General features: G+C 41.2%; 1 protein-coding gene across 1 annotated transcript; it reads left to right on the top strand.

Moving 5' to 3' along the window:
• The first annotated feature begins 27,530 nt into the window (after positions 1 to 27,530).
• On the top strand, positions 27,531 to 136,075 carry sca (scabrous). The gene is made up of 8 exons (XM_067156527.2): positions 27,531 to 27,754; positions 66,792 to 67,125; positions 116,037 to 116,114; positions 119,846 to 120,205; positions 124,894 to 125,046; positions 125,613 to 125,775; positions 131,781 to 131,975; positions 135,654 to 136,075. The coding sequence occupies exons 1-8, from the start codon at positions 27,531 to 27,533 to the stop codon at positions 136,073 to 136,075; spliced, it is 1,929 nt and encodes a 642-aa protein (XP_067012628.1).
• The last annotated feature ends 8,104 nt before the right edge of the window (positions 136,076 to 144,179 follow it).

Genomic DNA, 144,179 nt, shown 5'->3' with positions numbered 1-144,179 from the left:
CCTCAGGCGATTTTTCATTTCTTGAAAAATGTCCACGTCGAATGCAGTTATAAGGGCTTAAGTGAAACTCTGCATTGATTCACATTAGCGCTCGCAGTGGTAGGAAAATACAAACTGCTAATTCTAATCGACCGGATAACGATGATTAAGAAAAGGATTTTAATTTTTAGGAATAAATAAAGAATATTTTCTCATACTTTATTATATTTTATTTACCTAACATTCGTAGCTCATATCCGTAGGATGTTTTCAACATTGAGTTGTTTGCCTGAAGGGCCAGAACCGTAGACTTTTATTTATACGTAACTGCTACATCCTATAGTTGCTCTAAAATGTTTGTCATATTCATTCCTTGGTCTATCCTTATCGTTTTTACCACCTACACTTCCCTCGTAAACCAGCTGAGAAAGTCCTGGTGTCTTAACATGTGTCCTATCTGTCTCTTCTCACCAATTCGATTCAGTATCTCTTCATTCCTGATTTCGATCTCACTTTCGGTATTCTTCTGTAACACCACATTTCTTCCTAAGCTTATTTCCGTCCATGTTTCCCTTCCATACAGTGCCACGCTCCAGATGACAATCTTCAAAAATCTCTTTCTAATTATTGGCTTTCTGACCGTAACTTCGCAGGTTCGATCGTGGCTCAGTCCGGTGGTGTTTGAAGGTGCTCAAATACGTCAGCCTCGTGTCATTAGATTTACTGACACGTGTAGGAACTCCTGCGGGACAAAATTAAGGCACATCGCCGTCTCCGAAAACCTTTAGATGTAGTTAGTGGGACGAAAAAAACAATAATATTACTAAGTTACCTCTTTCTAATTCCTATATCGATGTTGGAATAGAGCAAATTTATTTTCTTAAGAGACGCCGTCCTTGCTTGTGTTAGTTCCGCGTGGTTAGGATGGCAGCAGTGAGGTTAGCCACGTTCATTTGTCCAAAAAAGTGAGGTTAGGGTCTGCCAAAATAGCAGCAGTGAGGTTAGCGACGTTCTCTTGTTCAAAAAAGTGAGGTTAGGGTGTGTCAAAAGCACGTGGCTTTATTTACAAAGAACAGCACGTGGTCGGTCACGTGGTCATGACGTCATGGGGTTAATGACCTTGGCCGGGTCAATGACCATGGGTGCTGACTCAGCAGAAAAAATGCTGACGGTCATACTACTAATGCCTTCCTTGCTTGTTGTAGTCTGCATTTCATGTCCTCCTTACTTCTGCCATCTTTAGTTGTTTTACTGCCCAAAGAACAATATTCATCTTCCTTATTTTGACTTCATTTCCTAATCTAATATTTCCTACATCACTGACTTCGTTCGACTGCAGTCCATTACTTTTGTTTTGGACTTACTTTTCATCTTGTAGTCCTTCTTCAAGACTGTATCGATACCACTCGGCAATTTCTCTAGGTCATCTGCAGACTCAGATAGTAGAGGAAAGTGCCAGGAGTGGGAAAGAAGCGGCCGTGGCCTTAATTAAGTTACAGCCCCAGCATTTACCTGGTGAGGAAATGGGGAAAAGACAGAAAACATATTTTCCCGAATGCAACCTCACAACTGGGTGACCCTAACTACACAGCAATGTTGCTCGGTACAGATTAGAGAAGATGTAGAATGTTGTAGTTAAGTAGAAGAGAAGATATTAACACAGGATAGGTTGGCATGGAGGGCTCCTGACCCAAACAACAACAACAACAACAACAACAACAACAACAAGTAGTTGAAAAATAATTAATATGGTTGATATTTTTTTTAAAAATCGTTTGCAATCAATTGATTTTCGTCCTCGTCGTCGTCGTGCTACTGTGGTACGCTGGCGCGTAGTGCTCCTCGCCATGGACAGCGGTGTACAGTCAGCTCCAGGGTGGTGTTGGGCAGGTTCGACATCGCTTGGACCACCAGCTCCTCCATCGATATGATTTTATATGGCTCTAGTATCTGGGACATTCATTGTAAAACTTCACACCTTGAATTGAGGACATTTTTTGAGCGGGAAGTTCAGAACTGCTGGTTATTGAAATTTTTGTACCGGCCCTAAATTGAGTTGTTTTTCCTCAACAAGAACCAGGAACCATTATAGGGTGGGAAGTAAGCACGGTATATTCAGTGTTAACATTAGTGCAAGGTTTTTTCCTCAATTATGTGGTGTAGTGGTTAGTGTGATTAGCTGCCATCCCCGTAGGCTCGAGGTTCGATTCCCGGCTCTGCCACGAAATTGGAAAAGTGGTACGAGGGCTGGAACGGGGTTCAGTCAGCCTCGGGAGGTCAACTGAGCAGAAAAAAAGGGGTGGGGGGGGGAAGTATTCGATTCCCTTCTCAGCTATCCTCGAAGTGGTTCCCCCACTTGTTCTCCAAGCAAATACTGGGATGATACCTAAGGCCACGCACGGCCGCTTCCTTCCCTGTTCCTTGTCTATCCCTTCCGATATTCCGACCCCTCTATAATACCCCTGTTCAGCATAGCAGATGAGGTCGCTTGGGTGAGGTACCGGTCCTCCACCCCAGGTGTACTCCCTTACCCAAACTCTCACGCTCGAGGACACTGGCCTTAAGGTGGTAAAGGTGGGATGCCTCGCTGAGTCCGAGGGAAAAACCAACCCTGGAATGTAAGAAACATGAACAACTATCACAGATGCAACGCGAGCGCACTTCTGATATCTATTTATTTGATTTATTGTTTAACATGAGTTTCTGCCCTCCTACAGAACATTTCCATTTCTTATTTGTGTTGTTATAGATATTATACAGTACAAATTACAATATGAGACCTAATACTATACTTATGAACCATGGACAGTGGTGTGTGTTTCAACTTAATATACTAATTTATCCTAAAATATACATTGTTAATCTCAATTGGTTAATTCACCAGGCACGGGGACTGGGTGTATGTGTCGTCTTCATCATCATTTCATGCTTATCACGACGCGCAGGTCGCCTACGGGAGTCAAATCAAAAGACCTGCACCTGGCGAGCCGAAGTCCTCGGGCACACCCCGGCACTAAAAGTCATACGCCATTTCATTTCAATCTCAAGACTAAACTATTCATGGTACACAAGTATGGAACTCAGTTTAATTTCTGTCTTCTCTCTGTGTGAGTTCCCTTCTGACTGGCCTCACTCTACTCGTGAAATATCTCCACGTTTGGCATTTTATTAATTGACTGACATATTCTGTTTAATGGTGAAGGTGATTTGTGTTTGACTTTTTAATAAATATTGTTACATTATTTTTGTTACTTTCGAACGGTGCATACAGGTTTATTTGGTTATCTGCTTTACCTTTGAGAATTCCATGTAGCTATTGTATACTCGTTAATATTCTCCTAGTATGCACCTTATCTACCCCCCCCCCCAAATAAATTAATTAAGTCATTGTATGCCACATATTTTGCACTAGTTTTAGGGTTACTGAAATACAAATATCTTAGAAATTTAGGGTGAACATTTTCTATTTCTATTATATGTTTATTTCATGATGTATTCCAGACTATAGATGCATATCATATTACTGTTTTAACTAGTGAATTGTATACCTGTATAATGGCTTTGGTATTCTTGAATTTGTATGTGTTCCTCATTAGAAATCCTAGGTTCCTATACGGCTTAATTACAGCTTTATTCATGTGTATATTGAAGGCAAATTTTGCTATCAAATTTTACTCCTAAATCTTTCTTTTCTTCAGCTTGTTTTAGGCCGATACTGTTCATTTCATAAGAATGGATTTGTGGTCGTCTTTTCCTAGTAAAGATCATTGATTCGCATTTCTTATCATCGAACTGAAAGGAATTTTATCGCCTGCTGCAGGGCCCTCTGTTAAGGCTAGTGTGGTGATGTGTAGTCAGTAACAAGTTAGAACACAAGCTTACTGAAGTGAATAGCAAGTGTACTCTACCCCAACAACAGTTCTGCTTTGAGATTTGCATAAACATTAGGGGCCTGACCTCTCAGAACCCCTAGACATTATGCTACTTTCGCTACATTACGAAAGAGCAGCCTAGACGATCCTACTACTGCAGAAACATCAGAACTCTAGTTCTGACTTCACAGGGCATTGTGCTAACCCCTAATAACACATGGCATTGCATCCACTTACGTAAGCGAGTGATCAAACTTTCATCTTTCCTATCCAACCTCACTTAGTCGACTTCTGTTCTCTTCATGTATCGAAGATATTAAGATTGCGAGGCACAGGATTTGTTTCATTTTCAACTCCTTTCTTCGTTCTATAAATAGTATGACTCTTCTGTTCAATATTAACCTATTAACAGTTATGATCCCCATTTCGGAATTCTTTAGCTGCACAAATTGTGGATACAGTGTTCATTTGTTGTTGAGAACTTGTACAAGCTTGTACATGAAGAGGTTGCTGAATCGTTTAAAACATTACTTTTACGGGCAAGTTGGCCATGCGGTTAGGGGCGCGTAGCTGTGAGCTTGCATCCGGGAGATAGTGCGTTCGAATCCCACTGTCGGCAGCCCTGAAGATGGTTTTCCATGGTTTCTCATTTTCACACCAGGCAAATGGTGGGGCTGTACCTTAATTATATCCACGGCTGCTTCCTTCCCACTCCTAGCCCTTTCCTATCCCATAAGACCTGTCTGTGTCGGTGTGCGACGTAAAGCCACTAGCAAAAAAAAAAAAAGGAAAATCATTAGGTAGGCTATACAAAGAAGACAGGATATTCAAGGTTTCATGATTTCTGTGGTTTTATTATACAGCCAATCTATAATCCAAGGATATCATTTTGTTTCTTATAATTTGTAGATCACTCCGAATTTTTCGCTGAATGGTCAGTGTTGATCAGAGGGTCCTGTGTTCGATTCCCGGCCGGGTCTGTGAGTTTCATCGCGTTTGATTATTTTTTTAAGGGACTAGATATTTGTCCCCCTGTGGGTAGGGGTGGTAGAATAACACCCACGGTATTCCCTGCCTGTCGTAAAAGGCGACTAAAACGGGCCCCAGCGGCTCTCAACTTGGGAGCGTGGGTGGGCGACCACGGGTCCCTTAGATGAATCCTGGCATTGCTTCCACTTACTTGTGCCATGCTCCTCGCTTTCGCCTATCCTATCCGACCTCCCTTGGCGAATGTTGTTGTTTTCCGACCCCGATGGTATTTGACCACTCGAAGCCTAGAGAGTCTTTCGTTTTCACGCCCTTCGAGGTGCTTCTCTTTCTTTGGTCGATATCTTGATTTTTTTCGAAGTTGGGTTCCCTTCCATTTTTTCTCCCTGATTTGTGTTATATAGAGGATGGTTGCCTAGTTGTACTTCCTTCTAAAACAATAATCACCACCACCACTGGGTATTTGTGTTTGTTAAAACACTTTTCATATTCAGACAACGCACTACACCACCAGCCAGCACAGAAGCCTCTCCATATAGGGTTGGCATCAGGAAGGGCATCTGACCGTAAAACAGGATCAAGCACACATGTGTTACACAATTCGTACCCGCGACACCACAGGTGTGGGAAAAGAAGCAGAAGAAGAAGATAGTTTATTGATCATATTTATTTGTTTTCACAACAGATTTGCTGTTGAAGTAGTTGAGGCGTTTATGAGTTACGGCTCATAATATTTATTCAAGGTGTGTACTTGGTGATATTGTTATTGTCTAAGAAACTTGGGAAACAGTTCAAGTTAAGGAAATAAAATTTGACGGTTAATGGATTAAGAAACGATGGTTTACCAGTTGTACTTCCTCTTGAAGCAGCAAACACGACTAAGATTTAGTGGGTTCATAAAAATCCAGGATAATAGTCGTTCCCTTTCCGATGTCAGTTCGAAGTAATTACACCCATAGTTATAGGGACACCCTTGCTGCACAGGATATTGGGCAAAGGACTGATGACCACAATCAGTTAAGACAACACCGACACCAAGTATCAACGCATATAAAGGTATTACTAAAATACATAAAGTTAAGTGATCTGATTGCAGGCAGGTGCAAAACACCTCAAGGTTGTCCTTAATGGAATATTCATGACCTGATTTACATAGCATTTATAACAGGAGAATGTTCGTCGTGCTCGTAAAAGGTGATCAATTTCGCACGTATACATAAGAAGTTTACACTTTATGACAAGAAGTCTTGTAACAGCGTCAAATTTTGTACACCTCATCCTGTGTTTGTTATGTTGTTATGACTATGTGACAAACAATCAGCACGGAAATTACAAACATGCTCTCAGCATCAAGATATGTCATGATAACACACAAAAGGTGTCAGTACAGCATGTGTTCAAACTGTGTAACCACACGTCTGATAACGGACCTAGAGATTTTCAAACATGCTGATGAACATGGATTGCCACAAATGATTCTGTCTTCCTTCGAAATTCGGTAACATTCGTAGGTAGGTCATGTGAATCTTTCAGTATGCTACATATGTGCGCATCTTGGGAAGTTGGAAGGGTTCGGCAAATTAAACAATCTTCAAGTAGGTTACATAGTTAATGAGTCGGACCTTTCCCTCTGGTTAAACTCCGGAGCTAGCAAGAAAGTAAGATGTTATGTGGCTATTACTTTGCTGAAGAACTGCTGCTTGATGAAAGAGGCGCCTCCCGCCTCCTGCTTGACACACACACTAAGTTAGATGACGATCAAATGGCCAAGAGACGAGAAAATACGCAGTTTATAAACCCCCGGGGAAGGTTCGAGACCTTTCACGAATAAACCAGCCACACCCTCTCAATTTATTGGTGGATTTAAAAGTTACACACAAAATCGAAGAAGAAGAAGAAGAAGAAGAAGGCAGTGATAGGTTGAAAATTAATTACAGAAATTTGGGATTGGCTAGATTCAAAACTGGTGGAAAGAAAAGATCAATGTTGCCAACCCAAAAATAAATGAACATAATTTAGTAAAAAAAACTTATGAATACAAAACTTCTTTAAATGAAAAGTTTTTTCACTTCGCACCAGAGTGCATGATCATAGTTTTTAGCAGTGACATCTGTTGAAGAAAGTTCAAACTTCTTGATGAATGGCAAACAAAACAAGTAGAAATTCACACAGTACAGGAAACTTCACAATAAAAAATTTATATAAGATTTTAGTGGTGATATCTTCAGAGTAAAGTTCTAACTTGTTGTATTATTGGTTTCACCTTTGGTATTATTATTATTATTATTATTATTATTATTATTATTATTATTATTATTATTATTATTATTATTGCCATTGATGCTTTCACGGCCCGAACTTATAGACATGATACTGTATAGGCTTATGGGATTATGCCGTATCAAGAAAATAAAGAAAGTCTCGACTGTCCACGAGAAAGGCTTCTTAAACAATGACTTTTTAAAATTTAAACGTTATAATAGAAGTGTAAATGGTACGTTCAATCGTCACCAGATGGCTCTCCGGACGTGGCACACCGCTAGCGCTCGAAGCGGAAGCTGACCGAACCATCTGAATCAGTCTAAGAGGGTCACATAACATGTGTACGTAACATATGACATTGACAGGTGTATGACGAAATAATAATAATGAACGGACAGGGAAGAGAACTATCTACGTAAATCCTTAATGGCTGGCACCAGGTATTACTTAATTGATAGCCAGTGTCCCTGTTGAAATTGTTAGGATTTCTACGTATTTCCACAGCTTCACGTACGGGAAATATTAACAATTTCAACAGGGACACTCGCTATCAATTAAGTGATACCTGGTTGCCAGCCATTAAAGATTTACGTAGGCAGTTCCCTTCCCTGTCCCTTCACTATTGTTATTTCGTCTCGGTGTTTTTAAAATTCGTAGGTTCCTCATAACCAGATGTTTCATTCCAGGCTTGAGTCAATGTCATATGTTACGTACACACGTTATGTGACACTCTTAGTCTGATTCAGATGGTTCGGTCAGATTCCGGTTCGAGCGCTAGCTCTGTGCTGCGTCCGGAATGCCATCTGGTGAGGAATGAACGTACCGTTTCCACTTCTATTATAACGTCTAAATTTCAAAGAGTAATTGTTAAGAAGCCTTTCTCGTGGACAGTCGATGAGCCCATGTCCTGGGAGCTTGCCCTCACGGGGAGGTATTGAGAAATTCCTGCCATCGTACAATACGACACATGATTGCGACCTCGCTGAGGGATCACGGTTTCACGGTGCACGAAGAGGTCTCTGGCCTAGCTACCGACGGGAGTAACAGACGTATTGACATGATAGCCTTTCAACCAGCTAGCAAGCAAGGACTAATCGTAGATCCCACGATACGCTTCGAGTCGAACGTTGGCCAGGCCGAAGAGGTGGACGCCGAAAAGAAGTCAATTTACCAGCCAACTGTAAACTACTATAAAGATAAATATCACCTAGACAATATTTCCGTCCATGGACTCATGATCGGAGCTCGAGGCACAATCCCTAAATTTCTTGTACAGCTATGGGATTCTCTCGGTCTCAGCCGGACACGACTTCACGACATCGCTATCGCCGCAATACGAGGTTCAGTGACCATACTCCGCAATCACCTATATAACATCTCAAGAACCGTATTGCAAATCTATTCCTGAGCCTTTTGGTGAATCTTCTACCTGGCACACTAGCAAAGTCAACAGTAACTTAGAAGACAAAATACTGTGTAGTCGACATACTTTGTCATTGTGGCAGCCTCCGCATGGGGGAAGTTGTAATAATAATAATAATAATAATAATAATAATAATAATAATAATAATAATAATAATAATAATAATAATAATAATAATAATAATAATAATAATAAAATAAAACAGAAACGTAAAGAATTTCACCTTATTTTCTTGACACGGCATAAGCCCAACCCTATACAGTATCATGTCTATTATTATTATTATTATTATTATTATTATTATTATTATTATTATTATTATTCCGTTAGGCTCATCTAGGGACCACGAGACAATTTCATTGCTTCATCCTTTGTTGTTCCTTCCTTCTCCTCCAATGCTCCTTCATCTGTTCACTGTGCCTCCTATTTCTCTCCTCGCACTATTTTGACCCTGTTTTCTTTCCCTCCCGACATGGAATTCTTCCATTTTTACACTTTCTTTATAAAAATCTCTTCTTCTCTGTTGTTTCTTCTTCCCTTATGTTGTGTCTTTCCAAATCTTTTTTTTTTTTTTTTTTTTGCTATTTGTTTTACGTCGCACCGACACAGATATGTCTTATGGCGACGATGGGATAGGAAAGGCCTAGGAAGTGGAAGGAAGCAGCCGTGGCCTTAATTAAGGAACAGCCCCGGCATTTGCCTGGTGTGAAAATGGGAAACCACGAAAAACAATCTTCAAGGCTGCCGACAGTGGGGCTCGAACCCACTATCTCCCGATTACTGGATACTGGCCGCACTTTAGCGACTGCAGCTATCGAGCTCGGTTCCAAATCTTTCTTGAGTTCATAAATCCAGGTTGCTGTTGACTTCTTGTTCCAAAAATATTGGAAGATCTGTTTTGTTAACCAGTTGTCATCCATTCTGTATAAATGTTCAAAACATATCAATAGCCTCTTACACATTGTATCTGCTATGCTTTCTATGTTTCGGAATATTTCATCATTATTTCTTGATTTTCAGAGTTCCGTAGTTCTTAGCGGACCGAGTATTTTCCGTATATTTTTTTTATTTCCAGTGCTTCGAATTGGTTCAGCTTGTAAATCAGTACTAGACATTCACTCGCTTATCGGTATTCCATTATTATTATTATTATTATTATTATTATTATTATTATTATTATTATTATTATTATTATTATTATTATTATTATTATTATGTCCGACTCGTTGGCTGAACGGTCAGCGTACTGGCCTTCGGTTCAGAGGGTCCCGGGTTCGATTCCCGGCTGGGTCGGGGATTTTAACCTTAATTGGTTAATTCCTGTGGCACGGGGGCTGGGTGTATGTGTTGTCTTCATCATCATTTCATCCTCATCAAGACGCGCAGGTCGCCTAAGGGAGTCAAATAGAAAGACCTGCACCTGGCGAGCCGAACCCTTCCTGGGATATCCGGGCACTAAAAGCCATACGACATTTCATTATTATTATTATTATTGTTCTGGAGGTTTACGTAGATCACAAAGAGATAAGAAACGCCTGCGTTGAATGGGTGGACAAGGAATTAACTAGAGCGGAAATTAACACAAAAGCATTTTTAAATTCCTTTCTTTCCTTTTTTCTGAGTTTAAAACTAGAGAAATAGGAAATATGAATGAATAACGACAATATTAATGAGCTCGTCATCTCTAACAATACAGTGGACTTAGTAGTCCGAATCATCATCATCATCACCATCATTATCATCATTTCCCCTTATCCAGCTCCTGCCGCGTTGGGGTATCTATGCCACTTCTCCATCTTCCTCTTTCTTTCCACCATTCCTCTTCCACGATCTTGTCCCAGTGTAAATTTCGCCTTCTTCACTGATTCAATCCACCTTGTTCTAGGTCTTCCTCTAGCTCTCTTGCCCTCGAACTTTGCCTCAACATCTGTCTTGGAATTCCATTCTCCTCCATGCTCTTTTCATGTCCAGACCACCCTCTCATTTAGCTTTCCTATTCCCACCTTCCTTTCAAACATCTTCATTACTCACTCTGTCTTTCCTTGTCTTTCCTATCATACTTCTTAGGAATTTCATCTCACTGGCTTCAATTCTACTCTCTTGCTTGTTAGTCAAAGTCCAAGTCTCAGCTGCATAAGTCAGTATGGGTACATAGTATATATATTATCTCTTTCCTTGGCAGTTCTTTGCTCCAAACAAGTTTCCTTATTAGGTACAAAAATTTGAGAGAATTACAAATTTTAATTTACATAGAAAAGAGCTGAATCGCTCTTGCCAGGTACAAAATTTTATAAGAGCAAGAAATTATCCATGAAAATACAATTCGCAGGAGTCTGGCTGCAACTATATCATAGCCCAGCCTCGCAGAGGCATCAGTTTCTTATGGTGCACTTAAGTTCCACCGGACAACCTATCTGTTGTCCTCCATAAAATATTTACACCAAGTTGCCCCGATATGAGATCATCTATTGCTCAACAATTACACGGTTCACTGTTCCCGAAGGGAACTAACACCAGAAAAACTTTAAACACAGAAATAAATGTACAGGGGCATAATTGCCCATACTAAGTGGCACATGACGGGCCATAAACAAAACGGTAGGAGGCGAAAAATTTGCCCTCCTTATATAAATGGTTAAAACCCCAATGGGCTTATGGCCAAAAAATACAAATAATAATAATAATATACAACAAATATACAAATATACTATCCAGGGTTGACTAAATGAGAAACATTAATGCCAAGTATGTATTAAGAAATTTAGAGGTTTTGAAACTTTAGTCTCCCTATGCCAAGTTGAATGGGAACCAACAGAGAGTAATCAGGTTTTGTTCTATTATATTACATACTTCCCAATGGGGAATAGAACAGAGTCCACATACCTGTGGAAAATTCTACATTTAAACCACCAAATTTAGATATTTACATTAAGTAAAAGAGGATGAATCCTGCCCCTCAAACTATCCGCAGGAGCTATGTACCATTACCTTGAGTCGTTGGGCCGTACCCCTGCCTCCTGGTTCACGTCAATTTACTCTCCTCACACTGAAGCACGACCCTGAAAACCCCTCCTTTCATAGTATTTTTAATGTGAAGCTTCTAGGACTCTTTACTGATAGCCTGGATTCCTGTAGAAACCCCCAATTTTAATTGGCAATAGAAAATATTTACAAGTTTCTGATAGGTTGAATACGATTGAAAAAGGAACCAGCTGAGGTGTTGACAACTTCGATACATAAATAAAACAAGCCTCAAAACCTAAGGTTTGACGACTGCAAAAATAAACATTCCTTTATGAAATAATTAGAGTTCATCCCGCTAGAGGGAGGAATTAAACCGATAGTAGAGACATCTAACAGTTGAAGACCTAAATGTACACCAGTTCAAGTTTTGTTTCATAGATGGCCCTAGAGAAGGCGGGCAGTTTAACTCACCGGGGTAGGTGTACCCCCGGTACAATTATTATTATTATTATTATTATTATTATTATTATTATTATTATTATTATTATTATTATTATTATTATGTTAATGAAGTTACATATAATATCTTTGAGATGATTATGACAATATTTACTGTACCTTCAGTGACGTGAGAGTGAGGTGGTCATGATAGTTTGAACCAAGACCAACTACAATTACATCAGACCGTAATCCAGAATAAACATGGCGGACATCGGCGTGCGATATGAGAGGTTGGGGGAAAGGTTATGCATGTTTATTTCGATTCACCCAAAGAAAATATCACAAGTCGAACCTCATGAAATGCAACTCACTAACTCAAAACATGAATAATTAAACAGCAAAAGTAGCGTTATAGCGTATTGTAAGTCTAAATGAAATTTCACAGGGGAAAATAACGAAGGGAGAATTATTGTATCAACATCAGGTTGAAACAGACAGAGAGTATAAAAATATTTCACATATGAATCTCTGGTCAGCAAATACGATATATAGTTGTCACACCACCATTATCCACAGCCCATTATGTAAAACACGCAAACAAATTTTAGCAACAAAATTTCAACCCTCCAAAATCCATCTGTATTGTTGAGTAGGTACAAGCGATATTTGTATGATAGACTTGACCATCTAAAGCACTCGTCAGCTTAAAACTCACCAGAATTGATGGCATAATTGTATTTTATATAAAAAGAACACAATCCTCATGTTCACTCCACGGGAAATGGGGTTAGGTTTAGTTTACGCATGTTCATTGTAAAACGTTGAAAATTTATTACATCATTCTTGCGCCACCGTTTAAGATTAAGTCTCTAAATCATAAATTTTAGTCATGATTTCTGGGACTGATTTAATATTCTTTGTAGTAAGGTACGTTGGCTGATAAGGCAAATGCTAGGATAGGTATCATTAGTTTAAACTTCAGAAGTTTGCGCGGCACTCGAATTAGATCACCATCTTCTATGGGTATATAATGTCTTCCCTAACAATACATTTGATTTAAAAAATGATAAAATGATTAATCCACACAACATTGTTAGTACTATGATTCGGTTCGAAGTTTTCCTTACGAATGCTCTTAACCCAGTTTTGTTTTAATACTAGGTCTTTTGAGAACAGGAACACTTAAGCTCTTACTTACATCCAGGCACACAGCACATTAAACTATAAACATATTGCATAGGTAACTAAAAATGAAGAAAAAAACTTTCAGAGAAGAACACGAGAATCAACATTAACCTTATCACCACCGATATTGTTGGAATAAATAAGCTCTTTGAGAACAAACAGCTTCATACGCCACTGAAAGAGGATCTGTAACCTCATTAAGACTATAAATAAATATAATATACGATTTATAATATTTAAATTTCCGGAAATGTTTGGTAACAACACGGCTTACACAAATCAAAACAAACGCATGCTAGCACTCCAGCTGCCGCCATTATGGACAGTTTCGATAGGTCGGTTAAGGTCTGAGATATTGTAGTTGGTCTTGTCTGAACCGTATCTTCAGTGGCGCCAGTAGGCTATTACAGTATTTTCTTTCAGATGGCCAATTTCGTATGTACCGTCTAAAACATTTCGTTTTCACATGTTACTTTATTTTATGCACATACAGTGTTAAGAAATTTTCCTCTCATTATATTTAATTCATTTTTATTTCATTTAATTTTATCCTATATCATTATTTGGATTATTATTTTAATTTAATTATGTAATATATAATTCAGTGCCTGATTACATGGAAGAGAAGGCCTGAAGGCGAAATAAAGCACTACTACTACTACTACTACTACTAGTACTACTACTACTACTACGACTACTATTTAAGATAGTGGGTTCGAATCCCTGAAGGTGTTTTCCGTGGTTTCCCGTTTTCACACCAGGGAAATGCTAGGGCTGCACTTTATTAAGACCACGGCCGCTTCCTTTCCTATTCCATTTTCGCCGTAAGACCTACCTGTGTCGGTGCGACGTAAAACACATTGTTAAAAGAAATCTGTGTGAGACGGCCATGTAAATTCATACACTGAAGTGTAACAAGAAAGGTAATACAGCGTTCTATTTATGCAAACGAGAATTTATTTGCTTGCTATACACGCTGTTAGACTCTTTGGTATTGTTAATTCTCCTTTACAAGTGCGTTGAAGTGTGCATTTATTCGTGCGGAGCAGATGAACTCGTCAGGCGGTGCTAGAATAGGGATAATGAACAATCATATTGTCAGGACGATGTTAGAATTGAGTCTGGCCTATTGTGAAGTTATCTGGAATGCTGTGAACTTGTATGTTAGCAAATGTTGTATAAATCTTTTTCTTTTCCATAGTAGGCCTTCCAAAGAACGTTAACGTTATTTTTAAAAATCGAAATAATTTATAGGGATTCACTCGGTATCACGACACTCGCTGATGGAATAGTGCAGCCATTTTGAGTTACACAAATCACCGTGCCGCGCGGCTAACATTTAGTGCAGCTCTGATCTCCGGTCTCTCTATCCACGCTATCCTCTGCCTGTCGTAAAAAGCGACTTAAAGGGGATCCCATAGACTCTGAATTTGGACGTGTTGATTGGGGACCACATGTCCCCTAGCTGAGATGTTCCATGTTGCCAGGAGAGAGATGGAACTTGCATCAGTAGACGAATGAGTTAGAGCGGTGTTTTTATGTTTTAATTGTTTAAGAATTTGCTTTACGTCGCACCGACACAGACTTTCTTTCTTTATTTGTGTCAGAAGTACCAACTTCACATACAGATATTAAAAAAGCATGAAAGCTACATTCCTACTATACAAATATACAGGTCTATTATACAAAGAAATCACAGATAAAGCAACAATTCGAGAGCTGGATGATTCTTGCGTTGGGGGAGGCTGCAATCAAGTCTTTCATAGTGCACATTGAAGGACATAAAACACGCTGACATTGATGTTGGATCGTCTGCTGCTCTCCACATTCACAAAGTGATGAATCGCTTGAGAAACCCCAGTTCCGACTTCTGTGCGGAGTCTATTAAGGGCTTTCAATACTGCCCACTTCTCCTGGTGTCCACATGGAAGACTTTCCTTCGCTTCTATCCAGTTGGTTTGATTCTTCTTTCCACATTTCGACCCTAGCATTCTCTGATTTCCCCTCAAGGTTAACCCATATGGGGAGAAAACGTTTTCTACATATTAGCCTCTGTGTGGCTGGGTGGTCTTATGGCGACAATAAGACAGGAAAGGGCTAGGAAGGAATTGGCCGTGGCCTTAACTAAGTTACAGCAACAGAATTTGCCTGGTGTGAATATTGGAAACCACGGGAAACCAACTTGAGGACTGCCGGCAGTTGGGTACGAACCCACTATCTCCTGGATGCAAGCGCACAGCTGCGCGCCCCTAACCGCGTGGCCAAATCGCTCGGTGATTTTATGCCTAGGGAGGAGCATGAAATGAAGTTGGAATTCAGAAGGGCACATTGGGGAAAACACTCGTTTTTGGGAAGAGGAATTAGCGAAGGAAATAAATGTATTAAGCGAGATGTGATAAATTCTTTGAAACCATTTAAGAAAGGGCTAAGTGAAACGCTGACAGGGCGACTTGGGCGACAACCCTAAATATAGATCATTGGAGATTGATTGGCATTCTTCCACCTATTTGTGTGCCAGGCTCCTCACTTTCATATGTTCTATCCGACCTCCCTTGGACAATTCTTGTTCTTTTATGACCCCGACGTTATCAGAGCACTCGAGGACTAGAGAGTCTTTCATTTTCTCACCCTTCATCACCTTTGTCTTTCATTTGCCGTTACCTTCATTTATCGAAGTATCGGACCTGTTCCATTTTCGTTCTGATTAATAGATCAAGTGACCAAAAGGATATTCGTGCACATCATGCGATTAAAAGCCACCTCTTTGTGGGCAGAAGAGATCAAAAGGGGATGCAGAAGAAGTTGCAATCGACAATAGAAGAGATTCAGAAGAAGAGACGACAGATAAACCACTAAAAAGAAGACCTAAACAGATCATTTCGGAAGACGAGAGAAAGATGAGAGGATCCTCTTTGGCTCAGGCGGCAGCGCACCTGCCTCTCACCGCTCGGTTTCATGGTTCAAATCCCGGTCACTCCATGTGAGAATTGTGCTGGACAAAGCGGAGGCAGGTACTCCAGTTTTCCCTGTCATCTTTCATTCCAGTGACACTCTCCAAAATCATTTCATTTCATTTCATTTCAGCTGTCAGTCATTAATCATTGCCCACGAGGAGTGCGACAGCCGGCACCATTCCTATCCTCGGCGTGCAAAACTGGGGCTTCATTTATTCCATTTCTGACCCGATCGAATGACTGGAAGCAGGCTGTGGATTATCATTATCAGAGAAAGATGAGAAGAGATTCTGGGAGGAGAAGAAAGGCGAAGAAGTCTTACGACCGCCACGCACAGAAAGCTAAGATGAGCTGCGCCATGCTAGGTAATGCCAAGCTATGTTGTGCTATGTCACGAATAAAAAAAACAAGTTAAACTATGCTGGGCATCTGTTTGAAGATGGTCGATTAATTGGAGAAGCTTTTTTATTACCGCTGCCGTGGAAGACGAATAACGAGAAATAAACAGAAAGAGGAGAAGATTCTTTATATTATGTGAAATTTGAGGGAGAATAATTCTTGGTCAATTCAATCGTGGAAATGATGAAGAATTAAAAGTCACTTTCGTCTTAATCAGGAACAGCTTCATGAACTTCTTTGTATTAAGGAGAATGATATTAAAAGAATTAATATGAAGTACCCAAATTATAGAATGTAGGGTAAAAAATATATGTAAAAGCAATAAATAATACAATCAATTTTCACAGTTGAATTTATTGTTTGCCAACAGTTGTCCTTCATGGTTATGTATTTAATAATTTGACAGACTTTTGTATCTCTTCAGTCTTTTATCCTTTGGTCTGGCTTTCATGATAATTAAGAAACACAGAAACAATTAAACAATGTAATAGCTAGTGTATTAAATAATTCACGAAAACCACACACATGAAACGACTGCGCATGCGCCAAGCCCGCTAGCGTAGCCTAGCACAGCAGTCTGTGTGTGCCATTCCATACAACTTCATAGGAGTGATTTTTTTCGTTGGATTGCGTAGCATATCTTTTAATTCCTATGTGGTACATAGTTGGCGAATTTCGGATTTAAAAGAAATAAATTGGGCATGTAAGTGTCACTTAAAGTTCGTAAGTTAATAAGGAGCTGATAAATCAGTCATGTGATGAATGGATGAGTTAACGAACCATGATATGAATGGAGGATCGATAAGCTAATTAATCAGTCTTTGAATGTGTTCGTTAAGTGATAGAAGGCGTGCCGAAGACAGAGGAATGCTGTTCTGTGTCTTCACCTGGCGACTCCAATACGTGGAAGCGATTCCAAGGATTGTTGTTTGAGGAGAGCAAAAAAACAGAAGAAGAAGTTAATGTCCCAAACATCTGCAGCTGCCGCTCTTGCCAGACCTGTCAGACTGCCGCATGCGGGTTCCGATCCGGGCACCGGCAAGCACTAACCTATATGGCGATCCAAGGCCACGTCTTATGTCATAACATGCTACTTCTATTGCTAGCGACGAGGGGCCGTGATGCTGTCGACTGTAGCTACAGAAGCTTCTTTTAGGGGGCCTTGATAATGGATAACATGGCACTACAGGTCCCGAAGGACCTTTCGCGTACCAAGTGACTGTTGTTGAACTCAAAGCCACGCAGATTGTGAGGTGATACATGGTCAGCGAGACGAATCCTCTCGGTCGTTACTTTTTGGTTTTGTAGACCGGGGCTGCCATCTCACTCTCAGCTAACTGTTCAACTGTTATCGCATAGACAGAGGAGACCTCGAACCATCTCTCAGGTGCAAGTAAAAATCTCTGTCATGGCCGGGAATCGAACTAGGCAATAATCGACCACACTACCTCTATACAAGTGAGTTGGTGAAAGCATATAAACCACTGGAGTTGATTTAACCTCTCTCGTGTTTTTGGTGAATAATAATAATAATAATAATAATAATAATAATAATAATAATAATAATAATAATAATAATAATAATAATAATACCGAGCTCGGTAGCAGCAGTCCCTTAAGTGCGGCCAGTATGCAGTATTTGTAAGACAGTGGGTTCGAACCCCATTGTTGGCAGTCCCCAAGACTGTTTTCCGTGGTTTCCCCATTTTCACACCAGGCAAATGCTGGGAATGTAGCTTAATTAAGGCCACGGTCGCTTCCTTCCCACTCCTAACCCTTTCCTATCCCATCGAGGCATAAGACCTATCTGTGTTGGTCCGACGTAAAGCCAATTCTAATAATAATAATAGTCCGTCTCTGTGGAGTAGTAGTTAGTGTGATTAGTTGCCACTCCCGGAAATCCGGGTTCGATTCCCGGCTCTGCCACGAAATTTAAAAAGTGGTATGAGGACTGGAACGGGGTCCACTCAGCCTCGGGAGGCTAACTGAGTACAGGTGGGTTCGATTCCCACCTCAGCCACCCTGGAAGTGGTTTTCCGTGGTTTCTCCACTTCTCCTCCAGGCTAATGCGGGTATGGTACCTAACTTTAGGCCACGGCCGCTTCCTTCCCTCTTCCTTGTCTATCCCTTCCAATCTCCTCATCCTCCTCAAGGCCCATGTTCAGCATAGCAGGTGAGGCAGCCGGGGCGAGGTACTGGTCTTGCTCCCCATTTGTATCCCCCGACCCAATGTCTCACGCTCCAGAACTCTCTTGAGGCGGTAGAGGTGGGATCCTTCGCTGAGTGCGAGGGAGAAAGCAACCCTGGAGGGTAACAACACTATAATCAAAGGTCCAACACTTCCATAAATGATGGAATCGGCAGAAGGCAGACAAGGTTCACGAAGAGCATGAAAATTAAAGGCCCCCTAGGGCTCGTAAACCTAACATCATCGGGGTCGGAAAAGAACAAGAGTTGGCCAACGGAGGTCGGATAGGATAGATGAAAGTGAGGAGCCTGGCACAAGTAAGAGGAAGCTGAGGTAGGTACCCCGTGGTCATCAACCTACGCTCTCATGCTAAGAGTGCATGAGGGTACCCCCTTATAGTTGCCTCTTACGACAGACAGGGAATACTGTGGGAGTATTCTGTCACCCTCATAAAACAGAGGAGACGAGGAGGGCATTCCGGCCTAAAACTGGACCATATGCAAATGAAATGCCAACTTGAGGTAGGTAGGAGTAAACAAGAGGAAGAAGAAGATCTGAAACCATTACAATGCTAGATAACCTCAAGTATTAAAAATTACTATTCTTAAAAAGAACAGTGTTACGAAAAGTAAATAATAATGAATGAAAGAGGATATTTCATTGTTCATGAAAAAATCATGTTTCTTAAATAAAGAAAATATAAATTTGTGGTAAAATAAAGAATAAAATAAATGACGAAATAAAAATATAATATTTTGAAATTGACTTTCTTCACCGGTTTTGTTTTAGATGACAATGACAATTCCCTGCAAAATTTTTCACGAACCTTACGCACAAGAGAAATGTCAGTTTCATTTCTTAAGTTTCGGTCACATCGCATGAAGACGTACTAGGCTCTTAGTGCTTCGGTGGTCTGCTGGGTAACTAACCCAAGAAAACAAACCATGGAGAACATTGGAGCGTGGCTCCACCTGGTGAGTTGTCAAACAACTATCGTGGATAGTTAACCAGGTGTTTACCGGCAGCACTTGGGGGCGAAATTGTGTTACACAATCCGGGAAGCATCATTCATATTCTGAGCAAAGAGGTCTATTATCTGAGTACAACACGGAGTCATTCTGCAATCCATATGATGAACTGCGCAAAAACGCACTTGTGCTGAAGAAACTATGGGAGGAGGTAGAGAAGGAAGTACAGAAAGATAGTAACAAGAGGGCAAAAAGAAGAACCAGTTTTCCGTTTGCGAAAAATCAAATGAACATAAATATGTCTCCCGGTCATGGCCATCCATCAGGGGCTGCTAATACAGATGGCAACCAGTCTGCACGGTTGCTAGGTAACACTGTCCGACCATCCATCCATACCTTACATCACAGCCTGCACGATTGCTAAGTAACATTGTTCGGCCATCCATCCATACCTTACATCACAGCCTGCACGGTTGTTTGGTAACATTGTCTGACCATCCATCCATACCTTACATCACAGCCTGCACGGTTGCTAGGTAACATTGTCCTACCATCCATCCATACCTTACATCACAGCCTTCATGGTCACATCGGCCACCTGTACTTTAACGCCTCTCTCCGATGATATGTCTCTCATTCAAGGCTATGTCCGACTCGTTGGCTGATTGGTCAGCGTACTGGCCTTCGGTTCAGAGGGTCCCGGGTTCGATTCCCGGCCGGGTTGGGGAATTTACCCTTCATTGGTTAATTCCAATGGCCCGGGAACTGGGTGTTTGTGCTGTCCCCAACATCCCTGCAACTCACATACCACACATAACACTATCCTCCACCACAATAACACCCAGTTACCTACACATGGCAGATGCCGCCCACCCTCATCGGAGGATCTGTCCTACAAGGGCTGCACTCGGCTAGAAATAGCCACACGAAATTAAAAGTCATGGCCATCCTTCAATACTTCACATCACAGACTGCACGGTTGCTATCGATAATTCTAGATGCCCCCAGACTGGACATATTTATGTCAAAGTGGAAAACAAGAATTAAAATAACCGATAGACAGAAAGTCAGAGTTCGGTGTGGCTTGTTACAAGGTGTAGACATGATACTGTACGGTAGAGCAGTTCCTTCTTGAGTTTCAGGAACACTGGTTCCATATTATTTCCACAATTAATAATTCCCTAACAAAATAAGCGACTATTGGTCCGCGGGTCAATCAGTTCAAAGTAGGACCTCCCTTATTCTTACATGGTGAAGCTGACTCGAGATGTAAAGCCGTACAATTGTGACCTGACTGCTGCCGGCCAGATGGAGGGAAGATCTGCAGCTGTCTTCCAGTCTACCATCTGCCGCACGTGCTCCGCCGTCTTCTATCTCTTTCCCCGGGTATCGGCCTAATGAGAGCATGAAATAAGCTGAATAGCCAAGGTACTGCTGCAGTGCGAATTGCCGCATCTCTCTTCCTGGTCTTATTAAAAACTTCGAATTAATTGGATAATACAACATTGATACCCAGTATTAGTTCAGTAAATCATCAACAATTGTAACCACATTTTTGAACACCCGGTATTTGTTCAGTAGCACATCAACAACTGTAACAACATTTTGAACACCCGGTATTAGTTCAGTAAGACATCAACAACAATTGTGACCACATTTTTGAACACCCCGTATTAGTTCAGTAGCACATCAACAATTGTAACCACATTTTTGAACACCCCGTATTAGTTCAGTAGCACAGAAACAATTGTAACCACATTCTTTGAACACCCGGTGTTCGTTCAGTAACACGTCAACAACTGTGACCACATTTTTGAACACCCAGTATTAGTTCAGTAGCACGTCAACAATTGTGACTACATTTATTGGACACCCTGTATTCGTTCAGTAGCACATCAACAATTGTGACCACATTTATTGAACACCCGGTATTAGTTCAGTAGCACAGAAACAATTGTGACTACATTTATTGGACACCCTGTATTCGTTCAGTAGCACATCAACAATTGTAACCACATTTTTGAACATCCCGTATTAGTTCAGTAGCACATCAACAATTGTAACCATATTTATTGGACACCCTGTATTCGTTCAGTAGCACATCAACAATTGTGACCACATTTATTGAACACCCGGTATTCGTTCAGTAGCACAGAAACAATTGTAACCACATTCTTTGAACACCCGGTGTTCGTTCAGTAACACGTCAACAACTGTGACCACATTTTTGAACACCCGATATTAGTTCAGTAGCACATCAACAATTGTAACCATATTTATTGGACACCCGGTAATAGTTCAGTAGCACATCAACAATTGTGACCACATTTATTGAACACCCGGTATTCGTTCAGTAGCACAGAAACAATTGTAACCACATTTATTGAACACCCGGTATTCGTTCAGTAGCACAGAAACAATTGTGACCACATTTATTGAACACCCGGTATTCGTTCAGTAGCACAGAAACAATTGTGACCACATTTATTGAACACCCGGTATTCGTTCAGTAGCACAGAAACAATTGTAACCACATTCTTTGAACACCCGGTGTTCGTTCAGTAACACATTAACAATTGTAACCACATTTATTGAACACTCGGTATTAGTTCAGTAGCACATCAACAATTGTAACCACATTTATTGAACACCCCGTATTACTTCAGTAACACGTAATCAATTGTAACCACATTTTTGAACACCCAGTATTTGTTCGGTAACACATCAACAACTGTGACCGCATTTAGTAAACTCCCGGTATTATTTCGGTAACACAGCAACAATTATAACATCTTTTTCTGAACACCCGGTATTAGTTCAATAATAGTCAACGTTGGTACATTCTTTGAAAGTCGCAAACAATTCAACAGGAAGAATAACTATTACCAATTTCAATATCCTGTATTTGACAACCCTCTTCTTATTAGGCCTCATTAAATAATTAATTAATATTTGTTTATTTATTTACTCCGTTGTCATAAAGGAGATTGAGATATTTTCCCTTGCCTTGAATGGTCGGGGTAGTGGTCTTCGGTGCATAGGTTCCCGGGTCCGATTACTGGCCTGACTTCCGATTTTGACCGTGCCTGCTTAATTCTTCTCGATTGGGAACTGAGTGCTGTATTTGTTTCCAGACACAAGTCTTCATTTACACAACGACGACCACAGAAGCTCATAGTAACAGAATACATTCCTCCACATAGGCTTGGCATCAGGGATGGGTATCTGGCCGTCAAACTAGACCAGTCCGAATGCGCGACATCGCCAGGTCTAGAAGAAAAAAACACGGAGAAAGGGGTACCGTACTTTTAAGCTGAGGGTTCTCACATCGAGAACAACAAATAACAACCAAATAAATAAATAAATAAATAAATAAATAAATAAATAAATAAATAAATAAATAAATAAATAAATAAATAAATAAATAAATAAATAAATAAATATTTATATTTTCGCTTACGGCCATTAGAGACCACCTTAGGTAACAGTTACATGTTCCTGGAAGCCTCCTTCACAGCTCAAAACTTTAGCATCCTTTCTCTGGCAGCCTGTCTTCTTTCTTCCATCCACCCACGGTTAAGTGTTGGTTCGTCACAGAATCCCTTGAATTTGTCGATCACTGACCTAAACTTTGTTCGGTTAGAGACGTTTTTTGAATTTAGTCCCACCTGTTTGAGATTCTTCTCACCTCCCTGAACCATTTGTCCGATACTTTAGTATTGTGAAAATCCTTTTCGTTAGTCTCTTCTCACCCATTCTAAATAAATGCTCATAGAATTTATACTCCGTTTCTTCATGGACTCAGCCTTTCATTGTCACGGTAATGTTATTCCCTTCCTCGCAACCTATATTGTCCGTCCACAATCTTTGGACCCATTATTTTGGGAAGGATCTTTCTTTCGAATTTCTCATTTTCTCTCAGTCCCACTTTTCCTGTCCTTTTTAGGCATTCACTAGCTTACGTACAATCCGTTTTAATCACTGTATTATAGTGCCTCAGTTTAGCTCGCCTGGAGATAGTTTTCACCTTGTATATATGATATGTTCTACGAAATAAATAAATAAATAAATAAATAAATAAATAAATAAATAAATAAATAAATAAATAAATAAATAAATAATGATGGTTAGATCACAGATTTTAAGGCAGTAATAGGTTAGAAGGCAAACATACTGAAGCGAATAGCAAGTATACATTAGCCTGCACAACAGATATGGCATAAGTTTTGCATAAGTATTAGGTGTTCTTCCATCAAACTCCTGGAATTTATATTACTCTCGCTGCATTCCAGAAGAGCAGACTAGACGACTCTTGCTAATAGTTTGCATCCTAACCAATTTCGGCCTAAAAATCCAGAATCTAATAATAATAATAATAATAATAATAATAATAATAATAATAATAATAATAATAATAATAATTTCATGTGGTTGTTGCTAGCCTGGTGCAGCCCTTGTAAGGCAGACCATCCGATGAACGTAGCCGGCATCAGCCCTGTATGGGAAACTGCGTGTTGTTCTAGTGTAAGATAGTGCTATGCGTGGTGTGTAAATTCCAGGGATGTCCGGGGGAAGGGCACAAATACACGATCCCCAAGCCAAGGGAATTCAACAATTATGATTAAAATCCGCGGCCAGCAAGGATTCTAACGCAGGGCCGTCTGAATCTACGTTGATCATTCAGCTGAGAAGGCGGAAATAATATTCTAATAATAATATTATAATAATTTATGGCTTCAACTACCCCGATAGTCATTTTTAATTTGACGTAATTTGGCTGCCTGTGTGTCATTTTGGATTTTCGGTTTTGTTCTATCGGATGGCTGACTATCCTGAGTCCCATTAACTTTGCTCAGAAATAGGTAATAGAGAAAGGATTGCATGTATTGCAACATCAAGTAGCAACAACCTCACGAGAGCTCCCTTGATTATGCTACCCGCGTAACCACATTGTAAGAAGATTTATATAACGCACAGGGGATTTTAAAAGGACCATACCACTTTTTTCTGTTGGACGACTACTAACTCAGATGTAATGTGCGATACATGACTCCAAGGATTTATTAAGGATGCTGCACAGTAATCCTTATAGTCGCTGATTAAGTACTAATGAAAGGGTGTTACGTAGTCAGCATGACGGCTAGTTGAGGCCGTTGCTTAACTTTCGTGACCGGGCCCACTACACCTCATATCAATAAGAACCTCGATGATTTTCATGAGACTCAGGAATTCCAAGTCGGGTACAAAGATTTAAATCCTTTGACAAGACTGGAGACGAGATCAGGAATTCCAGGGAAGAGGTAGATACACTTCCCCTTCAGGATATAGCCAACTGCCCAACGCCTTCAGTTCATGGAAGTCTCATTCTGCAATTATAATACATTGTGTCATGTAACAAAAGGGGCTGCCTGACCGAGGCGATAAAGGCGTTCTCGGTTCGCCCGGAAGGACGTGGGTTCGAATCCCCGTCAGGAAGCCGTAAAATTTAAGAAACGAGATTTCCACTTCCGGAGGTGCATATGGCCATGAGGTTCACTCAGCCTACACAAAAAATGAGTATATGGTTAATTCCTAGGGGCAAAGGTGGCCGGACGTAGAGCTAACCACTCTACCCCATCACGTGCCGAAGTTACGAATGGTGGAAGCCTTTACCTTCCACACCTCCAAGGGCCTTCATGGCCTGTACGGAGATGACTTTGCTTTTGCATGAAACAAAATATAATCTATTACATTTAGAAGAACATGGTATTATTATTATTATTATTATTATTATTATTATTATTATTAGTATTATTATTATTATTATAAGCTAGAACTATCAGACATGAAAGCAGCGTGAATGATTGTTAATACGAATAGGTGGGAACAATTGCAAGAGGGCACTCAGATTCAGGATGTCACGTAGCCGAAGGTGCGACGATAATCAATTTTGAATTATGTCTTGAATGGAGGTATCTTGGGTTCGGACCTGAGTCGTAACTCGAGTCCAATAGAAGATGTCAGATCACAGGTCGAAGAATGACGGTAGTATTATTCAAAGTTTCAAGGTACAGATGATTTATTAGAAAGCGAAGTGAAGTCCTCCCAACATACAAGCTACAGTAGACCTGCTCGTACACTGAACGGTCATATACAGATTACATTGATATTTATATGCCCTCACAATTTTGTGTGTGTGGCTTCTGGCCTGACTTAATGCCCTGTTCATTATTACATATTAATAATAATAATGCTATTTGTTTTACGTCCCACCAACTAGTTTTTCGGTCTTCGGAGACGCCGAGGTGCCAGAATTTAGTCCCGCAGGAGTTCTTTTACGTGCCAGTAAATCTACCGACACGAGGCTGACGTATTTGAGCACCTTCAAATACCACCGGACTGAGCCAGGATCGAACCTGCCAAGTTGGGGTCAGAAGGCCAGCGCTTCAACCGTCTGAGCCACTCAGCCCGGCATTATTACATATTAATCTGGTAGGAAGTCCCTCTCCTTTGAAGGGTGGACCGCTTATGGTCATAAGCTAAGCAATTAAATCAATTCGTATTAATGTTGATATCATCACACATAGTGCTCTTGGCTAATGATCAACACATAATTTAATACAATAAATACATTCAACTTATGTACTTACTCTTTGAGGAGGAGGCTGACTTGAGCCATATAGCAGATGGGGTCTAATGAATAACAAATATTTTTTACTCGTGTGCGAGAGTTGCTTGTGTGGTTAATCCACAAGGAGATAAATATAAGTTAAGAATGAAATCTACGGATTCGTAAGCTTGTTTTGAAATCTACAAATATCGATACAAGGGGTTTCTGTCTGAAAACTCGCATTTTGAGTATGGTTTTGAGGTTAAAACTGTGTTCCAGGTATGACCTATATGGTCTGAATCCTGCTTCATATTCAACTAATCTGGCTTATAATTGCTTTGCCGGGTGAGTTGGCCGAGAGGTTAGGGGCGCGCAGCTGTAAGATTGCATCCGGGAGATAGTGGGTTCGAATCACAATGTCAGCAGCCCTCAAGATGGTGTTCCGTGGTTTCCCATTTTCACATCAGGCCTGTACCTTAATTTAAGGCCACCTAGTTCCAACTTCTACCCCTTTCCTATCCCATCGTCACCATAAGACCTATCAGTGTCGGTGCGACGTAAATCAAATTGTAAAAAAGTCTAATTGCTTCTGTGTTCTATGCAAGAGACACGCTGATAAAATTTTGTATGTGACGGATACAAGAGAGATCCCTCTATTATTATTACTATTATTATTATTATTATTATTATTATCATCATCATTCCTTTTCTTCTTCTTCTTCTTATTATTATTATTATTGCTAATCCACCTGCACGCGTTCAGACAGGAGGGATGGGGTGATGGCGGAGTGGGGGCCAAGTGGGTCCACAACCGACGGAGTTACATATCGACGTAATTGGGGGAGTGTGTGCTGTGGGGGGGGGGGATGGCGGCGTATGTTCCTTGCTCCTCCTTCAGGTCCCGGTTCACATGTGGCCGGTGTCATTTTAAAGCGCCTAGGAGTCTGCAGCCCATCTGCGGACACGCGCCAGCCAGCCGTCTGTGCTGCACGATATTAAACTCCGTTTTCCAAAAATAAAATAAAACTATTAAAAAATCGAGCTTCTTGTTTGTGTGGGGCCACGTGACCTGCTCGCGCCACGAGCCGGGCACACGTCAGTTGAGACAGAACAGACATCCAGTTGGTCTTGAAGAAAGCCAATGCCCACCTTTCCTTCTTAGCTTGCGGCAATCCTAACCTTAGCACCTGCCGGTTGCCTAGCAGCTGCCTATTAACAAAAGACTACTGGCAGAGCTGCGCGCAGCTGTCTTCTCCCCTCTCGCGTCAGCCGGTAAAAGCGAGTTGTGGGGGCCCTTGGAGTTCAGTCTGTTGTGAGCCATGGCGCGCTCAATTGCTGTACTAGTGCTGTGTGTGGCGATAGCGGGTGTAGTGAGTGAAGACGATAGTGAGTTGAGAGACGAACTGAAGGCCCTTAAGGGACAAGTGAACGCCTTGCTACAGAGGAGGAGTGAGGACTTCAAGCTGCTCGAGAATTCACTGAGAGGATCCTTGGAGAAAAGTCTTGAACTGTCCTCGCTGAAAAGCGAAGTGGAAAGCCTCCGGTAAGTGAAAAATAAAATACTATATTCTCATTAAAATTATTCTGTACCTCAGAGCTGAAGAGTCGTAACTCACAATTCATTATGCGCTTATAACCGGCGCTCAGTTACTCTTTTTCTTTTGTTTTCGACTATTATTTTAATTAATTTTAAACTTTCTTACTTGCTGTTCTGTACAGCTAAGATATATGGGAAATAAGGCTTCCTTTTCTTTAACACTCCATAGTGGATTTGAATTCAGCTTGGAGGTATTGCAGGGTATCTTCACACAAATTTATTTCCAACAATTCTTGCGATAGACTTCCAAAACATCATAATCGCGACTCTTGAACTATGAGGTACAGATTTTCCCTTTGAATTATCTTGTAGTGAATGGTGAATATATTTTACAACACGCGTGTTTTAAAACCCTTCATTGACAGATCATTGAATAATTGATTCTGAAATTAATTAATTAATTAAACTCTGTAAATTACTAATATTTACTAAGGTAATTTGGGGTTGAACCTTTCTTGGGGTTATCTGAGGTGCCCCACACAGGTTGAAATCGGGGTTTTAATTTTAGAACTACCAGCGTTCACCTAACGTTTAAGAAAATTTCAAAAGGATTCACAGATACGAGGTTCTTTCTGTCTGTTTTACTCGTATCATCTGCCGAACGTGTTTCTGATGACAAATAAGCCTTCATATATTATGACACTGGATCAAAGAACCAAAGTGTGGGTCTCGTAATATTAATAAACATTAAATCTGCTAAGTATTTCAGTACGATGTAACACATTTCTAATAGGAGTCTCAATTTCATTCGTTGCGCTGAAGCCTCATGGATACTGCGATATCGGTGACTGCTGAGGAAAGGGGGAGGGGACAGGTTTTTTCTATACTGGGACATGCTAGCCTATCGGGCGGGAAAAATCAAGAATACTAGTTATGAGAGGGAGTCACACAAAATGACAGATCTGTCCGGGACCGTAGAGACAAGATACGAGCCAATCAATGGTAAAAATTTAAAGATTTATCATTGTAAGATTCATGAGTACCGGCTCATTTAAGTCCTGGTTGAAACTGTAAATTAATATTCTCCACAAAGTCGTGAGACGAAATGGTATTAACGTACGAATATCTTGGCAAATCATGAAAAAGTACCGGTATTACATTATTTACATATATTTATCTGGAATGTTTTACCTACAGTTCTAGCGGTAAATTAATATTTTAAATTATGTCAGAAGTGGATTCGGCCTAATTTCACGGTCGGATTCCCTTCTCGACGCCAACCCCCTGCGAATGTATTCAATATCACGTGTTCCCGCGGTGGTTGGTAGTGTGTCGTATGTAAATGGAGATGTGTATATTAACACGATCACACATCTCAGTCCCCAGGAATCAAACCCGGGATTATCTGAACCGAAGTTCAGAACGCTCACCATTCAGTTAACGAATCAGATGTGAAAATACATTAACTGAATAAATAAATAAATAAAAATATGGCATGACAGCTGCTCCATCATTACTTTAATGATTTTTCTTCAGATTGTTGATACGATGATTTTATTAGCAATTATATCTACTGTTTGACCAAATTCTCGGAAAATCATGTTGCCACTCTACTATGTACGAATTTAGATGTGAATATTTTATATTTGTCATTTATGGGTAGCCAACGGCCGTAGTCGTGTTAAAACACCGGGTCCCGTGAGATATCCGAAGTTAAGCAAAATTGGATGTGGTCAAGATTTGGATGGATTGCCACGCGTTGTTGGTGGGGGTAAGGGAATGGAGGAGCGGAAAGGAACTGTCCACCCCACCGTACGTAAACTCCGGCTCAGGCACACCTCTGTGTTGGTTCGGACCTGCCTTCGGGCAGAATACACCCTTACCTTTATTTATGGGTAAGAACCAATCAAGATAAGTTCAGAGTAATTATTCACAGTAACATTTTTCTTCCCCATAAGGGGTTAAATAAGACATCGGTGGTCTATGCCATTGACAATAATATGTCTAGTGCTGATTCTCCTAAACGTGAATGCAATAATTATTAAATTGTCCACTAACTTTGCTGCGAAGTGAAATGTGAATGAAGTTTCGTAAAGTCTTCACAAGTTGGTAATACTCGCTGTATCTTGCTTGCGATGGAATGGGAACCAATTCTGCATGTTTGTACATGTTTACTTCAAGAATGGTTTCTTTCCCAGGAAATACTTGAACGACGATAAAACCTTGCCTAAAACTACGTACTTAAACCAACCTATGGGTCGCTTTGCACCAAGTGGCATCAGTATTTGCTTGGCTTTCCTTCTAGCTCAGTATACGCAGCGAGTTGCTACAAACATGCGTCTTTCTCCCGTCATCCTCGAAGCCTCATTTTCTGATTGCAACTGGATCCTGTAGATTCAGAGACCCAAATTCTTCTGTTAATTGTCAGCAGAAATAACTTAAATATGCAAATATTTCTTAAACAACGATTTGTACCTCTAAAAATGATATGATTTACAAATTACACTCGAAAGAAATATTAGTTTTGACGTGTTATCTTACTACTGAATACGCAATCTCTTTCTTATCGCTTCCTTTTAAAGAGAAAAGGACTTCGTAAGAATTAATAAATGTTTTCATGCCGGATGTGATTTGAGACCTGGTCATTACAATTTTGACTTTCAAACTGAAGAATCTCGTTGCAATTCTTCGCATATAACGTAAACCTAGACTTCCAGTGGATAACATACCTAAATCTTCATTATCAACTGTTGTGCCTTTAACCTTTCAGACTGAAAGTTCCGGTGAATTAACTAAATGCCTCCACAATCCTCTACTGGCCTCTTATCATTAAATTAATATTAATTTTCGAGTGTGTGACTGTACTCTCATAAAATTTGTGTTATTCTGGTATCTGTTGTTGTGACTTTAAGCAAAATCAAATGAGATTCAGGATGGGTAAAAACATGTGGACCTGTTATCGTCACAAAGGTCAATCCCAGAATTTTCATAAATTTATTATGGCGTCACGGCTGCGAGCCGTTCAAAGGATGCCAGAAGGAGATTTTAATTTTACTTCTGTTCCAAATCCTTGGTTCTGAGCTCCCAGTTTTGATGTAGGACACTTAATAACAATAATAACCCGCGGTATTTAAAATTCGGGGATTGACAGATGATTAACTAAATAACTGAGTTTTCACCAAGATGGTATTGTTTTGAATCCTAATCAGTGCACGTGGAATTCCTTAAATGAAAGTTACATTCCTGTTCTTCCGATTACACGTATAACAGAGGGTCTTGTAACCACGATATCAGCTCGTGAAACTGAGAACATTCCTGCTTTGCTTTAGTTTATCATCTCTTTACGTATTATATCGTTCTTGGGAGGGTACCCCTTATGCGACAGGCAGGGAATGCTGTGGGAGTGTTCTATCACCCGCATACGACCGAGGTGGCAGGAAAGGCATTCTGCCGTAAAACTTGACCATATCCTAATAAAATGCTGACTCGAGGTAGAAGAAAGACTAGGAAGATTCAAGTATTAGAAAGAACAACGTTACCAGAAGAATATAATAGTGCTTTGAATGCATATTCCTTGCAGCTATTTTCTACCCTCCAGGCGGGTGAGAGAGCAGCATGGCCATCTGTCAAGAATTCCATTACATCCCTCTGGCAAGTCAGGAGGCTAAATGAGGCGTTCAAGACAGGCAACGCGGTAACCATGGCGACGAGACCAGCACGTCACTTGTTTCCTTGAGGAGATTACGGTTACGGGATGTTGATAAGCCGGCGCGCCGAGACACGGCCTCTGCAGATACGTGCGCACCCCTCTCAAGTATTATTATTAGAACAGTTTTGTTTTTCTCGTAACGATCTATGCGAATTCGAAATTAATTTTGCTCCTCAAGGAAGAAAGTATTTTCAAACTTACAACGCACCATTTCCAAGACTGGTGATTATTGTTTTGCAGGAAGTACAACTGGGTAAGCATCCTGTATATAACAATAATCAGACAGAAAATATCCACAGTTCTAGCCCTTAAGGCAAGCATCTCAGTGGTGGTGATTATTGTTTTAAGAGGAATTGCAACTGGGCAACCATCCTCTATATAACACTAATCAGAGGGAAAAGTGGAAGGGATCCGACACTTCGAAAAATGAAGATATCGGCCAAAGAAAGACAAGGGCCACCAAGGGCGTGAAAATGAAAGACTCCCTAGCCCTAGCAAACCTAATAGCGTCGGGGTCGGAAAAGAACAAGAGTTGACCAAGAGAGGTCGGATAGGATAGATGAAAGTGAGGAGCCTGGCACAAGTAAGTGGAAGCAATGCCAGGACTCAGCTGAAGGCCCCGTGGTCGCCACCCCACGCTCCAAAGTTCAGAGCCCCTGGGGCCCCTTTTAGTCGCCTCTTACGACAAGGAGGGGATACAGTGGGAGTTATTCTACCGCCTCAACACACAGGGGGATGTGATTAGGGAAGAAAACTAAGGGAATTGAATATCAGATTTGGGAAAAAAAGTCAGGAACTAGTAATCATTTCAAATACTTAGGATGTGCGTTCTGCCAGGTTGGAAGTGCAGTAAGTGAGATTGCATCAAGGTGCAGCAAAGCTAATGCAGTGAGTGGTCAACCATATTTTGTAAGAATTAATTCAGTTCCCGGGTGAATCTATCTTCACACCGGGCTATTTTCAGACCAACTTTGCTGTATGAGAATGAAAGCTGGGTGGAATCAGCATATCGTACTCGGAAGTTAGAAGTAATAGGCAGGAAAGTCACCTAAACAGAGGCTGCGTAGCTTGCATTCAGGAGAATGTCGGCAACCCTGAAGATGGTTTTCCATGGTTTCCGTAGCCCATTCCCATGCCATCGCTGCCATAAGATCTGTTTGTATCGGTGCGATGCAAAGGAAAGTGTAAAATTTAACATCAAAATAGCGAGAATGATCGACAGGTGGGAACAATGGCGGGAGGGTACTCAGAATGAACTCGATGGAGGAAGTGGTTGGCATTTACCGTGTGCGGCAGTGGTGCCATGAGAGGCGAATGGAGGGGGAAAGGTCATGGACGGTAAGAGAAGTAGAGGGAGACATTTTCTAATGATTTGAAGTTAGAGGTGTAGAAATAAACGAGGCCACATCTAGTTATAAATAGAGGGTTGTGGGAGCGTTTAGTGAATTGATGGAGACTGAGAGGCATAGCAGTCTGTAATTAAAAAAACGTCTGTTGTTCTCATCTTATGACAACTAACTCCACCATTATGCTCTGTAATTTGTCAATATTTATCAGACTGTAGTATTCAGTTGTAAGAGCTCGGTAGTTGCCTGGAAAATATCTAAAAACCTAAAATATCAACAAAAAAAAGGGTCGTAGAAGTGCTATCCAAATACACTCATAAGTTTAGTTTTAGTTACATATTTAATGAAGGAATATACTTTTTAGAAAGGTAAAATTCTGGTGATATACAACAAATAGTGCAATAATATGTGAGTGAGTTGCGTATTTTTTTAGACAGTATCGTTTTGTACTTTAACATAATCAGCTTATTAGATTAAATTACTTTATTACTTGCCTTTAGCAAAATTATAAAAACATTTAAAATCACAGTACATGTTTCGACCACTTAGTAGTCGTCTTCAACTGCATGGAAAAAACCTTAGATGATAATAGATGAATTGTAAGCATGTCATAAACCTTGATCATTTTTCCCATGGGAACTTTAGAAAATTATTACTATTTAATATTGAACGAGGAAAGGAAAGGGGGGGGGGTTTAAAGGGTTGGACAAGAAAGGATAGATGGAGTATACTTAAAATTAAAATCCGTGTCTACAATATGTTTAAACATAGTGTAAAAACGGGAATTCCGTGTTTGTTAAAAAGTGTACTTGTAGAATTTAGAATTCAATATTTTCTTTCCACCTAGCATAAATTCATCGAACCCACAACGGATATCCTGGAGAAAGAAATTGAAATTAGTATAACTGGTATCACATTTGACTTAACCCCACTAGGGTTACAGCAGTTGGAATTCGGAAACCTTTGCAGTATATCGCAATAGTCATCTCCAGGTTCCTCGGTTTTCAGACAGGACGTTGCGAAACATCGAGAATCTTCTCTCCACATTAACGAATCTTAAGGGTTCATACCTGAAACTAGTGAGATCTTCCTCTTCAAAAACACTCACATCACAGTTTTCTCCTTTCACTATTTCACTTGTCTTGCACATAATTTGATACCCCTAGATTTTCAAGCATTTTTTGTTTCCTTTAATTTTTTCTCTTGTCAGATATGATTCAAGTATATGTATTTACTAGAACAAAGACGTTTAAGAGGTGATGGACGAACTAACGATAATTCGAATTGAGAATGGGCAGTACAAATGTAGTCAAAAGGAGAAGTTTAAAAAAAGCAGTTAAGATCTAAAAACGGACCAATAGACAAAAACCGCCGAACAAGACCCATCATTGTATGGCCTATAATGACCTTCTTTGTTCGTAGCGTCGACCTCTAGAGACATGAACCTGGAATGGCGGAAGTGTAGAGTGTTGAATGTGAGGAATGGAACATTAAGAACGACACAAACACCCAGTCCCCAGGCCAGGGATATTAATCATTTACAATTAAAACCCCTGACCCGTCCGGGAATCGAACCCGTGTCCGCCGGGTGACTGGTAGATACGTTGCCCCCTACACCGCGGGGATGGACCATATTGACCTAGAATGAACATATATTATGTTGGGCTTCGTATTTGGACTCTCGAGAAAAAAAGGGCCTTTCGTTAACTTCCGAGCCCTAGTTGTGACTCTATTTCAACCACGAAGTTCTGTAATGTATGCTCCATCACTCTGTAAATATTGTCCCCATGGTCTTCCAAGGCCGAACTCCATTAGTAGTATTCAACAACCGGGCGAGTTGGCCGTGCGCGTAGAGGCGCGCGGCTGTGAGCTTGCGTCCGGGAGATAGTAGGTTCGAATCCCACTATCGGCAGCCCTGAAGATGGTTTTCCGTGGTTTCCCATTTTCACACCAGGCAAATGCTGGGGCTGTACCTTAATTAAGGCCACGGCCGCTTCTTTCCAACTCCTAGGCCTTTCCTATCCCATCGTCGCCATAAGACCTATCTGTGTCGGTGCGACGTAAAGCCCCTAGCAAAAAAAAAGTATTCAACAGAAAATAGTTGTAGTTCCTTAGCAACGCGACTGTCGTCATGGTTGTCTTTATTTTTGATGTTTATTCTGCGCCAGTACTCGCTGCTTCAGAAGTCACCTCGGCGATGTGGCACGTGTTTTATTACCTTGTCCCAAGTCTGTGAATGAAGCTTGACAGACACGTCTAGTGTGTGTTGTGGAAGGTGGAGGGGGAAGGCTTTGCGTGAGCAACAGTGCGAGGGCGACTGACTTATCCCGTTAGCTCTTCACAGTTGTAATAAAATTCCCTTCGAGTTGTGGCTTTTAAATTATTCAAAACGTTTGAGTGAGGGGAGAAGACCTGTTTGGCATCGTGGATCTACTGCAGAATGAGATGCTCAAAAAAAAAAAAAAAAAAAAAAAAATTCGTAGAAGAATTTAAGTCCAAAATAGCGTGTCTGAAGGATATATCCTAAACCACCTGCTCGCCGCAGCTGCTCTGGCTACAGTAGTTGTCGAATTCTTCTTGTTACTGTTCATACTCTAAACATCTCTTTGAGCTCACTGTATTTTTACTAGTCTTCTTAGTTTCATTATGAGCTCCCCTCTTAGCATAATGCACTAACGACTTCGGGACTTTGAATGAATCTGGTATTGCTTCTGTTACTATCAGGTTCCTTCGCGTTCAACTTCCGAATGCTATCTGTTTTGATTAAATGCTGTTGTCTTTCCATCCCGATGGTTTAAGGCTTACAAGATCTAGCGATTCTTTCATTTCCATCCTTCTAAGTTACCTGCGTGGCTCTGGCCATATAATAATAATAAGAAGAAGAAGAATAATTCTTTCTTTCTTAATCCGTTTTTCCCTCGGACTCAGCGAGGGATCTTACCTCTACCACCTCAAGGGCAGTGTCCTGGAACGTGAGACTTTGGGTTGGGGGATAAAACTGGGAAGCAGCACCAGTACCTCGCCCAGGTGGCCTTACCTGCTATGGTCAACAGGAGCTTTGTGGGGGGATGGGAAGAATGGAAGGGATAGGCAAGGAAGACGGAAGGAAGCGGAGAAATGGGAAACCACGGAAAACCACTTCGTGGATGGTTGAGGTGGAAATCGGAACACCTCTACTCAATTGACCTTCCGAGGCTTAGTGGACCCCGTTCCAGGCCCAGTACCACTTTTCAAATTTAGTGGCAGAGCCGGGATTCGAACCCGGGTCTCCAGGGGTGGCAGCTAATCACACTAACCACTATACCACAGAGGCGGACAATAAAAATAATAAATTATTATTATTATTATTATTATTATTATTATTATTATTATTATTATTATTATTATTATTATTATTATCTGTTACTTTTCTGCTTGTCTCTTTTGATTCTGGTTTCTTTTCGTTCCCCGTGCCCTTATTCTTCCAGAGGTTATTTAGCTTAAACATGAATCAGGGCCTTGGTCGATACGTGCCTTCGTAGAGAATACATAAAGTTTTAGTTTCTTAAGAAATGGGGACAGGCCTGCTAGCCTATATCTAGACCTGAAGGGTCCTTCAATGTTTACATCAGTATACTGATATGCATTTAAGCTGGCATTGTAAGAGTCTAGGCCTCAACAGATCTGAATTGAGGAGGCTGTAATGTGTTTGGGTCTAGAGGTTTGTGGAAATACCAACAGAGTTCAATGAGCTGAGCTATTACGCGTGGAAGGAAAAGAGCAGGGAACTCTTCTCGAATTCACGGCATCTGGATCTAGGAGGCAGTGAAAATACCAAATATCTTCAACAATAGGTACCATAGATGGCGGAAAGAAAAATATGCACAAAACTCTTCTTCACGTCAACGCATCTGGATTTAGAAGGCAGTGAAAAGAACACAGGATATACTGCCATATCAACATCCTGCTCTACAATCAGGTATTGCAAGGAAATGCACCAGACGTTTCTTACGTTCCACATAACCTACCGGCGTACATGGATTTCAATACATTCATACTAAAACACTTCCAGTGAGTACATTTTTCAGAACTCGTAACTGCTCCATAAAAATTGTTATACATACCAAAAGTCCCCTTTCTTCTGTACCAAGCTCGACAATTAAATTCTAAGTTAACACGCTTCAAACTTTAGAGAAACTCGAGCCAATTCCTGTTTCTGTTCTCATGAACAAAACCTCCAAAGCCAAGAATACTTGAGTTAGTTCTAGGAACAGACGGAAATAAACTTTAGAGTGAGGTTTGCTATTGAAATTCAACTTCTCTGTAAGAGGGATTGTTATTTCTTGGAATAAGGCCATGCTTTCGACTATAAAGACCAAGTGCTACGGAGGTAAGATATACACTGTCAAGGTTTGGTGAGCGCTATGCAGCATCTACCTTACAAAAGAGATTTTTCATCCTTCCATTATCGTGCCCGGTTGTTCTTCCAACTTACTTGATGGAGAAAGGCAGGATGATGGGAAAAGTTGGCCAAGGTAATTATTATAGCAAAGCCTTCTTGTAAAGCTGGTACATCAATTGCGGGTCCAAAGCCCTCCTTCTCCACCACACGTCTCGCTGTTGCTATGGTTACGGCGAAGTGTTAAACTTCTGTTTATAAGCACAAAGTGGGGTGAGGGACTTGGGTGGAGAAACTCTCCCCTTTCCGTACACAGTATGAAAGCGTTCCATGCATTTTACAGTAAAGGAGTTCGATGTTATGCGTAATTGAGTGCCCCTTCCTCCCTGCAGGTACAAACACGCTCTATCCGCTTTAAAGACGCCACTCCACATATTAATGAATCACCTCGTCGGGTCATTATTTGTCTTTTACCTTCTGAGTTGGGGTTGGAGCATCTAATGTTACTATTGGCTTCTGCGTGTTTCTTTATATTCAGTCATGAAAGTTTGTGGGGTTTAATTGCCCCTCCCCCCGCCCCATTCATTAGAAAAATGTCGGCATCATTAATATACCAGCAGAATTTGATAAACAGATCTCTTAGAGCAGTGTTATTCAAAACTTGTTGTGGTTGGCATACCCCAAAAATCCAATTGTTCTACCTTCGTACCCCGGAAGTACGACTACATTGTGATTATACCGGAAATAACAAATTAATGTTGCTGGATGTCAAATAATACTAACTATGGGACGTAATCATCATCATTATCACCGAGCTCGATAGCTGCAGTAGCTTAAGTGTGGCCAGTATCCAGTATTCGGAAGACAGTGGGTTCGAATTCCACTGTCGGCAGCCCTGGAGACGATTTTCCGTGGTTTCCCATTTTCACACCAGGCAAATGCCGGGCTGTACCTTAATTAAGAGCACGGCTGCTTCCTTCTAACTCCTAGGCCTTTCCTATCCCATCGTCGCTATAAAACCTATCTGTGTCCGTGCGACGTAAAACCACTATCAAAAAAGTGGTGGTGGTGATTATTGTTTTGAGAGGAAGTACAACTAGACAACCATCCTCTATATAACACTAATCAGAGAAAAAAATGGAAGGGATCCGACACTTCGAAAAATGAAGGCATCAGCCAAAGGAAGACAAGGGCCACGAAGGGCGTGAAAATGAAAGACTCCCTAGCCCTCGCAAACCTAATAGCGTCGGGGTCGGAAGAGAACAAGAGTTGACCAAGGGAAGTCGGATAGGATAGATGAAAGTGAGGACCTGGCATAAGTAAGTAGAAGCTATGCCAGGACTCAGCTACGGGCCCCGTGGTCGCTAACGCACGTTCCCAAGTTGAGAGCCTTTTAGTTGCCTCTTATGATAGGCAGAGGATACCGTGGCTTATTCTACCGCCCCCACCTACAGGGGGATGGGTGATCAGAGTGCCGGACGATAGGGGTTTTCTTGTCCCAGACATGACTTACGGTGAGGACAGGATAGGAAAAGGCTACGATTGCGAAGGAACGGTTCGGCTCCATGGCTACATGGTTAGCGTGTTGGCCTTTGGTCACAGAGGTCCCGGGTTCGATTCCCGGCAGTGTCAGGAATTTTAACCATCATTAATTTTGCTGGCACGGGGGCTGGGTGTGTGTGTTGTCTTCGTCATCATTTCATCATCACGACCTGCAGGTCGCCTACGGGGGTCAAACCGAAAGATCTGCACCTGGCGAGCCGAACATGTCCTCGGACACTCCCAGCACTAAAAGCCATACTCCTTCATTTGCAAAGGAAGGGAGTTGTCCTTAATTAAGGTACAGCCCCAGTATTTGCCTGGAGTGGAAATGGGAAAACACAAGAAACCAGCTTCAGGTCTGCCGGCAGTGGGGTTTGAACTCACCATCTCCCGAATGCAAGTTGACAGGTATGTGAGCCAAACCACACAGCCACTTGCTCAGCACAATGGAGTCTACTGCGGTACGCAGTGGTCGCCCGACAGCATCGTTTGGAGACACACACGGCGGGGCCCAGTTCGCTCCACAGTCCGGTGCACGGGTCACATAAAGTCATATTTTAGCTTGTTTTAATGATTTTTATCTTCTTTATTCTATTTTCGCATATCTTCTTGCAGTCGTCTCGAAAACAGATTTCTCACATCTCCTAATTGTTGTCTGTAATTTCTTACATTTATCTTAGAAATGTATTTTTATGTGAATTAGAAGGGTAGTCCAAGCTGTATATAAAGCGATACGTGCAGAGAAAGCAGAAGAACAGTTTATGATGGCAATTGTCAGGATTTCATAATTAAAAACTTAGGTAAGGTAATGGTGTTTCTGCCCGAAGGCAGGTCCGAACCTCCGCAGAGGTGTACCTGAGCCGGAGTTTACGTACGGTAGGGTGGCCAGTTCCTTTCCACTCCTCCATTCCCTTACCCCCACCAACAGCGCGTGGCAACCCATCCAAATCTTGACCACGCCCAATGTTGCTTAACTTCCGAGATCTCACGGGACCCGGTGTTTCAACACGCCTACGGCCGTTGGCGTAAAATATTAGAATAAAACAATAAAATGATTATTATTTCTTATTTGTTATTATTGAATGTAGTAGATTTAAATATATAGTTTCAATATAATGCTAATTTAAACAGAGGCAAGATTTTTTAAGATTTCTGAAATGTGGCCAAAAAGTTTTATGTCATTTTATTGTCATAGTTGCATATTTTTGTAGCTCATAAATGCTTGCATATTTCTAACATTTTATGTCATGAACATTCGGGCCCTTGTAATGACTGTACTTCCATACGCTAGATAAAGTAAACCTGAATGGAGGAGGCTTTGGAATAAAGCTAATATACTTGAACATACCGATCTCCCTGAGGTAGGCAGAGGAAGGGAAAAGATAAAAGATTAAAAATTTACTTTCAATATCCAACAAAAATATCGACACCCAGGAGGCTGTGGAAGGAACTATACATATCCGTTGTTCAAATCAACATGCAGTTGCTTCGATTTAGGAGTTGTTCTTCGTAAGGAACATAGTGGGTAGGAAAGAATACAGCTTTTACTTTCAATATTCCAGTCAGATATCTACATCGAGAAGGCCATGTCACTCTGCTCACAGAGGGCACAGAATTCAGATCAAAGTGGTAAAGAGAATCGAGATGGCGGTGAGTCAAACAGAAAGCGGTGTATTTTATACCACTGCCTTCTCCATATCGATTCTCGCCGTGAGTTGTTCACGAAACGCAGGACGATCATCATTAGTCTTTAGAGTTGTTTTCTTGCGAGCGCCAAGTTAGTCTAACGACCAGGTGAAGGCAATAAGAAGTTACTGAAACTGTTGGGCCCAGTCCAGCACAATCTAATGTCTCTCCCCTAATTACCACCCCGTACATTACTCCCAAATGAGCACGTCCTGTACAGTCGAGTTGCTTCCTCTTCCTCTATGTGTTAGAGGGCCCTCACGGTAGGTCGTACATCAGACCCTTCCTCGAGTGACTTCCGTAATAATAATAATAATAATAATAATAATAATAATAATAATAATAATAATAATAATAATAATAAATACATGAAATAGCACCCAAAACAGGACTCGAAATTTCTTATGAAAAGATAAAGTATATAGAAGGAACTAAATCAGGTTTCAACAGTCCATCATTAATTACCAAATATGGAAATATCACTCAAATAGAAATTATTGAACCAGCAGAGTTAAATCAGCAAGCTAACAAAGAAAAAATGGTAAAACTTCAAAGCGCATACAAAATTACTTGGAACAGATACAGTAAAAGAATGATGTCAAAAAAGGCAAAATTACGGCATTATAACACAGTAGTTAAAACAGAAGCACTTTATGTATCGGAAACTTTTGTTAATGGTGGCAGATCTCGAATAAAAATGATAGAAAAACAAGAAAGAAAAATCTTCAGGACCAAAATGCAAAAATGGAATTTGGACGAGAAGGAAATCACACGAAATCTATCAAGTTACAGAAAAAATCGCAGATACAATCAAGAAAAGGCGATTATAATTTATGGTCAATTATATACGAGTAGAATGGATAATCACAGGCTCCCAAAGAAAATTTTAAACTTAACCTTATGAAAGGGTTTTTTTTTTGCTAATGGCTTTGCGTCGCACTGACACAGACAGGTCTTATAGCGACGAAGGGTAGCAAAAGGCCTAGGAGTTGGAAGGAAGTGGCCGTGGCTTTAATTAAGGTACAGCCCCAGCATTTGCCTGGTGTGAAAATGGGAAACCACAGAAAACCATCCTCAGGGCTGCCGACAGTCGGATTTGAACCCACTATCTCCCAAGTGCAAGCTCACAGCCGCGCGCCCCTAACCTCACGGCCAACTCGCCCGATCCTTATGAAAGGAAAAATCACAATAATTGACCGAAAGAAATCAGTGAAGACCTGAATTAAATTGGCAAAAAGGAAGAAACCATTCAGGATAAATTAAAATTTAAAAACTTAATTCAAAAACACAAGTTTTCTATAAATCCCACCCGTCTAAATAGAGGATGGACTGAACAACGTAAAAAGGAACACAGCGAGAGCATGAAGAGATAATGGGAAGTGAAGAAGGAAATAAAAGCGCTAATAAGTTCAAACACGCCCCTTAGTTGCGTATAACAAATCATGAAAGAATAATAATAATAATCCACATCCTGTTTCCAGTCATTCGTCCATGTCAGGAATGGAATGAATGAAGCCCCCATTTAGCGGCGAGGATAGGAATTGTGCCGGCTGCCGAAGCTTGTCTCACTCCTCTGGGTCAAATATTAATGACTGACAGATGAAATGAAATGCTACTGGAGAATGTTGCTGGAATGAAAGGTGACGAGGAAAACCGGAGTACCAGCTGCTAGGTAACATTACCTTACATCACAGCCTGCACGGTTGCTAGGTAACATTGTCTTGCCATCCATCCATACCTTACATCACAGCCTGCACGGTTGCTAGGTTACGCTTCCGTCAGACATTTTGTTACGTGCACAAATTTTCAGATGACTCCCAGCTTTAAGGCATATTTCCGTGAAAACAAGAGAAATATGCAATAAGGTGTAAACTAATGGAGGAACCTGTATGAGAAGTAATTGTGTTTGCTATCAAGGATAATGGCTGTTTGTTGGTTCCATTAGGGAGACTTCCTGCAAAGAGGTTCGTACACATGCATGCTCTCTTGGCCCGTCGTTCCCCTATCGATTGATGTTCTCTTCCGCTTGGGCCAGAGAGATCACAAGGGGGAGGCAAGAGCTGCTGTGCGGTCTGCACAACGGCAGGGGCTCTTCAACAAAACACGCTCAGCAGCCGCACTCTATTGGCTTCCTTTAATTATACTTACAATACCCACTCATTCCTTGGGAGTACCTCGTAATTAGAGAGGGGAATTTAGGTCAACTGACAAGTCTAAAGCCGTGGTTAACTCCGACCTCTGTGAGCGGTACTATGTCACTCGTGAATGCACGCCTTCCCTTTGGGAGGATGCGAAATAAATCAAAGCCTCCTTGTAATCTACCCTCATCTGTAATTGCAGCAGCAGTGCAATCTAACTCAGTAAATGACAGCGGGAGAGACAAAGCACATTTGAACAACGGTAGTAACTGTGCGTTTTCTTGATCTTATTGTTACTGCTTTATTACGTCGCTCTCTTATTTTGAATAATAATAATAATAATAATAATAATAATAATAATAATAATAATAATAATAATAATAAACACACTGCAAAAAATTTAAAACTGTCAGATACTATGTGGTAGCAGAGCGTAGTTACATTTTTGCGGTCATCTTCTCAGAATGAACTCTAATAGACTAACCAAACAAATCTTTGACTTCTTTCCGTAACCGCAAAATAAAAACCCAACTATTTTAAAGAAACTGAAAAAGGCGTAGCAGAATTAAAAATTACAGAATATTCTCCATTCAATCGAACAGCTCAAGTAATAACTGAAGACAAGCCAAATCTACATTAAAAGCCTCACCTATAATCTCGGAAGACGAGAGGAAACGAAGAATAGAAAGAATGAAAAAATACTGGGCACTAAGAAAAGAACAAGACACAGAGAAATAATTGATTCAACGTACCCCAAGGAGGGTGAAACGAAATAATACTAATGAATGAAAACCTACAACCTGTTTTCCAGTCAATGACGAGGTCAGGGAAGGGATGAATGAACCCACCAACTTGTGGCGAGGTTAGGAATTATGCTGGCTGCCGAGGCCTGTCGCACTCCTCTGGGGCAATGATTAATGACTGACAGATGAAATGAAATAATAGTAGAGAGTGTTGGTGGAATGAAAGATGACAGGGAAAACCGGAGTACCCGGAGAAAAACCTGTCCCGCCTGCGCTTTGTCCAGCATAAATCTCACATGGAGTGATGGGGATTTGAACCACGGTATCCAGCGGTGAGAGGCCGGCGCGCTGCTGCCTGAGTCACGGAGGCTCTAATTATGATGATAATAATAGTAATATTAATGATAATAATATGAAGAATAAGAAGAACAGAACTCTGCAAATCAGGAAGTGATGATCAAATATATCGGAACATAGCAAACATAACAGAAACCATACGGAAGATCAGATTGATAGTTTTTTTAGACATTTTAAGTGAGGGTTTATCTGTTGGTGTTGAAATACCATAATTTTGAAAATTGTAATAGTGTATAATTGAAAATATGATAAGGACTTCAGAGAATACAATAAATAACAATAATCAGTTTATGGGTGTCATTTGAGGAATATTAAGCTTTTAAGTACTTTAATATGACAAACTAACATTATTTAATAACTAATTTCTTCATCAGAAGTAGGTGTTAATTATTATAAAATGGTTTAAGCGACCAGTTCTTCATTTGAGTTGTCTGATGATGATTTTATAGCGTTGTGTAATTCGTTTAATAAATAAGTAGATGTTAATTCTTGCTGCTTTCCTTTGAATTTTTTCCAGTTCTCATATCAAGTAGTGCTGATGAGGGTCCGATACACTGGAGCTATACTCTAATTGCGGTCTTGCCAGAGACTTATACGCCCTCTCCTTTACATCCTTACTACAACTTCTGAATACTCTTATAGCCATGTGAAGACATCTGCAACTTTTCTTAAATACCTCGTTGATATTCCCGTTGATTATACCTCTTGGTACATCATTATTCCGCCTCTCTACGTTATGGTTCCGAAACTTGTGTGAGAGATAGCACCAGAAGGAGAAGAACTTCTGCAGCGTGCATTGGATTACGAAATTCCCACTAAATGCGGTAAATTCTATGTTAAGGCCGACTGACGACGCAGTTTTTCATAGGAAGAATTGATTACAAGTGGATAATAAACGAGATATAACACGATACCCATTTTACCTGTTTATAATGAATTATTTGTCTTTATATCTCTTAAGGGTGCAAGGGGGCGAGGTCATAGTCCTCTATGTGGAAAGGCAGGGTCGCTACTGTTCGGGTGACACGACGCGTGCTTGTGAAAAGAGGCCTTAAGGGGAAGCCAAATCTATTCATGTGAACTATTAACGTGCGTGCTTCCTCTTTTATTTCCTTCACAGTGACCTTACTGTAAAAAAATATTTTAGTGATAATCTCGCTAGCTCGTTAAACTGTGCTGGTAGCAGAATTAAGGTTATCTTCTACTCTGGGTATTGGAAATATAAATATTAGTTCACTGTGTAACTTTTCCTTATTATATAGCCCTCCATCTACCATTACCCGAAGCTAATTTAATGCAATTATTTCATTTGCTATTGTTCATAATGTACTTTTAAAAATAGTGTATCTTTCACAAGTGACTGTACTGAGCCAAATACCACAACATATTCTTCTTCTTCTTCTTCTTCTCCTTCCGTCGCTTTGTCCCCCACATGTGGGGTCGCGGGTGCGAACTATGCAGCACATGGGGATTTGGCCCTGTTTTACGGCCGGATGCCCTTCCTGTTGTCAGAACTATGTGGAGGGATGTAATTTCTATTGCATGTTCAGTGGTGGGTGGTAGTGTGCTGTGTTGTCTGAATATGAAGTGGAGAAACCATTTAGCCATGGAGCCGGGCTGATTTAAAGGAATTTTACAATTTTAATTTGAAAATTGAAAACTAAATACACAAAATGTCTGGAACACCTACAAAATTACTACAGTCTTACTAAGCGAATAAACTGTTCTGATCATAAGCGTCAGATTCTTGGGGCTGAACACAATCAATGTTTTCCCATTTTTCTTCCTGCACCAAGAAGGACTCGACAAGTAATTTATGAATCGGAAGACCATGGTTACTTACTCTCGGAACTTCAAGGCAGGTACTCGTCTGTTTTCTAGTGTAAAAAACCTGACGGGCTGCTAGCCTTTAAAGCATCTTAATGAGTAAAACAATCGGAAAGCTCTTGAATTCTCGTCATATTTTTTCATACGCTACTTACCTTTCCTTGATCGACAGTGTGGCCAATGCTCAGCTAAAATGAAGTTACTCATAAAACATGCTTCCATCGATAAATCACCTCCATACAATCTTAACTCACTATTTTCAAACATGAACTTGGTTCACTATGACTTTACTTCAGCCAATTATTTATGAAGATGTAACACTACTTTTAATGAAAAGAAATGGATAAATATGGAAAACTCCCTTCTATCTTATTTAAAATCCGGTTTAAGTTCCCATTTTATTCTTTAATTGTTTGAAACGCACAGCAAAATTGTTTGACTGTTTAATTCGGTTTCTTAGCGAATCATACTAAGCCTCCTGTTATTCCAGTTTGGTGTGTCAATACGCCACGCACAAAATTTTGTTTTCTTGTCGGCTTTGATCATTGAACTTGACGTGAGTTAATCCGATTACTGGTCTATTGTTTGTGCACTAAGCCTCCTGGAAGTCCACCTCACTCAGTGATAACATCTCACGCCGGATGATTGGGAGAGCATTGCTTAGAGGAAACTTTCAGGTGTTGTTAGGAGGTAACTACAGTATCGTAGAGTTTGACTATCCAAATAATTCTGAAGAATAGTTTTGAGATAGTTTGAAAAATGATGTGTTTTGATAAATTCCAAAAGTGGCGGACTTAATAAAAATATAGTGGATCTCGTGTCATAAATATAGCCCCAGAATAAGGAACATCTGGACGGAATTTATTCATTAACACTGCCGACACCATACAATAATATGTAAAACCAGACGAGGGAAGTACTTATGCAGGCCAGAACTTAATGAGTTTAGTCATTTAAATTCTTGGCGCTATATTAAGCCAGACACAGTGTCCGCAGCAGAGTAACTAACGACCCTCTCCTCCCGCCCCCTCAACCTCCACTATCACAAACGTCGGAGAGGAGGGTGACTCAGAGGGAATTCTGCTGACTAGGAGGGTGACTTCACCCTTCCATCTTAAATTCCCAGCCATTTATAAACTCCCAAAGTTTGACCAAGTCTAGCACACATTCATTACAGTTTCGTGGATGTAAGGCAAAAGTGTATGTCTCAAAGCGTATTTTTTCAGGAGAAAGCATTAAACATTCAACTACTTCCAAAAACAATAAGAGATGTGCAATGTAAAAATTCGTGATACAAATGAAATGGATATACGAGAACATTTTTTGATCAAAAAGATTACAGGAAGGAAAAGTAATTAAGTGCACTCACAGAAACACGCAGATTACTGGATTCGGCAATCGATCAGGATTTGACCCAGTTATACAGTCGGATGGAAGGAAAGTAATAATTCCTCATAATAAGTTTTACTTTTCTTCATCATTGTACTTGTTAAGGCAGGAAAGACAGCATCATTGACCTTGTGTTGATTTCTGACGTGAAGAATTAAAACGATGAAAATACATATGGTATCATCACAAAGTATTTACGTTCAAGGCACCGATTAAAATGCATTAGGAAAATTATTCACTAATACACAATAAGTTGATGGGAATGCTGACCGTGGCAACTAACATAAATGTGTCCTTCTACTTTATTAGAATGATGAATTTGTTCTAGGAAGATATACTCAGTGGTAGAACATGTGCACTGCTATTATTTGGTTCATTGATCCCACAATGTCACGGAATTCATATATATATTTCATTAAAGGAAAATATTCGGACATATTTTACAGTTCTGTTGTTTATTGATGTAGTTTCTGGCTTCTTGTTCAATATGCCTAAGATTTCAGTCCCTTCTTCCTCCTTTAGTGATTACCAGTGTTTGCTTTTCACAGCTAAATCTGGTTCAGTTGACTGATAGTCAAGTTGAGAATTTGTTAAAACGATTTGTTTTCCTTCGTCAAATACCAGCATTTTCCCCTCTGTGCCAGTGGACTCATCCTTTAAGATTGTACTCTCATCAAGTTGCTGGCTAGTTCACTGTAGTTAAAATCTAGACTTTTAATATTAATGACGAAAACGTAAATGTCTTATAACATGAATTCACAAATGTATTATTAAAATGATGACGCTATTTAGAACATTAGGAAATTTAGAAATTCATAAACATACACATAAAAATTACTGTTGATATGATCGTGAACATCCCACAGCTTCTCCAGCAGATGAAGCCGACTATGAAGGGCGCAGCTGCGATAAGCGTCAATTAGCTGGCTTGAATCACTCGGACCTCGGGCCAAGCTGTGGTGGCTCCGTCCTCTCTCACTTGACACTTTGATTTATACAGAGCTGTGTGCAGACTATTTAATGATACATTTGTGCATGTCTTCCCATTATTTGCTTAATATCATATTTCAGTAATATTTTAAATATTATTTCATATGTAACTAAGTACGAAACGATGGGTTTATGGAGAAATTTATTTGTTATAGATTTACAATGCTCGTAACCCTGACGATCATTCATCCTTGCAGTTATACCGCACAACATACAAGGGCTGATGCGGCGATGCCTATCTTCATAGGGGAGACGTGTTCTGATAGTTGTCGCATTTCAGGGGCGAGACTTGGTTGCAAATTTTTTGGGAACTCTGGGATAATACGACTGATTTTGTGAGTGTTATATTACTTAAGGCAGCCGTGGTTCGAATTCCAAAGAATGAATGTGATTTTTCAAAGAGGGTGCTGTGTCTATGCTTACGATTTCAACAGTCGTGTCACGTATTGCTTGTTTAATACGACACTTCTTGGTGTTTATTTTTATTTTGTGTAGGCGATCGCCCTTGTAATTGGTCTCCTTGGATGGAGTGCGGATATTGTGTGATAATTTGCATTGGTGAGATTCCCCACATCGGTGCGTGTTTCCGTAATCAAATCTGCGAAGGACTGGCAATGGTGTCCCTTAGGATTTGTAACAGAACTCGGGCCTACATGTCAAATGTCTGTCTGTGTTCGTTCGAGCAAACCTTGAGAACCACTGGGGAGATTTTAAAGTGGTTTTCGCCGTAGTATAGCGCATTTATCTCGTCAGGTTTGAGTGTATAAGACATCAATCTACAACAAAAGGGATCCAAGCAGTGGCAATTTTAATCAAGTAATTCAAAGGGAAATCTGGCCGCGCTTTCTAGACTTACGCTGCCTAAAGCATAAATAATAGAGCCCAGTCATGTGCGGAAGAATTGTTGAGCATAAAAACTCAACATAAAAGTTTGAGCGTTCAGTATCACATTATAATTTGCGGTAAAATACCATGCTTAAAAATTAGAACATATTTTGAGCATAATCACGTAATCTTTATAAAAATAAATGATTGATTCGCCTTTACAATATACATAATTTGAATGAATAGTTTAGGAGTTATCGTCCCATTAGTAAAAGCCCAGGAATGATTTAAATATCCCTTGGACAGAAAGCAGTGAGCTAACAATAAGCAAGCGGCCTGAAGGACATGGGAAAAGGGGATCTTACGAAGACTAACTATCACCTTCAATACAATATTGGTCCTGTGCGAAGCTGGGGTGATAGCTAGATTTTTTATAATAACAGAGAACGACCTCAGAGTAACTGCCAGGCAAATCCGTCATAAACTATGATCGAAATACTCTCTCTCCTGGCAACATGTAATCTGATCTCCACAATTTGATGGAGAGCCTAATGAAGACCCGTAATTCAGTTCCGATACGGACTTAATGGCGCAGCTGCGATAAGCGTCAATTAGCTGGCTTGAATCACTCGGACCTCGGGCCAAGCTGTGGTGGCTCACTTGACACTTTGATTTATACAGAGCTGTGTGCAGCCTGCATCCACATAACTCTGGTAAATAATAATAATAATAATAATAATATAATACTTCTACGGTCACATCTATAGAATGGACAATAATAGATCTGAAGATCAACTGGTAATAAGAAAATTAAAGCCTGGTGCAAATCACACATTCGTAGAAAAAGCTTAAAAGACCACTCAAAAACAGTGGACAGAAGAATGCATAAAACAACACAGCGAATTCACGAAAAGATTTTGAAAGATGGAGAAGAAGGGGAATCGATCTGACCAAGGTAACACTTTCAAACACACTCGTTAACTGGGCATAACGGAGAAAGAAGGCAAGAAAGAAATAATAAAAATAATAAATATCAGTATGCAAGCGGTATGATACGATGACATTTCAGCCTGCCTGATTGGTGATTTCGACGGAACTCTATTGAGAACATCCAATGCCGAGTTTTACTTAATTTTCTCGTATAACCGTTGCATATCTCTATAGAAATCTTTTACACTCCACCACTTTTCAACACAGTGTGTTAAATGGACAGCAAGATGACCTCCAGTTATTGCAGTGTCACGTGGTCCGTATATTACTTCACTTTCGCAAACGGAGGGCTTGGACCCGCGATCTTGGAGTCCTCACCGCTGATCCACAGAGGAGTCTATTTTATTATTATTATTATTTATCCATTCTTTATGTCGAATTAAAGAGCGCAATTGAACTCGTTAGCTTGCTCTGACGGCTTCTTCTTCTTCTTCTCTTCCAAAATTCTCTTCATGAACTCGCCGTGTTGTTTATTGCGTTCTATTTTCCTCTGTTTCTCAGTGCTCTTTTTAGCTTTCTTCGTGAATATGCGATTTGCAACCGGAATTCCAAAGTCTTTACGATCTGTTGTGGTACCGTCTGTAGCGGTTATATTTTCTAAACCCTGTTTAATTCCTTGCGACCAGTTGATCTTCATTAGTAAATATAGTTTTGTCCATAGAATTTAAAGCGTAATGTTATTATTATTATTAATATTATTGTCCACGCTTCTGTGGTGTAGTGGTTAGTGTGATTAGCTGCCATCCTCGGAGGCCCGGGTTCGATTCCCGGCTCTGCCACGAAATTTAAAAAGTGGTACCAGTGCTAGAAAGGGGTACACTCAGCCTCGGGAGGTCAAATGAGTACATTTGGGTTCGATTCCCACCTCAGCCATCCTGGAAGTGGTTTTCCGTGGTTTCGCACTTCTCCTCCAGGCAAATGCCGGGATGGTACCTAACTTAAGGCCACGGCCGCTTCCTTCCCTCTTCCTTGTCTATCCCTTCCAATCTACCAATTCCCCCGCATGGCCCCTGTTCAGCATAGCAGGTGTGGCCGTCTGGGCGAGGTACTGATCATCCTCCCCAGTTGTATCCCCGACCCAGAGGCGGTAGAGGTGGGATCCCTCGCTGAGTCCGAGGGAAAACCGACCCTGGAGGGAAAACATATAAAGAAGAAGAAGAAGAAAAATTATTATGCCGCCTCTGTAGCGTAATGGTTAGCACTACTAACTGCCCATCTCGGTGGCCGGGGTTACATTCCCGTACTGCCAGAAATTTAAAAATTACAGGAGGCTTGGTATGTGGTTAAGGTACATGCGGGTGTGTCTGAAAAGAGCTGCGCCCCCTCAGGGTGAGGGCACGAGTTAATTATTATTATTATTATTATTATTATTAACTGACACTGTAGAGCAGTGATGTGGGAATTTCCAGTTGGTTCCACCTCATGTGGTCCAGCACTCGAGTTCAGGCGATAGGATAGGAGATGAATGTGTTTTTGGGAGAAACAATGGAGTAAGCTGCCGGAAGGCAGTGTAGTGACATCATCGAGCGGATCGGAAGTGACGTGTTAGTATGCGTGTGTGCATGCTTTATGGGGTTGGCGGCCGCACAATGCGCGCTGACATTGATCTAGTGGACTGCGGACTATCTTCACGGCTATGTACCTAGAGATTCTCATAGCTCAATTCCCACCAGAGATACGGGCAGTATTCGACAGCTTTGAAGATGATTTCCCACGGTTTCCCATTTTGACACCAGTCAATGCTGGGAATGTACCTTAATGGCAATTTCCTTCGCAGTTCCAAACCTTCCTTATCCCATTGCCTTCGAAAAACCTACTTGAGTTAATGGTAGAACCACTAGCAGAAAGAAAGTAAACACTCAGGAACTTCTAGAAAGCGATGCAGACACACGGAAAAAAACTTTTTAACAAAAAATTGTTTTCTCGCAAGCCGAGGATCAAACTTAAGTTTTTAATTTTTTTAATACTATTTGTTCGGGGCATCGACTCATATGGGTCTTTTGCCCCTAAACTTAAGGTTACGTTTATTTTTTTTACACTTGCTTATATGTCGCACCGGCACAGATATGTCTTACGGCGACGAATAGAATAGAATAGACGAATAGGTCTAGGAATAGAAAGGAAGAGGCCGTGGCCCTAATTAAGGTACAGCCCCGGCATTTGCCTGGTATGAAAATGGGCTACTATCTCCCGAATCCAAACTGTGATGAAGCGAAATATAGAAGTGAAAGTACGGCATTAAATCCAAGAAAAGGCCAGCAGAATAATCAACCTTAATTTTGCCAACATTTGTAACTGAAGAATTTATAAAACAAGGGAAATCTGCGGCGATAAACACGCGAATTCGCATGAGCCAAATATCAAAGAAGACCCTGGAATATCAACAGTCAATGATGCAGGTAGAAAACAAAATAACAACAACAACAAATAATGCACAAACATAAGAAACGAATATGTCGAACAAGTGTAAGTTAAAAGTAAAAAAAGAAGTGTAGTCAACAGAGGCAAAAAAGAAAAATTCTTATGGTAATAATGAAAATTAGATCCACATTTACACATAGCATTTTCACAGAAAAACTTTAAAAAGATCTACTTATGCCACTTCTTAAAAGCTCACGCAAAATTAAATATTTAAGGATGAAAACTCAAAATTAAAGCCAAAGGAATCATAAAAGAATGAAATAAGAAATGAAACTATAAATTAAACAAGGGAATAAAAGAAGAGATTGTGAGGACGAGGTACTAAATAGGAAAACTAAAACTAAATCTGGGAAGGAAAAGAGGAAAGCAAGAAACCTCGCACTCGTGCTTTTCCGAGAACAGGAAACAAAAGTTGGTATTCGTCCTATAAATATTTAAGCGAGGAGTTCCCAGATTATTTGTTGGCTTCCCTGAATTAATGGGTCCACTCCCGGACACATGAGTCGCGTGACACGTTATTGATAAGTGTTCTGCTTTCTACCTGCACTGCTGCCACCAGCGGTGGCTTCTTTCCCAGAACGAATTCATAGGCTAAGGTTAAAATTAGAAATGTTATACTCACAAAGACGGTATGGAAAGTCTGTGTAGTGCTTCCGTACTAGTAAATATAAATTCTCTTAGTCCCACAATGCATAGTAATTCATACATTAATTGTGCTGCTTTAAGCTGTTACTGCCACTTTACAGTACAACTTCAACTGTACAGCCAGTCTTTTTACGTAACAGACGACAAAACAGCCCTACAACCAAAGATACTCCCACCACCCTGTCAACATCCATGCGTACCAACCACCGTTTATTTTCCTTGTGCCGTCCCCATCACATTACCACAGACTTCAGAAGTACTTCTGGCTCAACCCCAAAGACATTACCGGCCTACTTGCGCCTTGCAATCCGTTCAGTAAACAGTAATGATCGATCTTTGAATGTTAAAAGCTTAGAGAAAAATCGTATATATGTTCCATTCGGCAAACCACATCACATATGAGTGTTAGCCACACTTAAGAATTATTGGTAAGTCTAAGACACAAGTTGAACCGTAAAGCTTGACATTTTTGTCACCAAACGGAAATTCATGCAATAAAGAGTTAGAAACTTTTATTTATGGGGTATTGAGTTGTGTGTTGCACTAAAAGCTGTTTGGATCGAATGTTTCTCGTTACCTCGGAGAGGCCAGCTCCAGAATTTGAATGAGCTAAAGTGCGGTTGAAGTTCAATTGCTAGTAAGGGAAGGAGGAGTGGAGAATACTTACCCAGGGAAAAGAAGAGGAATGTCGACCGGAATGCATATTAAAGAAAAAGCTCTACCGGCTCTTAATCGGAACGTGGCTGGCATTCTGGATACGTGACAAATTAGCGTCTTACGCCAGGCGACCCGCCCAGCGTAGCGTCGTGAATACAGAATGGCTCCCTGGGTCCGGCAGTTAGGGCTTGATTTTTATAACTACTTTTACGATTTCCAGAAAAAGCGAGGTGTCCGAATTTGCCGACATGAGGCTCACGTATTTGACCATGTTGAAATACCCCAGTCTTGGCCGGGAGCGAACCTGGTGAAAACTGGACGCCCAAATGTTATTTATTTATTTATTTATTTATTTATTTATTTATTTATTTATTTATTTATTTATTTATTTATTTATTTATTTATTTATTGAATCCGTTTATGCAACAAGGTTGGCTTTTCCCTCGGACTCAGAGAGGGATCCCACCTCTACCGGTTCAAGGGCATTGTCCTTGGGCGTAATACAACTGAAAAGGAGGACCAGTACCCAACCCAGGCAGTCTCAGCTGCTATACTGAACAGGGATGGGAAGATTGGAAGGAATGGGCAATGAATAGGGAAGGAAGCGATCATGGCGTTAAGTTAAGTAGGAGAAGTGAGAAGACCACTTCGAGAATGGCTGAGGTGGGAATCCAACCCCCCACCCCACCCCTCTAAGCATTTGACCGCCCGAAGCTGAGTGGACCCCGTTCCAGCCCTGGAACCACTTTTCACATTTCGTGGCAGAGCCGGGGATTGAACCCGGACTTCCGGGTGTGCCAGTTAATCACACAAACCACTACACCACAGTGGCGGACGAGACCGAAATTTAAGGCAGTGATATGTTAGAATGAAAACTTACAGAAGAGAGTAACAAGTATACACCAGTCTGCACAATGGTTGTGCTAAGAGATTTGCATAATCATTAGGAGTACGGCATATCAGAACCCCTAGAATTTATGTTACTCTTGCTGCACTACATCGGTTATGCTAAGAGATCTGCATAAACATTAGGAGTACGGCCTATCAGAACCTCTAGAATTTATGTTACTCTTGCTGCACTACATCGGTTATGCTAAGAGATCTGCATAAACATTAGGAGTACGGCCTATCAGAACCTCTAGAATGTGTTACAATCGCTACACTACATCGGTTATGCTAAGAGATGTGCATAAACATTAGGAGAATAGCCTATCAGAACATCTAGAATTTATGTTACTCTTGCTGCACTACGGAAAAGCAGGCTAGGCGACACTTCTTATTAACCAAATTAGTTCACTGCCTGAAAATTTGGGATCTGATTATCACTAGCGTCTTACCAACGTGTGCGCGGTTCAAATCCTGACTAATCTATGTGGGATTTTTGAAAAGAAAATATCGCATACCAGTCGTTCGAATTTCACGTACCATAAATCTGGATGTCTTGATATGACGATTACAACAGTCACGTAGAACTAAAATCCGGCTTAATAATAATAGAAAATATAACAGAAAAGTAAGAAAAAAGGAGATCGCTATTTTTGGACATATCTGTAGAATATATGGGAAAAGATTGACAAAACTGAAATTCAAAGTACCTTTGGGAGGAAAAGTCAACAATGAGCTGAGTATAAGAGGTCAAGAAAGATTTTTTAAAAAATACAATAAGAGAAGAGGAAGCTATTAAAAAGAGAGATTTTGAAATGAAAGTTTTTAAGAAAGAAAGAATTCCAAAAAGGAATAATGGAAAGGAAACCCAGTTCAAAGTGGTCTAAGGAGAGAAGAAAAAAGCATAGTGCAATGATGAAGGCATGGTGGAGAGAACGGAAGAGAAAACAGCAAGGAGTGATGAATTGAATTTGACATGTGGTCCTTTCCACGTCTCATCGTAAATAATAATAATAATAATAATAATAATGACGGACATAGATTATGGAAACTTAATGTAGAGGAGGATGTAATGGGCAAAGAGATATCTCTCTGAGAAATTAAGGCGCTCTATGGTCCCAGGAAAGCAGCATCATAAATTCTTCCCACAGCATCTGATGGAGTCATTTCCGATAAGCTCTTGGGGCGCTTAAGTAAACGTAATATTTCTGCTCTTACTGCCATGTCTATAGGACACTAGTAGCAAGAGAAATTTCATTCCAGATTGGATTCCTTTGTACGCGTGAAATGTAATATCACCTCCTGCCGACAGGCGCTTCCTCAGCTTTGAAAAGAAGGCGGTGTGTACTTCGCTGGCGGTGGAATGAAGGGCCCTCCCAATAACACCGACGATCTGAAAGGATTGGCCAGAGATGAAAGAGATCTTGCAGCGCAGTTTTCATTACCCCAATGTCATTAGTAGCTGCAGGTCGAACAAATGAAAAATTAATGGAAGAAGGAGAATTCTTTCTAGCTGAATGTTGAAGCAGAAGCATCCAAAAGCATTATTTGTGAAATTACGTATTCTCTCACATTGAAGCATACCTGCCAGTGGAATGCGGCGTAATCCTAAACTGTCTTTGGTTGCTAGGTAACGGGAACATTGTCTGGTTAACAATGCTCCAAGGCCAGCTCACTTCGTAGTACGAAACAGAATTCAAGTTACTAAGAGATTGGGTAATGAGATACAATTAGAATGGAATTCATTGTACGTTAGAATTTTGATTATTCGACCCTCCGTGTTATCCGAACCGCTTTTCTTGTTTTATTAGTATATTTAAGTATCGTAAGTACATGATGCAGTATAGTATTTAAATGTAAAATAAGGTTTAGTCCGTCTCTGTGGTGTAGTGGTTTGTATGATAAGCTATCACCTCCGGAGGCCCGGGTTCGATTCCCGGTTCTGACACGAAATTTGAAACGTAGTACGGGGACTGGAACGGAGTCCGTTCAGCCTCTGGAGGTCAGCTGAGTAGAGGGGGTCAGATTCCCAACTCAGCCATCCTGGAAGTGGTTTTCCGTGGTTTCCCAATTATTCTGCAGGTAAATGCAGGGATGGTACCTAACTTAAGGCCACGACTGCTTCCTTCCCTCTTCCTTGTCTATCCCTTCCAACCCTTCCATCCACCCTCAAGGCCCCTGTTCAGCATAGCAGGTGAGGCTGCCTAGGCAAGGTACTGGCCCTTCTTCCCAGTTGTATATCCTCGACCCACAGTCTCACGCTCTAGAACACTGCCCTTGAGGTGGTAGAGGTGCGATCCGTCTCTGAGTCAGAGGGAAAAACCAACCCTAGAAGGTAAACGGATTAAGAAAGAAAGAAAGGTAGATAGAAAGAAAGAAAGATTTAATTAGTATATTATTATTAGGATTATTTTTTCAAAGTAATCTCGTAAAGTGTATTATTATGTCATATAACACAGTACAGGGAGATATGGTGAAAGTTTTCACAAAAGTCAGTAGCACTGAACGCACCTGGTTAGGCTGTGTCTAAGTTGAATATCAAGCTCATCAAGACAAATAAGAGTATATAGGACTATATAGGCCTATTTAATTTTGTGTGATATAATTGATTTGTTTTATAGATATTTATCATGATAGCACATAGCAATAATCTTTGTATAGATCTCTTTGAAGGAAACACCCTCTTGAGTAAGGCATTGTGGGAACGTAATGTGCGGACAGCGGCCATCTTGATGCCCCATTCCGGACAGCAGTTCCAAAGCCTCCTGTTATTATCTCTTCTTTCGGGCTGGGAACAGTAGAGGCGTGAAGTCTGTTATATATGGAGCATGCATTGCTGTTCTGTTGATATCCACACACACTCGTTGATCGCAGAGCAAATTGACGGAAGAGCGATCATATCTCGCGCTCAATAGCTACGCCATTGAGTGGTAACCAAACCGTGCGGAAGTTCCCACGCTTTCAGCGTGCGTGATGTCGTTGTCTGCTGTGACGTAAAGTGAGGGGGTGTGAACATTGTTTCGCACCCTACGATACAACTAGAACATCAGTGTCCTCGAGTTGGCCTCCCCCTCGGCTGTCGGATTGTGAGGAGTACTGATATTCATAAATATAACCTCTATGCCTTCCTTAATCATTTACAATTGAAGTGAGCTCATTAGAACCTCTCTTTTGTCTAGAAAAAAATTATTATTGCAAAATAAATCTATACATGTTATGAAAATAAAGCAATGGTGTTCGAACTGCAATCGTCTTAGAAGCAGACACTACAAACGTGTCATCTGAGATTAGGTTCTTTTTTGGTGGGGTTATAGTGTATGGTCAGAAGAGTTACGGATCAAAATATTAAGACGTAAATCACCCGCACCTCCCTCCACCCCAACCCCTATTTTCGAGAAATATCGATTTGAAAGTTTCGCTTTGATGGAGCGCGTCGGTCTCCCATCCCGACCGTCTGGGTTCAAGTCCTATCAGACACCTGTTTTCATTTTTCATCACATTTGTGTTTGGTACTTTATTCTTTTTTATGTACCGGTGGGTTATTTGGAATTTTAATGTCAACAAACATACGAATGTGACTGAGTTTGTAATATTAAGGTCATGCAATAAATTAATATTAAACGTAAAATAATGTCCGCTTCCCTTGTGTAGTGGTTAGCTGCCACCCCCGGAGGCGCGGGTTCGATTTACGGCTCTGCCACGAAATTGGAATTGCAATACGAGGGCTGGAATGGGGTCCACTCATCCTCGGGAGGTCAACACAGTAGAATGGGTTCGATTCCCTTCTCAGCCATCCTCGAAGTGGTTTTCCGTGGATTCCCGCTTCTTCTCCAGGCAAATACCTGGATGGTACCTAACCTAAGGCCACGGCCGCTTCCTTCCCTCTTCCTTGTCTATCCCTTCCAATCTCCTTCCCCCCCCCCACAAGGCCACTGTTCAGCATAGTAAGTGAGGCTGGCTGGGCGAGGTACTGGTCCTAGTTCCCAGTTGTATCCTCCTACCCAAAGTCTCAGGCTCCACAACACTGCCCTTGGGGCGGTATTGGTGGGATCCCTCGCTGAGTGCGAGGGAAAAACCAACTCTGGAGGGAAAACGAATTAAGAGAAAGAAAGAAAGAAAGAAAGAAACAAACACAATATGAAATTTTAGAAAAATATATAAAATATAAGAAATGTAAAGATACAAACTAAAGTTGAGTTATGACCAAACTTGTAAGCAGCGGAATTCTACGTTCATTTAAAACAAATATTAGGGAAATACAAAGAAGTTGGGTAGCTAGAGAAACAAATATGAAGTTTCGAAATTATTTGTTTCCTTGTTTCTTCCCTTGTATATATTTGTTCGCTAGATATTTTCTTCTTTTGCTTCTGTTTTTGTTTTAGCGACTCTTTTTTTTACAATATTTGCTTTCTCATGCGTTTTATTCCTGTCAGATTTTTTTTACACCCTACACGCTTTCTCTTTTGACTCTTAACTTTATCACTCGTGGCTTGTCTACCTGAGAGCGCAGATGTGAATTATTATTATTAATAATAATCCCATCAGTGAGTTAGTAGGAAGCGGCACATGCGATGAGTTGGCATCCGCTTTCAGGAGAATTGCCACTAAATCTCTTGTTGTTATTTCGAAATTTAAAAAGCAGTTTTAGAGATAGGAAAACATTACGTGTGCATAATCCACTGTTGACATTAACTTCGCCTCGATGGTCTCAAAACCTTGTCCATGCGTAGGAAGCAGGAAATAATTCCAGTGACATAATTATATCTCTGTTTCTGTAAATAACATGCAATGTTCTGAAAAATATGTAATTAATCCATAAACTGGTTTGATGCAGCTTCTTCTTTTCCCACACCTGTGGGATTGGGGATCCCTTTCCTGACGCTAACCGTATATGGAGGGATGTACTTCACTATTGCGTGCTTCTGTGATGTGAACAGCCAGACGCGATTAAAATCCCCGACCCGGCCAGGAATCGAATACGGGACCTTCTGAACAGAAGGCTTCAACGCTGACTACTCAGCCAAGGTCTAGGATGCTGACTTATCCTGTGCTAACCTTTCTGTTACTAAATCCTGCATTACCCAAATTTGTTTTTTTTATACCGCTACCATTCTTACCACCTACATCTCCCTAAAAACTAACTGAAAAAGTCCTGGGTGTCTTAAGATATGTTCCATCATCCTGTCTCTTTTTCTGGTCGAATTTTGCCGAACTGTTCCCCCCCTCCCCAGTTCGATTCAGTATTCCCTTGATTCGTGATTCGACATACTCATCTTACTCAGCCCAGCTCCACCGACAAATGTTTGGTGGTTGTTCAGAGATACCTTTTTCTTTCCTTCTTTATTTCTTTCTTTCTTCATCCTTTTACCGTCCAGGGTTGATTTATCCCTCAGACTCAGCGAGAGATCTCACCTCTACCGCCTCAAAGGCGAGGAGGAAGACCAGTACCTCGCCCAGGCGGCCTCACCTGCTCTGCTGAACAGGGGCCTTGTGGAGGGATGGGAAGATTCGAAGGGATAGGCAAGGAAGAGGGAAGGAAGCGGCCATGGCCTTAAGTTAGGTACCATCCCGGCATTTTCCTGGAGGAGAAGTGGGAAGCCACGGAAAACCACTTCGAGGACGGCTGAGGTGGGAATCGAACCCACCTCTACTCAGTTGACTTCCCGAGGCTGAGTGGACCCCGTTCCAGCTCTCGTAGCACTTTTCAAATTTCGTGGCAGAGCCGGGAATCGAACCCGGGCCTCCGGGTGTGGCAGCTAATCACGCTAACCACTACACCACAGAGGCGGAACATTATATAAACGATTATGTAAATAACTTAATTTCGCTAGGATTTGAATAAAACAGGAAACGAGTAAAGAAACAAGCTGTTTTTGCGGGACTGCATTTAGGTTCTGATTTTCTAAATTTTTTTTTTTTAATTTGATAGAGATGTGCAAGACTCATAATTTTAAACCTTTCTGGGCCCTTTAGCGCTTTGACTTTCGGTACAATTGTCGAAACTGCACATTTTTACGTTTCTCGTAATAGGAGTAGGCCCACGTTGTCTGCCAGGAAACGTCTTCGACATTAAAACATGTCCCGCCTCCGCTTTGTCCAGCTTAATTCTTAGATGGTGCAACCGGGGTTTGAACCGGTGAGAAGTCCGCGTGCAGCCGTCTGAGCCACGTAGGCCCCTGATCTAATATGAAATGAAAACACTTCGGTGTTATAAATGCTCTTGCATGTACCGCGGATACTGTTCATACATGGCCTCCTGTTACGTACGGCATATGAAGTAGATGTTGCCATGGAGACCCGGCCTGGTGCTCCGAGATGATGTGTATGAAGTATTAACGGTCTAATTGCGTCCGACCAGGTCGCTGCTACACAATCGTCTGTTTCCATACATAATGGATGGGCCGGGCAATTCCATAACGTACGTACAGTACACAACTCGCCAAGGACGGCCGCTTTTCTACCATTCAAGACGCATTACAGCCAAACAGGAAGCTGACTAGTTAATAGCAGGCCATGGAAAATGATTCTGTTCGAGTTTAAATACGCTACGAGGTTAGTTCTTAACCGGTTACGGCAGGCTTCCAAATACTTTACGCTGACCTCAAAGGTGTGGTATGTAAACCTCCGGGCGGGACATGTCCAAAATACACATATTTAGTAATTTTACTTTCATTTCAAGTATATTCAAGGCCCGCCAATAAATCTGCGATAAAATTACATTCTTTGCACCTTGAAACACCGTATTCAGGTCACGGTTCGATTCCTCAATTCCCGCTCCCCGCCTTGCGCCTTGAAGGTACTTACCCATGCTTTATAAATCAGGGCCACTGTCTCACCCCCAGATCTACATAAAAATCCGTGACCAGTCCGGGAAACCAACCCGGTCTTAGCCCAGCTCCTTACCCTAAGACCGTGGAGTCTACGGTTCGATTCCCGGCTGTGACAAAGGAAATGTGATCGTTTGACCTAGTCTTGTGTGGTTAAGTGTAAACCTGTATTAACATTATTAATTAAGTTCCATTAACTACTCGTACGGTTTTCGAAGGTAACGAAGTGCTAAAATTTTGTCCTGTCTTTTACGTGCTAGTAAATCTGCTGACATGGGTTTGCGCATTTGAACACTTACATATGCCACCGGATTGAGCCAAGATCAAATCCACCATCTCACTTTTAGTGTTGATGAGAAATACCTCCTGTAATTAGCTTTCTCATCACGTCAAGAAACATTTATTCGGGCTCTCAGGAGTTTCATTAAATCGGTAGAATTTCTAAGGGAATTGTATATGTATTATTATTATTATTATTATTATTATTATTATTATTATTATTATTGCTGGGGGTCAAATGAAAATTTGCGTTATGGAAGTTAGCAGGACGGAAGTGTAATCCACCAAGCTTGATAGCTGCAGTCGCTTAAGTGCGGCCAGTATCCAGTATTCGGAAGATAGTGGGTTCGAGCCCCACTGTCGGCAGCCCTGAAGGTGATTTTCCGTGGTTTCCCATTTTCACACCAGGAAAATGCTGGGGCTGTACCTTAAATAAGGCCACGGCCGCTTCCTCCTCACTTCCAGCCTTTTCCTGTCCCATCGTCGCCATAAAACTTAGCTGTGTTGGTGCGATGTAAAGCAACTTGCAAAAAAAGGTTAATCCCACCAACCGTGCAGGCTGTCTTATGGCTGCTGGTCTCCTGAAATTACCAGTCTTTGAAATGAAATGGCGTATGGCTTTTAGTGCCGGGGGATCCCAGGACGGGCTCGGCTCACCAGGTGCAGGTCTTTTGATTTGACACCCGTAGGCAACCTGCGAGTCGTGATGAGGATGAAATGGTGATGAAGACCACACATTCACCCAACCCCCATGCCAGGGAAATTAACCAATGATGGTTAAAATTCCCGACCCAGTCTGGAATCGAACCCGGGACCCCTGTGACCAAAGAGCAGTCGTTCATGGATGGCCATGACCGAGAGACATATTTATGATCATTTGATTTTTATTTTCGTAAGTGGTTTATTTTTTATTTATTTTTTACAGTTTGCTTTACGGCACACCGACCCAGATAGGGCTAGGTGCGATAAGGAAGCGGCCTGGTCTTCATTAAGGTGTAGTCCGAGAATTTGCCTCGCGTAAAATGGGAAACCGCGGAAAACCATCTTCAGGGCTGCCGACAGTGGGATTCGAACCCACTCTCTCCAGAATGCTACGTAACCTCAACTGCTCAGCCACTTTCTCGGTTGCAATATTTACGAAGGCCTCGCACTGAATTTTGGGTACGAGAAATACCATTTTCGGTAATGAGGATTTTAGACATCGAAGTGCCTTAACTTACTTGCGAATGTTTGACCGGCGTCTGTAAAACTAATGATAAAAGAAAACTGTTGTTAATAACACACAAGAACAATGGCACTGTTAAGTTAGATGAAGTTTTTGAACGGTTATTCTGTGCCAATCTTCTCGTCTTCGGAGTTCTTCCCACTCTTACTCTACAAAATAATAGCTAGCACTTTGGTCTTCAAGTCCTGGATCATTTTATTGACCCCTTTTCTTCCTGCTTTGGCACATTTTCTCATACTCTCTCCGTCACGTTACTTGATTCTGACCAGGAATTTTTGGCAGAATGCTCTTCTTTATTTTCGCCACGCACTCGTCTTGGACATATAAACTATCCTGTAGATAAAACTGTGTTAAAATTATAATAGTAATCTAAAACGAATTTATTTTAATGAAATGAATGGTAACAGCAATATAATCCTTTCTGAACAGCTGCCACACTTTGATAGTTAAATCTGTCAGTTACAAGCGCACCGGGGGAATAAAATCAGCGATTACTTTTGCGAAACCGGTGAGCTAAAAACAAGATCAAGCGTTTAACTTTCATAGCCAAATCTTATTTGAATCTGTACGCGCGATGCTCTCAGAATATTCCAGTCATAGCGTTTGCCTGTCCTGGGAGAGAATTTGCAGTTCTTTGATCAGGAGTTTTAAAAAATTCTACAGGAGCATTCTTTTACAGACTATGACCAGTGAGATGCGTAATTTGGTTTTGATTGGATGGAACTGTGTAAGATTTCATTTCTGAATGCCATGTTCCCTTAAGTGCAGGATGGATTGTTATTGGCCATGCTTCATCTCCCTGCGCCGTATCCATGGCAACTGCTTTGTGCTCTTGTACTGGTGGCCTTGGTCATCAGAGCTACTGTAACGATTCTTTTTTCCAGGAACACTGCCTGTAGTGTACCTAGAGAGGAGAAGGCTTTGGAATCTTGTGGCGGAAAAATTTTACTGCCCTTTGGCATTTAGAAGGCTACACAATGAGTCGTGTTTCATCGCTATGTTTACCTGCACTCGCGGAAAAGTAGCGTAGCGGGTTGCTTCAATGAAAACATTTATTCGGCATGCTAGAAAAATCAAGATGAAAATAAATAAATCAAAAACAAAAGTAATGGAATGCAGTCGAATATCGTGCCTGCCTCTTATACGGAGACACCGGTTTCAATCCTCGGCTAGGTCAGGGATTTTAATGTTGAAAATATTTCTTAATAGTGTTCCGAAAAACTTAAAAATTAAGCAGTTTCCTCAATTGTGCCGAAAGTTGAAGGGCTAAAGGACCCAACAAGTTTTCAAATTGTGAGTCTTGAATAACTCTATTAAATTGAAAAAAAAAAAAAACAAATTTCGTAAATAATTTCCGACCTAAATGCAGTTCCCGAGAAAAAGTCTAAATTCGCTTGTTTCTTTTCTGGCTTTTTTTTTTGCTATTTGTTTTATGTCGCTCCGACATAGATAGGTCTTATGGCGACGATGGGATAGGAAAGGCCTAGGAAGTGGAAGGAAGCGGCCGTGGCCTTAATTAAGGTACAGCCCCGGCATTTGCCTTTTTGAAAATGGGAAACCACGGAAAACCATCTTCAGGGCTGCCGACAGTGGGACTCGAGCCCACTATCTCCCGATTACTGGATACTGGACGCACTTAAGCGACTGCAGCTATCGAGCTCGGTCTGGCTTTTTTAATTCAAATCCTAGTCAAATGAACTTATTTACATAAACCTTTCTGTATTATGTTCCTTGGTTCAATACCCTCAGGCATGTTTTATTTTTAAGAAATGTCCACACCGAGTGTAGTTATAAGTGAAACAATGCATTGACTCACATTTGCGCTCAAAATGGTACAAAAAGGCAAACTGCTAATCTAATTGACCGGTTAGTAATGATTAAGAAAAGGATGATAATTTTTAGGAATAAATAAAGAACATATTCTCATATTTTTATTATATATTTTATTATATTTTATTTATCTAAAATTCGTAGTTCATATCCCTAGGATGTTTTCAACACTGAGTTGTTTCCCTGAAGGGATAGAACTGCGGATTTCTGTTCGTAGTTACATAAGTACAGCTTCATTTGCCTACAATACACCATACTGCCAACGACCACAGAAACATATAACTGGGACGAGGAAAGACACGTATTCGTAAAACTGGGTTAACTCTATAAAAAGTGCCCCCCCCCCCCCCCCCACAAGGCAAATGGGAAAATACCGGGACGAAGAAGGCTGCTTATTAAACTGGAGTGCAATTTCCATAATCGAGTTAATATTTCCTTTAACCATTGAGCATTGCTTTCTTGATGTCGACTGTTCTGACTGACATATATACCACGAATGTTTCGTTGCATCCTTGAAAATATTGATCGTGAAAGTAAACATTCCTCGGCCGTGACAGTTGATTAAAACCATGCCACTAGCGGGGCGATGCAGATGGCCATGAAAACGCCAACTGCGATGCTACTTTCATTTTTTCTTATTTTTGCCAGACCGCCACAGCGATGTAACCATGACAACAGGACTTTGTAGCATCTGCTCATCGGGGCCAAGAAGTAATAATATCCATTGCAAATGATGTGAATCTGTTTTATACTGCTCTTCACAGACTTGAAGAGGTATTCGGATTGTATTTGTCAAAGACTACCAGTTTTTAATTCTACATACAGTATGAACATTTAAAACGTGTCCTTCGCTGGATGCTTTTATTGACAAGCCAGAGAAATTAATAACTTTCTTGTTTAAATAATGGATTATCACATTTTTCCTACACCGGACACTATCATTCTTGAATTCCAACGAACATAACCAAAGAAGAAGTACAAGAACTGTTAGATCCCAAAATAAGATCATCTTGGCACGACACGAAGTCACGGCAGGAGAGATGAAGGCTACCAAGCGGCAAAAAAAAAAAATAATAATAATCATCATCATCATCATCTGTTGACCCTCCAGGGTCGGCTTTTCCCTCGCACACAGCGAGGGATCCCACCTCTACCGCCGCAGTGTCCTGGAGCTTCAGACTCTTGGTCGGGGATACAACTGGGGAGAATGACCAGTACCTCGCCCAGGCGGCCTCACCTGCTATGCTGAACAGGGGCCTTGTGGGGGGATGGGAAGATTGGAAGGGATAGGCAAGGAAGAGGGAAGGAAGCGGCCGTGGCCTTATGTTAGGTACCATCCCGGCATTCGCCTGGAGGAGAAGTGGGAAACCACGGAAAACCACTTCTAGGATGGCTGAGGTGGGAATCGAACCCACCTCTACTCAGTTGACCTCCCGAGGCTGAGTGGACCCCGTTCCAGCCCTCATGCCACTTTTCAAATTTCGTGGCAGAGCCGGGAATCGAACCCGGGCCTCCGGGGGTGGCAGCTAATCACACTAACCACTACACCACAGAGGCGGACAAAAAAAAAAATAATTATAATTTAAAATTATATTTCAACGATGAACATGTAACTTAACTATTGAATTAGCCCACGAATTATCACTTCGAAACGTTGCCAGTTTTATATTCTTATTCCTAACGGGTTAAATTTTTAAGTAAGTTTTTTCTTAGCTGTTATTTTGGACCTTCTTGTTAAATATCACGCGCATCGATTAGGTGGTTCCTGCTGTGATTTGAAGGCGCTCTAACACGTCAGCCTCGCATTGGTCTATTTATCCTGTGGGACAAAATTCCGACACCTTAGCGTCTCTGAAAATCGTAAGCGTAGTTAGTAAGACTAACGTAAGACTAACTTCTTTCTTTACGATTTGTTTTACGTCGCACCGACACAGATATGTCTTACGGGGACGATGGATAGGAAAGGGCTAGGTGTGGGAAGGAAGCGGCCGTGGCCTTAATTAAGGTACAGCCCCAACATTTGCCTGGTGCGAAAATGAGAAACCACGAAAACCATCTTCACGGCTACCGACAGTGGAGTTCGAACCCGCTATCTCTCGAATACTGTATACTGGCCGCACTTAAGCGACTCCAGCTATCAAGCTGGGTAAATTATTATTATTATTATTATTATTATTATTATTATTATTATTTTATTGTGTACTTTTATGTGTAGTGCATTTTATGCTGGCACAGGTTGTAGGTTAAGCCACTTGTAGCAGAAATAAATTACTTAGTTACTAAGTATACTCTTAAAGGTGGGAGGTACGAGTAACGCTCCTCCACTCCGTTGCTGAAGGCCGTGTTTGTTGCAGACGCGAGGTGGATCACCTGAGAGGGGGAACCCAGCAGCGCAACGATCACGTGACTGTCCAATGGCTGTCCACTGCTGTCACTGAGTTACGGGCCGAGCTGACAGAGGTAGCTGCTGCGTACAACGCGTCCGCGGAGCTGCAGCTGAGACAGGAGATAACTTCGGGGCTAGCGCAGCTACGCGGGGATGTAGCCAGCGTGCGCAGCGACTTGTCTGAACTGCGCGCCGCCCAGGAGAGGAGTGCTGTTGATCTGGAGCAACTTCGTGGGGAAGTGCAAGCTACCGAGCAACACAGCAAGACTGTGGCGGCTATGTGCGCAGACAACAAGGCACAGGTAGGTGCAACTTCTCTCCGTCCACAATCAGTACCAAATCTGTTCTAGTAAATTAATTATTTTAATTTAATTATACCTGTTTCTTCATCTAAATCCGCTTTTCCCATAACGAGTCACGTATGAGAACTGTGTCACACATGTGGACGTCCCCTAGTTCTACGTTGGGATGCCCTTTCCTATGTAATAGGATGCACCGTAAGCCACTTCACCATTGCTTGTTTCTGTGGCGGTTGTTTTAAGGAAGAACTCTGTATTCACACAAACAGGCAGTCCCGGAATTAATCACACGTGGCTGAAATCCCCGATCAGGCCGTAAATTGAACCCGGGACCCTCCTAAGTAAAAGCCTCGACGGTGATCTTCAACGGGACGATTCATAAATTAATTTCCTGTTGATATTATATTTAAAATATTAGTAAGGCGCGGTCTTCAAAACAGTACACTGTGCATTAATACTTATTGTTACTTGTATAGCGCAATAATAATAATAATAATAATAATAATAATAATAATAATAATAATAATAATAATAATAATAATAATAATCTCCGCGTGTGTGGTGTAGTGGTTAGTGTGATAAGCTACCGCCACCAGAAGCCCGGGTTCGATTCCCGGCTCTGCAACGAAATTTGAAAAGTGGTACGAGGACTAGAACGAGGTCGACTTATCCTCGGGGATCAACTGAGTAGAGGGGGTTCGATTCCAGCCTCAGCCATCCTCAATGTGCAATTCTCCAGGCAAATGCCGGGATGGCACCTAACTTAAGGTCACGACGGCTTTCTTCCCTCTTCCTTGTCTATCCCTTTCAAGCTTCCCGTTCAGCATACCAGGTGAAGCCGCCTGGGCGATGTACTGGTCCTCCTCCCCAGTTGTATCCGTCACGCTCCAGGACACTGCTTTTGAGTCGGTAGAGGTGGGATCCCTCACTGAGTCCGAGGGAAAAACCAACCGTGGATGGTAAATAATAAAGTATCGTCAGACGGCAAAGCATAGCACTTCTGAGCTCATGTTGGCAGGTTCGAAACCCGCCTCAGTTCAGTCCAGTCTTTTGTCGCAAGATTTACCGGAACACAAAAGAAATAACTCTTGCGGGACAAAATCCAGGCATATGCTTTAAGGACGGCAAAACTCTTCCCAGGGCGCACCGAGTTAGGGCGGTCAAGATTCATTCCATAACATTATCTAACTGCCAACAGCAAGATAGTACTTGAATCATTTACGGGAAATATCCGTCTTGGGTATGTCGCTGCTAAATCCTAGATCGAACCAAGAACCTCTAGCGACGCAGATCAGGAAAATTCTGGTCGTGGTAACGTAAAAACGATGTACGAGCTGTATTTCTAATAAAGTAAAAACGTACACATCAAAGTGTTCTTCTCAACTTGTGTCAAGGTTTACAATTCCTTTCACGAGTTTCTCTGGGGCATGCTTATGTTATCAGCTACGCTTCTTTACGTCGCAAACCTTTGAAAAATTATTTCCGCTGCTTCTTCTTCTTCTGAAGCAACAGTTACAGACAGTAGGGAGAGCCTCTACATTCTGTTTCTGACTTTGATTGTTCACTTTCTTTCCTTTTTTCCCACTTTCTTGTCTGCGTCTATGTACGTGCATACGAATGAAAGGACTGCGTTGCCTTAGACGTGAGCTGGATGTGACATCCGATTATTTTAATAAACTAAGCACTCGGTTATTGATCTCTGCAGACGTGACCAAGATTTGTAACGGGACATCAGATATTGGGAGATCGAAAACTTAATCTGTCTTCAATCTGTAGATTCACTAGTGCGCTTGAAATAATTCCTTCTGCAGGGCAATATTTCAGTATTGAGGCATCTGTTACATTCTACGGCAGTCCTCCACTCTTCTCTCCTTTCAGCCTTCCTTTTAAGTTCCATTTAGTTTCCATATTTCTTGTCTGACATGTAGTAGTAGTAGTAGTAGTAGTAGTAGTAGTAGTAGTAGTAAAAGCAAAGGAAAGTCATCTCCGTACAGGCCATGAAGGCCCTTGGAGGGGAGGAGGGGGGTGAAGTCTTCCACTATTCGTAACCTCGGCACGTGATGGGGTAGTGAGGTTAGCTCTACGCCTGGCCACATTTGCCCCCAGGAATTAACCTGGTGCTACTGAGTGAACCACAGGCCCATTTTCATCCCCGGAAGTGGAAATCTCGTTCCTTAAATTTTTCGATTCCCTGACGGGGATTCGAACCCACGTCCTTTCGGGCCAAACAAGCACGCCTTTACCACCTCGACCAGGCAGCCCCTAATAGTAGTAGTAGCGTTAGGAGATACTAGATTTTTAGACACAATATATTAGAATGAAAACTTCCTGAAACTAGTAACAAGAATACTCTAGGCTGCACAACGTAACGGTTTTGCTATGAGTTTTGCATAAAGGTAAAGGGTACGGTCCATCAGAACCCCTAGAATTTATGTTACTCACGCTACATTACGGAAGACACTTCGTAATAACAAAATTACTTTCCATCCTCCCTTATTACTGTCTTATTATTATTATTATTATTATTATTATTATTATTATTATTATTATTGTCCGACTCGTTGGCTGAATGGTCAGCGTACTGGCCTTCGGTTCAGAAGGCCCCGGGTTCGATTCCCGGCCGGGTCGGGGATTTTAACCTTAATTGGTTAATTCCAATGGCCCGGGGTGTTTGTGCTGTCTCCAACATCTCTGCAACTCACACACCACACATAACACTATCCTCCACCACAATAACACGCAGTTACCTACATATGGCAGATGCCGCCCACCCTCATCGGAGGGTCTGCCTTACAAGGGCTGCACCCGGCTAGAAATAGCCACACGAAATGATTATTATTACTGTGTTGATGGGCCTCATGTTAGTACCTATGTGTTAATATGAGGGAGATTTTAATAATGTTATTTGCTTTACGTCCCACTAACTACTTTTACGGTTTTCGGAGACGCCGAGGTGCCGGAATTTAGTCCCGCAGGAGTCTTTTACGTGCCAGTAAATCTACCGACACGAGGCTGACGCATTTGAGCACCTTCAAATACCACCGGACTGAGCCAGGATCGAACCTGCCAAGTTGGGGTCAGAAGGCCAGCGCCTCAACCGTCTGAGCCACTCAGCCCGGCTGAGGGAGATTTTAATTGGGGTAATCACATAAACGGGATTGTAAATAAAGGTTACAGATCACTTCATTTATGGTTATGTTGGTAGTATGGGGTTGTAGTAAGGATGTAAAGAAGAGGGCGTATAAGTCTGTGGTAAGACCACAATAATTAGAGTGTGGTTCAAGCGTACTTGGCCCTCATACGAGAACTGGAAAAGATCGAAAGGAAAGCAGCTCGATTTGTTCTGGGTGATTTGCGACAAATGAATACTGTTACGAAAATGTTGCAAAGTTTGGGCTGGTAGGACTTGGGAGTAAAGGGACGAGCTGTCAGTGGTAGGAAGAAGGTTTGGAAATTACATTAGTAGATAAATGTGATTGAGTGGAGTTTTTAAGAGTAGAAAGGATCAAAAATGAAGATAAAGTTGGAATTCAGGGGGAAATATTCGTTAATAGGAAGAGGAATTTGGGATTGGAATAATTTATCAAGGGGGGATGTTTATTAATGTACAACTTCTTTGAAATCTATGTAAAGAACTGTTAGGCAATCTGCCACCTTCGGACTGCCCTAAACGCAAATCAGTACTGACTGTATTACTATATCAACAGTCTCAGAGAAATTGAGGTCTTGTTCTGTAGGGCAGAGGCTGTACACAACTCAGTAGGGGGGGATTGTTGGTATAATTGGTGGACACTCTCTCCCCTAATAAGAGCTCCTTGGGGTCCGCTACCCGCGGCACTACTCAATGATGCATGCTTTCAAGTGCAGGCACATGTCCTATGAAATATGCAACCCGCTCGCCTGCCTGCTCCAACGTTCCCCTTCTTTCTCCTGTTTTGGTTTTATTGTGGATAATAATAAAATTCATTCTCCCACCCACTCTCCTCCATTCCCCTACCTCTTAGGAGATATGCATGAAATTATTCTACTTCAAGAAGACAGCTAGAAATGGCGCCCAGTTGCTGGAGGGAGAGCAATTCCTGTTCGTGATCCACTGACGTGTCTTCTAGTCTTCGGCAGAGAGGAGGGAATTTGTACTTCGTAATACGTGTTCGGGTCATCAGGACTGTCTTCTCTTATCGTGAATTTAAAGTAAATAAATATATAAAAAATAAAAATAAATAAATAAATAAACCAATGTGCTATTGTTGGACTCCTAAGTCCATAGACTGGTTTGATGCAGCTCACCATGCTACTCTACAAAAACACTCAATATTCAATCCGAAGGTTTACTTTGCAACATTGAAACAGTTTCGAATATACTAATAAGTATTATATACCGACTAGACTCCTGATACTCCTACTTGGTGCGGGTGATATTGGACTTGGAATATCGTCACTAGAAGGCGATGGTATTTTAAATTTTAAAGTGGTAGCTTTGTGCGATGAGTACGCCAGACTCGAGCAGATGAGGATTATTTGAGCCAGAATCAGAACCGGTCCTGCAGTTGACTTATGTGAAATGAAAGTATCAAAGGGAATTTTATAGAATGAAAACTGTGTTATGTGTTCTCTATGAAGTGAAAAGGAAAAAAAATAAGGAAGAAACAGACACTGAAGGCTGGAGTTTAATTGGCATTGCTAGTTGTTCACAAGTAAGCGCGGTGTGTCGCCATGGGAACGAGGACAGATTAATGGTGAGAGATTGCCAGAGTGAAGGGATGGGGAGGGGGTGAGTGAGTGAGGGAGGGTAAGAGGAAGTAAAGTTTTTAAACATACTTTTGACATAAATATGTCTGGAGGTCGTCTCTAGTGACGTGATGTTTCCTAGCAACAGTGCAGGCTGTTATGTGAAGTATTGTTGGATGGTCATGAATGAGAGACATATTATCAAAGAGGGGCGTTAGAGTACTGATGGTCGATGTGATTTTGCAGGCTGTGATGTGAAGTCTTGATGGATGGCCATGATTGAGACACATATTATCAAAGAGGGGCGTTAGAGTACAGATGGTCGAGTGATCTTGCAGGCTGTGAAGTGAAGTATCGATGGATGGCCATGATTGAGACACATATTATCAAAGAGGAGCGTTAGAGTACAGATGGTCGATGTGATTTTGCAGGCTGTGATGTGAAGTCTTGATGGATGGCTATGATTGAGACACATATTATCAAAGAGGGGCGTTAGAGTACAGATGGCCATGACTGAGAGACATATTATCAAAGAGGAGTGTTAGAGTACAGATGGTTGATGTGATCGTGCAGGCTGTGATGTGAAGTATTGATGGATGGCCATGGCTGAGGCCTCATCTCATCACAGATTGTTTCATTCATGGTAGTTTCATAGGTACTGAACCAGTTCTCCCCCCCACCCCACCCCCCCACACTCCCGTTTTTGTCGCACCGAATCCTATACTTGTCGACTTGCAAAGAAATCAATCGCTATTAATTTGACTTTAATTTAGTCAAAGACATCACTTGATGCTCCGGAAGGGAAATTTTGATTTATTTCAATTTTTGGAAAACATCATGCTTCTTTTAGAGCAACTTTCAATTATCCCAACTATCAAATTCCAAGGCATAAAGCCCGGACGGCATTGTTCTATTGATATCACATCAGTATTTGCAGTGTGTTTGTTTAATTCGCTTGCACAGTGTAGCTGGGCTCATACGATTGTTATTGTTATTATTATTATTATTATTATTATTATTATTATTATTATTATTATTATTATCATTATTATTATTACATAAATCCATTCCGATATGAAGGAAAGTGACCAGCGTAGCTGTGGATATAAGGAACTCCTACATTTGTTAGTTGAATTCGAGTGGAACTCTCTCATTCAGAAGTTTACTTGTGCTCGACTTGCGGTGCTCCCTGTATGAGCCTAATGGGACGTGTTACGCTCGAGCTATAGTTTTGGATGAGGTTATTATCAGTCTTGAGTCTGCTGATGAGACAGAAGAACCAGAAACACGAATGTAATTTACATGATAATTTGACGTCAATTTGGTTGAAGTTGCAACTCCATTAAACACGTGACTGCTTGGTAAATCTTCGTATTGACTTCTAAAGTAACACGACTGTTGGCGATGTCTGTTGCAGACCGGAGTATCTTCATTCTATTTACATTAACTTGCTCCACTTCGTTCGTTTGCGTCCATTGAACTCTTTGAATTGAAATTTGAAGGGTGTGTCCCGACTCGTGGAAGTTTTCTCCCTTTTCAGCCCATCCTTCAGCTACTACGAGTATATTTTGTCCCTTATGTAACACACTGAGCTACGTCTGTGAAAATAAATATCTCCTCCGTAGTTTAGCTTTTTCCCTGCAGTACTTCCCACAACTCAAGAAATCTTTTAACTGCGTGAATAAATCAAGACATTTAAAAGTATCAGAAAAGAAAGTTATTTATGTGTTTTAAATCATAGCACAAAACTTACGAAATCCATCAGTTTATTGCACTTGTGATCCAACCTATGGTCCCTGGATCAATAAAACTTATTTTCTCGACTAATTGAAGGACAGATATGTTTTTTCAACATTTCCAAAGTAAACACAAATTAAGAAGAATGACATGCAGCGTCATCACTACTTCTATTGTCCACACTTACGGAGAATTATGAACTTGAATCTGCCCGTAAGAGCTCACAGATTTCTTCACTGTCAATACTAAATTTATGGTTGCTCATTAGTGTTGCACTGCCAGCTACAGCAACAAATAAATACAGACTGAGCTTTAAAAATATTCTCAGTACATGGCTAAGAGATGTATAAACATGTATGCATTATTAACCAACCTTTTTGTTAACGACATTGGTATGAACAGTCACAGAAATGAGCTGTTTCGAAGTAGCGCCCAAAACTCTATAGGAGCTAATTATTGTTATTACTATTATTATTATTTACCGGTCGTATGATGTAGCTACTGTTATGAACAACCTACTCCAGAATACAGGCTCCCTTTAATTGCAATTGAAATCTCAGCAAACAGTATATCGAAGTGAGTCGACAAAAGAGGACGACCGCAGTGAAAGATTTAAACTTTTACGTGAGGTTTCTGTAGTGTATCCTGGTGATATATTCGAGATATGAGCTTAGCGGAGGTGAGAAAGAATTGCTCTGCAAAAAATGTAATGTATCAAACATAAAAGTGTTAAATGGCACCATATTGCTGAAAATTTATTTCTTAAAGGAGTAATCTGCCAATAAATCTATGGATTTAGATCCTGATTCGACCTCGCAACATTAGGCGTTGCAGGGGAACGCCTACACCTAATTTCCTCAGAGAATTTTAACTTCTAAGAATAATTTTAATGGTTTTACGTCCAACTAATTACTTTACGTCTTTCAGAGGTGACGAGTTACGAGAATTTTGTCCCGCATGAGGTCTCTTATATGTTCGTAAATCTATACATGAGTCTTCTGTACTTAACCACCTTTAAATGCCATCGCAATTTCCCGGGATCAAACCCTTCGCCTTGAGCTCATACGGGAAGTTGTTCTACCGTCTGAGGCAATGGGTTTCTTTCCAACAATTATTCATAAATTACAGCTTAAATTCTATGGAAATTATTGGTGCGGGTCTTGAGTAACTTTAACTATTTAACTCTATGTATTAATAATACCACCACACTTCATACACCTATGTGCCACTTCTAGTAACACTATACGGCGAAATGTCTAACTCTGTTGTATGAAAGCCAGTTAAGTTATCGATTCGGGTTCTTTTTCTACTAATAGATATAATTATATTTCGTTAGGAACTAGTGGTGCTTCCTAGGAACGATGTTTTGTAATCACGTGTGCTTAAGTAGTTCTGACGTGAATGTTGACGAATTTCATGTGATAGTCCGATTTATCTAGAAAAAACATCTACAATTCTATAGTTATGTAACAAGAACCGACGGGACTGTGATTATTTTCCTAAGAGTTTGAAGCGTTGTGGCTCAGTGGAGTGACGCCATTTTACATAGTCTGAGCGCACAGTGTTAATCTGTGGAATATTTTTATTGCAATAATTTAACTAGAAATTTTAGCGATCAAGTCACGGTAAGAAAGCGGACCGATACGTCACTGTTCTTATTTCTTCCAATAAGTATCTTCCAATTGTAATGGTTGTGAAATTGTGGGTGTAATGTCAAATTTGAAGTAAAACCTTATCTATAGAACCTGTTCTTTTTCTTTCTTTTGCCGGACGTATGATGGAGCTACTGTTATGATCAACTTACTCAAGAATACAGATTCCCAGTAATTGTTTACAACGTTGTCGATCACGTTGTTATTATTATTTGATAAAATTAGCCGGTAACGAACTTACTAGCAAGGGAGGTTGCGAGTGGAACTGGCCGGAGGGACAAGTAATCTAATTTTTCTGTTAGAGTAATGGCGTGGTAATTAACTTGGTCCCGGAGGCAAACAACGTGTTTGTCAGCAATTAGACCACCACCCCGCTCCCTTAATGGACATCCCAGGTATCATTTCAGAAAACGTATACTTTATGCTAAACCCCAGCAAATTTCCGCACCACTCAGATTGTAGGAAGTATCACGTAATGACCAAACGATGCCTGAGTGCCAAGGGAATATTCTGCGGAGATTTCCGTGACCCAGTACTGCACTGAACAGAGCATAATTTAGAAATATTATGAAAAAAACAAAGCCAGATCCGTACAGGCTGTCCTCTGGAGGAGTTGAAGATAAAAGCTTGTACTTTCTGTAAACTCTGGATTAAACTGGATAGAGTAGTTAGTTTTGTGCCCTCAGCAGTTAACCTGGTAGTCATTTCTGGTGCAGGCAGGTGAACATCAGGGTCATTATCTATCTCCAGAAGTAGAAATATGGTTTCTATATTTTCGGCTTCCTGATGGGGATTCGAACCCACGTCCTTTAGAGTTCAGGGAAATGGAGATTGAACTATCAAAACTCTGCAATATCAGTAGAAAGTTTTAATTTCTCTAGGGTGCGATTGTGAGGTGGCACCCAAAAGCATGGGAGCAGAGCCCTTTTGTTTTGCTGCCGGACATATGATGGAGCAACTGCTATGAATAACTTACTCTATAATATAGACAATGGTGGATTGTAGCCTTGAGCTTCGGCTGGTATGTCTCGTTGTTGTTTGGTGTGGGGAGCAACCACCGCCGCACGCTTTTCTGTTCTTGAACCATGTGATGTAAATATCGGTAATAAATTAGTATTAGTTGTCTTCTGTGTACGTCTTATATCATCAGTTGCCAGAGACATGATGCCTTCCCAGCAAACACTTTTGCATTCAATTTGAAGCCACAAGATATTAGAATAGTAATTTTCTCTCTGTTCAGATGGAAGTTTACAGATGAGTATGGTGAACATCTATTGATTGAACCCATAATCCTTTCTAATCTACTTTGGCTATTACTCAGGCTACTGTGCTCAACGTTGGTATATAAACAAGCTTGCCAACTTTCCTCAGAACATTTATCTTCATAAATATGGGTCATTTGCATAATTTGATTCGTTTCCTGCTCCGGCAGAGATTATGACTGTCAACTGTGTCTGTGCGAGTACAATACCGAGCAGATGACGGACGATCTCACGCTTGCATTAACATGCATGCTCTGTGACGTCACATGCTATCTGTATTATCTGCCAGAAAATGTGATGTGTTTGTAATCAGCCATCAGCCTGCAAATAGCAGAAACATTCCATCAAAGAGACTAGTACTGCCCGATGGAGGTCACCGAGATCAAAATGTGGTGTTTAAGTAGCCGTCCGTTGAAATATTAAGAGTTGGAAAAATTCTGAACTGAATCTCATTACATAACATTTGAATTTTTTTGTACTGCCACGTTTTTAACATAAACGTCCGTGTCGTTTAGCGTAATGTGGTGAATTAAACCCAACGTTCGGTCATTTTTTGACATCTTTACGGCCTCCCTGGACCACGTTTATTTAGGACCCAAACATGTTTTCCTTATCCTTGGCCATATATCTGTCATTCTCATAATATGAGCATCTCTTCGTCCTCTGACCAGGAAAGTCGTCCCACTGGTTTAATCTCACCTGCAATCTTGGACTTTTTTGTTTAAAGAAGTGTCTGTCTAGGACAACTCGTTCCGTTATTCTATTCAGCCTCAAATCGTCTAAGTTTGGCTTTGAGATTCTAAACTTGTGTTAGGATCTGTTTCGTCAGTGTGGAGGGAACACGTGATCGAAGAAAGTCAGCCTTCCTTTCCTGATGACGTCTGTTACTTTTCTCATCTTCTTATGCACTTCTTCATTTTTTCTGAGTTTCCATGTTCCTTCCTATCCTTCTCTAGTTCTCGTTTTGAAGTTTTATTTTTCAAGCTCAGTGTTTCTGGCGCACTCAAAACACAGCACACTACAAACCATCACTGAAACGCGCAAAGGTGAATACATCAGGAAGGGCAACTGGGCGAAAAACTGAACCAAATCCACGTCATCTCTTGACTCCAATAAATTAGTAAAAGAAGGCCGGGCAGAAGAAGTACAGGGGACTGTTGTACGAAAGAAACTCGTGGCAGTAGAGGATTGTCAGGGGTTTGGTGCGCATCCCGCCTAACTCTCAAGTACAATGGGTTGCCGAACTGGCTATCTTAACGTTCCCTCAGTTATTACTACTGTATATAAATAATTACTGTATGATAGGAAAACAGAAAGGCGCAAGCGCAATGGTCAAAACTGGCTCAAATATCCCGGAATATGCCATATACTGGCATTATGGCTGGAGGGACAGGAGTTTCGACTGAATGCTTTCCTGAGATGTAATTCAAAGCACTTGATAACAATGGGTTTGTTTGTTTCATCCCCCGCAGTCTGCGAGTTAGGTGAGGAGTTTGGAGCTCGCCACTTGCTGCTAGTCGTAATGAAGTGCACGGCCGTGTTTATTGATCCTCGAGTAATTCGCTTTGACTTGTACAGCCTCAGATTGGAGGAGCATCGACCGGTGACCATACAGCCGCTTCTTAGAACAAACACAACAAGGAATTAGTTAACGAGCACGAGCACGAGGAAAGTTCGTAAACTAATTCGTTTGTTAATAATACTAGTATTGAAATGAACAGGTTTTAGAGAAGAAAGTGGCCCAAGCAGACTACTCAAATTTCCACAAACAAACCTTTAGGCTTGCAATGAACCAGAGTGGAAAATGCTCAGAGGAACAGACGTGAACTACTATTTGATTAGAGAAACAGCGATTCCAACAGATGAAGGATTAACAAGTAAATAAACAAAGCAGACGGTGGAGAAGTAATGAAACAAGTTAAATAATTAAATAACACTCGCACAAAAAAAAACTGTTGCGAAATAAACAGCGAAGTATTACGAGAATGCTTGTTAAAATAATAAAAAATACAAATAATGACATAGGAATTGTTCTGTTCAACAAGACAAATTATAACATAACGTAGAGACATCTTTGTAGGTAGAGAAAAACTTTAGGAGTTAATACATTTAAAAAATATGCAAATAAATAATTTAAGATATATGACATAAAGTCAGCAAAGAAATAAAATTATTATGATAAATATTTTGCTAGGAAATATAGGAAAACGACTAAGAGAATGATAAATTAAAGAACAAAGATAATGTTCAGAGCGCAACAAGCAAAGAAAAATAATAAAGGAAATAAAAGAAATAACATAAGAATTACGAAAGAAAATGTAAGAGTACAAATGGGGAGATGAAGAAGTAAAGGAAAGAAGTGGAGTATAGACAAACAAATACGTAAAGGAAGAACATAAGGAATAAAATGTCAAAGTCATAAAGTGTACACGTAAGAAAATAAGTTAAAGATAAAAAAGAGAAATTGTGAGAAAACGCAATAAGGAACTGATAAATAAAATAAAAGTTATGGAATATATGTTAAGTAATATCCTAGTATTTAACAATAACAAATAGCTCCCTCTGTGGATCAGTGGTAGAGTGTCGGCCTCCGGATCCCAAGATAGCAGGTTCAAACCCGGCAGAGGTAGTCGGATCTTTGAAGGGTGGAAGAAAGTCCATTTGACACTCCATGTCGTACGATGTCGGCATGTAAAAGACCTCTGGTGACACATTTGCTGTTTACCCGACAACATTAATTAAATCTCAGCCATAGACGCCCAAGAGAGTTTAGGTTTACTCGGTCTGCCATCTAGTTGGCCTAGAGTAAAACGGAACGTCAAAATTGACGAGCAGACAGCCAGATGGCGTCAAATTGAAATGTCTGCACACGGTAGCTGAGGCCATACGATTATTATTATTATTATTATTATTATTATTATTATTATTATTATTATTATTATTATTATTATTATTATTATTATTACTATAACAAATAAAATAAAATGAAAACTTAACAACTACGCCTGTATAAATAAAGGGAGAGTGAATTATAATGCGAATACATAAGCGAATTAAGAGGAGAATACGTTTACAATAGAGTGAAGAAGTGACGTCACTGAAAAGAACATTTTAATAAAAATCAGGGTGTGACTGGTGAATAAATTCGACAGAAACTTCTCCTCAGGACAGTTGGAATCCTAGGCAATGAATGTAGGATTTCTGTTCAGAATTGTAAGTCATGCCCCTCCGGTTGAAATTTCACTTAAAAGTGAAAGTACAGTTCTTGTACTCACGATATCCATAGCTACAAAACGCTACTAATAAGAAATCAGTTCCCCATTTTGAGACTTTTCTCAAATATTTTATTTTTATTTTGCAGAAAAAATGCGCAATTTTCGTCTGTCCCCTATTTACATTGCAATGTGGATGTTTTCTCAGCAAAACAACATCAAAAGTCGTGGAGCCAAAAGCGCTGCAAGCGTCGGCTTATCAATCATGTTTTTGTACCGCATTCCGAAGGCGAGGAATGTGTCTAAAACAATAGAGACTGTCTCTGAACCATTCCCTCCCGGAGCGTCAGGACCCATCCGTGTGGAAAAACGTCCGGCTAAATAACAATAAGAGATCGCGAGGAAATTTGTCTGGACCAGAAGAGAGATGGCTGTGTCGACATGTGTAACCCGGCAATGACGTTAACACTCTCTACTGGAACGTTTCAAACACACCCCCGTATCCCTGACAGCACAAGCAAACAAACCTCGTCTACCCTAAGTCGTAAATTTTATTACCATCTTGTGTGAAGTACACTCAGTAGGGTACTAGGCACCTGTTTAGTGTCAGGAGGGAGTAGTGTTGCCCACTACAAGGGGTAAATATATGCTGCTTTTGCTTCTCTATGGTAACTATAATGCATAAGAAATGAACTGTTAAAAGCATTCTTGTATGTAACTTTATGTTTACATTTTATTTTTATGAAGATTTGTAGTGGAGCGGCACCGTCCCTGACACCTCTCTACGCGGACCTCTGTTCGAATACCAGCGAGTGCATGTTGGATTTTTGAAATAAAATTCACGTTCGTGGTTTTCTTCTTGCTACTTTTTTAAAGTCGCGTTAACACAACGAAATAAAATTAATATTTTTGCAAGGAAATATAAGAACACGAATGGGAGACTGAGCAAATAATTATACAAATTGAGGAATTAATGAAGAAATATCATGTTCAGAGTGTAATAAGTAAAGAGAAAAGGTAGCATACGAACTGAAAAGATGAAAGAAAGAAATAAAGAATGATCATGCTCGCTCAACACGTGTGGTTCAGTCTGACTCACTCAAAGAGGCTTCTCTTTCGTTCACCAGGAAAATTCTTCTTCAAAAGTCGTCACAGACGCAAGAATAATACTGGGATTAAAATTAGCAGTTCGTACATAAAATGATGACCGTGGCGAAGCTAGTCCCAGAAATGATATAAATATCAAACTATGTACATTTTCAACTGTACTACTTCGTTGCAGTAAACGGTATTTCCCATGACCTCCTACTATATCCGCAACCATTTTTAAATATAATTAGAAAAAGCCATGAGTAATTACGTGAGATATTCGGGAGGAGGGGGATTCTGTCAGGGCGCGTTTCCCGTGGGAAAATTATCTGTGAAGACCTGCGTCGTGTGTTCCCATGGGAAGCGCGCGAGTCGGGGTGACAAAAGGCGTGCTAGATAGCAGTGGCACACAGGGTAGCCATTCTTCTCTGCGTGAGGGAGGGAGGAAGGCTAGCGTTGAATATTTCAGATATGTTCAAGAGTGGGAGAGCGTGTGATACGGATACATGCTGTAATCCGCGTTCTGTACGAGATAACATGAAGTATCGCTAGTAAGAAAGTTTAAGGATAGTCAGCCTGTTTCACTGCCCCTCGCTAGCGATTAATGCTCGTTTCAAAGCCCCCTGTGACCATCGTCAACAGTTGTTTCACATTGTCCGTTCATTTCTTACGCTAGGTGTACGAAGTTCGTCTAGTTTGCATTATTTCTAAGCCTCCTAGTTGTTTTTAATGTTGAGAGCATTTCATAGCACACAAAAAAGGGATCCCCATACTATGAAAAACGTAACATTAAGCAATTTCCTGAATTGTGCCGAAAGTTGAAGGGATAAAGGGCACGAAAAGATTTCAAATTGTGAGTCTTGGATAGCTCTAAAGAACGCATTTCAAAAATCACTTCCGGCCTAAATGCAGTTCCAGCCTAAAATCGCTTGTTTCTTTAATTGTTTTATTTTTAATTCAAATCCTAGCCAAATTATTTACATAATTCATTCTGTAGTATGTTCCTTGGTTCAATACCCTCAGGCACTGCTTGATTTTTGAAAAATATCCTCACGGAATGTAGCTATAAGAGCTTAAATGAAACTCTGTATTGACTCACTTTAGCGCTCGAAGTGGTGCTTAAGTGAAACAGTGCATTGACTCACATTAGCACTCGTAGTGGTAGATAAAGGCAAACTGCTAGTCATCGAGCGGATAACAATGATTAAGAAAAGAATTGTAAATTTTAGGAATAAATAAAGAATATATTCTCATACTTTATTCTATTTAATTTGCTTAAAACTCGTAGGTCATATCCCGAGGATATATTGAGTTGCTTGCCTGAAGGGCTAGAATTATGGATATTTTTTGTCTAAGTCTCCTCTGTTAATAACACACGTCTTCTTTTGGTAATGTCTAAGCCCTCTTCATCTGTTATGCTATCTGTCCAATGTTTGTCTAATTTCTATTATATATAAGCGCTCTCTAGCAGTAGTATTATCTGTCCCAAAATATTTCGCTTCCTAGTAATTTATAAGCCCCCTTTATCTGGTATTCTAACTGCTACATGTCTTGTCGATTACCCGTTCTTCATTGCGGGGTTGAATACCACCGCCGTCAGTTTTCATTCAGAAGTACGTGAATCTGCGAGATATTTCGCGTTAAAAGAGCCAAATTTATGACAGAAATTCCATCACTCTGACGTGTCTTACGATAGAATATTACTCACAGCATTACACATACCTACATGTCACCATTATCCTCTATAGTTTATGCAGCTGTGGAATATGAGGAGGCGTGGGAAAGGGAGAAGGATGGGTTATGTTTCGTTAGACTACATTTTCTGATACACGCATCGGACATTGCTTTCACTTACTTGTAATAGACCCTCACTTCCGTTTTACGTATTCTTCTTCTTATTATTCCTCTTCTTATACTCGTTTACGACCGTCTGAGACCACTTGAAGCAACAACCACATAGCCTATTACTGGAAGCCTTCTTTGCTGCCCCAAATCATTCTTTCTCTGTCAGACTCTCTTCTATCCTCTCTCCATCCCCTATTCAGTTTCTCTTCGTCATGGAAGCCTCCGGATCTGTCAATTACTCATCTGTACTTTTTTTCGGTGAGGATGTCTTCCCGATGTAGTCCAGATTGCTCAGTATCCTCTCTTACCTCCCATTATTATTATTATTATTATTATTATTATTATTATTATTATTATTATTATTATTATTCACAATTTACGAAGCACCAACAAAAATAGGTCTTCTGGCGACGATAGGATAGGAAAGGGTAGGATTGGGAAGGATACGACCATGGCCTTAATTAAAGTACAGTCCCAACGTTTGCCTGATTTGAAAATGTGAAACCACGGAAAACCATTTTTAGGGCTTCCGACACTGAGGTTCGAACCCACTATCTCCCGAGTGTAATCTGACAGGTGGGCAACCCTAACCGCACGGCCAAATCGCTCTGTCATGTGTATTATGAAGATCTCGAGTTGGAGGAATTACAGCACACGTAGCTGATATTCCCGACTCGATCAGGAATGGACGCTTGGCCTTGGTGAAAACGAGAAACACAGGAAACAATTTTGAGTGCACCACTGGTAGGATTCGAACCCACCATCTCATAAATGCAAACTTATAAGTACACGATTGTTATGAGGTTGTAAACTTGCGTGATTGAACGATTGTTAACTTAGGAATTGACTATTCCCACATAAGCATTGTTTATCTTAGTAAGTCTCCCTGGTAGTAATCAAGTAGGTGTGCTAGCTGTCCTCTGTTCTCTTCTTGGCAGGCGCTAGCGATTTTCCTGGCCGTCCCCATTGTTTCACTTTGCTCAGTTCTAAGCTGTCTGTTCGTAACTTTAGAGCGGTTCTCTTGTCAGTACAGAACTTCATTAAATTCCAAGCCTCCTGTGTGGCTGGCAGCGCGCGCTGTGATTTCTCTTCCTCTGCAATTAGTGTGATCGTGAGGCCACAGGTGGTGTACCTCTCTTATTGATCGCCCATTGTCTGTCAATCATGGCCCCCTCACACTGTCACTCGTGGCGCCGGGCCTCCTCACATCGAATAAGCTACATTCCCTTGTTTTTCGAGATATTATGTTTCCATGACGACCACACTAACCACGTTATCCACAATGGTCGTTTTCCATTTTCAGAAACCATTTAAACAAACAGTTAAATTTCATTTAATAAATGAGCGTATTTTACTCTCCTTTTTAGCTTTTGTTTCCTCATGTACTTTTTTCCCTCATCCCATTCCCAAACTCTTGCTGATGACTGACCAAAACATTGATGTCAAGAGTCAAATAGAATGTCTGTGGCGAGAATAAACCACATAGTTCACTGCAAACCTGCCACATGCACTGGCACAGTAGGAGGACAATAGTGCATTAACTCGTATATTACCCGCATGCTGATATTATAATAATAATCCTAATAATTAGGAGGCGAAAATTGTTGAAATGTCATATTTTTTCTTGCGCCGGAATGTTGCTCAGTGATGTGGAAATTCATTCTACGACATAATGAAAGATAATTACGTGTTCTTATTTTGCATTTTTTGCTGATTTGAGGTGATCAGTAATTATTCCATCTTTAAAGAAGGTTTTAGGTAAATACAGTGTGTATCCGTGATGCCGTAGGACGGCAAATTGATCAGTTTAAGATAAGGAAGCGTTCGAATCCCACTATCGGCAGCCCTGAAAATGGTTTTCCGTGGTTTCCCATTTTCACACCAGGCAAATGCTGGGGCTGTACCTTAATTAAGGCCACGGCTGCTTCCTTCCAACTCCTAGGCCTTTCCTATCCCATCGTCGCCATAAGACCTATCTGTGTCGGTGCGACGTAAAGCCCATAGCAAAAAAAAAAAAAAAGATAAGGAAGCGTTCGAGTCAAAAGTTATTGTCGGCATTTCGTCCCGCAGTAGTTCTTTAACGTGCCGGAAGCCAACGAGCTGGGGTTGTCGCCTTTAAACACCCTTAATAGCCACAGACCTCATTCGGGTTTGAACCCGTTAACTTGGGATTAGTAGACCGACGCCGTATCCACTACACCACTGCGACCGGCAGTCAAAAGTTAAAGCGAAAATCGCAGGGGGATGCCATTTCGAACATTTCTTGTAAATGGAGCAGCTTGTGAAACCTGTGCTGACGACACGACACCTCGCAATCTGCAGGCTTTCGGGCTGAGCAGCGGTCACTTGGTAGGCCAAGACCCTTCAAGGGCTGTAGAGCCATGGGGTTTGGTTTGGTTTTTAGTAAATGAATTTGAAAAAGACCTGTTTATGATAGGTGGCATGTTTTATTTTATAAATTATGCAGTAAATTTGCAGATAATTATTTCTGCAAAAGCAAGAGTTGTGAAGTGAATGGAAGCGGCTGGGCATCGAACCCGGGAAACCGTAGTTAAACATGCTGACCAGTTAATCAGGGAGCTGGACAGATGTTCTAATGAATATCATAGTTCATTTCCTATTATGGATCACTATTTCTTGTACGTTTTTAGTCACAGGTGACGTCTAAATTTTACTGTCACTTGGACAAAAATACCTTTAAATATAGACTAATTCTACAAACAGTACGAACAATGCCATGAAACAAATGTGGACTGTAATAATAATAATAATAATAATAATAATAATAATAATAATAATAATAATAATAATAATAATAATGATGACAACGTTGACCAAATTGATCTTCAGGTACCTTTGGAACAAAAAGTGGATAACAACCTGCATTCGTAAAGTAAAAAATAATTAAAAGAAAAGTAGAAGAATAAGCAACAGAGAAAGAGATTTTTAAAAAGGAAGTGTTAAAAATGGAAGGATTTCAAGGTCGAAAGGGAAATAAAACAGGCTCAGAATGTTCCCGAAAGAGGAAAAGGAGACATAGTGAGAAGTAGGATTACTGGGGGAAGGAGAAAGAACAACAGAGGATGAAACATTTAAATTAGCACGTGGTCTCTAGAAGACCCAAACGGAGAAAGAAAAAAATTAATATTATTATTATTATTATTATTATTATTATTATTATTATTATTATTATTATTATTATTATTATTATTATTTATTATCTTATTGCCTCAGCTATCTTGTGGAGATATTTTTAATTTAACGCCATCTGGCTGTCTGCTCGTTAGTTTCGACGTTCTGTTTTACTCTGGGCCTACTAAATGGCAGAGTAAACAGAATCTCTCTTGGGTGTCCATGGCTGAGTGTTAATGAATTTTGTCGGATAAACAGCAAATGTGTTACCAGAGATCTTTTACGTGCCGACATCGTACGACATGGAGTGTCGAATGGACTTTCTTAGCCCTTCGAAAGTCCGACTACCTCTGTCGGGTTTCAACCCGCTATCTCTTGGATCCCGAGGCAGACACACAGGTTGTGATATTGGTAATCAGTGCAATAAAACTGAGGATAGCAACTCGCTATAATCACCCCTATTCTAATGAGGCAGGTAATGTAATGACCTTTAAGACGTTGTCTGCGGAACAAACGCCTGGAAAGAAACCTCAAGATGTCCTAAATAACAGGGAAATCACTTGTTTGTTATCATCAGATGGAAAGGTCCTTAAAAAAAACCGGTTGTCACAAAACAGTATTATTAGCTTTCTTTCCTCCAGCCTTGAAACCTTTCCGAAATGCTAAAAGCAGTCCTCAACATCGCCAGCAGTGTCTAGTAATTCCTTAAAATATAATCGGAGAGGTGTTGGTTGGAAGGAAAAAAAGGAGAAAGGATTAATTTCTAGTGGAAAAGTATTCCACGTTCTGCTGGAGAAGCGGCCCGGTGCAGGTTGGTTGCCATGACGACCGAAGTGTCAGCCCGCCTGCTTAATGAGATTTGTGTGCACGAGCCTGTAAGTAAGTGGTCTAGTCTTCTCTTCGCTTGTTGATCTTCATTGCAGATTATCCCTTGTCGTCTTGGTGGGTATAAACGGAGACGAATATACACATGTCCGCACTTGCTGCACAAAGGGCGAGACATCTCCCTACCGTAGTGTTGCCATGTCAGAATTTTCAAATGCGAGACATCATGTTAGAAAATACCGAAGTTTTGATAAGAGGAAAGTGCCGCAGATTACTAAGGCTAATATTTAAAATTTATTTTTTATGGCTGTCTCACCCATAGAATTGTAGGACTGATGGTATGAAATGCTAACATTGCCTTTGTTATCCGAGCGTTCTTGAGTCATAATCACCAAATATCAACGCCATTGTGTTAAAACAGTGCTAATGGTTGTGTTGTTGTTATTATTAAAATCACTGATATGACTGTTCGATAATAATGATAATAATCTTTCTTTCTTTCTTTCTTTCTTTCTTTCTTTCTTTCTTTCTTTCTTAATCCGTTTACCCTCCAAGGTTGGTTTTCTCTAGGACTTAGCGAGGGATCCCACCTCTACCGCTTCAAGGGCAGTGTCCTGGAGCGTGAGAGTTTGGGTCGGGGATACAATTGGAGAGGAGGACGAGTACCTTGCCCAAGTGGCCTCGCCTGCTATGCTGAACAGGGGCCTTGTGGGGAGAATGGGAAGATTGGAAGGGATAGGCAAGTAAGAGGGAAGGAAGCGGCCGTGGCCTTATGTTAGGTATCATCCCGGCATTTGCCTGGAGGAGAAGTGGGAAACCACGGAAAACCACTTCTAGGATGGCTGAGGTGTGAATCGAACCCCTTTTACTCGGTTGACCTCACCAGGCTGAGTGGACCCCGTTTCAGCCCTCGAACCACTTTTCAAATTTCGTGCAAGAGCCGGGAATCGAACCCGGGCCTCTGGGGATAGCAGCTAATCACTGTAACCACCACACCACAGAGGCAGCCTATTATTATTATTATTATTATTATTATTATTATTATTATTATTATTTTAATAATAATAATAACTGAACTTTCTTGTCCGTGAAAGAATCTTTTAGGGAATGGATCAAAATTATGTGATAGAACACTGGACCTAAGTGATTTATTTTAATTTATATTTGCCACCAGTTTATCTGACTTTCAGTACGTCCAACTTTAATACACAGATAATTTTGTCTCAGTTTTTCAGAAAACGTGTGTACACAGCGAAGTGTGAACAAATCATGTTAGAAACACACTAAGCAAGTAAGACGCTAGTGATAAGTCCCGCACAGATCTCCCGCTAGCTACAACTCTGCTCCAGGAGTGAACCATTATTGTGATTTATTTATATATTGTTTTTAAATTTACAACTGAGTTAACGTGTTATGGCTATGGAGCGAAATTCTGCCTTCGGGAGACGAGTGAGTTTCGATCATACTTCAGCTGTTTTCCGTGGTTTCCGACTTTCACCTCCAGACAAATGCGCAGACAGTTCCTATTCATACTCCACAGCGGATTCCTTCTACCTCTTACATTCACCATCATTTATTTCATCTGCATTAGCTCCTTAACTGAGCTTGTGTCAGGAAGGGCATCCGGCCATAAAACTTACCATATAATTTCATCTCACCTCGTCTCCAATCCAGTTTCAGGAAACGGAACTTTCTGCTAAGCAATGCTTTCATCATTAACACCAAACCCTATGGTGCAACAGTCCCGAGGGCCTTGGCCTACCAAGCGACCGCTGCTCAGCCCGAAGGCCTGCAGATTATCAGATGTCGTGCTGTCAGCACGACGAATCCTCTCGGCCGTTATTCTTGGCTATCTAGACCAGGCACGTCATCTCACCGTTAGATGGGTCCTCAATTGTCATCACGTAGGCTGAGTGGACCTCGAACCAACACTCAGATCCAGTACAAAATCCCTGACGTGGCTGGGAATCGAACTCGGTCCTCCGGGAAAGAGGCGGGCACCCTACCCCTAAACCGCAAGACCTTCTCATTAGAACAGTCAAGATTAGTTTGATTAAGTTACGAAAAATGTATTACTAGTACAATACCGTCCGTCTCCATGGCTAAATGGTTACCGTGCTGGCCTTTGGCCACAGGGGTCCCGGCAGGTTCGGGAATTTTAAACATAAGTGGTTAATTTCGCTGACACGGGGGCTGGGTGTATGCGTCGTCTTCATTGTCATTTCATCTTCATCACGACGCGCAGGTCGGCTACGGGAGTCAAATCAGAAGACCTGCATCTGGCAGGCCGAACTTGTCCTCGGACACTCCCGGCACTAAAAGCCATACGCCATTTCGTTTCAGTACAATACCGTGCCATAATATAATTCACCCGCCTGTTGCCATTTCTTGATGGATGCAGTATTTTTGTATCCGTCTCTTGGCACAGGCCAGAGCAAAGTGTAGCTTCCACCGAAGTCCCAGTCTCATTCATGGCTGTGACAATATGGAAGCTGCTGGGGTATGGGTGGTGCTGAACACAACTAGTGTCTGAGTGTTATGAAAGGTGTTGCTCATAGGATCGGTCGTACTTCAGTGGCACCTTCTGGTCCAGTGACAAACTACCTCACTCCTCATCTTGCCTAGTACATCACATTTGGGCTCTGCCATTGGTTTTTGCAGTTTCCTTATAACTGCGTAGCCTTTGGTGGTGCTATTTGAGGATCCAACCAGCCTCTGGGCTGATGACCTAACAGACAGACAATATAATTCAGTAATGCACTGCCACCACATACTTGTGGCTACACGTAGGGAAGAGAAAAGTTAACGGGTTTGTTATTCTGACGGAATGTTATTATGTTGATCTGGCAGGCAGCTGTGGTCTCTTGTGGCGGAAGAGAAAGTCTTTGGTCTGGTCTCCTCATCTTCACATAATTGCTCTCTGCTGTGTTCGGTCGCCTCACACAAGCACGCACCCGCCGTGCGGGTGGCCATGCAACCACGGCCACCCAAACACTTTCGCTTCCGAGTTATTCTCTCCACGTTGATGGTTGCTAAGCAACCGCCGAGTTGCACCAGAAATTCCCCTTGCTGCTGGCATTATTATTGTAATACAGAGTCGTACATTCTTTCACAGTGATTCTCATTCAGGCGTCGTAAAAGTAATGTCACTTCTCATGGCCTTGAGTGATACAGTAAGAACAAGGGGGCACATTGTCATGGCCCTCTGTCATCTTACTAAAAGCTTTCTGTAATTAACACGACGTTGTAAGTCTGTGGGTTTCTCATTGCAGGAAGCGCACGCTCTCTAAGAACTCTCTTTTTTTGTTTCTGTACATCCATTAATAATTAAAGTGTTAATTTTCACGACAATCTCCGAGAGGTTGTTATTTCTAATAGGTCTGCAAGAAGGGATAATTATTATCAGTGTTTTGTTTCTGATAATGGATGTTAGATAATGGGTTCTGTAAAACTTCCCGTCTGAGGCTAGCTATTAATATAATTGCATGCAAATATTCTTCAGGTTCGCCCTAAGAGAGAACGAAAAAGAATTGAATCATCCCATCCGGAAGCAGTATTGTGTATGGAGAAAAATGCAGGCTGTTTATTCACGGTGATGAGATTATATTAGCTGCTTTTAAATAAGATGGAGAAGCGCAGAGAGTTCAAGTCTGGAGTGTTCGGGTTTATCTTGAAAGATATTTCGTCTGCGTTACCACTGGTTTCTTCCTCCCAATTCTTTTTAATATTTTACTGATTTAACGATTATTGATATTTATAATTTTGGGGCTGTGCTGTTCCTGATCCTGAATAAATAAATAAATAAATAAATAAATAAATAAATAAATAAATAAATAAATAAATAAATAAATAAATGTATTCACTTTAAAGGGCATTGCTATTGAAGTCATCAGTCTGAGACACCAGGAAGGAAAAATACGACTCGTCATATTACTATAATAATAATAATAATAATAATAATAATAATAATAATAATAATAATAATAATAATAATAATGTCCGCCTCTGTGGTGTAGTGGTTAGCGTGACTGTCTGCGACCTCCGGAGGCCCGGGTTCGATTCCCGGCTCTGCTACGAAGTTTGAACGGGGTCCACTCAGCCTCGGGAGATCAACTTTACTGTGTAGGGGAGGGATCGACTCCCACTTCAGCCATCCTGGAAGTGGTTTTCCGTGGTTTCCCACTTCTCCTCCAGGCAAATGCCGGGATGGTACCTAACTTAAGGTCACAGCCGCTTTCTTCCCTCTTCCTTTTCTTGTCTATACCTTCCAATTTTCCCATCCCCCCCACAAGGCCCCGTGTTCAGAATAGGAGGGGAGGTCACTTGGGCTAGATACTGGTCCTTCTCCCAAGTTGTATCCCTGACCCAAATTCTCACGCTGCAGGTCATTCACCTTGAGGCGGTAGAGGTGTGATTCCTCGCTGAGTCCGAGGAAAAAACCAACCCTGAAGGGTAAACTGTTTAAGAAATAAAGAAAATAATAATAATAAGCATAAGAATAAGAATAAGAATAAAACTGAGCGAGTTGGCCGTGAGCTAGCATTCGGGAGACGGTAGGTTCGAACCTTCCACTTTCCTGTACCATTGTTGACATAATACCTAACTACTGGTGCGACGTAAAGCAAGTAATTGGAATCTCTCAGTGCTGTTCGTAATGGAACTTTAAATACGGTATTTTGAACAGGTTCTTACCTTGTTTCAGTCGGTTCAAATCCCAGCTGACATTGCGTGAAAACCTAAAAGATTTCCATTCTTTATCTTTGAAAACTTACTATATGTCCACCCATTGTCCGGTTGCTCTGCGGGTCGGATATGAACAGAAATGAATCTTCATAGCGAGTTTTTACGACCGGATTTCAACCTCATCAGAAGAATTAATGAGGTGAAATGAATGCCGTGATATACGATAGTAGGAAGGGAGAAGGTAACACTCGATGCCGGCACATAGCCCAGTTCTATCGAATATTATTAAGAGGTCTGCTCAAAGGCTTAATGTCTCCATCCGACGAACGAATCACCATCAACAGCGTTGAACTCTGAGCTCTGAATCTAGGCTTTTGCCACTAGAAATTGTATACCACCACCTCTCCTACCCTGCAGGCCGCATTCAGATAGTGACATTTTTTTAATCAACGGGAATTGAACCGGCTAATCACTGTGTCGGACCATACGGACTTAATGACTTGACGACCAGGGCCACCAGGCAGGCTACCTTTCGAATTTTACTGATGTAAACAAACATTTAACTGTTATTGGTCAGAAGTGTGATATTCTCTACCCGATGGCTCTCGTTAGCTGAAGTTCCCTTTGCTAATCTGTCTAGATATTGTTATTATTAGACAGGAGGTGAAGACTTTGGTGAAATTTGGATGATATCTAATTGACAAGCCAATGGTAATAGGTATTCGTATTTGAAGCTAAGACAGAAAGAATCGATGAAGCTTTACGTAAAATCTATATATGATGGTGGGTTCATGGACTTGCCCGGGGAAGCCAAAGGGGAGATGAGACGATCATTAGACTCGATGTTATATTGTATAGAAAAAAAAGAAGAGACCTGGGTAGAGGCCGAAAATGCGTAATTTAAAATTTAGTACATAATTGTTATGTCTCTACAATAAATGATTATTTGTCGTTAAAAATATGCCCGCAGGTTGGACATTTCCCTCTCTATGAAAAACTTTGAGAAGTGAATATTGCTTTATTCATACCTTCGTGATTCGCGTCACTGAAAAGTAAAAATCCTTATTGTTAAATTCTTAATGGAACTGAGTGCGGGTGAGTTTAGTCGTATAATATTGTTCTTTAAAAAAATAATATCCAATGTTTTTCTCTCTGTACTCTTGGTCAACCAATGATAGGTACAGGGCAGTGAACCCCAAATATTTGTGTAATTTGGCACGCGTGTTCGGGGCAGGCAAGCAGGCAGTGAATGTCTGTCTAGGGCGCGCTTAGCACCTGCCGGGCCCGAGGGCGCTCGTATGGCAGCGTTGCCACGCAACTCACACTGTGCGTGTATCAGTAGCCCTGAACAACATGTACTAGGGCCTGCATACCTTGCAATCGATAAAGATGGAATTTGAAAATATAAGACATGTCCCACGAATGATGGGAGATGTAAAGGACTGTGTGCCATCCATGAAACAAAACAGGGGCATCGCAATTGGGAAATATGACAGCGGCAGTGGTCACTTACAGTACTAAACTAAAGTTAAAACAACTACCACCACCACAACAAAAAAGAGTACAACAAGCAATATTTGCAAGAAATACCACTAGTTTAACATTCTAAATCCAGCATCGTCATACATAAATTCACAGCTGCCTCTGTGGATCCGTGGTAGAGTGTCGGCCTCCGGTTCCCAAGATAGCGGGTTCAAACCCGGCAGAGGTAGTCGGATTTTTGAAGGGCGGAAAAAAGTCCATTCGACACTTCGTGTCGTACGATGTCGGCATGTAAAAGATCTCTGGTGATACATTTGGTATTTCATCATCATCATCATCTGTTTACCCTCCAGATTCGGTTTTTCCCTCGGATTCAGCGAGGGATCCCACCTCTACCGCCGCAAGGGCAGTGTCCCGGAGCTTCAGACTCTTGGTCGGGGGATACAACTGGGGAGAATGACCAGTACCTCGCCCAGGCGGCCTCACCTGCTATGCTGAACAGAGGCCTTGTGGGGGGATGGGAAGATTGGAAGGGATAGGCAAGGAAGAGGGAAGGAAGCGGCGTGGCCTTAAGTTAGGTACCATCCCGGCATTCGCCTGGAGGAGAAGTGGGAAACCACGGAAAACCACTTCCAGGATGGTTGAGGTGGCAATCGAACCCACCTCTACTCAGTTGACCTCCCGAGGCTGAGTGGCCCCCGTTCCAGCCCTCGTACCACTTTTCAAATTTCGTGGCAGAGCCGGGAATCGAACCCGGACCTCTGGGGGTGGCAGCTAATCACGACCACTACACCACAGAGGCGGACTGGGATAAAACTCACCCATTCTTATTGTCTGGTGTGAAGCCCAGTCATTGTTTAACTGACCTCCTTTCTGTCCAAAGCGCTACACCGCAGCAAGTGTCGTTGTTGCCTGCTCGGTTGATTGATTCCCCATTTCCAAGAGGCTCTTCTCTCCCTAATGAGAAGCAGTGTTCCCGAGATAGTGCAGCGACAGCAGGAATTTCGATTGCCAGCCACGCTCTCCTTCTGTTTTGTATTCCGCCCCCGTGCGGCGAGGCGACACAATAAAAATCTCATTTTGATGCTTGGCAATAATTACCTACCCACTCTTCAATCTGTCATACTGCACGATTTATTTAAAATGAACAGTGGAGAAAGTTATGAGAGGGATTCCTACCACTAGAATAAAAGAGCAAAACAAAAGGAAAATCGAGATATTCTCAATGAAAGGAGATACAATGGAGGAACACTTCACCCTTTGTGCTCGTGTAAATATAGAGGCTCAGAGAAAGCTATAAATTAGAATCATGGCCTGACTTCGCGTCCTCAAGCGGGAGTAACGGCTTCTTTGACGATCTTTCAGGTCAACTGCTACAACAATACCATCACTAGAGATTGGTTTCCGAGGTTACGACGTTCCTAATTGAAAAAATATATGTGAATACTTTATTCGAATTAAATTATTTTGTTGAACCTAACAAATCTGAATTGCGATATGATGAATGAATGAAAATTCACAACCTCTTTCCATTCATTCGACCGGGTCAGGAGTGGAATGAATGAAGCTCCCATCTATTGGCGAGGCTAGGAAAAATGTGCGGGCTGCCAAAGCCTATCGCACTCCTCTGGGGCAATGATTAATGAATGATTAATGAAATGAAATTATATTGGAGAGTGTTGCTGGAATGAAAGATGACAGGGAAAACCGGAGTACCCGGAGAAAAACCTGCCCTGCCTCCGCTTTGTCCATCAGAAATCTCACATGGAGTGGCCGGGATTTACAACGGTATCCAGCGAGAGAGACCGGCGCGCTGCCGCATGAGCCACGGAGGCTTCTGATATGATGAATAAAATATATAATTCTTTCTTTCTTTTCCCACAACCTAGTGGGGTTTCACATGTGGATTTGGCCATGTTTTACGGACAGATGCCCTTCTTGGCGCAATCCCCATGCGGAGGGATGTATTTACAATTGCGTGCTTTTCTGATGGTGGGTTGTGTTTGTACAGTGAGTGTGCGAATTTGAACCAGGCCGGAAATGTACGGAAAAATATCATTCGCAACAAAGAGGGGTTTCTCTCTATTCATTGCGTTACGTGAAAATAAAATGGAAGTAGTAATTGGCATTTAAAAATCTAGAGTCCTAACTATGTTACGTATGTATTGCTCAGTATCACGTATTTTGTCGGTACACTCATAATTTTCGACTAATATTTCACTTTTGTCTTAAACAAGGTGTCCAGTCATCTATACTTTTCTCTCCAAATTGGTTCTCTCCCTCCATTATTTTAATAATTTCTAATTTACTTCATCGGGATGTTCTCGGACTCCTCTCATAGACTATCCATTCCTCAAATCACATTTTAATCAACAAACTGTTAATGTATTGATAGAACCATTTAAAAATCCTCGAATCGCAACTTGTGAAGTGCTTTGAGCGTTAGAAAAAATGATGTCGAATTTCCTTTTGGGAAAAAGTCCAATGATAACGATTAATTAACTTGCATCACTGGAATTTCGAGCCAAGCAACGTACAGTGGATGGAAAGGAGGGAACTGACCGAGGAGCTATGAAACTACCACCAATGAAATGATGCCATCCGTCAGTACTTCACATCACAGCCTGCACTGTTGCTAGGTAACATGGCGTCACACATTTTATGTAGCACATTTCCGTTGACCCCAAACCATAAGACAAATTTATGTCAAAAAAACTTTTCTCGCGCTGGTAAACTACGTGATATTATTGGCTTGGACGTCCGACTCGTTGGCTGAATGGTCAGCGTACTGGCCTTCGGTTCAGAGGGTCCCGGGTTCGATTCCCGGCAGGGTCGGGGATTTAAATCTTCATTGGTTAATCCCAGTGGCCCCGGGGGCTGGGTGTTTGTGCTGTCCCCAACAGCCCTGCAATTCACACACCACACATAACACTACCCTCCACCACAATAGCACGCAGTTACCTACACATGGCAGATGCCGCCCACCCTCATCGGAGGGTCTGCCTTACAAGGGCTGCACTCGGCTAGTAATAGCCACACGAAATTTTATATATATATATTATTGGCTTGGACACTGAAAGGGAAGCTAATTGTTATATAATTACATACATACATACATACATACATACATACATACATACATACATACATACATACATACATACATACATACATACATACATTATCATTATAGACTGCTATGCCTTTCAGCGTTCAGTCCGCAAGCCTCTGTGAATTTACTAAACGTCGCCACAACTAGTGTTGTGGCCTCATTTAGTTGTATACCTCTTATCTTTAAATCGTTAGAAACCGAGTCTAACCATCGTCGTCTTGGTCTCCCTCTACTTTTCTTACTCTCCATAGCAGACTCCATTATTCTCCTAGGTAACCTATCCTCCTCCATTCGCCTCACATGACCCCACCACCGAAGCCGGTTTATACCTACAGCTTCATCCATCAAGTTAATTCCTAAATTAGCCTTTATCTTCTCATTCCGAGTACCTCCTGCCATTGTTCCCACCTGTTTGTACCAGCAATAATTCTTGCTACTTTCATGTCTGTTACTTCTAACTTATGAATAACATATCCTGAGTCCACCCAACTTTCGCTCCTGTAGAGCAAAGTTGGTCTGAAAACAGACCGATATCAAGTTAGTTTCGTCTGGGAGCTGACTTCCTTCTTACAGAATACTGCTGATCGCAACTGCGAGCTCACTGCATTAGCTTTACTACACCTTGATTCAACCTCACTTACAATATTTTATAATTTATAATTTTATAAATTTTATACTTTTTGGTCGTAACTAGGGCTCGGAAACTAAAGACCGATAAATTGCCTAAAAATCCAGAAAATGACCCTATAACTGGCAAAAAGGACGTAATAAAGCGTAAACATTGCAAAAATATGTGAGCAAAATACTTCTTCTTTCGGACAATATCTATTTTAGATTGATATAATTTAAAAAAATAATTCCGTATTTGTTAAAAAAGGTACTTGCAAAATTTAGAATCAATTTTTTTCCATCTAGAATGAATTCAACAAGCGTGCAATGGACATCCTGGAGAATGAAGTTCAAGTTAGTATATCTGGAATCATATTTGACTTAACCACTCTACGCTTACAGAAATTGGAATTCGGAAACCTTATCTCGATTGGCTTTGCAGTATATCACAACAGTCAAATCCAGGTTTTTAGGTGTAAAGGATCATCAGTTTTCAGACAGCACGTTGCTAAACATCGAGAAATTTCTCTCCACATCAAAACAGTTCATACTTGAAGGAAGTGAAGTCTTCGCCTTTAAGAACACTCAATCAGAATTTTCCCCTTTCAATACTTCAATTGTCTTGCACATAATTTTATACCCCTGGATTTTTCATAGACTAGTTTCAATTTTAATTTCATTTTGTCTCTTTCAGGTATGGTTCAAATGTATGTATTTACTAGATAAAAATGTTTAAGAATGATGGCTGAACAAATAATAGTTCGAATTGAGGATGGGCAGTAAACATTTAGTCGAAAGAAAGTGAACTTACACAAGAGTCCGTTAAGAAACCCCCCCCCTCCAAAAAAAAGGGTTCCAAAAGGACCAACAAGCCAAAAATCGCCGAAAAAGGCAAAAAGAGGACAAATAAAACCTACCATTTTCTGGCCTACATTGACCCAGAATGAACATATTATGTTGGGCTTCGTCTTCGAACACTCGAGAGAAAAGAACTCTTCCTAAATTTCCGAGCACTAGCTGTTACTCTCTTTCATTCAATAATAGAAGGTTTTCACTTACAACCTCAATTTGCGTGGGAACAGGTCACAAAAATGTGTAAATTAGAATACATTTTAATCTGCCCGTAACCGAGCCCCGAAGAACCTCAGGAAATTGCCTGGGAGAAGTTACCCTATTTCGTTCATGGTCTGACGTATAAGACAAGAGAAGGTAATGGGAGTGGCGTTGCTAGGAGACGAGGAGCAGACGAGCCAGCAGGAAATATGAGCATTGTTCTGTCAGCGCCAATTAGTCTGATTGAGTGAGGGGCCATGTCGATACGCTTCTTCATCATCCGCAGTCATGTCATAGCCGGTCATGACAAGTACTCTACTGCGCTGTGCTGTGCTCTGCTGTTCGTGTTTCAAATTAGAAACTAATAGAATCCAGGCTTTGCACTTGACATGGCTTAACAATAAAAAAATGTGTGCGATCACCAATATTTCATTTTTCAATCTGTCATTTTGCTTCATATAATTCATTATAAGTATGAAACTAACTCAAATAGTCAGATGTCACTTCTGAATCCGCGGGAGAAATTTAGATTCGAGGTGGTAAAATTCTAGCTGAACCAATTTAACAAGGTGCAAGCCTTCTTCAGAATTTCTTATTCCCTCTGCAGCACTTTCGTCTCAGCGTGATAGATCAGCCAGAATTGAGGATTAGATGTGCAATACCATGTCTGAGCGTTCGACAGCGCTTCTACGCGTGCTTTGACTTCGTTAATGATAATAATAATAATAATAATAATAATAATAATAATAATAATAATAATAATAATAATAAAGGAAATCAAACAGGAATTGGGAAAGGGAATCGCTATCCAAGGAGAGGTAATCAAAATTCTCAGATTTGCCGATGATATTGTTGTTTTATTTCAGTGTACAGGAGATCTGGAAAAATTGCTGAATGGACACAGGCTTTGGAAAGCAGCAAAAGATCAAAATAAACAAATCCAAAACACAAGTAATGGTGTGCAGTCGAACGACGTCCGGTGATGCAGGAAATATTAGATTAGGAAATTAAATCTTAAATGAAGTAGAGGCACATGGCTGTGAGTTTGCATCCGGGAGATAGTGGGTTCGAATCCCACTGTCGGCAGCCCTGAAGATGGTTTTCCGTGGTTTCCCATTTTCATAGCAGGCAAATGCTGGGGCTGTACCTTAATTAAGGCCACGGCCGCTTCTTTCCAACTCCTAGGCTTTTCCTATCCCATCGTCGCCATAAGACCTATCTGTGTCCGTGTGACGTAAAGCAATTAGCCAAAAAAGTAGAAAGTAGATGAATATTGTTACTTGGGTAGTAGAATAAAACAATGGCGGAAGTAAGGAGGACATAAAATGTAAGTTAGCACTAGCAAGGAAGGCCTTTTTTAAGAAAAGAAATTTGCTCACTTCGAACATTGATATAGCAATTAGAAAGATGTTTTGGAGACTTTCGTATGGACGTGAAACATGGACGATAACTAGCTCAGAAGGAAAGAGAATAGAAGCTTTTGACATGTGGTGTTGCAGAAGAATGCTGAAGGTGAGAATGAACTCACAAATGACGGATACTGAATTGAATTGCGGGAGGAAAACGATTTGGCTAAATTTAACCAGAAGAAGAGATAGAGTGATAGGACACATCTTAAGACACCCAGGACTTGTTCAGTTGGTGTTTGAGGGAACTGTAGGTGGTAAGAACGGCAGGGATAGACCAAGGTATGAATATGACAAGCAGATCACAGTAGATCGAGGATGTGGTAGTTACGTAGAAATGAAAATGTTAGCACAGGATAGGGTGCCATGGAGGGCTACATCAAACCAGTCTATGAACTGGTGACCCAAACAATAATATAATAATGATTTTACGTCCAACTAATTATGTTTACGTTTTTTGAAGACACTGAGCTGCCGAAATTTAATCCCGCAGGAATTCTTCTTCTTCCTCGTCTTCTTCTTGTCCTTTTTTTTTTTTTTTGCTATTGGCTTTACGTCGCACCGACACAGATATGTCTTATGGCGACGATGGGACAGGAAAGGGCTAGGACTGGAAAGAAAGCGGCCGTAGCCTTAATTAAGGTACAGCCCCAGCATTTGCCTGGTGTGAAAATGGGAAACCACGGAAAACCATCTTCAGGGCTGCCGACAGTGGGGTTCGAACCTACTATCTCCCGAATACTGGATACTGGCCGCACTTAAGCGACTGCAGCTGTCGAGCTCGGTCTTCTTCTTTTCTACTTGGGAGGCCGTGTCCATACGAAGTTTGGCGATCCAAGTGGTTATGATAACTCTCGAAACAGCTGCTTTCTGTTGTTTGCCGGTAAATCCATCATCACGACTTTGACGTATCTGGACACCTTTAAATGCAACCGGAGTGAACTAGGATCGAACCCCGCAACTTAGGGTTATCAGAGATATATAGGGAAGGACTACCATGGACGTTTTGAAGAAAACAGGGGTTTTATTATTTATTACTTGATACTTGCTTGTAGGAATCATTGTTTAATCCGTGAATTGGTCGGTAAGGATCCAGACGCCTCGGAATGCTTGAGTCATTGATGAGAGAGTCTCTCACTGCTTCAGGAAGATCGAATGTGAAAAACGAAAGGGAAGAGCTTACCATGAGTAAATGCAAGCGTCGAGATTCGGACCTCAGACCTCTCGAACTAGGAGATTTTTATTCGTGACCAAATCGAAGCATGAAAGTGGATTTCTTGTTTCTTGCAGGCGTGTATTTCTTTCCCATCTCGAACGTCGCTCTCTGTGTGACTGTCTGGTGTTAGCCGAGTAACGGAGATTCAAAGAAACCATCGGGGAAATAAATATTGATGCAATAAACACAATCTTGTATGTCAGTGGCAAACCGCATTTGAAAATGAAGCTGAATGTGTTTTTGAACCGTCGCGCCGCGGGGTAGACAGAGCGGCGAGGCGCTCACAGCACAGGACGAAACGAATTCATTTTAAAATGACTTTTGTTTATTTCGGTTTGCGGTCAATGGTCAGCCAGCAGCAGCAGCAAGCACGCATGCACGATAAGAGCAACTGCCGGAGGCCATGAGTCCAGCTGCAGGCGGCTTAGGAATGCTCCTCTCCTAACACGGTTGCCACATCCAAAGCCGTCTTGACCCACCTCGATGGGAATTACGTTACAGATTAGGAGGCGGTGGAGATGTCCCGCCGTTATTGGTAACAACGGGTTCATTTTCAAACTGTAAAAGAAAGAAATGGCGGTAAGCTGCCATATTGTAACGACCGCAGGGTGAGTGTTTCGTACAATTATTACAAATAAAAGAGAAATAATATGTGGATAATAACTTTTATTTAACTCGCGAGTGGTAGCTGGCCGAAATGTAACGTGAGTGGCGTGTGACGTCACATTTAGCACAAATTTTTGCCTTAATTTTAAGCGTTATTTCATGGAAAGTACGTTTTAGATTTTCATTTTTATTTTGTTTTTGCAAAAGCAAAGTCACCTCAGTATAGGCCATGAAGGCCCTTGGAGGAGTAGAAGGTAAAGGCTACCATTGTTGTTAACCTCGGCACGGGATGGGATAGAGTGGTTAGCTCTACGCCCGGCCGCCTTTGTCCCCAGAAATTAACCTGGAACTCATTTTTGGTGTAGGCTGAGTGAACCTCAGGGGAAACGTAATCATAAGTTAATTATTACTCTCGGCAATATACGCGTTGTATCCAAGCACTAAAAAGCGTCTTAACATTGTTCTTTCCATGCACTCGTTGTAAGGAACGTAAGTCTACGAAATTCATAATCAGAATTCAGAATTCAACGTGAAATCCGTTGTTTAAGGCCCATTTTAAGGTTCATTAGAAACTGTTTACTCCAAGAATGCCAAACTCTGCTCATATTTTAACATAAACTAGGGAAAAAATATACTTAAAATATCAATTATCTCCTTTATTTTATCAACAGGAATTCAGCCAACAACAAATCGCATTTAAGAATTGAAATTTATGGTGCAATTTTAGATATAATTTTCTCAGAACATACTCCTTCTTCTTCTTAATCTGGTTTCCCTCCAGGGTCGGTTTTTCCCTCGGACTCAGCAAGGGATCCCACCCCTACCGCCTTAAGGGCAGTGTCCTGGAGTTTCAGACTTTAGGTCGGGGGATACAACTGGGGAGGATGACCAGTACCTCGCCCAGGCGGCCTCACCTGCTATGCTGAACAGGGGCCTTGGTGGGGGATGGGAAGATTGGAAGGGATAGACAAGGTGGAGAGAAGGAAGCGGCCGTGGCCTTAAGTTAGGTACCATCCCGGCATTTGCCTGGAGGAGAAGTGGGAAACCACGGAAAACCACTTCCAGGATGGCTGAGGTGGGAATCGAACCCACCTCTACTCAGTTGACCTCCCGAGGCTGAGTGGACCCCGTTCCAGCCCTCGTACCACTTTTCAAATTTCGTGGCAGAGCCGGGAATCGAACCCGGGCCTCCGGAGGTGGCGGCTAATCACACTAACCACTACACCACAGAAGCGGACATACTCCTTTGTGAGTCATATTTTATTTTGAATGCAAGTTAATAGTAGTAGTATCTAAAATACGGACTTACAAGTGTATCCGAAAAGTAGTCTATCTTATCCCTTTTACGAGTAAAACAGGCTGTGGAAAGGAACATATTTTTCCTTAAAAATTTGGCGATAGTAGAGGTAAATATCCTTTCTTTACAAATCTTCCCCGTAGCTTCTAGGCCATTAAAGAAGTATACAGATGTAGATAGGTCTAGATCTTGAAGTTCCTGAGAACAATGTTTATAACTATTTGTAAATATATATTTCCGCTTCTGTGGTGTAGTGGTTAGTGTGAAGGCCCCGAAGGCCCGGCTTCGATTCACGGCTCTGCCACGAAATTTGAAAAGTGGTACGAGGGCTGGAACGGGGTCCACTCAGCCTCCGGAGATCATCTGAGTAGAGGTGGGTTCGATTAACACCTCAGCCATCCTGGAAGTGGTTTTCCGTAGTTTCCCACGTCTTCTCCAGGCAAATGCCGGGATGGTACCTAACTTAAGGCCACGGCCGCTTCCTTCCCACTTTCTTGTCTATCCCGTCCAATATTCCCATTCCCTACCAAGGCCCCCGTTCAGCATAGCAGGTGAGGCCGCCTGGGCGAGGTACTGGTCCTCCACCACATTTGTATCCCCCGACCCAATGTCTCACGCTCCAGGACACTGCCCTTGAGGGGGTAGAGTTGTTATCCCTCGCCGAGTCCGAGGGAAAAACTAACCCGGGAGGGTAAGCAAATTAAGAAAGAAATATATATATTTTTGGAAACGTAATGTTATCTGACAGACTTTTAAAATATACCTTTGTTGCAGGAACATAAAAATATTAGCTATGTACTGTATTTGAATTCAAGTAAGACTACTGTATTCAAAGAAGTGACTAACCAAAATGTTTTCTGAATGACTGCTGCTATTGGACGTCATGTGTGGCCGTAGACGAAAATGAGAAAGGGCGAATTTTACCTCAGGTAGATATATTCTTACCCCTCATAAGATTACAAGTAAAGTTCCAAGGCCCTCTGCACCAGATGATAGGGGGCGGGAGTATAAAACACTGTCTGGCTTCCATGGCCCAGCTCAGGTTTCTGTCTGTCCGCTGCCGCTTACACAGTTTCTTAAGGAGAGTCTCCATCAACAGTACAAGAAAGTTATGTCTGCCACTGATTCGTTTGTATGCGAGGGGAAAACGTCATAGTGATTCCTTGTTATTTTCATTTGGCAGGAAATGTGATCAGCTGAAATTTTTTTGAGTCTCCGAGTACAAGTAAAGCCGAAAGAAAGGGACATGTTTTCATAGAAATTTCGTGGCCAGTTATTATATGTAGTTTTATCTACACTTTATCAACAAAAGGGACTAAAATAGGCTGTCGAAAGGAACATATTTTTCCTTAAAAATTTGGCGATAGTAGAGGTAAATATCCTTTCTTTACAAATCTTCCTCGTAGCTTCTAGGCAATTAAATAAGTGTACAGATTTAGATAGCTCTAGATTCCTGATAACAGTGCACCTAAATATTTGTAAAAATAATTTTTGGAAATTTTATAATAAAATGTCAAGCTCTACGGCTCAGACGCTAGAAGCGTTCCTTTTCTGACGCCAAAACCTTTGGCTCTCCAAAAAGTCTAAAAAGTAGGTAAAATTATTATTATTTATATGTTTGAATCACAAAATTGCTACAAATTGTCCTAAAAATCTGTTCAGCACTTCCTGAACATAATAGCACTACACAACACAATTTTTTGAAAAATTGTGTGTTGAAAAATGTATATAGTTATTCACATTGTCATCGTGGCCACCTCCAGGAATATAATTCCTCGTTTGAAATCACATTTTCAGTGGCTGGCATTCAATGCGTGACCGCTTCGAATTCACACATAATTTTCGAATTTAAGTGCACAATTATTATATCTTACTTCTCACTATTTCTCACCACCATTTGCCAAAGAATGAAAGAAACCCATAGATGAATTCCACTTTTAGAAGTAAGGTACGGTCTTACTAAGCAAGGAATTTCGTGGTAATCGTAAGCAGGTAAATGATTTACAAAATGCACGGATATTAAAGCAAGGTAAAGTTCTCTTGGGTCATAATCCACGCAACGGATAAGTTCCAACCTCTCTTCTGCGCTACAGTACGTTGCTATGGAGACGTCGGAAACTTTCTAAGTGTTCCGACATGAAGATGATGACTCCCCGACAATCCTCTTGTGTGGCGAGACAGTTGACGTAGGCGATAGGATGCGTTGTATCCTAGAACAGCTTCAATAAACTTTAAAGTGTAAATCTTACACATTGTTTGTCGACAGTGTTTTTTACATTCTCAAAACAGTTGGTTGAGACTGTTTTCACGGCTTGTTAAATATTGAACCTCTCTTCACAAGATAAACATCGTATATACTCCCCCCACCTTCTTAAGCCTTTCATGACGCTAGTAGAAATTTTACTCTTTCAGACATACAAACTAGGCTCTGTAAACAACAGTGTCTCTGCTTAGAAAGTCTTTTGAAAGTTCCTTGTGGCGTAGCATGTACATGCTGCGTCTTTTCACTGGACTCACTTTAGGAAAATGCTTCCAGGTATTACATTTTGAAGCCGGTATGAGCGAATCAGAGCGAGCCTCCTTGGCTCAGGCGGCAGCGCGCCGGCCTGTCACCGCTGGGTTCAGTGGTTCAAATCCCGGCCACTCCATGTGAGATTTGTGCTGGACAAAGTGGAGGTGGGACAGGTTTTTCGCCGGGTACTTCCGTTTCCCCCGTCACCTTTAATGCCACCAACACTCTCCAATATCATTTCATTTCATCTGCCAATCATTAATCATTGCCCCAGAGGAGTGGGACAGGCCTCGGCAGACGGCACAATTCTTATCCTCGCCGCTAGATGGGGGCCTTCATTCATTCCATTCCTGACTCGGTCAAATGACCAGAGACAGGCTGTGGAGTTTCATTTTCATCGGTGAGTCAAACGGTAGAGTCCTAGCATTCTAGCCGTGGGTTCGATCCCTTCCCAGGTGCTTAAAGACGTCAGCGTCACGTATACGATCTTCAGGGCAGTCGAGGTTCGAACCCTAAGCTACTAGCTACACGGCCTGTACTGTGGAGCCCACTTTTTAGGGAAAATGAGTGTTAAATTTTCATTACTTTAGATGGGTGTTTGTTGATGTCCTGTGATGCGCTGAATTTAAAGTATTATCATAACGATCGAATAATTAAGATAAACGTAGTGCGTGTGATCCCAAATATTACAGATGTTGCGACACCCAGGATTTCTTCAGTCTGTTGTTGAAGGGAAGTGAAGGGGATGAGAACACTAGGGAAAGGTCAAAACATGAGAATAGTAAAGAGATGTAGAATGCAATAATTACGGATAACTACATCAACTCAGTCGGAGGTGTGTTTTCAGCAGAACTGTGTTACTTCTCTGAGTCAATGAAACTGGCTCCACAAAGGAGTAACTCTGGTATGGTTTATCTTAAGAACTGTCGGAGCAAACACACAAGTAGCGTCCTTGTTGTAAACATTGTAGCGAGCACAGGACGCGTTTGTAATAGCTATCGCTGTCGGCGGTACTGTGCGCTTCATTATGTCTTGTGGCGTGTTTGAACATGCTAAGAGGGGCGCAATAAATTGTCCTTAACGTTGTTTATCCAGCTACAAGGATGGATTCTGTCCTCCGTAGAAGCTGGAGACGGAAATTTTATTTTTACTCGTCGAGTGTTTACTTTGCTGTCTTTATTCCAAACTAGGGGAATAATATTCCTTTGCAGACTGTGCAGCTGTTCTCCCTCTCTCTATCGATCACTCGATTCTGAGAATCACGATCGACCAGACGTGCTGCTCCAGAGAGGTCAAACACAGTTTTATTCTTGATAATAATATAAAATCAGTCTGCAGTGATAAGAATAGGAGGCTTTGACAAGAGAAGCGGCAGTCCAGAAAAGGGTGAGGCACGGCTGCAGTTTGCCCCCTTTCCATTATGTTTTATATAAAAATGAAATGGCGTATGGCTTTTAGTGCCGGGAGTGTCCGAGGACAAGTTCGGCTCGCCAGATGCAGGTCTTTTGATTTGACCTGCGCGTCGTAATCAGCATGAAATGATGATGAAGACGACACGTACACCCATCCCCCGTGCCAGAGATATTAAACAATTAGGTTAAAATTCCCGGGACCCCTGTGACCATTTAGCCATGGGAACAGACGGTAAAGGAAATCCAATTTGGAAAAGGAACCACTATCCAAGAAGAGGAAATCAAAACTTGAGATTTACCGACGATATTTTTATATTATTTTAGTCTGCAGAAGAACTGGAGAAATTACTGAATGGTATGGTCGAAGTTTTGGAATAAGAATACTTCTTATTTATCTGTTTACCTTCCAGGGTCGGTTTTTCCCTCGGACTCAGCGAGGGATCCCACCAGTGTCCTGGAGCTTCACAGTCTGGGTCGGGGATACAACTGGGGACGATGACTAGTACCTATGCTATGCTGAACGGGGGCCTTGTGGGGGATGGAAAGATTGGAAGGAGTAGACAAGGAAGAGGGAAGGAAGTGGCCTTACGTTAGGTACCATCCCGGTATTTGCCTGGAGGAGAAGTAGGAAAACCTCTACTCAGTTGACCTGCGTTCCAGCCCTCGTGCCACTTTTCAAATTTCGTGACAGCTAATCACTCTAACCACTACACCACAGAGGTTGAGAAGGAGTACAAGATGAAAACAAAAGCACAGTGCCGTCGAAGTCCTTGTGCTACATAATGTTTATTGGCGGAGGATACATTGACCTTTCCGGACTCACAAAGTAGTCCGGTAGATTGTCCACATTACGTTGGGTACCACTCACCTCACTGTGCGTGAATTTTGAAGTCTCGTGTTTCACAAGGTTGGCAGTGTCCTCTCGTGCCCCAAACCGTCTCCTACGCAATGGTTCTTTAGGGATGAGGACAAGAGCGCACGGAGCCCTGTCCGGTAAGTATGGCGGCTTTTCCAGTACTTTCCACCTAGTCACATCCTGACTCAGTACTGCACTCCCATCGCCCTGTGCGCCGTACCTGTTCAATACACCGCCATCTCGTGCTGTGTGCATGAAACATGAGTGATATATGACCATTGTATCTTAGAACCCTGCAAATGGGAGGAAAATAATATTTGTCATGACTTATGCCCTAATCCTCACAATATTTTTATTACTCTTGCCTTAGTTTCTAAGTACAAAAGTTTTCATTCTTCACCCTGAAGGGGGAGGCGGGCCCCTTAGAGGGCAACGCCGTCTCTCAGGCCAGGGAGATTTGTATCGATGGAGATGCTCGGAGAAGATGAGGGGGTTGGCGGCCGAGGGCTATACTAGGAACTGTCCCGAGATTCACCTTAGTGCAGGAGTACAGCGGACCGTGGGAACCCGCCCCTCTCCGATTCCCGATACAGAGGCGTAGAGCCACGGTACAGCCGTGGTCATAGCTCCTCCGCTTGGTTAGTCGCTCGGAGTACAGAGCTATCGGACCACCCACCAGCCGTGGTCGCTTGTCGCCCGAAGGCTGATTTTGAAAAGACTTTTTTTCTATGAAATTATTCGCAGTTGTTGGTGGTCCGTCTAATTGATGATGGTTGTTCTGCCTACATCACAGGAGGGAACCTGGTGACTTGTGATATCTCTTATTAGCGACGTCATTTCGGACAGTGAACAAGTAGTACCGTGTGGCATGCGCTCAGTGGTAGATTAAAAAAAAAAAACTTTCTTTTGCTACTTGATTTTAACGTTGCAATACATCGAAGGTTTCCGCAGGGATGTGAAAGAGCTAGGCTAGGACAAGTAGTGGGCGTGGCCTTAATTAAGAGCCCTAGCATTTCCCTGGTGTGAAAAATAGAAAACCCGGAAAATCATCTTTAGTGCTACGGGCAGTGGGATTCGAACTCACTATGGAAGCTCACAGCTGCACGACTCTAACCACACGGTGAATTCCACGTCCTAGACAAAAGGGAGGCAATTCACGCACAACATCCCTAGTTAACTGCTCTCTTGAGGCAAATTTCATCACCCTGGCACAAGTAGGCTATGCTTATGGCATTCATTTCGCACCGATAACCCACCAGCATTGGGGCAAAGAGACAAAAGAAGAATAAGAATACGAAGATTAGTGATCTGTTTTCACGAAAACTCTACACTTTAATGAGTTTTAATTAGAATTAATTTAGGAATCCAGGTGGAGTTATTTCTTTTTTTGCAGTGGAACCTGTATCAAAGAGAAATGTTACATGAAGCGTAGCAGGCGCAATATTTTACATGAGACTATAATTTTACATTCCTTTAAAAAGAATTTTTAGTGGAAAAAGAGACTAGCTCGGACAGAAAGCTGTACAATATATGTATTTAAAAAAGGGAACAAACAGAATTCGCAAGGCGAGCTTTGCACTAATCCTACCTGACAGAAATATACCGGCAAGATCCGCCAAAAGAGCGCTCCGTATTTTTCTTCTTATCCTGCAAGAAAGTTTATTTGAATTCCAACATTCCACTGCTCATCCTCCTGTACCAGCCTTGTTTTTAGTTCGGAATTTGTTCTCCCCTTCTCTCTTACAATGCGAGGAGGCCGGCTTTGTGTCCCGCTTGTCAGCGGCCTTGCTACCTGCGATGATGTCAGAGCCCCCTTCTATTCTCCCAAAAGCATTCAATTTTCGAACATGTGCTGGAGATAGCTGGACGAACAATAGAGCTCTCTCTGGGTCCGTAATCGTGAGCTATGAACGGGAGCTCATCTAACAGGCAGCGAGCTAGCGAGCGACAGGTTTTAATGAAACACGGGCGCGATCACTGGAGCGGAAAGGATCGCCTGTTCGATGCCTGTTCACCTGGAGACTGATATTTGCTCGTTAACATTTCTGACTCCCCTATTCCCGGGACGAAGGGATTGTGATGGAATATAATAGAGGTCGCGTGGGGAATATCCCGGGAACATGCAGCATACATTCAGGTCCTGGAGGTAAAACACTTATTCTCATCTCTATAAAGTCAGTGCTCATGGAGGTATACTCGCCGATGAGGATGTGGTTGCTAAGCGGTATTGTCTCTGGTTTCCACAAAGACGTCCAGATTTCGATTCTTGAGCCATCTTTGAAAGAACTGTAACGTTCCTTCTCTTAGATTTCCACAAAAACTGCCGGTCACGAAAAATTACATATTTAGGTCTTTAAAAAGTGAAAGTTTTTCAACCCAATGGCTTCTTGTGACGTTGAGGTGAACGCTTTGCCATTGATTCACTGACAGATCTCGGTCCCCTGTTTTATGCTTAAATCGAGGTTTTGTTTTAGTCCTCTCCCCATATGCTGGTTTGATGAAACTCTTCATACTAGACTGATAGTTACTTAAACTTCAAGGTTCTCAACTTAACAGCGTAGTTTGGCGACCTTGTGGCCTCTAGCTGATTGATTCCACTTGTGGCAGGCCCTTCACTGTCATTTTTCCTGTCCGACCTCCTTTTCTGAACTGTTTTTCTCTTCGAATTTCGACGGTATTAAGTTTGCAAACTGTAGGTTGTTTCATTCTCTCAGTTCTGATTTTTCCGCTCTGATTATTGTAAATAGAGGGATGTTTTTCCATTTGTATTTCCTCATAAAACAGTGAACACCACTACCACCACTACGATTGTTAGCAGTCGGAAGAAAATGCAGAGTCTCCGGTCGGTAGATGCAGAGTGGGTCTCGGCCCATAAAAGAGCACGGCTCTGCACTCCGACCGGCCAACCGAGTAGAGGAGGGGTGGCCATGACTCTACGCCTTTGCGTTCGGGAGACGGGACAGGGCTGGACCTCACGCCTAGCCCCAACCGTCGGCTGTCCTGAGAATGGTTTTCCGTGGTTGTCCATTCTCCTGCACTAAGGCGAATGCCGAGCCACGGCCGCCAACCCTCTCATCTTCTCCGAGCATCTCCTTCCCGGCATCACCGTCTAAGAGGCCCGCCTCACCCCTCAGGGGAAGAATGAGAACATTTTAGTTGTAGCAGAGTCTCTAAGAAGTGTGTCTTTGAGGAAAGCCATCTAAGCCTCTTTACACCCGTGTTTTGAAAAATATGTCCACAGCGCGACATTCAACTGTACAGTACCTGCTACCCGCATGATAGGTTTATGCGGAATGGAAGGCACATTTGAAATCTGCCAGTACAGTTCTGTTGTAATTAAATAAAGCGTCACTTTGTGAACATTTCTACACAGTTCAAACAAATTCTCCTTTTGTCTTTGTTCCGAAGATGAACCAACTCATGTTGTTCATTAAGCTCTTGTGACCTTGGGTGTGCTCGTAAAAAGGGCTTTGTTTTTTTCTTTCTGTGTCTTAGCGAAACACTTTTCAAACACAATTAATTCCCTTCCTCGCATGTGATATACCGGCCTCATTTACACACACAAAACTCCTCCGTGTTTGCTCGGAGAACTTGGCACAGTAATACGCTTTCAGTTTGCACAAGTTTGTGTCTTGCTCAACAAGTTGCTAGCTCGTATTCTGTTAGAAATTTAAGTAGATTGGATTTTAAGTGCATCTCTCTCTCTCTTGAGCCGTTTGAGAGGAGGAATTTTAGAGGAATAGCATGCCTGTTTCATTCTGTTTTGTCTTCTGGAGAGGGGTCATCCGAAAATTTGTGTAACGCGAAAATGACGTCACATTATTCGTTACCGTAGACCTTGGTCGTCAAAAACGCTGCGGCTGTGTCGCAATACTGTCAGTGACGTCATATTAGTCGTTACCATGGGCCTTGATTTCCAAAGATGCTCCGTGAAATGTTGCAAATAAATCGTTCCCCATTAGTACTAGAGTTTCATTTATTGAAAAACATCATTAGCGTTTCGCAAAGGCAAGTGTTACTTTCTTTTCTCTTTTTTCGATCTCTAGGTACAATTTTCTTCGGCGTTTGTTTTCACAGGCGAAGAAAGAAGATTAAATATAAAATAAAACAAATTCATTGGTATTTGTTTTGGTTATGTCATGATCTGGCTGTAATCTGTATCGAGAACACGTAGCTTTCATTACCGAAATATAGCGTTCTACTTTTCTATTTAAACACTTTGGTCTGCAGACTGACTATGTCAGCTTAATCAGGACAGAAAATTAGAGTAGGCGAAGCATTATCTGATTCTGTAATCATTAAGTGGGGAATTCCTCAAGGTAGTGTCATTGGACCTTTATGTTTCCACATATACATAAATGATAAGAGTAATATATTGGGAATCAGAGATAAGGCTGTTTGCGGATGATGTTATGCTGTGTAGAGCAGGGCCTCTCAAACACCCAAAATCTCGCACATGCAAACTGAGGCGCAGAGGTCCTGTGCACAGTGCATCGGTCCCTCTCGACTCGGCTCACATTTGGAGTGCTGCGGAGCAAGTGAGGAAGAGGGAGACAGCGCTATTGTTCCAAATCGAGGAGTGGGGGTCTGTACTCTGGTCGACCAAGCAGAGTCGTCTTTTGCAACTTGCACGGCGTAATGCACTGGTGCATGCACCCTAGGAGGCCCTGATGTAGAGTAATAAATAAGTTACAAGACTGTGTGCGTTGAAAAATGACCTCGACAATGTTGTGAGGTGGACAGCAGGCCATGATTTGATGATATACGAGTTGAAAAGTCAGAATGTGAGTTTCACAAATAGGGAAAGTCCTCTCGGTGTTAATTACTGTGTTGATAAGGTGGCAGTTCTTCGTGTGGATCACCGTAAGTAAGGAAAGATAATCACATAAATGGGATGGTATATAAAGGTTAGGGATCTCCTCATATAGCCTAGTAATGGTAGTATTTATTGGTTGTAGTAAGGACATAAAGGAGAGTGAGTATGACGCCAACTAGAGTATGGTTACAGTGTTTGGGACGCTCACCAGGATTACTTGATACGAAGACTGGAGTGGCAGCGCGATTTGTTCTGGGTGATTTCCTATAAAAGAGTAGTGTTACCAAAAATATTGCGAAAGTCCTGGGAAGACTTGGGAATATTGAGACGAGCTGTTCGACTAAGCGGTATGATCGGATCTACCGTGGAATGAAATAAGCTTGAGTGGAGCTTTCAAAGGTAGGGGAAAAAGATGACATTCAAATTAAAAAATATAATGTTATTTGCTTTACGTCCCACTAAGTACTTTTACGGTTTTTTAGAGACGCCGAGGTGCCGGTATTTTGTCTCGCAGGCGTCCTATGCCGACACGAGGCTGACGTATTTGAGCACCTTGAAATACCACCGGACTGAGCCAGGATCAAACCAGCCATGTTGGGGTCAGAAGGCCACTTAGCCCGGCTAAAAAAAAAAAAAAACGAATTTGAGAAATATTCGTTTATTCCTTTATAGGAAGCGGAGTTAGGAATCGACTAATTTATTAAGGGAGATCTTCAAAAAACTTTCAAGTTCTTTTGAAATTGCGTATTTAAAAGAAATCCGCATTTAAGAAAAGGCTAGGTAGACAACTGATAGAGTCAACCTAAACGCAGATCACTGGTGATTGATTGGTGCATTGTTGAAGACAACTAAAGAAGTGATATAAAATATATCAGTGCACTCTTCTTATATATTAACAAAAAAAATTACACGCAGTTGCGAGAATCTAAAAGTGATAAAAAATAAACGATAATTTTGGTGAATGGCCGCGTGGCTGGTTGATATTCCTCGTATTAATTTATCGGACTCTCGCTGAGCTGAATGAAGCCCTTTCCCAGTCTATTTTAACGTCTGAATGTTTAATTTAACAGTATCGACGAGCAGACTGAATCGAAGTGTGCGTCATGCAAATACCGTGGCTTGTTCTTGCGGCGGACAGCACAACACCTGTCCCCTCGGGGAGATGGAGTTCTGTTTGTTTGTTTGCTCCAGTCGCAATTTCGGTTTTAATATCACCTCTCAGTGAGAGACCGAGCAAACACTTTTCTCTTCTCTTCTGGACACTCTCTCCTTTACTTTGCCTCCCTCTGCTCGCTGCTTGGACACGATCAATCCTCGAGGAAGTGGGAAGGCAAACTCATTAAAAGCTATCGAAGATTGGAACTCATCTGCTTCCAAGTACAGAGTAGTGAATATTTTGTAATCATGTCATTTTAAGTGCACGCTTTAACATCCTGCTCCCTAGTAAATTTAGTCGTTCAGAATAATCGAGGCATTTATGATAATATTTTCTGTTCTACACGCATGCACAGAAATGGTGTCCTGATATAAACAAAGCATGGCGTCCCTCCACCTTCTCGCTGAACGCATTGCTGCAGGTAGACAGCCCGCTACAAGACTGTTGTGATTGAAATGGGCACTGTGGTAGATGTATAGTAATACACACGCACTGTACCATCAACACTACCCTTCACTCTCTTCCCCTCTTTTCGGTACTGGAGTGGCCTTCAACACTACCTCTTCACTCCCTCCCCTCCTTTTCACTACTGGAGTGGGGCAGTGTTGATTGCTTACGTCGCGACACCATTTCTGTGCACGCGTGTACTAGTGGTCGTTACGGAGTCAAGTCTATACGATCTGACAGTGTGGTTAGCCGGTTCAAGCCCCGTTTGTGGGGAGAAGTTTCACCATCAGAATGTTGCCGGACAGGGTGGGAGAGGTGGTGGTATTGTTGTTGTTGTTTGAGTCATCAGTCCATAGACTAGTTTCATACAGTTCTGCATGCCATCCTAGCCTGTGTTAATACTCTCTGTCTCTTATTCTCGTCATATTTAGCTAAATCGCCCTCCTCTCACCAATTATATTCAGTATCTCTTCATTCGTGATTCGATCTATCCATCTCCCCTCCAGCATTCTTCTGTAACACCACATTTCAAAAGGGTTTATTCTCCCTCTGTATGAGCTAGTAACTTCCATATTTCACTTTCATACAATGCCACACTCCACAAGAAGAAATAATAATAATAATAATAATAATAATAATAATAATAATAATAATAATAATAATAATAATAATAATGAGACAGTGCAAAACTGTAATCCTTCCAGCAGCTTTATATGCAAGAGAATGTCTGAGTACCTCTTTAGATAGAAGAATAAGCAAAGCAAAAAAGAGAATCCCATGGAAAATAATCTTTCTTTCTTTCTTTCTTTCTTTCTTTCTTTCTTTCTTTCTTTCTTTCTTTCTTTCTTTCTATTTGACTTTATCAGTGGCACTGTTAGGGCTCGTGGCCCTCTCTTACACTTGACTACGAAAATTACAGGATAATACGCATATAAAAGAAATATAATATTCTCTTATAAAATCAAATATACTTAAGGTAAATGTCAGATTTGGACAACGTATAATGAAGAAAGACAGCAAAGCTCAGCAAATAAAATAAAAGAAATTCGTTGCATAATGGGACATGTTTGAGAGAATGGTACCTACAAATTGAGACCACAACAAGATTTATACACAGCATCAGAAAAGTAGGTCATGCTTTCAGAGAAAGGACCTGTACACAGTGGACAAAGACTGATTAACAAAACAAATTTTTGAACACTGAGAAATTCAAAAAGCGAACCATCATTTTCCAAGGAAGCCGAAGAATATTTGGTACTATTCAACATTTAAAAAAGAACAAATTTAAAATTAAAAAATCGGAAAGCAATATTTGATGCTAAATTTCCAGAGATAGCCAAGAAGAAAACAACAACACTGAGAAAGGATGAACAAGTTTTGGGAAGACATGAACAAGAAAACTGTTTCATGTGCTCCTAAGATGGACTAATTGAATAATAATAATAATAATAAGGCATTACAACACAGTAGTGAAGCCAGAATGCCTATATGCAAGCGAGTGTCTGGCATTAAACTATAATTTAGATAAGCTAGAAATACTAGAAAGGCGAATCATGAGGAAAATATTAGGCCCACAAAACACAGCAGAAGGTTGGAAATTACGAAGTAATGCTGAAATATATCAAAAAATAGAAAATATATCAGATGTAATGAGGAAAAGGAGACTTATGTTTTTTGGACATTTATATCGAATGCAAGATAGTAGATTAACCAGTAAGATTTTCAGATATTTGTGGAGTAAGAAATCAACGACAAGCTGGGTCAACGAAGTAAGAAAGGATTTAGAAAAAAACAATATAACAACAGAAGAAATAAATAATAGAGAAGGCTTTCGGTTAAAAGTATTGAAAATAGAAGGATTCCAAGGTAGGAAAGTAAAAACGACTGGTTCAAAGTGGTCTGAAGACAGAAAGAAGAAACATAGTGAACAGATGAAAGCGTACTGGAAGAAAAGGAAAGAACAAAGAAGAAGGAATTGAAATTGGCACGTGGTCCTCTGGTGGCCCATTCGAAAGAATAATAATAATAATAATAATAATAATAATAATAATAATAATAATAATAATAATAATAATAAATTATTTATGTAAACTTTTCATTAAGTATTATTATCATCATTTACGATGTTTTAATTTATTAATATGTTTGGTTTTCTCTGTTAGTTTCTATGTGTATTGTTTTATTCTTGAAATAATTATGGATCTTAAACGTGTCGACCAATCGAGAAACACAGGCTATTGTTTTAGCTGTTGTATTTCCTTGACCCCGAAACTGTTTCTCTTACGAAACACCTGCAGTGGAGTTGCGAACCAGAGGGCTTTGGATTTTTATTTTCTTTGCCTCACGCTACGATTACAGGCAGCCAACGAGGAACGATTGCACAAGCGTACTACCGCATTAGAATAAAGAGCAAGAAGGCTTTGTAATTTTTTCCTTCCCCACCTTGACTCCTAGTTTAGTATGTTACACATATCCCCACTGGAATAGTGTTACGGGGCTAAATCTTTTCCCTGGTAAACTGACACAGCTAGAAAGAGCTCATGTTAGCTGTTCAAAGTACATTTTAATTTTGCTGGTAGCAAGCACACTGACATCTCTCTCATTAGGATTTCTGCAGGAATGAATTTGTTTCCGCCGGAAGATTACAATCGTGAGAGGCACATTCGGTTCATACATGAGAGAGCATAGGGAAGATATTTCTTGTTTTTACTTCTACCTGTGAGGGTAATCTCTTTTAATTAAGGGCTTTTCTCTCTCTGATGTCCACAGTTGGAGCTGGCGCGAGCAGATTGGATGTCGAGTGTGAAGACCCTCAAGAAGTCCTTCCTCGCCAGGAAACACTTGAAGGTGAGTCTCCCTTGAAGAGTATATTAAGGGCACTTTGCTAGCTACTCTTGTATCGCTGATTAATCCATTTTTGTTTTTACATATTGCTTCACGTCGCATCGACACAGATAGATCTTATGGCGATGATGGTACAGGGAGGGGCTAGGAGTGGGAAGGAAGCGGCCGTGGCCTTAATTACGGTACAGTCCCAGCACTTGCCTGATGCGAAAATGGGTAACCACGGAAAACCATCTTAAGCACTGTCGACAGTGGGGTTCGAACTCACTATCTCCCGATACTGGCCGCACTGCAGCTATCGAGCTCGGCGTTTGTAACCTCCTTCTTGTTTCAACTTTGTACTGAGCGAGGGGGAGGGGGATCTTCCGAAAATGTAACGAAATAGTGTATGTAACAAAATGTGTGGCACAAGTGTAACCTAGTAACCTTGCACGCTGTGATATAAAGTACGAATGGATGGCCAGGCAGTGTTACCTAGCAACCGTGCCGGCTGTTGTATAAAGTGTGGATGGATGACCAGACAATGTTACCTAGCAACCGTGCAGGCTGTGATATTAAGGTATGGATGGATGACCAGACAATGTTACCTAGCAACCGTGCCGGCTGTTGTATAAAGTGTGGATGGATGACCAGACAATGTTACCTAGCAACCGTGCAGGCTGTGATATTAAGGTATGGATGGATGACCAGACAATGTTACCTAGCAACCGTGCAGGCTGTGATATTAAGGTATGGGTGGTCAGACAATGTTACCTAGCAACCGTGCAGGCTGTGATATTAAGGTATGGATGGATGACCAGATATTGTTACCTAGCAACCGTGCAGGCTGTGATGTAAAGTACGGATGGATGGCCAGACAATGTTACCTAGCAACCGTGCAGGCTGTGATGTAAAGTACGGATGGATGGCCAGACAATGTTACCTCGCAACCGTGCAGGCTGTGATATTAAGGTATGGGTGGTCAGACAATGTTACCTAGCAACCGTGCAGGCTGTGATGGATGGTATGTATGGGTGGTCAGACAATATTACCTAGCAACCGTGCAGGCTGTGATGTTAAGGTATAGATGGATGGTCAGACAATGTTACCTAGCAACCCTGCAGGCTGTGATGTAAGGTATGGATGGATGGCCAATGTTACCTAGCAACCGTACAGGCTGTGATGTTAAGGTATAGATGGATGGTCGGACAATGTTACCTAGCAACCGTGCAGGCTGTGATGTAAGGTATGGATGGATGGCCAATGTTACCTAGCAACCGTACAGGCTGTGATGTTAAGGTATAGATGGATGGTCAGACAATGTTACCTAGCAACCCTGCAGGCTGTGATGTAAGGTATGGATGGATGGCCAATGTTACCTAGCAACCGTGTAGGCTATGATGTAAGGTATGGATGGATGCCCTGACAATGTTACCTAACAATCGTGCAGGCTGTGATGTAAGGTATGGATGGATGGCCAAACAGTGTTACATAGCAACCGTGCAGGCTATGTCTTATGGCTAGTGTTCATCCGAAATTAGCAACCGTCGAAGGATGGTCGTGACCGAGAGACATATATGACATGTATAGGATCATTTGATTTTCCCATCGGAAAGTATGACTCCAATTTATTTGCCTCCTCCATCTCTTACATGTCATATTAGGTCAGTGAGAAAAAGAAAATATTGCTAGTTTGTTGATTAGGATTTACAGTCACGTTCCTTTTCATGGAAGAGAGTTATTGTGTTCCTACAATGTCTTCCACAGCAGCTACATAAGTTGCAATCTTTTCTAAAGTTACGAGCTCTTGAAGAGAGATGATTTTGTACTACAGAAATATCGTCCATATCTATGGATTTATACATGCTCCTGGAATGTATTCTAGATGCTTAGTAGAGATGAACAATGAGTCAGCTTTCATATCTGACGTATTCGGCTGGCGGTGGAATTCCTAGCTGGTCGACTGACCTGTATTATACTCCGGACCTCTGATGTTTAAATTCGTTCTGACATCATGCAGCGAACGGGCCCGTATCTACATACACCCCGGCAGTTACATAATATGAACAATGTTGGCATGGTCCATCATTTAATACATTATCTAGGCTTCTTTATTATATTTGCTGTCTTCTTCTTCTGCTTCTCTTCATAATCTTCTTTATCTGTTTACCCTCCAGTGTCGGTTTTTCCCTTGGACTCAGCAAGGGATCCCACCTCTACCGCCTCAAGGGCAGTGTCCTGGTGCTTCAAACTCTGGGTTGGGGGATACAACAGGGGAGGATGACCAGTATCTCGCCCAGGCGGCCTCACCTGCTATGTTGAACAGGGGCCTTGCGGGGGATGGGAGGATTGGAAGGGATAGGCAAGGAAGAGGGAAGGAATCGGCCGTGGCCTTAAGTTAGGTACCATCCCGGCATTTGCCTGGAGGAGAAGTGGGAAACCACAGAAAACCACTTCCAACAGGCTGAGGTGGGAATCGAACCTACCTCTATTCAGTCGACCTCCCGAAGTTGAGTGGACCCCGTTTCAGCCCTCGTACCACAAATTTCGTGGCAGAGCCGGGAATTGAACCCGGACTTCCGGGGGTGGCAGCTAATCACGCTAACCACTACACCACAGAGGCGGACCTCTTATTTTATTTCTTTCTAACTCTTTTTTGACCTCTTGTATTCAGCTTGTTGTTGACTTTTTGTCCTAAGGTACTTGAATATCCGTTTTGTTAATCTGTTATCATCCATTCTATAGATATGTCAAAAATATAGCAGTCTCCCTTTTCTTATCGTTTCTCATATTTTCTATGTTCTGGTATTTTTCCTCATTACTTCTTATTCTGTTGTCTTTATGGGTCCTAAGATTTTTTTATGATTAATCTTTTTAGTCCTTACAATTTATCTAAACTCTAGTTCATATGATTAACCACTGTATTGTGGCACCTTATTTTAAGATTTTTAGATAAGCTTTTTTCGGTTTTAAACCTTCTTAGTGATGTCATACGCTCTTTCCGTCTTGTGTAACTTTTTTTCTACAGCAAATTTTTCTAAACCATTTTCTTGAATTCCTTTACTTTTTTCTGTTGTCCAATATGTGTTATCAAAAGGTTTGCAGTGTTTTTTATGTTTGTTCCGTTGGCCATTTCTTCCAAGAGATTGGTTTGTGTTGTTGCTTTCTAATTTGCAAAACACACATTTGCTAGTGTTTGTCTAAAACTTTGTAAACCATATCGTAATTACCTTCATTACATTCCTCTCGAACTATACTCACAGGATGTTCTAAATATCCCAATAATATGGGAGTCTACACGATATTCTGTGTTCCCTAGTCAAATATTCTCGCGGGCCGGGTGTGCTAGCGGGAGCACGTTCTTGTTTCATTATTTCTAATCCACAGCTTCCTAAGAAGAGGATGTCTTCTAGATATATCCATAGCCTCCTATATACAGCTAATATTCTCTTACAGTGCCTTCTTGATTCTCAGCCTCCTTGGTGGAGATATGATGTTCTTCTGAAATTTTATTTAATTCCAAGGTCCCCTGAATAGACGTGTATGCTATTGCAATGCCTCCTAGATGTTTGGCTTCATTAGTAAAGATGTTATCCCTCTGAAGATTTATCCAATTCCGTGGCCTTTTACGTAGATATGTGGTACTAATGTAATATAGTTCAGAACTATCCCCGGCTTCTCCATTCAAACTATGATTTATTGTGTCCCCACTCCTACGCACATTTATAGGGAGTAACGGTTTTGTCTGTCCACAGAAGGAGAAGGAACACCATGAGGAGGAGAGTAATGACGTTCTCCCGGGCTCCGAGGTGCGAGCTTTGGAGGAACGACGGACAAGACACCAGAGGCTGTTGCGACGGCAGGTGGAGGCGACCGAGCGACAGGCTCGTCGGGTGGACTCTCTGAGCTCCCGAGTGGCGACGCTCGAGAGTACCATCACCAAGGGTCAAGGGGTGGACAAACTTCACCTGTCCGTGCTTCAACTCCTGGAGAGTGTGGAGACCTTGGAGAACAAGGTGGATCGCTCAATGCCTGACATGCAACGAGAGATCTCCAAGGTAGAGGTGAACGTGGCACAGCTGCAGTCTTCACTGGCTGTCGTCAAGGAGGACCAGGTGAGGACCTTTATTATTATTATTATTATTATTATTATTATTATTATTATTATTATTATTATTATTATTATTATTATTATTATTATTATTAGGGGCTGCCTGGCCGAGGCGGTAAAGGCGTGCTCGGTTTGCCCGGAAGGACGTGGGTTCGAATCCCCGTCAGGAAGTCGTAAAATTTAAGAAACGAGATGTCCACTTCCGGAGGTGCACATAGCCCTGAGGTTCACTCAGCCTACACAAAAAATGAGTACCAGGTTAATTCCTGGGGGCAAAAGCGGCCGGGCGTAGAGCTAACCACTCTACCCTATCACGTGCCGAGGTTACGAATAGTGGAAGCCTTTACCTTCCACCACTCCAAGGGCCTTCATGGCCTGTACGGAGATGACTTTGCGTTGCTTTTATTATTATTATTATTATTATTATTAGTTTATTATGATGTTTAATATTACTTTATTGTGATGATGATTATTATTAATACTTACTAGGAGAGCCTCCGTGGCTCAGGCGGCAGCGCGCCAGCCTCTCACCAGTGATTTCCGTGGTTCAAATCCTGGTCACTTCATGTGAGATTTGTGCTGAACAAAGCGGAGGCGGGACAGGATTTCTCCAGGGTACTCCGATTTTCCTTGTCGTCTGTCAATCCAGCAGCACTTTCCGCTTTGTCCACCACAAATCTCACATAGAGTGACCGGGATTTGAACCACAGACTCCAGCGGTGAGAGACCGGCGCGCTGCCGCCTGAACTACGGATGCTCCTTCCGTAATACTTCAACACCAAATCATATTTGTTTCCTGGATCAGTGTGCCTCATTAGTGCTCTCATATGATCTGTGGACTTATTAATTAATTAACTGGAATACGGTGCTAGATTTCGAAGATCCAAGCAACCTTAGACCAGCAGATACTTCCACAAACGACGGAGGTCTATTTATAGCTTCAGTTTTCCGTGACGTGGCAGCTGCAAAGCCAGCTTCTTTCCCCTTCAATGGCGTGTGTCCATGGCCCTCCGTAAGTATGTTTGTTCCACCCTTCGCCACAGTTTCTCCTTGGCCGGCTCAGGAGCAGGTGTGTGGCTAGTCTCAAGGCCTGCTGAAGCCATGCGGGCGCTAAGTGGACCGGACCGGTACATCTCTGTGGAAGCAGCAGCTGCCGCCTCGCCGGCCGTGTCTTGCCCTCATCCGTAACCATAGCGAACCATCATTCTCTCTTTGTAGAAAGCCAGCGGAGAATGAGCTTAAATAAAAATAAAAGAAAGCTATTAGAAAAAGGAGCGTGCAGCCGTTTTCTCTTTAACTGCTATTGCCTGAGTTAATCAAGCGGATTACCGGGAACCTAAGTAGATTATAAATATCCTCCTTCGTCTGACCTACGAGAGAAAAAGAAATATAAGTCTTTAAAGCTTACTCTATCTCTTATTCTGCATGTTGAATGTATACAGCACTTATAATTGATATATTTTAAGTACTTGTTTGACGTCGCACCGACACAGACTGGTCTTACGACGACCATGGGGTAGGAAAGGGCTAGGAGTGGGAAGGAAGCGGCCGTGGCCTAAATTAAGACACAGCCCCATCATTTGCCAGCTGTGAAAATGGGAAACCATGGAAAAAACATCTTCAGGGCTGCCGACAGTGAGGTCCGAACCCAGTATCTGCGGGATGCAAGCTCACAGCTGTGCGCCCGTAACCGCGTGGCCAACTCGCCCGGTATTATTATTATTATTATTATTTTTACTATTATTATGTAATCAGTTTACCATCCACGGTTGGTTTTTCCATCGGAATCAGCGAGGGATCCCACCTGTCCTGCCTTAAGGGCAGTGTTATGGAGCGTGAGATATTTTGTCGGAGAGATACAACTGGGGAAGGGGACCAGCACCTCGCCCAGACGGCCTCACCTGCTATGTTGAACAAGGGACTTGTGTCAGGATGGAAAGATTGGAAGGGATAAACAAGGAAGACGGAATGGTAGCGGCCGTGGCCTAATGTTAGGTACCATCCTGGCATTTTTCTGGAGTAGAAGTGGGGAAACAACGGAAATCCACTTCTGGGATGGCTGAGGTGGGAATCGAACTCTCATCTGCTCAGTTGACCTCCCGAGGCTGAGTGGACCCCGTTTAAGTACTCGTGCCACTTTTCAAATTTCGTGACAGAGCCGACAATCGAATCGGAACATCCTGGGGGGATATTTAGTGGGTCTTTAAATCACATTTCTGTTTGTGGCATTAACCACTTCATTCCTCGCACTTAACGCGTACTTTAGCTGGTGTTCTACAAAACATACTCCAGACAGTATTCGTAAGTTTTAGGCTGAGGTGGGCGGTACGGCAATTTAACTTGAGGAAACAACATTGTTATACAAGTTCGCAGCAATTAGGAATGTGGCAAAGTTCTTTGTCCGCCTCCTCCATCCATCATAGGCTGCCTCTTTAAACACACAATTGGGGCCTCACGTTCATATCAGAATGTCGTCCCTCGTCAACTTAAAGCGACTTTACAAGTTTAAAAAGTGAAGAGAGTTTGGAGAACACTTTTTTATTCTTTTTTATGTTCCTGCTATGGTAATGGAGGGAGTCCCTCCCTCCGTATCGATCTCCAGCTGTCGACTGTGATGCAGGGAGATGAGCATTGCTTGAGCCAACCGCGGAGGTCAGCATTTAACCTGTAATGACCTCAACATGGTGAATGAATAGTGGTGGTGCAGTTGTACAGAAACGCAGGGTTCCTAGGTTCGATTCTGAATATTAGGAATTATTTTTTTAACTGCCATGCATGTCGTTATAGCATTGTTTCCATACACATCTTCACATGTATGGTCTGAGATCAATCTTCGTTGCGAGTTCTTACTATCGGAGGCCCTTCAGGACGTCAACCTCATCAAAGGAGTTAACGAAATGAAATGAATGATGTGATACACAATAGCAGGAAGGAATATGGTGAAAAAACCCGGTCCAGCACATAACGTACTCCTGTCGAATAGCGCCAGGGAGTCTGTTCAAGGTTTAACGTCCCCATCCGAATATCCAACCATGCCCCCACTCCATGTGGAATAGTATACAGGGTTTTGACACGCACTGTAGTGATTAGAAATTGTATACTACCACCTTGCCGGACAACATTCTGAAGATGAAATTCCAACGGGACACAGACCGGCTAACCACGTTGTCAGACCTCACTCGTTAATGATCATGGCCACAAGAAATTATATTCTTAGGACATGGCAGCCAGCAGACAACGAAACAATTCTTAGGCTTATGAATGTTGACTGGGATAATTAGAAACTACACTGAACATTTCATATAGGTAATTATCCTCAATATTCAAGAATGTTTGACTCTGTACAGTACATGTCAAACCTATCCTCAGTTTTACTGTAAGTGTTAAATGGGCATTTTAATCCCAGCAGAGAAACATGACAGTGAATGTACTGAAATGAAATGGTGTATGGCTTTTAGTGCAGGGAGCGTCCCAGAACAAGTTGCACGTGCCATATTTAGGTCCTTTGATGCGATTCCCATAGGCGACTTGCGCGTCGTGATGAGGATGAAATGGTGATGAAGACGACACTTACACCCAGCCCCCCGTGCCAGCGGAATTAACCAATTATGGTTAAAATTCCTGACCCTGCCGGGAATTGAACCTAGGACCCCTCTCTCCAAAGGCCAGCACGCTAACCATTTAGTAATGGAGCTGGGCAGTGAATGTTTTAAACGATGGCTTCTAAATTTGGAACATGTATTTCTTACACATTCCTTAGATTACTGAAATCAGCGCCTCCGAGGTAAGCTATAATCAGTAAATTAATGTTACTAGAACCGAGCTCGATAGCTGCAGTCACTTAAATGCGTCCAGTATCCAGTATTCGGGAGATAGTAGGTTCGAACCCCACTGTCGGCAGCCCTGAAGATGGTTTTCCGTGGTTTCCCATTTTGACACCAGGCAAATGCTGGGGCTGTACCTTAATTAAGGCCACGGCCGCTTCCTTCCCAGTCCTAGCCCTTTCCTGCCCCATCGTCGCCATAAGACCTATCTGTGTCGGTGCGATGTAAAGCGAATAGCAAATGTTACTAGTTTTACGGGTTCTGGTGGACTCCGAGATGCTGGAATTTTTCCGCAGTACCTTCAAATACTACCTGAGTGAACCGAGATCGAACCTGCAAAATGAGATACTCAGGCCTACATATTATTATTGCATTCCACATGTTTAGACGTTTATAGGTTAGGATGTAAACTTCCTGAAGCGTATAACAAGTATACTCTAGCCCGGATAACAGTTTTGCTTTGAGAATTGCATAAACATTAGGAGTCCGTCCTACCGGAACGCCCTAAAAGTTATGCTGTTCTCATTACACTACGGAAGAGAGTGTTATGGCACTTCCTACTAGGCGCATTAGATTGCATTCTAGCCTATATTTTCCGGAACATATTATTATTATTATTATTATTATTATTATTATTATTATTATTATTATTATTATTATTATTATTATTATTATTATTATTATTATTATTTAAATATAGGCTGCTTGGGATATTCCAATTATTAGTTTTTATGAGTCAAACATTGCGTGTTAATTTATATCATTGTGGTTTCCATAGTTGTGTACAACCACAAATATTGTGGTTTGAGACTTTGTGGTACTGGCTGAAACTTGTTTCTGACTGTTTTTGTTTGCTTTTTGTGTGCAGGAGAACCAACGTGTTTCCGTGAAGGCTCTGGCTGGCGGGCAGTCTGCTCTCCAGGAGAAAATAGAAGGCTTACAGGAGCAGGTGATGAACGTGAGCATGAACAGCGCCGAGGAAAGACTCGACGCCCTCGAGCTGCGAATACACCGCCTGCAGGTTGGTATCCCCTGTCCTACAATACTATTCTCATTCAGTTTAAAAAAATTAAGTTGTCTTCTTAAGTCAATAATATCTATTTTGAGAAACGTCGTAAATAATCCATTTCTTAATAAAAATCCTAAATGTAATTTTTGTTGTTTCGAAACTTTAAATGTTAATTACGTGAAGATTCTTTGAAAGCTGTAGACTGCGAAGTACATTGAAGGTACAGTAAAAGGCTCGCTAGATGGAGTTGAACGGCAAAACACACGGGAAGTGAGATTATCCACGCATTAAAATCTCCAAATTGAAAAATACCTTTTTACATAATCTGTTCATCTGTGGGGGAGGTAGCAAATATAATGACAGGTTACAGAGTCTTGAAACTGGTATATAAATACCAACAAAGGGAGGGCATCTGCCCAATCAGCGATACGTTTTTTTTTCGGTAAATTTATGTCGTATTGTAAATCTTTGCACCGAATTTCCCGCCACTCCATCTTCTGTAATACATTATTACATCAACCTCTTGTGAGTATGGAACTGGACGGCAGTGTGTTACCATGGTGATCTGCTATTGACAGGTCGCTCCTGCTGTGGACGCAGCCTGGAGTCCGCTCAACGACACGGACTTCAACATCACCGCTCCCACCACGTCTCCTGCCAGCAATACTGTGCCGGGATTGGTCAAGGAGTTGGGGAAGGTTCAACGGGAGTACCAGAGTATCGTGCGTCGATTGCCCTCTGGTGAGTCACTCTGCAGTTCTTGTTGCATGACGCTTACATGTCCTACTGTTGGTTCTTAGGCTAGATTATACTGGTATTTTTTGAGTTGTGTTCTCTTGACAGGGTGTGGCTGCACACTTTTTGCAATGCTCCTTTGCGTCTCTATTTTCCTTAGCAATATTCTCTCTTTCTGTTCCCCACTAGTTCATCAGTGAGAAGACGTTTTGTATTCATGCTGATGTTCCATGCAAACGGAATATGTATTCCACAATTTAGAGGAGGTTTGGGGTCGGGCTGAGTGGCTCAGACGGTTGAGGCGCTGATCTTTTGACCGCCAACTTGGCAGGTTCGATCCTGGCTCAGTCCGGTGGTATTTGAAAATGATCAAGGACGTCAGCCTCGTGTCGGTAGATTTACTGACACGTAAAAGAACTCCTGCGGGACAAAATTCCTGCACCTTGGCGTCTCCAGAAACCGTGAAGAAAGTAGTTCGTGGGACGTAAAATCACTGTATTGTTTTTATTAGGAGATTTGTAATATTAATATGACATTCTTTGAAAAGAAAATTGAAAACTCTGACCCATTTCTTTGACAGTTCCAAGAGTTCCATTTCATCCAGTTTGTCAGATTTAAGTTCTTCAACCGACGCGTATGTAGCAATAGAGCAAACAAGATCAGGGTTATTCTGGCCCACGTAATCTTCATGTAGGGAGAGTTGCATAAATAGAAGGGGTTCTCACATCCCAAGTTGGACAGCTGGCAAAATGTGCATTGCTTTCCTGTATCTGCCATTGTCTTTTAGTTCTTCTTGCCGTTTTGAATTTCCGTTGGATAACTCTCTTAATCTCTATCCCGTTTATGATTTTCGGGATCATATTTATTTTTCTTGTAGCAATTTTCTCTCTTGTTATAATTGCTAAAATGAACGAAGAACTTGAAATGGTTTGGACACGTCCAACGCAGAGACGAAAATCAACGTATTCAGAGAGCCGAAAGTATTGAAGAATAATATACATAAAGAGGAAAAGTAAATCATACGTGAATGAGATCCTGCAGAAGACTTCTGAGGAAAAGAAACTACACTCTGAATATGGTACACCAAAGAAATGGGTACTCGGTTCGTATCTACGTGAGTAGATAGGGCTAAATACTTACGGCATAGAAAAAAGAAGAAACTAATAATAATAATGTTATTAATTTTACGTCCCACAAATTACTTTTGTGGTTTTGGAGACGCCAAGGTGCTGTAATTTTGTCCCGCAGGAGTTCCTTTACGTGTCATTAAATCTACCGAGACGAGGCTGACGTAGCCTATTTGATTACCTAGAAATACCACAGAATTGAGTCGGAATCGACCCCACAGACTCAGCATGAGAAGGCCCAGCACTCGACCACCTGAGCCACTCAACTTGATGGTTCTTTTTTATATTCTTTGTATGTTTGTACCAATTTTTTATTAAGGTAATACCGGTACAATCCTACCATGTTTCTTCGTGTAACACTGAGAAAAATTGTGAATTTATACCACTCTCAAGAAAGACACCAACATTTTTGTGACTTAAAATCGAACTTTGGAACCGAGATAATGTAATTGGGAAGGAAATGCCAGTGGCAAGCCACACATTCACAGCAGGTAATGCGGTGTTTTAAGTGCCCTAGGAGATAAGAAGTTGAGCAGCGGTTGCCATGCCAACAGACATCCCTCTCAGTCACTATCGATTACAAGGGCTTTCTTCACTCTAAATCGTGATCAGAAGTTTTAGCACCTCCATAAAAACTTTTAAGAGCGCCATTGATTTCATTGTCTTTTCATTTAGTGGCGGAGAAGCGGAGAAGACGACGGCAGCAGTTAAACAAGCCTGTGAATTACCATAGTAACCTGCTTCTCCAGAGGTGTAATTAAAGAGGACCCAGCACTGAGCCTTGGGGAATTAAATCGAGGAGAATGTTTATGTCACCACCACTGAAAGGAACTTAGGCGGGGGCGGGAGAAGGTACGGGCATTGACCTCAGAGTACTGTAGTGTTCATATGAGCATATATTAATGTTGACATAATTTCTTAGCAGACAAAGTAGGCGTCTCCATAGCATGAAAAATTAAGCGATTTCCTCAATTGTGCCGACATATATGGGGCTAAAGAGCCTGGAAAGGTTTTACATTTTGAGTCACGGACACCTCTTATCAAAATAAGAAAAAATTTCGAAAAAAATCACTTCCGGCCTAAATGCAGTTCAGGAAAAACAGCATAAAATCGCTTGTTTCTCTACTCATTTCTTTTTGATTTAATTCCTAGACAGATTAACTTATTTACATAATTCTTTCTGTAGTGTTTTCCTTGGTTCAAGACCCTCGTGCGGTTTTTATTTTTTTGAAAAATTTCCACACCGAATGTAGTTATAAGGGCTTAAGTGGAACTCTGCACTGACTCACATAAGGACTCGCAGTGGTGCTTAATTGAAAAAATACATTGACTCATATCAGCGCTCGAACTGGCAGAAAAACTAAGGAAAACTGCTAATCTGATCGACCGGATAACGATGATTAAGGAAAAAGGGTTGTAATTTTTAGATTTTTTTTTTTTTTGCTATTTGTTTTTACGTTGCACCGACCCACCTATCTCTTATGGCGACGATGGGACAGGAAAGACCTAGGAATGGGAAGGAAGCGTCCGTGGCCTTAGTTAAGGTACAGCCCCAGCATTTTCGTGGTGTGAAAATGGGAAACCACGTAAAACCATTTTCAGGGCTGCCGACAGTGGGGTTCGAACTCACTATCTCCCGAATACTGGATACTGGCCGCACTTAAGTGACTGCAGCTATCGAGGTCGGTATTTCTAGAAATAAAGAATATACAGTATTGTCATATTTAAATACCTAAAATTTGTAGCTTGTATCCCTAGGATGTTTTCAAAATTGAGTTGCTTGCCTGTGGATTTTCTTTTTTTCTTTATGCTTTTATCACCGTCGAAGCCAAGTTTTATAAAGAATGAAACACATTACCTCCGAGATATACAAACCTGTGGCATTACTCATTATAAAGTACCCTATATCACTCGTTGAAAGAAATAATGAGGTGGTTTCTTCGTACTTGAAGACGCTCAATTGACGCTATTCAAAGATCATGAGAAAGAAAGAAGAACTAGTTGATGATGAGCGGAGTTCAGCATCGATTTTCTCTGCGCGAGTGTGTTTGTGTGTGACCTGCAAGCACGAATTAGAATCCATAGCCCTCTGCAATGTGTGCACGAATTAACAGTAGACTAACGCTTAATGATTTTTGCGGAGATAAAAGGAAATAATTGGGTTTAAAAAAAAAAAGAAAGAGAGGAACTGTGTGGAACTAAATCTGAAAACGTAATCTGCGGAGATTGCAAAAGGTTACATGCGGGCAGGCGCATTCTGTTGTAACAAGCAAAGAGATATTGTTGTTCTGTAATTGCACTGACACTCTGAAACAACAGTATCTACCCGAAATGAAACTCCAGTCTGGAATGAAAAGTAAAATTACACTTTTATATTTATATATTGCAAATTCGCTCGCTGCTATTTTTTTTATTCACCTTCATCATTTTTTCAGTACTACTTAACATCTCCATTTTATTCTCATTATGATTAAAATGACCCAGTGTTCAATCTCTGTCACGGTCCTATTTTTAGGTTTCCGCAGCTATACTTTGAATAGTGGCTGCTTGGCCGACGTGGTAAAAGCATGCTCGGTTTGCCCGGAAGGACGTGGGTTCGAATCCTCGTCAGGAAGTCGTAACATTTAAGAAACGAGATATCCACTTCCGGAGGTGCATATGGCCCTGAGGTTCACTCAGCATACACCAAAAGGTACAGCCCCAGCATTTTCCTGGTGTGAAAATGGGAAACCACGTAAAACCATCTTCAGGGCTGCCGACAGTGGGGAGCCGGGCGTAGAGCTAGCCACTCTACCCCATCACGTGCCGCGGTTAACAATGGTGGAAGCCTTTACCTTCCACTCCTCCAAGGGCCTTCATGGCCTGTACGGAGGTGACTTTGTCTGTCTTTGTCTTATACCTTGAATATTATCATAACAGATGGAACTGAGGGCCTATCACTCGTTCATACATTTACTTATTTGCATAACGATTTGGATGCGTTCAACATTTCTATCAACACACTCAAACGCCGGGTTTATTATTATGATTATTATTTTCCTAACTTTGTGCCCAAATAAGGAGTGCGATTAATCTTATTCAGCAGATGAATTTGCTTTCTTCTCCTCCCACAATCTCTTCATCCTCTCGCTGTATTTTTTCTTCCGTTCTTCACTCAATGCTGCGATGGTTCTTATCTTGGTTTTTTTCAACAAAAAGATGTTTGTTCACCAACGTTCTAACGTTAGGCCTGTTCCATATAATTTCACTGATTTCTTGTAAGTCCTTTTGGGTTTTGATCATCCAGTTATTTTTAATTTTGAGTGAGGAGGCATAATTAAATATATTTTTAGTAAGTCTTTCCTTGTCCATTCGTTGTATGTGGCCATAAAATTTCAGTCGTCTTTTTCTAATGGTGTCTGATACTTTCTCAGAATGTTGGTATAATTCAGGAGACCTCCTTTTCATCCTTATTCGTTCTATTCATACTGGCCCAAAGATTTTACTTTCTTGTTTTTGTTAGTGATGTGCCTTTAGGATTAATTTAATTTCGAGTTCCGAGGTACTGCTCTTTTGTTGTACCAGTTCCATTTGATTGTATTAGGCTTTCTGTAATTTAGAAGTTCTCTCTCTGCTTCCTTCACGATTTAATCCGGATGGTTGGATGATTTCCCATAAGTATTTGAAATTATTTACCTGAGGAATTTTGCCAAACTGTTTTACCAGAGGTTGTTTATGTAGGTATCAAGCAGATCCTTCTGTTATCGAGTTTTCTCATATGCGATTTGCAGGTCAGTTTTACATGCAATTACATGAAGTTTTTCCAGGGACTGAATTGCTTCTTGTCTATTGTTAGATAGAATTACCAGATCATCTGTGAAGGCCAAACATTTGACGGGAATTCGATCCTTTTCATTATTATTATTATTATTATTATTATTATTATTATTATTATTATTATTATTATTATTGTGGAGCCTCCGCGGCTCAGGTGGCAGCGCGCCAGCCTCTCACCGCTGGGTTCCGTGGTTCAAATCCCGGTCACTTAGTGTGAGATTTGTGCTGGACAATGCGGAGGCGGGACAGGTTTTTCTCTGGGTACTCCGGTTTTCCCTGTCACCTTTCATTCCAGCAACACTCTCCATTATAATTTCGTCTCATTTGTCAGTCATCAATCATTGGCCCAGAGGAGTGCGACAAGACTTCGGCAGCCGACACAATTCCTATCCTCGTCGCTACATGGGGGTTTCATTTATTGCGTTCCTGACCCGGTCTAATGACTGGAAACAGGCTGTGGATTTATTATTATTATTATTATTATTATTATTATTATTATTATTATTATTATTATTATTATTATTATTTATTAACTGGGCATTCAGGAGCTGCCTGGCCGAGGTGGTAAAGGCGTGCTCGGTTCGACCGGAAGAACGTGGGTTCGAATCTCCGTCAGGAAGTCGTAAAATTTAAGAAACGAGATTTCCACTTCCGGAGGTGCGTATGGCCCTGAGGTTCACTCAGCCTACACCAAACATGAGTACCAAGTTAATTTCTGGGGGCAAAGGCGGCCGGGCGTAGAGCTAACCACTCTACCCAATCACGTGCCGCGGTTAACAATGTGGAAGCCTTTACCTTCCACTCCTCCAAGGGCCTTCATGGCCTGCATGGAGGTGTCTTTGTCTTTTTTAACTGGACATTCTGTTTGTTTCTTTTTTGTTGTATATATCGCAAAAAGCGTTTCAGCATTGTCATAGTTGATGGGATTAATGAGAGATGTTTGTACTAGTGTTTTCTGTTGATCCTCTAGTTTGCTAAAACTTCAGGCTCTTTTACGTGATCCTGTACGGTTACTTTTCTTACTCTCCGTCATGTTGGAAGTAATTTTTTGTTTTCATTGTTTTTCAGACTGCGGCGCAGTGGCTGGTCCTTCCGGACTGTACCTCATTTCTCCCGGATCGGAGGGCGCAGCGCCTCTCGTCACCTCCTGCGACCAGGACACTGGTGCCGGTGGGTGGACGGTGGTTCAGCGGCGAGTAGACGGCTCCCAGGACTTCAACCGCAAGTGGGCTGACTACGCCGAGGGCTTCGGCTCGCCATCTGGTGAGTTGAAGCGCTAATGACAGTTATCACAGCAGTATTAGCTTAACCCTCCCTCCCTCCCGCCGAGCGAGTGTGCGTGCGCTATTGTTGCGGCCTCCCCATTGTTATACCACCCTGCGTGTCCGCCCGTTCTCATGGTAACTCACCACGTATTGAGTCAAAGAAACACATGTCTACTACAAGATACAACTGCTCCCTCACAATACGAATTTAAAACCTATACAATCATTTAGGGCTGTCATCCAGGTGGCAGATTACCTATCAGTCTAGTCTGTTCTTAAATGATTTCAAAGAAGTTGGAAATGTATTAAACATCTCCCTTGATAAATGATTCCAATCCGTATTTTTTTTTTCCTATAGACGAAAACTTATCCCAATTTGTCCTCTTGAATTCCAACTTTATCTTCATTCTTTGAGCTTTTGTACTCTTAAAATTTCCACTGAAGATTATTCGTCTACTATTGTCATTCCAAGCCATCTTAGGAGCGCGCCGCTGTGAGCTTGCATCCGGCAGATAGTGGGATCGAATCCCACTGTCGGCAGCCCTGAAGATGGTTTTCCGTGGTTTCCCATTTTCACACCAGGCAAATGCTGGGGCTGTATCTTAATTAAGGCCACGGCCACTTCCTTCCAACTCCTATGCCTTTCCTATCCCATCGTCGCCATAAGACCTATCTGTGTCGGTGAGACGTAAAGCCACTAGTAAAAAAAACCCGCATCTCTCCACTGACAGTTCAGAAGATACTGTGATTAGTCGAGCATTTCGTCTCCTTACTCCCAAGTCTTTCCAGAACAAAGCGTGCTGCTTTACGTTCGATGGTGACGGTCCCATACACTGGGACCATGCTCTAATTGAGGTCTTATAAGCCCTGTCTTTTACATCCTTACTACAGCCTCTAAATATCCTCACAACTACATGAAGAGCTCTGTAACCCTTATTTACAATCCGGTTTATGTGATTACCCCAATGAAGATATTTCCTCAGTGGCTCAGTCGGGTGGTATTTAAAGGTTCTCAAATACGTCAGCGTTGTGCCAGTAGATTTACTGGCACGTAAAATAACTCCTGTGGGACACAATTCTGGCACCTTGGCGTCTCTGAAAACCGGAAAACAGTACTTAGTCGGACATTAAGCCATTACTATTATTATTAAATATCCTTCTTCTGAACTGGACCGCATCATAAAGTTATGGGTATGATGTTCAACTACTGTTTGCTGTTCGCTTTTACGTCGCACAGACACTAACAGCCTAGTTGAAAATTGGCGACCACGGAAAAACACCTTCTGGATGGCCACCGATGGGGCTCGAACCCACCATCAAGTAGAATAACACCCACGGTATCCCCTGCCTGTCGTAAGAGGCGACTAAAATGGGGTCTCAGAGGCTCCTAACTTGGGAGCGTGGGTTCTTGACCACGGAGCCCTCAGCTGAGTCCTGGCATTGCTTCCACTTACTTGTGCCAGGCTCCTCACTTTCATCTATCATATTCGACCTCCCTTGGTTGACTCTTGTTCCTTTCCCACCCCGGCGGTATTAGAGCACTCGAGGCCTAGGGAGTCCTTCAATTCCACGCCCTTCGAGGCTCTTGTCTTTCTTTGGCCGATACCTTCAGTTTTTGAAGTGTTGAATTCCTTCCATTTTTCCTCTGATTAGTGTTATATAGAGGATGGTTGCCTAGTTGTACTTCCTCTTAAAACAATAATCACCACCACCACCTGCTGTTTACACTACACTGTATCTTCTGGTGTGGGCTACAATAAATTTGTTACTTTCATTGATCCGTCTCCTTGGCTTTGATGACATGAAAGTGACTGAGGTATGAGTGATGCTAGTAATGCCGTTTCTTATGCAGCCAGTCCCTGCTAGAATGTAGTAAAAATGTTGCTCATAAGGTCGGTTGGTGTATGCATTCCAATGGGCTTGGCAGACTAGCTTCTGCCTCTGTGAGGAAAGCAACGGAAAGCTACTTCACTTCACATTTCCCTAGTAGGCCTCTTCAGTGACACCTAGGCTATCTATGACAGCTGTTGGCGGAGCTGTGGAGGATCAAAGCAGCCTTCGGGCTGAATACCCAGCATACCACCACCACCATCTCTCGAGTACAACCCAATAGCTGTATGGAACGAAACTCACGTTCAGCGTGGACTTGTTGAGAGATGTGTGTGTTCTGCACGACAGTTCTGTTGATATACAATAGAATGCTTGTTATATACCGCACCAGCCGGTTCGTTTCTACGCCACCTAGCACTCCTAGTCCTGTCACCGCCTTCTAAGGTAGACTGTGCGGCACACAATTTAAAATGAATGCCGTCCTCTTCGCTGTCTTCTCCTTGATGTCCCCGGTGGGTATTCCCGCGGCAAAACACACAAACACTGGCTCGTAAAAGATTCCTGGCTTCAGACCTCACCTGTGTGTGTTTGGCTGTGTGAAATCCCTGGCGAATAATACGACTGGAGAATGACAGTTCCTTCAAACGAACAGTTTTATGGCGGGTTACTGTGCCGGGAGCAACCAACTTTATTGCGAGGTTGTCAGGTTGACTCCGGGGCTGGCCACCCCACTCCTTGCTTCATTCAGTTAAAATGTAGCCGCTTGCTTTACAGCTCGGAGAAGCTGCACCGTATTACCGCCACATCCCAGCGTAAATAGGTTTATTTAAAATTTAACCAGGTTGTTCTCTCTGAATAAATTAGGATTAAGACAAGTTTGTTACGTACAGAGAACGATTATTTCTTAACCCTTGGGTCGGTGCGTTTATCAAGACGACATTCTAATCCGTCTAACACAGAGCTATAAATTACACTACCAGAAGCATTGATTGAAGCTGTTACCTGCAAGTCGTACGACTGTGGAAAGTCGAGACTATACATCCTTCTTCTTCTTCTTCTTCTTCTTCTTCTTCTTCTTCTTCTTCTTCTTATTATTATTATTACCAAGCGAGTTCACCGTGCGTTTAGGGGCGCGTGGCTGTGAGGTTGCATTCGGGAAATAGTGGGTTCGAATCCCAATGTCGGCAACCCTAAAGATGGTTTTTGTGATTTACCATTTTCGCACCAGGCAAATGTACCTTAATTAGGGCCACGGCCGCTTCCTCCCAACTCCTAAACCTTTCCTATCACATCGTCGTCATAAGACGTACCTAACTGTTTTGACACGACGTAAAGCAAATTGAAAAAAAAAATCTTCCAAAGGTACTTCAATATGCGTTTTCTTAAGTTGTTACCATCCATTCTATAGATATGTCTAAAAAAGTAGCACCGAGCTCGATAGCTGCAGTCGCTTAAGTGCGGCCAGTATCCAGTAATCGGGAGATAGTGGGTTCGAACCACACTGTCGGCAGCCCTGAAAATGGTTTTCCGTGGTTTCCCATTTTCACACCACGCAAATGCTGGGGCTGTGCCTTAATTAAGGCCACGGCCGATTCCTTCCAACTCCTAGGCGTTTTCTAATCCTATCGTTGCCATAAGACCTATCTGTGTCGGTGCGACGTAAAGCAATTAGCAAAAAAAAAAAAAAAAAAAAAAAAAAAGAGACTGATTCGAACACCAGTGCACTCTACCGACTTTGTTGAGAATTAAGATTTTAAATATTAGAATTTCTCATCAACCAGTCTGTTAGTCTATGACAACAATACTTTGTGTCACATCTTGAAGTGAATGTTCCTTTTTCTTTCAGGAGAATTCTGGCTGGGAAATGAAGCCCTCCATCGGCTGACGGAAGGCAACTGCACCTCGCTGAGGGTGGACCTGCGCGACATCTACGGCAAGGTGTGGGTGGCGGAGTACTCCGAGTTCTACGTGAGCTCTGCGCAGGACGGCTACCGTCTGCACGTAGCCGGATACCGCGGTAACGCCAGCGACGCGCTGGACTACCAGAACAGAATGCAGTTCAGCGCCATTGACTCCGACCGCGACATCAGCAACACACACTGTGCAGCCAACTACGAGGGCGGCTGGTGGTTCTCCCACTGCCAGCACGCGAACCTCAACGGCCGGTACAACCTGGGGCTCACCTGGTTCGACGGCGCTAGAAACGAGTGGATCGCCGTCGCCTGGTCCGAGATGAAACTCAGACGTAGGGAAGTGTGCACATCGTGATGATGATACTACGTCTGTTCTCCCCTGCAACAAGTCTGTGTTCCTGCTAACGCTGTGTCGTAGACACAGGACTGGAGAGAGCGCTGTGTATTAGCACAGAGCGCGTATCCTCAAGAAAGTCTGCCCAGAGTTTCCATGGAAACTATAAAACAATTGACTGCTTCCATACAGAACCCTGTCCTAGCTTGAGCGCTAGTATCGCTGTCTGATAAAATGTTTTTGTATGTGTTTAGTTTCTCCTGCAGTGTGTCTTGGAGCGTGCAAGTTCTTGTCTGATAGTGGGCCTTGGCGTGACGTACGGAGAGGTTTTTGAGGGACTTGGAATTTTAGGCAAACTGAACTGACAATTTTTTATTTTCATCAACCTGATAGGGTTTGATTTTTATGTATTATTCTAACCAGCCAGGTGAAAGAAGTAGAAACCGTTAAATTGGTAGAGAAAGCATCATTTGAAATCATGCAGTACTCACGTCAAATAATATTTTACAATTTTCAGTGGCAAAAATTTCGAATAAAATAACTATTTACGTAACGAAATATGAATGCGTAATAAGCACTTTTCGGACTCGTTGCATGCGACAGATAAAAAGTCTTATTTTCAAAATTTACAATTGTAAACAACAGTATGTAAAAACATAACTTTTACATACTAGTACGTAAAATTAGGTCATTTAGAAACCAGAAATATTTTAGTACTGAAAATTCACTATTACAATTCGGCTGTCTAAAAACTGTTATACCCATGCAAGGATTAAAAGCAATGTACTTCCTAAACAATGAAAGGAACGTAGGTTGCATTTTCTATACAGTACTGTTTATAAAATATAAAATACCCCCTTTCACAAGACGACACGCTCACAGAAAATACTAGTCTTCAGCAGTGTGACAGACTTGCGCAAAGCACTGACAAGTCTACGTCACATTTTGGAAGAACGCTGCGTACAAAGCCTCATTGTGTATGTTCTGTGGGAATCTGTTCCTAAATGATTTGTATTAGGCTGGTTCAGCTCTGTGAATGTTGAACCTTGTCGATTTTGTATACCAAATGTTTTGTACATAATAACAATATGTTATTAGATAGTTTTAGCAGACCTGATTCCTTCATTAGATCTGTATGTTGATAAGAATGAAAGGATGACGTCAGTTTTGGTAAACATGAGTGGTCCTTCTTTTCTTTTGCTCTTGCCTTTCCCTTGTTTTATTTTTCACTGCGGAGAAGTAGCCTCAGATGGCCTTGAGCTGGCTCTCACTCAGATGGTTCGCGTGCCATGTTGTGTGTAATAGCGCCGCGAATCTAACCTCAATTATTTTTTTCTTAGGATCAAGTAAGCGGAGAGAAATAACATGGCAGTTCTCGGATTTTAAATGAAGAGGTCATTACCTGGGTGTTGTCATGACAGTGTTTGTTCTTGTACATTAGCGGTACCGGAACGCTCCTTGCGCGTAAATTACACGGCCTTGTTAACTAAAATGACTGTAATAAGCGAGTGCAAGTAAACGTTATACATCATAGGTTAAGTGCTGCATGAACTGCTTCATTATACATGGAGAAACAGGGTTACCGGTATTTAAAAACAAGGGATAGAGTAGATATATTGGAATCTTTTAGGATATTAAGATTTTTCTTCATAAAGGCTCGAAATCTATTAAAAAATATTGTAAACTTGTGTTTAATTTTATTTCAACTGGAAAGGCGTATAAATTATACCAAATTATCACAATTTTCTTCTGTAAGAAACAGTACATTTCATCGAAACATTTATAGATAGTAATTTATTTTGTTTGGATTTATCATGTTTTCTGACCCAATCGGTTCTTTTTTTTACGATTTGTTTTACGTCGCACCGACACAGATGTGTCTTATGGCGACGATGGGACAGGCGGCCGTGGCCATAATTAAGGTACAGCCCCGGCATTTGCCTGGTGTGAAAATAGGAAACCACGGAAAGCCATCTTTAGGGCTGCCGACAGTGGGGCTCGAACCCACTATCTCCCGATTACTGGATACTGGCCGCACTTAAGCGACTGTTGCTATCGAGCTCGGTATTATTATTTCTAGGTGGAGATGTTGCTTTGATTATGAGAAACTAGCAACGAGGTCCAATCATAGTGGACCTCGGATTAACCGATCGTGAGCGCCTGCCTTTCTGCCACCCTCGATGACAAAATGTAACTGGCTTTACATTGCTCATTGATTGCAATAGCAGATGCCATTCGCAGTTAGTTTTAACCTAATATGTTTCAAAATATCCTTTAAAATATCTTAAATCTAAATAAAGTGGCATAAATTGCTGGTTAGGTCCTTTATTTTAACATTGTCGGCTTAACCCGGCCACTTCGTTATTCGAACAAGGTTTGGTCCAGAGCGGACCGATTGAAAAGGGCCTCCACTGCAATAATCTTTATTATATATAACATTATTAGTAAACTAGAGCAGTGCTTTACATCCAGTAATCCCCGCCTTATTTGCGATAATTGAATTGTATTAATTATTCCTTTCCAGAAAAAGAAAACACGTTTTAACAGATTGAATTGTAAAGATGCTTTTAAGCATCTGATGATCTTCGTATTCTTAATCAGAAATTAATTACTCCATTGACACTTGGGAAAAGTTTCCATTGCATTACCGTTACATTTTATATACGGTCATGTTTCGTCTTCGTTGAGAGTTTTGTTAGAGCAACATTAAATATATAATATTTGAATATTATTATTTAAAAGGAATCTATGAAAATGCAGTGATACATATTGCTGACTTCTAAAGATGATTACAATCCTGACGTTGCTATGGGTGCGTTCTTTGTTAACAGAGCCATTGTTGCCATTTTGAAAGATAAAATTTATAAATATTGTATAATATTGTTTTTTCCTTGAGATTTACGCATAAAGCGGATGTTAAGATGAAGAAGTAGGGCATTATATCCAAAGATAATTATTATTATGTTACTTTAAGCTGTGCACACGAATTACCATTGATTGTATAATATGAAGTCATAGTCATATCGTAGTTAAGTGAATGAGTGGGTGAATGTGTTTGCGAGGATTAATGTGGTATGTTAATTAAATTATTGTGTATGGTATTAGTACAAGTCTAATTCTTATTTTGTTAAGTTGGCAGAACTTCTTATAAAACACAGAGACATTTGACTGATACATTAAAAAAAGAACAGAAATTGTCATATGTAGGCTCTGAAGTAATGAAAATCAACTATCGATTGTATGGAATAATGATTTATCAATAAAAATATTCTAAAATATGCCATTGTTAATGTGGTCATTATATTAGGAGGAAAGGAAGTCAATGAGCGATGGTAAATTACTGTTTAGATTATGATGAATATAGAGATAAGTAGCAATTTCAGTTAAATTAAGTGAGGTGAATCAAATATTATTATTATTATTATTATTATTATTATTATTATTATTATTATTATTATTATTATTATTATTATTATTATTATTATTATTATTATTATTATTATTATTATTATTATTATTATTATTATTATTATTGTTTGGATCGGGTAAATGTCCAGGACATCAACCAGAATCAGCTATACGAATGTATATAACTCCGTATTCAAGAAATCACATAGTGTTCAAAAGCAACGTAAAGTAATCCGTCATAAAGAACAAGCATATCCATTGAAAACATTCAAAATCTTCAAAAGTCTTTTACAATCAATAGTTTTTTTTTCATTATTGAAACTGAGGAACTGGGTGTAAGGACAACTTCATATTGCTATAATCTATTTCAAAGAGAATTGGTTTCAGACTACACAAAAAGTGAAGAATACTTTCTATCACATCTACTGCTCAAGAATGTGAAAAATAAATCGTTCTTACCAGAATTTGTCAGTTCTTACGAAGTCACCAACATTTGTCAAAAAAGAAAAAGGTATCTTGGAATTTAAGAGAAAAGGAAGTACAGTAATTAACATTTTGGTTCATAACCTAAACATATCCGTCAATTTGACAAATCTATAGTAGTTATAGCTCATTCTTATTTCAAAATAGTTCTAAACATGTATGGGATATTTCGTCAGTGTTTTTATGTAATCCATTTCTAGAAAGATTAACTCTATTCATTACTTTCGTCCCCAATATTCTTTCTGGTGAATAACCTTACGTTATTAAAGGGAAAGTGTATCGGGGATAAGATTGTTCAGGCGGTACCTAAAATTTACGTAAGATATATTTTGCATCAGTAATATTTTATTTTTTCCAATGTGATATCATCCGATCCTTCCACACCTCATTAATTACCAAAGTCAAACTTCATAAAACGAATTCCTGATTGAAAAACAAAACAGTGAATTCAAAATAATACGATTATGACGTCAAAGAATGGACCGTGTCTTGTCTGGAGACTTTGCCAAGTTTTGCTACTCTCATTTATCTGCCATGTCAGCCGCAGATGATAAATGAATGGCGCCATCTTTCTCTCTTAAGCTCAAAGATACTTTTAAAACAATGAATAGGTTTTAACACATTAGTTTTATTAATTAATCTTGTGTATATTGTAATGCCATATTGTGAGTGTATGATAGTCAGTGAAGATCTCTTCGTACCATAGAGAGGTTTTTAGTCATTATTTATAAATGTATGTACATATCGTGAATGTGTCAATATGTGTGGTAATCATGAAAAAAAGACATTGTGTAATATATTATAACAAGTCCTTTAATTAAAAAGTGTAAATACATGTAAAATATACAAGCGTATATATTATATGATGATAATAAATATGCATTTAAACTAAAATAAAACAGACTGATGTTATTTCGAATGATACACCTCGCAGAATATTCCTATACCAGTGGAAATGGTAGCTGGTATACCTGTACCAGGATCCTTTACATGTATCAACCTGCATTCAAAATACGGGGCATATTTTGGCAAAAATGTAAATAATATTATTTCTTTGTTTGTTTTGCGCCTTTGGCGATCTAGGGATCGCATTGAACTTAAGGGGAAGTGTACTGACATAAACATAGGTAAGATGTGTACTAGAATATCTTACTCCATTTTTGCAATATAAATTAAAAACTCTCAGAACAGGCAAATTTGTATTTTTTTCTTAACTGTTAGCATCCTAAAAGTTTTTTATTTCCATGATCAGAAATTTAAAGTACCGTATCTGAAAATAAAAAAAAGTAAGAATATTTTTTGTTCTAACGGAAGTCTGTTATCACACACCAAGCCTATTAGGCATGATTCTGAAATTTTGCTTCCTGAAGTAGATCTATTACCTGAAACTTGGGGTGCACCCTAAAAATAAAATTGTACTATATTTAAAAATATGGAATAACACAATTTTGTAGTAACATTGAAAACTTTTAAGAGGCTAACAGTAATAATAATAAGGCCTGGTGCAGGTGTTTTGTTTTGACACCCGTAGGCGACCTGCGTGTCGTGATGAGGATGGAAAGACGATGAAGATGACACATAAACTCAGTCGCCGTGCCAGGGGTATCGAAAGTGACTTTCAACCTATTAGGTCGTGTTACGTACACTTAGAACTTGTTGAAGAGATGTTAAGTACAGAACAAAAATGGCCAACCAGACACCAGTGGGATCCAAACCCACAACTTCCCGATTTCGCGTCAATTATTATGTGTGTCAAAGAGGGGGCGTGTTCAGTCCTTGTAAGTCTACACGAACAATACTGTTTCCTTAACATGGAATAAACTGATTAGAGAGATACATTCATGACTCTGAGCTCTAAACAATGCCATAAAAGTTACATGTTACAAATCACTGTAGAAAAAAAAGTACATTAAAGCTCACAGTAAGTTCTATTTTCGTTCCTAGAACTCAGCAACTCTTAATGATATGATAATATATTGTTGAGTTCTGGTAGTGGCTCTTGCTCATAAAAGTTGTTACTATATTCCTTTAACAGGAAAGCCATGCTACCCATCGACAGCATTTTCCCACAAACACCGCCACAATCCTTTTTCAAAGATGAACACCAGTTTGTGTTACCCTTATGGTACAAGAACGTAAAAACATGATCAAATGGTATAATAATATTTGAATACACTTACTGGTTAGCACTAAAACGTTTGCACATGAACAATAGTCATGTTTCTCTGATAAAATATCATAAACAAAACATATTAATTTCAAATGTGTATTATTTGTTGCAACGCCTGTAAGATCTGAAAGACAAAATCCATTATTTTTAGAGTCCGAAACACTTTTCTAAAAACAATATGTTATAACCTCGTATAATGAAACTTTTCTATTATATTCATCTTTGTTTTAAGTAGAAGTTCTACAGAGCATGTAGCGTTACTCTCTGCGCTCCACCAGTAGCACCGCAGCATGACGAGCTAAAACAAAGGAAAGGTTATTCCATTGATGCTTAACTGACAGCTCGGAACATACCACTTATTCAAGTAGCTCGTCTCCTTTCTCCCAACTCTTCCCCGCACAAACTTTGCAACATTTTTTACGCTACTCTTTGTCGGAAATCACCCAGAACAAAACGAGCTTTTTTTTTTCAGCAAGAAATAGTAAATATCTTGGTTTCAGAAGGTCAAATGAACTGTATCGCGATTGACTTGTCTAAACCATTTGATAGGGTGGATCATGGGCGACTACTGGCAAAAATGAGTGGAAATTGGACTAGGCAAAAGAGTGACTGAATGGGTAGCTATGTATCTAGACAATAGGACTCAGACAATTAGAGTAGGCGAAGCTTTATCTGACACTGTAATAATTAAGAGGCGAGTTCCTCAAGGTAGTATTAATGGACCTTTATGCTCTTATATGAATGAATGATATGAGTAAAGAAATGGAACCAGAGATAAGCCTTTTTGTGGATGATGTTATTCTGTACAGACTAACAAATAAGTAACAAGATTGTGAGCAACTGCAAAATGACCTCGATAATCTCATGAGATGGACAGCAGGCAATGGTATGTTGATAAACGGGATTAAAAGTCAGGTTGTGAGTTTCACAAATAGGAAAAGTCCTCTCAGTTTTAATTACTACGTTGATGGGGTAAAAGTTCCTTTTGGGGATCATTCGAAGTACCTGGGTGTGAATATAAGGGAACATTTTCATTGGGGTAATCACGTAAATATGATTGTAAATCAAGTGTACAGATCCCTGCACATGGTTATGAGGGTATTTAGGGTTTGTAATAGGGATGTAAAGGAGAGGACATATAGGCCTAAATCTCTAGTATGACCCCAACTAGAGTATGGTTCCAGTGTATGGGACCCTCACCAGGATTACCTGATTCAAGAACTGGAAAAAATCCAAAGAAAAGCAGCTCGATTTGTTCTGTGTGATTTACGACAAAGAGTAGCGTTAAAAAAATGTTGCAAAGTTTGGGTTGGGAAGAATTGAGAGAAAGGAGACGAGCTGCTCGACTAAGTGGTATGTACCGAGCTATCAGTGGAGAGATGGCGTGGAATGACATTAGTAGACGAATAAGTTTCAGTGGTGTCTTGAAAAGTAGGAAATATCACAATATGAATATAAAGTGGGAATTCAAGAGGAGAAATTGGGGAAAATATTCGTTTATAGGAAGGGGAGTTAGAGATTTGAATAACTAACTAAGGGGGATGTTCAATAAATTTCCAATTTGTTGGCAATCATTTAAGAAAAGGCTAGGAAAACAACAGATAGGGAATCTGCCACCTGGGCGACTGCCCTAAATGCAGATCAGTAGTGAGTGATATCCGGAATAAACAAAGCAGAAGAGCACTGCTTACAATATCTTAGAGAGTATGCATTTTGTAATGTTATCCAATAATATTCTTGTATACTGAAGTAGTCATCTATACGCCTAAATGTCTGACAATTTCCATGCGAGTGTATTAATTACCATTATAGGTAATTTGCACACGACTGTTTATGCTCGACCATAATTATAACTATTTTTTAAGTATTCATACATTTCTATCGAGATCTCGCTTGACAGTTGAGTTTACTGAACAGACCGGTTGCGCTGGGTTATTCATTTTCCGTGAGTGGATCAGAGACCTTGCCAATGAAGTTTTCAAAGCTTCGATTGAAGGTTATCATAACCTAGCTTTATTTCAAATACTAATTGTGTACACTACCCAGCATGATTTTTGCGGCAAA

The sequence above is a fragment of the Anabrus simplex genome, chromosome 12 (assembly GCF_040414725.1).
Source record: "Anabrus simplex isolate iqAnaSimp1 chromosome 12, ASM4041472v1, whole genome shotgun sequence".
In the NCBI taxonomy this organism is placed as follows: domain Eukaryota; kingdom Metazoa; phylum Arthropoda; class Insecta; order Orthoptera; family Tettigoniidae; genus Anabrus; species Anabrus simplex.
This window is presented reverse-complemented; position numbering and strand designations above follow the sequence as displayed.

What these genes read in the sequence shown, in the direction of transcription:
- sca (XM_067156527.2), top strand. Translation starts at nt 27,531, where the DNA reads ATGGCGCGCTCAATTGCTGTACTAGTGCTGTGTGTGGCGATAGCGGGT. An exon ending in GCGCAGACAACAAGGCACAG is followed by an intron (nt 67,126 to 116,036) that starts GTAGGTGCAACT and finishes TGATGTCCACAG; the next exon opens with TTGGAGCTGGCGCGAGCAGA. An exon ending in CGTGCGTCGATTGCCCTCTG is followed by an intron (nt 125,776 to 131,780) that starts GTGAGTCACTCT and finishes ATTGTTTTTCAG; the next exon opens with ACTGCGGCGCAGTGGCTGGT.